The sequence below is a fragment of the Embiotoca jacksoni genome, unplaced genomic scaffold (genome assembly GCF_022577435.1).
Source record: "Embiotoca jacksoni isolate LCO1_2020_lvr unplaced genomic scaffold, fEmbJac1.0.p SCAF_43, whole genome shotgun sequence".
In the NCBI taxonomy this organism is placed as follows: domain Eukaryota; kingdom Metazoa; phylum Chordata; class Actinopteri; family Embiotocidae; genus Embiotoca; species Embiotoca jacksoni.
Window position 1 is genome coordinate 2,378,409 of NW_027185396.1, and position 144,179 is coordinate 2,522,587.

The window sequence follows — 144,179 nt, forward strand, 5'->3', positions numbered from 1 at the left end:
TGAGTGCATCATCCTTGTAGTGTACTACATGTTTCTGTACTGACAGTGTGAACACACTCAAAATAGCAATTTGAAACAACACTAATCTGTCAAAATTCCTGCACATTCCCAACATGGAAGAGCACCTTTTCTTCGTGTACTTAGAGATGTTTGTCATTTGGAACACAGCGCGGCGTTTTAGCCTTCTTTAGCCATTATTGGACGAAGTGAGGAGGACTGAGGGGCGGCCGAGAACCTGAGGACGCTATGCTACACCATTTATACTGGAAACCCCCCAGCATGTCAATCAAATCAAGGACACTTTCAAACACTTTCTTCGAAGCCTAATATCAAACTATTTCTAGCAGTATTTTCAGATGGAGCACCAGACCACTGCAGGAGTGAACTGGCCTTCAGAAGTATTGCACTTCAAGGCACTTCTGCAGTTTGCACTACGTCCATTTATACAGACAGTCCATGGTTTTAACCTTTTGATTTTTGCCCAGTGTTTTACGCCTCACCTGCTTCTTTTCTTTGGTCAGGGTGTTGACTTCCCAGAGTCAGCATGGTAAAGGTACAAAACCAAAATGTACACGGATCAAATCCAAATGCTTTCTGTTTCTTTTCTCTCTCTGGATGTTCGTCTGAAACAAAAGGTGCTATCCTGAATAAACTGACAGAGAAGAAGAGTGTGAGTTCAGAGCAGGAAGTTTCAGAGAACACCCATTACAGGTAACAGTAAAGTGACTCATAATCATACAAAAAAAATCACCATTGACTGCATGTCTTCGCAGAACAGAAAGCCAAACAACCCAAACTGGTTTGTCTTATTGGTGTAAGACGCAGTCTGCTGCACTGTTTTGACCTGTTTAATTTAAAAGTGAAATGCAGAAGTTGACATTTTCCTCTTTCATACAATAGACTAGCAGTATTTCTTATGTGAAGATGTCAGAAAAGTTTTTGTTATCAATGTGCAAAAAAGGGAACAAGGAAGTCGACTCTGACAATGTCAGTAAATGTGCTGTTAGTATTTATTTATGTTGGTGTCAGAGAACTGTGGTATAAAAGAATGAGGAAGTCGCTGAGCAGTCACAAAAAGAGAACACAGACTCATACAGTCAGACAGGTGCCGCCGACGGCAGACGCAGAAAGATTCAAAACTTTCTTTGTCATTTAAATTTGAGAATTCAGTTCAGTTTTAGGAAAACTTCATTTCTGTGCATGTTTTGCTCCCTTTAAACTATCAGTGGATACTACAGTGTTCCTAAATCAGTCCATCAGGGATGTCGACCCAGAGCTGCTCCGAGAACAACCTGAAGTTTATCTGTGAGTTTAAGCCTGAACCCCGGCAGACGTCTGCTGATGAGAACGCCGGTACAGATTGTGAGTCTGTCTCGGTCGTCCTCCCGGCGCAGTGCAGCGTCCACCAGCTGCGGCTACGTATCTCCATGCAGGTATACTCAAGGTCACTCGACCATCTACTCTTTATAAGTGGGTTTTACATCAGTTTCTGTGTTGTGAGAGTTTTGTTTGTGCAGTTTTGGTACATTTCTGAACAGGTTCTTTTAACTGAATACATTCTCAAACTCTTTATAGATAAATACAACCGTGTTTCCCCCCAAAAACGGGACTCTTTGTAAAATGTAAAAAAACAAAAAATTAAAAGCAGTGATTTGAAAATCACATAAACCCATATTTAATCAAAATTAGACCAAAGACAACATTTCAAATGTTAAAACAGAGAAATGAGTTTTGTTATGTGAAAAATATGAGAGTGCTGATAATAGCAACATGTTTTAAAAAAGTTGTGACAGGGTCAACAAAAGACTAGAAATGTTGTGTAATGCAAAAAAAAACCAAAAACACCTGGTGGAACATCTGACAACTGATGAGGTTACCGTGACAACAGATCAGTAACATGATTGGGTATAAAAGATGATTTCAGAGAGGCAGAGTCTCTCAGCAGTGAAGATGGGGAGAGGTTCACCACTCTGAAAGACTGTGGTGGAAAATAGTGCAACAATCTAAGAATAATGTTCCTCAACGTAAAACTACAAAGAATTAGTGGATTTCATCGTCTACGGTTCATAATATCATTAAAAGATTCAGAGAATCTGGAGAAATCTCTGAACACAAGGGACAAGGCTGGAAACCAATATTGGATGGTGGTGATCTTCGGGCCCTCAGGCAGCACTGCATTAAAAACACACTATTCTGGAGTGGAAATCACTGCATGGGCTCAGGAACACTTGTGAAAACCATTGTCTGCAGTTCATCGATGTGTCCACTAATGCAGTTTAAAACTCTACCATGTAAACCAGATAGAAACATGATCCTTGCATGCGCACGAACATTAATCTCGGCACTTATTGGTTTACCCTCGTACGCTAGCTGCTAGCCAGGCTGTAGCTTCTGGTTCAAACGTGTAACTAAGCATCAACATTTTCCAAATATTTGATTCTCTGCCTGCAGGCACAGGAACAAAACTGCCATCCAAACCCATTTGCAATCCCGGACCCAGAGAAATACACTCTGCTGTACGCCAGGGGGGATGAGTGGTACGAGGCCTACGACGACTGCCAGGTCATCAGGACTTTAGACGTTCCGTGGTCGCGCGATGACTCTCAGTGTCTGTTGGCGCACATCGTGGTAAAACCACTGGTGGCGGTTGATTCAGCGGAGAAGAAGAAACAGCGAGAGTGTCTGACTTACCTGATTGGACACGACCTGGAGAACGAAGCATCTGACAGACTCGGTGAACTCACCTTCACCCGCAGGAAGCTGGCATCTCCCAGAAGACAGGAGCTGAAGGATCGGGATGACGAGTCGTACGCCACGGAGCCTTGGATAACAAGCGCCCCCGTACCAAACGACCTGGAGGACTGGCTGAGCAGAACGTTTCCCGTCACAATGCATTACATGAGCAAGCTCAGCTTTAGCATCCAGGCGTCTTTCAGTATGACGCCGGAGGTTGTTCTTAATGTTTGTGGCAGAGTGATGGCAGATCAGGGGCTCGAACGGGACTCTTCTGATCGTCTGGTGTTGAAAGTCTCGGGGAGGGAGGAGTTTTTATCCGGAGACCACACCCTCAGCGACTTCCTCTGGGTCCGACAGTGCTTGAGAACCAACCACCAGCTCCACCTCTCCGTGGTCCCCGTGTCGCACCTCGCCGCAGAGACCGTCAACTTCGTGGACTGGCCGCTCGTCGACGGTTTCAGCGGCCAGTTCAGTTCCCACGATGACCTCAGCCTCGAGGGGAAGGACCTGGATGACATCTTCATGATATCTTTGTGGGACTGCAACAGAAAGCTCAGAGTCAAACTGCTCGGCTTTGATATCCCAGAACTTCCGAGCAAATACCCTCAGTTCATTTACGTCGAGGCGTCCATACTTTATGGCGGCAAGGTCCTCTCTTCAGTGTCCTCCCTCCCCAAGGCCTTCGCAGACGAGGTGCTCTTGAACGAGTGGCTGGACTTTGATGTTCTACTCAAGGATTTGCCACGTGGAGCCAAGCTGGGTCTCACGATTAACGCAAGTTCCAGTGAATTCTCACCACCAACGAAGGACCCAAAGCCATCAGTGACCAGAGACTCGAAATGTTCATTCATCAGAGACTCGAAGCCGCCGTCGTCTTCAGCCAATAAAACACCAGACCTTCAGAAAGGGAAAGTGCTCTATTTCATTAATCTGCTCCTCATAGATCACAGGTGAGTTTTTTTTAAATATCAACTGCAACTTTGTGGAGTATTCAGCAGTTTTCAAGATATCAGATAGTGCCGGATTTACAACTAGCCGATGCACATATAAGTCAATAGACAAGAGTCAGCTTGATTTTTTTTTTGAGTTTTAGACTCAAGGTTTTAAAAATGGTAGAAAAACATTCTGACAAAAATGAGTCCAGATGCCACTATACTGTGTGTATACATAGTTTCTGCATAATTTTCCCTCACAAATTTACAATTTAGGCAAACAGGAGAGTTGCTACTTAAGTAATTTCCTGAAATATTGTTACAATAACGAATTAATTACACACGGATTCAAATTGTGGATATCTGTCATAAAGGGTCCCTCGTTGGTCTCCTCAGGTCTGTCCTCAGCCAGGGCCCCTACACCCTGCACATGTGGTCCTACCCTGACCTGGAGGACGAGGCCGTCACCTACCAGGCAGACAAACTGTCCTCTGCTACCAACCCAGACATCGCCGACTCCATGGCTATCAGCATTCTTCTGGACCGCTACAGCTTCCCCGTGGTTCTTCCAAACACCCTCAGCCCCTCCGAATCTTCTGGCAGTCCCAGCTCGGACCTTTCTCCAACCAAATCTGCTGCCTCCTCTCATGCACCTTCCTTCTCCCCTCCGTCCACCAGCTCAGGTTCTTCCTCTCTGCTTCACATCCCGACGGGAGCGGATCCTGACGGAGTCAGTCGACGGGCTGTCAGATCTTCGTCTCCAGTCAGCAACACCAACAAGGCCTGCCTCAGAAGGTTCCGGGAGGAGAGCGTCCGCTACGCCTCCAACCTCCCTCACTACCTGCGCAACGTTGACTGGATGAACCGCAGAGTGGTGGAGGACGTCCACTGGTTACTGGGGAACTGGGATCCTGGGGAGCTGGATGTAACGGTGGCCCTGGAACTGTTAAGCATGGACTTTGCTGATGAGATAGGAAGAAGGCTGGCAGTCCAGAGACTGGAGAGCCTGTCCAACGACGATGTGCTGAAGTACCTGCTGCAGCTGGTTCAGGTAGGTGTCTGATGAGGTGTTTACACATTTAATAGAATATGAATACATTTAAGATTATTTGAGATATTTTTCCACTAAGTTTGGAGTTATCATTTTTTTTCAACCTGATAGTGTCTATAGTTCACCATTTACTGTCAGATGAAGGAAGATTTAACCTGAAAGATGAATTCAAATCAACAAAAACATAAAATAAGAAGGTTATATGAGAAGCATTAAAATATAAGTTATGTAGTTTGAGTAGATAAAACGGGAGTAAAGTACAGTTTTTACTTGACCTCGTCTTTTCTTACAGACTCTGAAAGTGGAGCCTTACCATGACAGTTTCCTCGCTCGGTACCTCATCCAAAGAGCTCTGCGGGTGGGTCATGCAGCAACTAATAAGAGCAGTATTCAAGAATACCACTGAGGGCCACTAGGAGCTGGTTCCAAACATTGACATCAACATCAAGTGTTCGTAGCTTCCGGGTCTGAAAAATGGTTCCGATCCAGAAGTGTCTTCAGCTGCAATACCAGCGAGTGCCACTAGAGGTCGGCTCCAAAAAACCTCCGGCTCCATAGACTCCCATTCAACTTCTCTCATCAAATCCAAAGTGAATAAAATGTGTCCATCAGTTATCTCGGTGTTGTTAGCTAAAGTCACTCCTTCTTATTAGTTTTCTGGAGGTCCATCTGAAAATAATCCCTCATTCATTAGAAAAAAGATTCAAGAAGACCTGTTTTTGGGGGCGTGTATTGTCAGGTTTCCAATCAGATCAGTCAGATCCACCGCTGGCTCCTCCCCCAGCTTGTCCAAATATGGTCACTTCCTGCTCCAAAAGCAGATTTTTTTTTTTTTTTGTTGCACTAATTCTTTGGAAAACATGTAAAATAGATCAACACTGCTTTTGTTTTAGCTTCATTCACAACACTCATGAAAGGTTTTGTGTCTTTTCTGAGTAACTTAATAGAAATATCAGCTGTTGGTTTAACAGTTTGTTTTTTTGTAGTGACATAAATAAAAAAACACTTTTTAGTTTTTCCTGTCAAACTTTCCATATCGGCCGCTCTGACACGTCCTCATCTGTCACTGCAGAGCAAGAGAATCGGCCACTTCTTCTTCTGGTACGTCCGCAGCGAGGTGGCAGGCTGTCCGTACTTCCGCCAGCGCATGGCTGTGATCCTGGAGGCCTACCTGCTGGGCTGCGGTCAGGCCATGATCGACAGCTTCACCCGGCAGGTCCAGGCTGTGGAGGCCCTGCAGGAGATCGCTGTCATCATCAAGACAATCTACCCCGACAAGACTGACCTCCCTTCTACAGGTGGGAAACTTCTGAGAAAGAGGGTTCAAGGGTTCATTTACGATATTTACATTTTCTCACAGTGATATCAAATCCAAATGAGTAATGTTTTTTATTTTTACTATTGTCAGATTTGTATTCTTTTTGCCATCTTGACTTTGCGACCTCAACGAGGTTGACCTCGAAATACCAAGTGACAACACATTTTAAAGACCAGCCCGGTGATTTCATATTAAAGTTTCAAGAGATCTGACATCATGTAAGGAGTGAAATACAAACATTAATGGTGAAAATCAACACATCGGGGACAGAGATATCCTCACTTTGAGTTTGTTTTATGACTCAAGCTTCAACAATCCTTCAATACAAACACAATGAGACACCTACAAATACAGTATATCTTAAAGTTTTAAGCCCATTGTGGAGGATTTAGTGGCATCTATTGGAGAGATTACAGATTACAACCACGTGAACACCCCTCCACTCACCCTCCCCAGTCAAAGAGAATCTATGGTGGTTGTGAAATTTGTGTTAAACATTAAGGTGCTCTCTGGAGCCAGTGTTTGGTTTGTCCCCTCTGGGCTACAGTAGAAAGAGGACCTGCTCCATATGTAGATATGAAGGGTTCATTCAAAGATAACAAAAACAAAATTCTTACTATCAGGTGATTATACACTGATGAAAACATAATTCTCAACATTATATTTTATTTCTTCCAATAGATCGCCCTAAACTCTTCACACACATACATACATACATACATACATACATACATACATACATACATACATACATACATACATACATACATATATATTTTTTTTTAATAAATGTCAGTATCTCTAATACATCTTGCTTGCTTTGCATCTTGTTTTTTGTAAATTGAAGGAAAACTGCACATATGTTGGGGAGCGTTATTGTGAACAACAATGAAGCTCTGTTGCACAAGAAATAAGATTCATCATGAAACTTGAATCTCTGTGGATTTTCGTGTTTTTATTTTATTTTTTTCTATTCAAACACTTGCTGTAAGTGTACATGTGAATGTTAACAAGCTTTAGGAAAGCAGCAACCCCCCCCCCCCCCCCCCCAAAAAAAAAGGTAAACTAGTGCTGCACTCCTGGTGCTCATCAGCCGGTGTGTAACAGAACGTGTCTCTACTCAAGGTTTAATGATGTTGAGCAGCATTTAGCTCTTTTGCAGTAATGGAGTACTTTTGCACACTCTGTGGATTTGTTTCTTTTTCATATTAACAGGGTTTTAGGTGCCAAGAAGTATCTGTTTAAACAAGTGTCTGAAGTGTGTCTGTGCCGCTCTTCTTTCAGCTCCACTCAGGCTTCAAGACCTTCTCAGAAACAGTAATTTGCCAGATGAATTCCTGCTGCCCTTTGACCCCCGCATCAAGGTTGGAAGGATCCTGGTAAGCCGAGCTAATGTTCTTTTTGTGTTAGTAAGTAGAGTATGTTGGCTGTGTGTCACACCACCCTCTGAACCCATGTATACAGACATAACAGGTGGACACTGGTCCAGATGTGGACTAAAAGATTTCACACGTTCTCATGTCACCTCACTCAATTCTTCAGCTCCTGGTCGGAGCAAGAGCTTTGAGTTAGAAAGCAAAAATATAAAGCAGTGAAAAGGTGAAAACCATTAGTGGACAGAGGAGAGGAAACACATTTTTATTTACGAGAGAGAAGTGTGAGAGCATTTTGGTTTGTTTGCAGATGGTAAAAGGCCTCACTAGTGTCGCACCAGCAGAATAACTGTAAAATTAGTGTAATCAGCAGATTCAGCTCTAAAAACAGAGACAAAGTGACACTGCAGCAAACTCATTAAGAAACAACCGGATCTTGACCAAAGTTTACAGGTTGGTCATCATAAAAACACTGAAACTGAGACTGTTTTAACTTGGACACATGGAGGACCCCATCACTATCAGAGGTGGATGACGAGATCCCAACAAACCCAAAGTAGGACAAAGAGTAGAGTTTGTGTTGGACACGATACTAATGCTGAGAGGTAGTCCAAGATCCTTCAGTGAATTCAACTTAAAATATCAAATAAACAAAGAGAATAGACTCTGCAGGTTACAGGTTCGGCCTTTAGCATCTGAAGGAGTAAATATGTGTTATATTTGAATGCAACTTTCTGAACTCCAACGTTACGTAAATATAAAGGAAGCTAAAGTTTCACAGTAAATGGTACGTGGTGCTATAGCTGACACACAGTCCGCACAGTGTGATAAACACGAGTTATTTCACCCACTGCACTGTCTGGCAGGCTCTTTTGAGACTCACGTTTCTTTTGAGACTCATAAACTGAGGTGCATCACAACATATTCTCATCGTGTGAATTTGAGACATAACTTGTCAAAAAAGCGACAAAAAAAAGCAACAACTTACCTGCTGGAAAAGGCAGTGTTATCAGTGGGAAAGGTTTTTTGGTTGTTCTTTTTTTGGTGTTACCACAGTGTTCTTAAAGTAGGATAACATTAACTTAAACCGTCCTAAAAACCTTTTATAAGTGTGACTGCAAAACATCTGTATGTTTTTACCCAACCCTGAAATAATGACATCAAACACAAGCTCATGATAACAGCCTCCTCTGCTTTCATAACAGTTTTTGGACAAAAGATAGATTTTTAGAAAAAGTGTCTGTTCGGCAGTGTTGACTTTTGAAAACTAGAGCCAATCAAAATGTGGCACAAGGAATAAAAATGGGACACCTGTTAACCTTAGGTTGATATCAGGGCTGTAGAAAAATATCGTCAAACTCTCTCCATGTCCCTCTGAGCCAGCTGGACAAATGCAAGGTGATGGCGTCCAAGAAGAAACCTCTGTGGCTGGAGTTCTCGCCCATGCCGTCGCCGACGCCCACCACACCTGTCGGGATCATCTTCAAACAGGGCGACGACCTCAGACAGGACATGCTGGTCATTCAGGTCCTCTGAAATACTTTAATTAATCTTCCTCACCCAATAAGGATGAATGTATTTTCCAGTTGGATAAAGTGACAGCTGAGTGTGTTTATCTTCCTGTTCAGACGCTGGTGGTGATGGACTCCATCTGGCAGGAGAAGTCTCTGGACCTCAACCTCATACCATATGGCTGCATCTCCACAGGACATAACATAGGTATCAGTATCAGCGGGATTCTGGGTTTTCCACATAATTAGTAAAGATGGCTGTTTGTCTTTCCAGTTTGGACACAACAATAAAGTATTACCATCATTTATCCATTATATTTGCCCAGAAGTACACATAATTATACATAATTAGCCTAACAATACTCCTGAGTTTGTGTGAAGGGGAAATTATCTTCACTCATTTATCATTGCTTCGTCACGTTTTGCACTTCTGCACTTCAGTCATGTTTCTAGTTGTTTGTTGATCTTAAAAAGCTTTTTCCTGATTGTTGCACCAGAGGCAGAGGAAGCCAAATGTTTTGTTAGTTGTACTAATCACTTCTCAAAAGATAGATAGATAGCTAGACAGACAGATAGATAGATAGATAGATAGATAGATAGATAGATAGATAGATAGATAGATAGATAGATAGATAGATAGATAGATAGATAGATAGATAGATAGATAGATAGATAGATAGCTAGACAGACAGACAGATAGATAGATAGATAGATAGATAGATAGATAGATAGATAGATAGATAGATAGATAGATAGATAGATAGATAGATAGATAGATAGATAGATAGATAGATAGATAGATAATAGATAGACAGATAGATAGATAGACAGACAGATAGATAGATAGATAGATAGATAGATAGATAGATAGATAGATAGATAGATAGATAGATAGATAGATAGATAGATAGATAGATAGATAGATAGATAGATAGATAGATAATAGATAGACAGATAGACAGACAGATAGACAGATAGATAGATAGATAGATAGATAGATAGATAGATAGATAGATAGATAGATAGATAGATAGATAGATAGATAGATAGATAGATAGATAGATAGATAGACAGATAGACAGATAGATAGATAGATAGATAGATAGACAGATAGATAGACAGATAGATAGACAGATAGACAGATAGATAGATAGATAGATAGATAGATAGATAGATAGATAGATAGATAGATAGATAGATAGATAGATAGATAGATAGATAGATAGATAGATAGATAGATAGATAGATAGAAATAACCAAATAAGAAATAGAGGTAATAAAAAACATTAAATATAAGAAATGTAAATATGCACATTATATAGAACTTATATACAAATAGAAATAGAATAATATTAAATTAAACTAAACTAAAAACCCAGCATCCTTAATCTTAAAGTAGACCCTATTCATGCCTGATCAAACGCATCACCTCCAGTTTGTAGCACAGGCTGAATATTACTTGACTATTAAGCTGAAATTAAGACCTTGGTAATATTTTGTTAGACTCAGAACTTCATGTCTGACATTGGTGAAATGTCCCTTTAATATGTTCACCTTTTGTCACATTGAAGGACAGCAAATTTCTCAAGAATGTGACAGAGATAAAGAAGAACTAAGCAGGCAGAAGCACTTTAAGACAGTGTGTGAAGCAGCTAGTGCTTCAAAATTATGCTCTCTTTTAACGAGGAGGATTTACAGTATCAGGGCCACAATGAGAAAAAAATATATGGAGGGGGTAGAATTTTAATTCTTTTTTATTTTACATTTCCACAATAAAGTTGAAATGGTCAAAAGTGAAAAAGCATTGGGACCTGTGTTGCGGTGATGCCTGCCCCTCCAATTGTGGCAAAACGTGAAATAGCCACGCTTTGGGCTGTCTAGGTGTGAAAGTTACACATTTTGTAAGTGTGAAACTTACACATAAATGTCATGTGACGCGGGATCACGTGACCAAGGTCCCAAAACAGAGGATTTGACACCGAATACAAGGGACATTTTCTTTGGTGTTATTAGCAGCGAGGAGGGAAGGTTTGGTCCGCCTGCCGTGCTCAACGTTGCGGTTCGAATCCAGGAGGTGACAACATTTTTCTTGAGTTGTTTTTTGTTTCCTAAACCCCAACCATGTGCTTATTTAGTAACCCCAACCACGTGTTCTTGCTAAAAAAAAAAAAAAAAAAAAAAAAAAAAAAATCCCCTTTCCTGTAAATCACGTGGCTCTAAGCATGCAGTAGGTTTCATTTCCATCCACGACAGGAAAACATGTAACTTTCATGCCTAGACAGCGCAAAGCGTGACTATCTCACGTTTTGTTATAGTGGACGGGCGTGTCTATTTCCCGCTTTTCCAAGATACTGTTGGCCCCTCAGACGCAGAGCTCGCCTGAGCTCCACCTTCAGGATCAAACAACTTGATCAGTTGTCTTATTGTGTTTTGCGCACCGGTGTAACCATGGATACCCTCACATCTGTCCATTTTCAGTACATGGCCACTTCCTCCAAGTTTGTTTGGTTTCTCCTTCTGAACAGACGACAGCACAATCTCTTTAAAGTCCAAACACTTATTACCAAACTGTTTATTTGCTAAAAGAGACAAAACTTGCACAAAGTAGTTTGATTCATTCTCAAAATTTCAACTGGAGTTCAAGTTTATTTTCCACATATCAACTGTTTTCTTTTTTAAAGAGCATCCTCCATAATGTTTTTACTTAATGGGCCTCATACTCTGTGAAAGAAAAACATCTTTTAATTGAGCTTTCCTCAACAGGTATGATTGAGATCGTGAGGAACGCGGCGACCATCGCTGCGGTTCAGCGCGGCCACGGAGGAACAAACGGAGCCTTCAGAAACGACGCTCTGTTCGAGTGGCTCAAGTCCAAATGTCCACTCCAGGAAATTGTGAGTAAAATGAAATGCAAAGAAATAATTCAAAACCAAATGGTTTGGAGATTGGATTGGAAAAGAAAAAGTGTGTACATTGTCTGTTCAGCTGTCTTCGGGTTATAGTTATGATTCAAATACACTCTGAACCTTTGTAAAATGATTGCATTTTATGAGATATTTTGCTTGGTCACACGACAGGGTCAACCCAGTATCACAGCAAAGCGTGAAATAGCCATCTCTAGACGTGAAAGTTACACATTTTCCTGTAGTGGACGAAAATGAAACAGACTGCATGCTTAGAGCCACGTGACTTACAGGAAAATATAACTTTTAGCAAAAAATAAAAAAAATGTGGTTGGGGTTTGGTAACAAAACACTACTCAAGAAAAATGTTGATACCTCCTGAATTTGAACATCTTCATCCTGCATGCAGTCTGTGACTAATGCCACCTGACCACATCTCCATCCTCCTACCTCCACCAAAAAATATCCTTTGTACTTAGTCTCCAAACCTCTGTTGCGGGACCTTGGTCACATGATCCAGCATCACATGACATTTACATGCGTGTTTTACACTTTCAAAGCGTGTAACTTTCACACCTAGACAGCCCAAACGTGGCTACATCTTGTTTTGCTGCAGTGGACCGGCATGTCTATTTCACGCTTTTGCCGTGATACTGGGTTACCGGTGTAGAAGAGGATCCAGTCATATACGCACTTATGCATCGAAAACTGCAATTAAGGATTATTTTCAGTAAGAAATTATCTGATTATTATCTCAGTTAATTTATTTGTCGATAAAATGTAAAAAAAACAATAGTGATATTATATTTAAAATGCTTTCTTTCCAAATCCTGAAATATGACAAAACAAAATGTCAAATTCAGATTTTCAGAAGAATCCGATTAAAAAAAAAAAAAAAAAAAAATTTGTTTATCTTTGCTGTGATTAATCACTTTTCATTGACCTATCTATAGGCTTATAATGAAAACTTTTACTTTCGGTTCTTTGATTATACTTTGAAACTAACACAGCATTAACATAAAATGTTTTAGTTAAGCTCAATTGAACTGCAGGGCTGTAACAGAGTATTTCTACACTGCTGCTTTTACTTTAATAAAATATCAGAGTGCTTCTTCCATCAGTGGTTATTATGCTGCTGTCGTTTCATTATGAACTGCAGCACTACAAGACTGTGGAGAGGTTCGTGAAGTCCTGCGCCGGTTACTGTGTGGCCACTTACGTTCTGGGTATCGGAGATCGACACAACGACAACATCATGATCACAGACCAAGGTGCACGGCACGAGTCCTCCTTCACACTGCACCGACTATCAACTGAACTTAGTAGCTGAGACAAACTCTCTCTGTGTTGTTATATATATGAATTATCTTTATCATATGACAGATGTTGTTTCTTCACCAAGAGAATGAATGAATGCTGAATTAATGACAGAAAACACTGAATCCTACCAGCTGACAAGCAGTTTCATTTTCTCGGCTCCGTAGGAAACTTGTTCCACATCGACTTCGGTCACATCCTGGGAAACAGGAAGCACTTTCTGGGCGTGAGCAGGGAGCGCGTGCCGTTCGTCCTCACACCCGACTTCCTGTATGTCATGGGCAGGGTCAAAGGTCGCAACAGCCTCTACTTTCAGCGGTTCACGGTAAGAAGGCGTCAGTATGTCAGCAGATGGGATTGTGTTCCTGGGTTGGGTGGAGCTGGTGGTGTTTTATTTGGAGGAATATCTTTAAAACACACGCAGCACTTGTTTACAGCATCAGTTTAATGAGGAACGTAGACAAATATCTCTAATCTTATCTTCAAGCTTGAAATGAAGGGAGAAAAAGAAGTGCAGTTGCTGTGTTCCAGATGTTCTACTTGTATTCCAGATGTTCTACTTGTGTTCCAGATGTTCTACTTGTATTCCAGATGTTCTACTTGTGTTCCAGATGTTGTACTTTGTGTTCCAGATGTTGTACTTGGTGTTCCAGATGTTCTACTTTGTGTTCCAGATGTTCTACTTGGTGTTCCAGATGTTGTACTAGTGTTCCAGATGTTCTACTTGTGTACTAACTCTCTACTCTGAGTACATCAGTGTGTTCTCTGTCAGTACAGAACCATCAGAACACTACAAGTTCCAGGATGAATCACTCAGAACGCTCCAAAACAAGAAGAAGTGAAACTCTGGACACTTTCCACCCTAAACGGTCGCCATCTTGGCTCCGTAGAGGAAGGGGGCGGGGCCACAGGCATAAAGGATTTTCAAATTAAAAGTATCTGAGGAAGCTGCAGCTGTTCCTGAACACAAAGTGTTTCTTTTCCACTGCTGGACAGAAGAATCAGTGTTTATTGAGTGTTAAACAGAGGACACAAAAACACACTGAATTCTGGGTAAAATAATTAAAGCTGCAGATATTTTGGAGGGTGATATGTTCACATGATGAGGTCATTTCCTGTCTGTGTGATTTGAAACAACACCACTCTGTCAAAGTTCCTGCACTGCACAGTAAGAGTCCTGACATGGATTATGTGTTAGTGTACTGAGGGAAGTCTGTTGTATGTGAATACATAACTAATGACGGCTATGTGTTTCTTGGAGATGAATGTTTTTTCTAGAACTCAAAGCCATTTTAATTAGGCTTTTATTTTGCAATTATTTTCAAAAATAGCACATTATTCCTTTGAAATGCTCATAACAGGATGATTTAGTCAGTGGAGTAAATTAATTTACGTAGAAAATAGACAAGTCAATCCACTCTGCATGTGTATGAATGTAGATATTTATCAAATGTGATTATTTCTTATGTTTTATGGTCTTGTTTGCCTCGTCTTTCCCGTATCAGGACACGTGCACCCAGGCCTACCTCTCCCTGCGCTCCCACTCTCGCCTGCTGGTCACTCTCTTCTCCCTCATGCTGCTCACGGGCATCCCTGAGCTGAGCGCTGCGGAGGACATGCGGTACCTGCGGGAGGCGCTGCAGGAGGACCAGGTGGAGGAGGAGGCCAGGCAGCATTTCCTGCAGCAGATCTGTGAGTGCGAGCAGCTGGGCTGGACGGTGCAGGCCAACTGGTGGATCCACATGGTGGTGGGCATCAAGTAGACTGGAGGCCTGAGCAGGATGGGAGGCCAAAAAAAACGAAAGAACTGGAGGACATGTGTCATGTTTACGTGATGAATGTGCCGTTTATTTTCCTGTACGAGTCTATCACTGTTCACAGAGGCAGGAGATGCGTCGGTGGATCCCGATCACATGTTTGTATCAATAATTGGCTCCTTTTCTGAGACTAGATGAGATCAGGTGGATGCAGCCGTTGTTAGTGACAGATAGCAGCAGACAGTTTTCAGCATTGACCAAATCCCTAAATAATATCTTATCAGTGGACAGAAGGAAATGTTGCTTTTTTTTTAATTATTTTTTTGTTATATACCTCTATTAATTTGGATGTTAGGTGCATGAATGGCAATCTGGATTATGTTTTTTTTTTTTTTTTTTTTTTTTATCATATTGGTCATTATCTATTTTGTAAAGTAACACAGCAGAGATTTGTTGGTATCCGTGCATGAGTGGGCTGGTTTTAATGCAGAAGGAGACCGTTTACTACCGTCTCTGACAACGCCAGACTTTTTCACATTTGCACTTATTCCGTCTTTGCGTTTGTCTGCTCTCTTTCTAGCTGCGTCGGTTTTTCACCACATCATTTCTCTTACAGGATCGTTTATCCTTCTTTTGTTCAAAACACGAGAATCATTTTCCTCATAGAAAGTCTCACTCTGGAAATGAAAGTTTATTTGGATCCCTACATCCTGCTGCTTGTGTCCACGCTGTCTGAAGCTCATTATCAGACCCGCCAGTGTGTTCTGATGACATGAAGCATCGATCTTAGCAACCTAACTGAAACAAGAACAATGCAATAAAACCCATGTTGCTTGGTGACAAATTCAAATTAATATTTTCTTTTAATATGAATTGAAGGTCAACAGACAAAATTAGATCTTTAAACTGAAAGATAACCAGAACAAAACAAAAAGTAATGAGAAAGATGTGAATGATCCATGCAAACCCACTCTTCATTGGAAGGGAGGGGAAACGTGGTAACGAACACGGCTGCACCTCCTGAACTTTAGGATTTCATTAAATTAATTGTCTCCATTTGCCCGCACTTCTAACGAACGTCTCTTAGACGTTACACCGCTCAGTGAAAGCAGCGTCTTAGTCCTTGAATTGTTCCTCCTGTCCTTATGCCCACAAAGAAATTCCATCCTAATGAGATTTCAGTGTAAGTGAGGAGAGACAATATAGGCTACCCGTCCACTGAGGACACCAACCTACAACTGGAGAGCATTCAACAGGACTGTAACACGGCCTGGAAGCTGATTCTCTCCAAGAGAGATGATGTGTGAACATAACATTGAGATATTTTCAGAGCTTGCTGTCTCTGAGATACATGTGCATACTTCAATGATGAAACAAAAATACCTGGATGAACCTGAGGCTGTCTGGATGTCCTCTCTGGTCTGGTGAGTCCAGAATTTGGACCCCATATCAAGCCAAGCCAAAACTTCTGCTGCTTTTCTTCCAGTAGAACCTGGACAACTCCACAAGTGTTCGTTTGGATCACACGGAGAAGGACCGGAAGAAATTACCAAATTAGATTTCATTCATCACACGCTGTCATGATTCTGCTTTTAAGTGTTGTTGTGTTTCCTGTTTTATTTTGAAATGACCCATCTCTTGTGCTTTACTTCCTGTGCCTTGTGTCTGGTCCCGCCACTTCTTGTGCTCACCTGTATCTTATTAGCGCATCAGCACTCTGAGTATTTGCGTCTTTGTTTTTTGTCACAAGTTCATGGTTTTTCAGGTAATTATTCTTTTCATGAATGACTTGCCAATTTATTGAGTTTTTTTTCCTTTTTGCAACCTATGGTTCTTTTTATTCTCTCTTTTTAGCCTGTAAACTCTGGATATACATCAGTAAAGCTAACAATTTGTTTCAAACCTGCCATCTTCTGGAGTTGTGTATTTGGCCCACCTACCAGTCTACCGTGATGTCACCTACTGAATGGTGAACTGCTGTTTTGAAACCTCCAGTCTTGTGTTTTTGCCGTTGCCATCTAATTTTTCGGAGCCTGATGTGACCACATTCGGACGAACTGGGGAGGAGCCAGTGGTGAATCTGAGCAGAAGACACTATGCCCACCAATATACAGGAAACCTGACTGCACATCAGGAATGTCAATCAAACCAGACACACCCACACACATACCTCTCTTACCTCTCCTGGTGGCCTAATATGTAATTAATGAGGGAATCTTTTTCAGAAGGACCACCAGAACACTGAACAGAAGTGGGAGTAGTCCAATAGTCTATTAGCCTAAACTTTTAAATGTTTCTATGCAGTCTGTGGTCTGGATCCTCTCTTCCTTTGAACATTTGTGAGGGATGCTCTGGAAATATACGTTTTTGCCGATCAAGATTTAAACACACCTCTGTGGCTCACGATAAGACTCAGTTAGCTCCTGTGACCTTTACATGATCACAACTTAAATCAAATTCAAATGGGGTTTTATATTATGGGCAGGGTTAATTATGCGCTTAAATCACTTTTAATTTTATGAATGTATGTGCCCTGATTTTAAAATGAGTACCAGACGTATTATAACATTTCCCAAGCTATGAAAATACCATTTTCGACACGTTTGGTATTTTTAATAACACGTTATTATATATTATGAAGCAATATAGTTAAAAAGCCACATTTGTTTTGGGATAATGTTTTTTTCCTTTAAATCTGATGCTAAATTTGATTGTATAAAAGCATTTCCAAACTTTGGAGCTCAGTTTGTAACTACCTCCGCTGGCCCAAAGTGAACAGGAACCACCACTAGAGGGGACTGTCATGTTAAATTTGGGCCCGCAAAGTGGAGGTGCAGATCTGGATTATGTGTCAACACAAAAAGGCCGTTTGTGGTGAGTGAAGTGTAACGCTGTTACACGTCACAGTGTATTGTCAGTGCTTCAGTCAGCATGCATCAGGAATCAAAGTCAAATGCTGGAGAAATACTGCTCAATGTGTTTTTCTATAATTCAATCTTGTCTGTTATAATGTGCACATTTGCATTGTACTGTAAACATCCCATGAACGGTCCGTTTTATTCATCTGTGACCTGATTTACCCGACTCAACCTGTTTATTACTATTGTGAGCTGTCTGCAGATTTAAAATACGCCAACTGGTGTTTTTGATTTATTAAAATTATGCATTGTTAAGATTTAAGAAAAAATTAAATGAATTGAAACAAACATTTTAAACCAAAATACAACACTCAAAGTTTGAACCTTCCACCACAAAATAAAAGTACATACGTATTTCTGACGCTTCCTTTTCGTCACGTGTTCAAAATCAATAATGTCCATTCAACCACTGATGCACACACACATAGCAAATCATCCCATGCACAATGAAACGAAGAAGATAATCCAGGTCTTCTTCTGTTCATTTTTGCTTTCTGAGCGTAGCAGTCATGTAAAACACTGCAGATGTTTCTTCATCCAAATCGTGCAGCTCTTAACAATTACAGCCTTCCCCTCTTACAGGATTCTCACCTCTCTTGTTTCTTTTAGTCTCATTTTTAAATTCCTTTTTAATGTCATGGTTTATTTCATTTGCTGAAGCAAAGCTTTGCATGTTTGTTGACGAGTGTCCTGCATTCTTGAGCGTACAGTGCTGTATAGGCTGGCACCTGATCCTATATTTCACGTACAACTCTTCAACCCGCTGTTTGCTTTCATGTTTGTATTACAGGAGAATCCTCCGACAGAGCTGCTGATAATTATGGATTCCAGCCATTCCTGCGCTTCATCTTGCACAATGTGTGTTAAATAGTGGCTTCCACAGGTCCTTCTCCTCTGTCCTGATGTTTTCTGTATGTCCATCTCACTCCATCTCAGTTCAGTTTAGTTCAACCCAGTATCAGTGTAAACACATCAACCCACACTTTTTCCATCGCATTTCAACTTCCTGGAAACATTTATTCTGTGACACATCAATTTCAATACTTACTAAAATGAGCAAATGCTCAGCGATCAACTGAGACTGCTTTTAAATCTCAAATAAAAATCAGCATTGCACATGATTTTTAGCTGCCGCTATGTCAGAACATTGTGGTCCGATATGTTTTTGTCAATATGTACTTTGTGTGAGTTTCCTAGTTTAGTATTAATTTGTCCAAATACATGGTTTTGTTTTTATCTGTTAACTCCACCAAACAGGTAACAGATGTCCTCAGGGAAGGTTTTTTCCTGTCATCAGACAACCCGGTATCACGGCAAAGCGTGAAATATACACGCCTGTCCACCACAGCTAAACGTGAGATAGCCACGCTTTGCACTGTCCAGGTGTGAAAGTTACATGTTTTCCTGTCGTGGACTAAAACTAAACGTACTGCATGCTTAGAGCCAAGTGATTTACAGGAAAATGAAAACGTTTAGCAAAAAAAACATGGTTGAGGTTACGAAATAAGCACATGGTTGGGGTTTGGAAACAAAAAACTACTCAAAGAAAATGTTGTCACCTCCTGGACTTCTTCTCCCTCCTAACACCAACCAAAATGTTGTTTGTACTTGATCTCTACACCTCTGTTGCAAGACCTTCGTCACATGATCCCACGTCAGATTACATTTACCTGCATGTAACGTTCACACCCACAAAACGTGTAACTTTCACGCCTAGACAGCCCAAGGTGTGATAATCTCATGTTCTGCTGTCGTAGACCAGCGTGTCTATTTCACGCTTTGTCCTGGATTGCCTCAGATGATTTAAAAGGCCTATTTTGCATCCTTTGGCTAAAACGTCAATTGAGGTATTTTCCATTTTGTTATCTATGTTGTTATAACTCCTCTGCTACTAATTGAACTAGAACAGACAGATGTGTAAAAATGTCTGTGAATCACTACTTTAGCTTTTATGTAAGGTTGTCAGGTTAAAACAAAGAACAAAAAAGCCATCAGACCGTCACACACAGAAACACGCACTGACCTCCTGCAGAGGAGACAGTCCCAGTGTGAGGTGGAGGATACGTGATCTGTATCCGTTAACTCGGCTGGCACCACATAATGAGCTCGCCGATGGACACTGTCATCATCTCGTGATCATTTTCGCGGTACTCATCCTGTCATTGATGAGCTGCGGCTACATCTTCCCCCTGTGAGGCAGGACACGCTGAGACTGAAATCATTTTCACCTTACATATTCTGTGCTATTTATTCAGCATTGTCACTTTCATATGGGAAGAAATCAGTACACAAACACATCTCCTTACGGACAGGAGAAAACCTCACCGGAGCACAGATCGTCCCAGGAACACTTGATAAAGGATGGAATTGAACTTAAATGTGCAACTTTCCATTTGCAGGTAAGACCTCATGCTTTTTAACGAATTGTAAGAAACGACAGACAACAGAAGTCAAATATTGCTCATGTATGGCACAAAAGCTTCAACTTCTGCAAACCAACTCACATCAGGTCTGTTGAAGTTTCAGGCCAATTTGAAACAGTAATAAAACATAAATTGGGTTGCTCTTTCACTGTAATAACAATGGGTAATTGAGAGAAAAGATAAATATGAACAGTGCACTGTGTATTATGCATCAAGGGCCATTATGGGCAAAAAAGCCCATAATGCACTGGGAAGAAAAAAAAACGGAAAAAAAGTTTAAAGGATTGTTGCACAAGAATAATAACAGGCCATTTCCACAGGAGATATTTTGTGATGTCACATTCAGAGAAGCCCAGGTGTCGATAATAAAATAAGTCACTCATTGGCTCAGAGTCACTCCTTCAAAGTAAAATCATCTTTTTAACTGTTATCTTGAAGCTTTTATTGGATAACTATCAGAATTAAGAATGTAAAATTCACAAGTGTGTGGCATTTTTCCCCTTTTCTGTCTAAATTGGACTGTAGACTATTTCCGTCTGCAAAAATGATTGCATGGTTTTATTCAAAAAGTTTGAAGAGAAAAACTGCTTCTGAGCATTGCTGAACGAGTGAGTGATGTCCGGCGGGCTCGGCCTCAGTGGGATGGGTCCAGCACCGACAACGGGTCCCACCTGCTCCCGTTTTCCTGCCGGCAGACACCTCCTCCCAGCGGGGGCCGAGCCCTCCGCGGGACCGCAGACCGAGCTCACGAGACGGTGCGTTGCGGTCGCTGCGGAACAGGGGAGTGTCGGTGTGAGTGTGTGTGTGTGTGTGTGTGTGTGTGTCGGTGTGTGTGTGTGTGTGTGTGTGTGTGTGTGGGAGAAAGAAAGCGAAAGAGAGAAAGTTGATGTGAGCGTGTGTCAGTGGGAGAGAAGAATTCGCAGAGGGAAGCAGCGAGCAGGTGAGCTCTGTCCGTGTCCCTCCCGGGTTTGCTGGTTCCCTCCAGACCACACCGGGGAAGTGATTGGAAAGTTTACTACTTTAATATTCCCACAGGGGCTCCGACGGGTATTGTGCTCTCCTAAGTGAATATTGAGTTGATATGAAAGTGCTGGCTGCTGTGATCTCCCTACCGGCACTGAAATGGGACTTTTAACGAACCTCACTGCACTTTGTGCAGCTTTTATGCTAGGCTAATTAATCTTTGTTTCGTTAGCTGTTAGCTTGTTGTCATGTTTAAGTAGTGGACCACTTTTTATTTGTTTTAGCTTAATTCAAAGAAAGCGTTGGTCAGGAAACAGGTGAGCCCCTTGGAAAAGAAATATAAACGATTAACTGCGACTCCCTGCTAGAGCACTAAAAACGGTGTTGCTCTTCTGAATATTTCCTGTTTTCCACTGGATGAATATTTGTGTTTATTGCTGGAAGTGAAGTGCTCATTATGTGGAGACACTCATCAGGTTTGTCTGAGCTCAACCTCAGGTCGAGCTGTGAAAGGTGTGCGAAGAAAGGAGAACAGGCTTTTGAAAGGAAACATGTTGGATACAACGTTTCCTCACACTGGTGATGTCTCCGTTACAAAGTAACGTTTGTTCTGTGTGACGTCAACACATCAAATCAGAGCCGAGGTGACGTCACAGCTCACACCAAGACAAGTGGCAACTTTTACACCTTAAATAATTGATGACCACAGTGTGTGTGTGTGTGTGTGTGTGTGTGTGTGTGTGTGTGTGTGTGTTTGTGTGTGTGTGTGTGTGTTTGTGTGTGTGTGTGTGTGTGTGTGTGTGTGTTTGTGTGTGTGTGTGTGTGTGTGTGTGTGTGTTTGTGTGTGTGTGTTTGTGTGTGTGTGTGTATGTGTGTGTGTGTGTATGTGTGTGTGTGTGTGTGTATGTGTGTGTGTGTGTGTGTGTGTTTGTGTGTGTGTGTGTGTTTGTGTGTGTGTGTTTGTGTGTGTGTTTGTGTGTGTGTGTTTGTGTGTGTGTGTTTGTGTGTGTGTTTGTGTGTTTGTGTGTGTGTGTGTGTGTTTGTGTGTGTGTGTGTGTGTTTGTGTGTGTGTTTGTGTGTTTGTGTTTGTGTGTGTGTGTGTGTGTTTGTGTGTGTGTGTGTGTGTTTGTGTGTTTGTGTGTGTGCCTGCCTTACTTATGTTGCAGAGATATAAACTCAAAATGTGGGGACTTGACTGCCTTTCGGGCCGTGTGAATCATTCAGTTTTTAGTCTAAGGTTCAATTAAGATACCGTTTAGGTAAGGCAAGTAAGGGTGTGTGTGTGTGTGGGTGTGGATGGGTGTGTGTTTGTGTGTGTGTGTGTGTGTGTGTATGTGTGTGTGTGTGTGCACTCCAGCAGGTCTCTCATGGCCGTGAGGCAGGTTTCTGACACTGTTGCACACATTCCTACCTGATTAAGCAGCCGTTCAGATTAAAGGACAGAAGAGTTCAGATTCTCCAAGTGTGTATTTTAACCGACTGAAGAGCGTGTTCTGTTAACGGGTGCTTTTTCAGTGACGAGGGAATCTAGAAAAGTGAATAACTTATTTTCTTATCGTTGTTATTCAGTGAGAAAAAAGTTGGAGAATTCTTGTCTTTTCCTTTCGAGATCACAAATGTCTCAAACATGTCACTGCCGTGTGTTCACCAGCCTGTCGGGGTGTTTGGACATGTGTGTTTGGAGGTCCAGGTTCCCATAGCCTCTGCAGGCTTAGTGTAGGTTTAATCAGCTCAAGGACCTGGCCTCTCACCCTACCGAGAATATCTACTAACCTGAAGGGTTAAGAGCATCCACGAGTCGCTGCGACCCCCAGAGGGAGACCTGCCTCTCATTTGTGCTTCTTGGTTTCTTGAATGTGAAGTGTGAGTGACAAATGTGTTGTGTGTAATTGTAGTTTTCAGATTCTCAGAAGTGTGTGTGTGTTTGATCCTCTGTGCCTGAATGAACAAGACATTTCTTGGTGCCATCGGCCGCCTCGTGCTGTCGCTACATCTTTGATATACGAGTCTGTGTTGAGGCTCCAGATTCTCATCGTCGTGCTCGATAGAAATTAGCCGTCTTTGCAGCGCGCTGACAGAAGTAGCTGATAATTGCTACGCCTCCTTTTCATGTCTGCATGTTTGTTCCTGTGTTGAAGTTAATGTCTCCAAGGAGTTGTCACGCCAATTTAACTCAGAGTAATAACAAGTGATTACTATAATAATGACACAGGTACAACGTAGATTGGATTTCGTTTTTTGTTTGTTTAATTTTTTCATTATTAATCGTGAACTCTGAACACAAACACAGGGTAGCCTACCATGTCATTACAGTTGTAAACTTGTTTTAAGTGTCACAAAATCAGAATTTGATCCATTCGGCCGACCTCTAGTGGCACTCGCTGGTATTGCAGCTGAAGACACTTCTGGATCAGAACCATTTTACAGACCTGAAGCTACGAACTCTTTTATATTCAGTCTGTGGGTAACGCTCCATAATGAATGAGTTCACAGTCGTTCCATCCTCCTGGGCGTAGACCTCGGGACACCCTGAGTGCAAATAGTTTTTAAAGGGAGAACCATGTTTGTTTCAAACTCCAGCAGGGGTACGAGGCGCTGAACGCCTTTTCTGTGTTTTTTTTTTTCATGTCATGGAGAGTTAAAAAAAAAAAGTCAGCTTTGAATGAAAACATGGGACCGTGCTAGTTAAGAACACAAAACTGATGCTCGGAAAAAAAATAAAATCTCTACGATATTGAAGACAGTTGGTTTTGCTCTTTAAAAATATGCCCATGGGAACTATCATCTTGTGGATGAGTAGAAAGCCCTTTTATCCCTTAAGGATGTTTCCTGAAGAGAAGATTTCACGAGCGGTAGAAAGAACCAAACTTCTGAACCCAGGCTACATCCACACTGACGTGTTTAGTTTACGCAGGAGTAAATCTCATCAGCGTTAATGGGCCGCCGTGTTTACCACACAAAGGCTTAGCTCAGTTAAATCTCACATTAAAACACCTTATTTCCTTCTTTTAAAACATGTTTTGTCCGCATGCCTGCCTGAGTTGTGTTCGCTGTTATAACTGCAGAGTACAGACCAGCAAGATATAGAATCTGCTGTTAGTTGGCATGTGAGGTGTTTATGGGACATCTGTAAATTGTAGAATTTCAGTGTCTCTTTACTGCCGACAACAACATTTGAAAGCTCTTATGTTTTGTGTTGATAATTGCCTGTAAACCCTCTAAACTCAAACGCTTCAGAGATGGAGCTGCTCCAGAGAAACGCATGCGGTGATATCTTGTTTGGTTTTATGTGTGACAGCCGGTCTGATGAGCAGCAATCACTGACAATTACCCGTCAGGATATGAAACGGATCCCAGCCTCCTTCATGTCTCCTTTTCCTCTCCTGCACACATGTACACACTGAAGGGAAATCACTAAGGGCATGAGCTGTATCACAGATTGTCTCATCAATAACAGGAAATGTAATTTCCTTACAAGCATTACTGAATTCTTGTGTCCTTTGTTCAAATTTTGGTGTCATTATCGAGCCTATTCAGCTCATTCATCAAGCGTTAGTCTTCATATTCTGTTCACTGAATTAAAACACTTAATAAAAAATAACTTTAGATCATGTTATTTATTGAATTTAGTGTCAGAAAACTTCCCTAAATCATCTCTTATTGGTCAGAAATATCCGTCTACCCTAATGTTCTTCAAGTGATTTAATGTACAGAGCAGAATAATAAGTATCATGATGTAAGTTAACGACAGAGTTAACAACCACACTGCTGAGATGTTTGTTATCTTTTTAAAATGGCCAGAAACTGATAAGCAGGAACCATATTTTGACTGCAGATCACACAATACTGTATGTTCAGGTCTGTTTAATGTGTAGAGCAAAGTTTTAGGCTTTGGTAAACAGATTGATTTAAAGTTTCAGTGTGCAACTTGGTGAAAGCTCATATCGGTGCACGTTGTCACACATTACAGAATGTGTTTAGCTTTTGAGTACTTAATTATTACGACAGACTGTTTATAAGTGTTCTTAGATTCCAGGTCTGTAAAATGGTTCCGATCCAGAAGTGTCTTCAGCTGCAATACCAGCGAGTGCCACTAGAGGTCGGCTCCAAAAAGCCTCCGGCTCCATAGACTCCCATTCAACTTCTCTCATCAAATCCAAAGTGAATAAAATGTGTCCATCAGTTATCTCGGTGTTGTTAGCTAAAGTCACTCCTTCTTATTAGTTTTCTGGAGGTCCATCTGAAAATAATCCCTCATTCATTAGAAAAGAAGATTCAAGAAGACCTGTTTTTGGGGGCGTGTCTGTTTGATTGACAGGTCTGTGGTGCAGTCAGGTTACAGCTATCGGTGGGCGGGACGTAGTATCCTCAGGTTTCCGATCAGATCGGTCAGATCCACCGCTGGCTCCTCCCCCAGCTCGTCCAAATATGGTCACTTCCTGCTCCAAACCGCTCCGAACTAGCAAAGATGGTGATGGACAGAATCTGAACTGGAGGATTCATAACGTTCACAAACCAACGATGACATCACTGATGGATGATGACATCACTGATGGATGCTGCTTGATTATTACCTTACATTTGCATAATTGCCTGGTATCAGGTATATTTAAATCTAAACAGCAGACGTTTCATACAACATATAACTTTACTTCCATCTAGAATGAGGGTACTTCTTCACTCTTATTTTTTGTCTTGTCTTGGTTCACATTATTACTGCTAGCAGCTCCCACTTCCCACCATTCACGTGTTGCGTAAGCTCGCCAAAGCGGAGAGATGTGTACGAAGTAAGAAGTCTTCAGATTTAGCTCTAATCAGTAACTGTGCTGGTTTCCCACAAGCTCTTCCTTTAGTAATTACGAATACTGGCGTTGCTCCACTTTCCTTTCCTGCAGTGGTTTCCCTGGACGGCGGCCTCAGCTGCAGCCCTGCTGCTAATCTGTACTTCACTGGCCTACTACTCAGGATCTAATGCTGAGTCACGACCTCGGAGTCGGCCGTTCACCCTCTGATTCTCTGCCTTTCCAGTCCAAACACGTACGTGCTGTTTGGTGTTGGTTGGTGTGCGTCTGCTCTGAACTGAATCACCTCGCTGGCTGCAGTTCGGTCGTGCCCTCGCCTGAGCTTTTGTCAGCCTTGTGGGGCGTGTCCTGAGAGGTGCAGCTAACATCAGGCTCCATCTGATAACTACTGGTGGTGCGAACAGGAATGCACATGTGTGTTTGCATCCAGTATGTTCTGCATTATTTGACTTCTGAGTCCAAAGCTGTGGAAACCTGCCGTGGATCTCCCACTCAGAGATCTGACTCTCTCTCTGGAGTCCCGAGGTGGAAAACTACCTTTGATGTTAATCTTTCTTTTCATTGTGCAAAAGCAGCAGAAGTGAAGTCACCATCCAGGCAGTATTATGAGATTTCCTTTCGGCTCCACAGGCGAAGACCTGCTGATGTATGTAGTGGATTAAGAAGTAATTTGAAGGGAAATCATTTCCTCGCTGGCTAAACTGAATATTTAAAGATGTTGTGTTTGGTTGCTTCTTTTTCAAATCAAGCAGGTGTTTGATTTTCATTTGAAACATCAAGGCTTTGATTAAGTCAGGAAACATCAGAGGTTTGAGAGAAACCTCATTTCACCTGGTATTTACTTCCTGTAAAGATGTGACCCTCATATTCCTCTGAACACCGTCTGTGATGTCAGAAGCGTTTTGTCTGCCGGTTTTATCTTCCCTCCTCATTTGATCATGTTTCCTTCATGTCTGCTCTTTTTTCAGCCAAACGTTGTTAAACGGTTTCTTTTTTGTCCGTTTTGAAATGAAGCATCGACTCTAATGACGCATAGAGTTGACGCATCTTCTCCATGAAGTGAAGACAGTTGACAGCATCTGTAATGAGATTAATGGTGGTGGTGGTGGGTTGGTAACGAAAACTAGAATTGGTAATGTTCATGTCTCATTAGTTCAAGATCACAGATATGATTCCACAGAGGACAGTAATAAGTTGGGTCCACCATGATATCTGTGTTTGTACCAGAGAGGATCATAAATTGCCCGACTCGGTACTTTCAGCTCTCAACGCAGCTGAAATTGTTCAATCATCTCGAATCACACTTTGACAGAAAAATGCAGTGAGTTTAATTTGATGGCAGCTCTGAGTGCTTCTCCTCATTTCCTCAGGCTTGCTTACATACACAGTAATCAATAAGTTGTACGTGTTGTTTTCATGCTGCTTCTGTGTGTTCATGCTGAGAACTATTTGCTCAGATGTTTACTCCAAACCATTTCATTACAGCTGTGTAATTTTCACGTAATTTAATCTGGGGAGACACAATCGTTGCGGCTTTAAGGTGCGTTACGATGATTTATGACGGCTCCCGAGGATTTTTTTCCATTGCAGTGCAAAATTGCATTCATGCATCAGAAGAATTGAATCAGTGTGAACACACATGATCCCTTTGGATTTACTAAATATTCATGTTTTATAAAATGCACAGAGAATAAAAGAGAAGCATATTTGTAAGTTTGCAAGAAAGACATTTCACTGTTGTCTGTTCAACAGCAGCTGAAATGAGAGAAGCTGCTCCACCTTAAAGGTCCTCCCTCCTGAACTGGGAGTGCTCAGGTTAGGCTCACGAATTGTCGCTAACTTCATGGCTAACCAAGCGACAGCCAACAGCAACGAAAGGAACCAGTTTTCTACAACGTGTTGATCAGTGCAGTGAAGGCTGAATTTCTCTGATATCCCTTCGAGGTCCCGCATGCGCCTGATTGCTCAGCGGTCGTTATGACTACCGAGTGCTGTGTTGCTGCTGTTGGTCGTTCTGTGTCAGCCTGACCGCTTTACTCAGGTCTCAGTGTGCTACCTGCTGGCTCATGCACACTCAAGGCGATACTGTGGCTAGAAGATATCTTGTATTGTGAGACTTGTGCATGTGCTGCACGGAGTTTCTTCTTCCTGTTTGTTTATTCCTCTTTTTCTCAGCATTCTCTGTCCTGATCAGCGGTACTTAAACCCCTGGAGGTGCCTGACCCGGAGGTTGGTAGAACGTTTTAGAAAGGCTTGACTCATTTTTGTTTTACGATTCATATTTTATTGAACAATAAGATCAAACATCCAACATGGAGCAGAAAGAAAAGCGATATATTTCTATATATGAACGAGCAGCTGTGTAAACCGCAGAGAGACTCTGAATGCAGGAACATGTTATTGCACAAACACACTAAATACAACAAATTAACCAGAAATAAACCGCAAATAAAACTCAATACAAAAAATAAATTTAGAAGCAAGAACCAAACTAAAAACAACAACAGCAATAACAAACAACAAACAAGCAAACAACAAGAAAAAACAAACCCCAAAAAAGCAGCAACAAAATAGAGAAAGGTTCATAAAGGTTTCCGATGCGCTAAGAACAAACACGTATTCAGTTTCCTTCGTTGTATTTGAGTCAAAACATGTGAAGATGATCTGAGTGGGCCTCAACGATCAATAATAATAAAAACACTGAACGCTTGTAAGTTTCATCGTTGGACGCAGCAGTGCTTATCGGGAAACTGGGAGTTAACCACATTATGCAAAAGTTAGTGTTCCACAATGTCACTTCTATTCATTTGTATTAGAACTATGATGATTCGTACCTATAAATGCTGCTGCAGCGAAAAAATTTCCCCTTGTGGGATTAATAAAGTAACTATCTATGTATCTATCTATCTATTCTGCCTGATCAACCGCCTCTCCATATCATATATCATATACATCATATACCTGAAAAACCCGAACGCATCATGCTGGGATGAGTGTGTGCAATAACTAGTGAAGTGACCAAATCTAAAGAGTATTGGATGAATGGAAAAGCTCAAATTAGTTGGCAAATGGTTCAAATAATATCGTTAAATGTTCACAATTTATAGCTGAAAGTATTTTATTTAAAAGAATGTAAATGAAAATGTACATTGAGCTGATGTGGCTGTAAACAGCACAAACAAGCTGCCTGCAGCCGGAAAGCAGATATCCTCCGTGACCTCCCGGAGAGACGGGATCCTCCTCCCGGCCTGCTTCTACACACCTCAATGTGTCTCGGGCTGCAGCGTGTTGGCAGGATGTTCACTAGTTCAGTCTGATGTGTACACACACACACACACACACACACACACACACACACACAGAGAGAGAGAGCCAGGCTTATCGTGTCGTGGTGTTCAAGGACATGGGAACCCGGGTTTGTTTGGACTCTGGTGTCTTGAGATGGGTTGGCGTTGCCTGACCGCCATGCAGGAGATATAACGGTGGCACCGAGCGTTCTGCTGGTTGCTTCTTATCTTGTTGTTGTGATGTCTGTGGGGATTTGGGCCAAAGCCTTTTTGCTCAAGGTCTGTGTTTGGTTATCATCTCACTTAAATACATACGCAGACACAAAAATCCAAAAACATGCAGGATACTTGTAGTTTGATATTTCAAAAATGTGCAAAAAGTCAGATTTGCACCTTTACTAACAATCAAACACTGTATTAAAAGTCTAAAAATGTTTATACATATGCATGTGCTGCCAAAATAGACTTTTTCTCTTCAGGTTTGTGAGACATTTCCCTTTTGAATAATGTGTGACATTTATTCTCCAGACAGATCGTTTCTTCAGAAGTAAAGTATAAAGTACAAAAGTTCATGAATTAACTTCTAAATTCTCAAATCAGATGAAGAAACCTACTGAAGTCGTCTCACCTCCAACTTCACGTGCCTCGTCCGTGCTTATCTGTGACATGCATCCTTCTGCCTCTGTAGCAGAGGTCAAAGGTCACATCAGCAGAGAGCTGTGAATGTGAATGTGAATGCTGCTTTGTTCTCGCCTGCAGTTTTTTAGCTATTTGGCCCAAATCACACACATGCATGCACATGACCCCCACATGCAGATATGTGACGTGCACCCCCCGCTCCTTCTCCTCTCATTCCCTCTGTCCGACCTCGTCTCAGCACCAGAGCAGCTTCAGGGTTTTAAATGGTATTAACCTCTGTGGCCTTGGCTCGATGTCTCAGCTCAGTTTATTTGTCAAAACCTTGAAGATAAAAATAAATAATTAAACATCAAATCTGCATAATTTTAATCAATCTGTTCATGTAACTTTTACATCACATCATGAGCTGCTCCCGAACACGAGACTGAGTTTTCATTAGTCGTTTGGTTGCAAGATGGAAAAAAAAAACTTCAAAATACATCAGACTGGAGATAACAGACTGGATATAAAAGAGTTCGTAGCTTCAGGTCTGTAAAATGGTTCTGATCCAGAAGTGTCTTCAGCTGCAATACCAGCGAGTGCCACTAGAGGTCGGCTCCAAAAAGCCTCCGGCTCCATAGACTCCCATTCAACTTCTCTCATCAAATCCAAAGTGAATAAAATGTGTCCATCAGTTATCTCGGTGTTGTTAGCTAAAGTCACTCCTTCTTATTAGTTTTCTGGAGGTCCATCTGAAAATAATCCCTCATTCATTAGAAAAGAAGATTCAAGAAGACCTGTTTTTGGGGGCGTGTCTGTTTGATTGACAGGCCTGTGGTGCAGTCAGGTTACAGCTATCGGTGGGCGGGACGTAGTATCGTCAGGTTTCCCATCAAGCTGGGGAGAAGTGTTTGTCAGCCTTGGGACTTAAACAATTATTTAATTCTCCAAAAATATCCATTTGGATATTTAAATTAACATTTTTAACGTGTGATGACGAGCCGACTGTTTGCTTGAACTAACGACTGTTAGTCGACCGGAAGAATCTTTTGTCAAAAGCAGCTCTTATTTTTGGGACAACAGACAGTCTACATTTACATCCAAAGATTAATATCACTATTTTATGTGTCTCCTGATGAAACCTGGATAATCAGCAACCAGTCTCAAACTAACAGACTGTGTTGAGTTGTTTGTGATGGAAACAATAGTAGAGAATAGTGATTTATGCTGCTTTGGATTTCTTCAACAGTCAGTGGGACCGTGCAGCTTTATGGTTTAGTGCAGACAGGAAGTTGAGGTTGTTCAAGGACGTTCAGGGTTGTTCTACCTCACTCCACTCTCCCTCCCTCCACCCTCCACTCTCCCTCCCTTCACCCTTCACTCTCCCTCCCTTCACCCTTCACTCTCCCTCCCTTCACCCTTCACTCTCCCTCCCTTCACCCTTCACTCTCCCTCCCTTCACCCTTCACTCTCCCTTCACTCCACTCTCCCTTCACTCTCCCTCCACTCTCCCTCCCTCCACCCTCCCTTCACTCACCCTTCGCTCTCCCTCCCTTCACCCTTCACTCTCCCTTCACTCCACTCTCCCTTCACTCTCCCTCCACTCTCCCTCCCTCCACCCTCCCTTCACTCACCCTCCACTCACCCTCCACTCACCCTTCACTCCACTCTCCCTCCACTCTCCCTCCACCCTCCCTCCACTCTCCCTCCGCTCTCCCTCCACTCTCCCTTCACTCACCCTTCACTCTCCCTCCCTTCACCCTTCACCCTTCACCCTCCACCCTCCCTCCACTCACCCTTCACTCTCCCTCCGCCCTCCCTCCACCCTCCCTTCACTCACCCTTCACTCTCCCTCCCTTCACCCTTCACCCTCCACTCACCCTCCACTCACCCTTCACTCCACTCTCCCTCCACTCTCCCTCCGCTCTCCCTCCACTCTCCCTCCACTCTCCCTTCACTCTCCCTCCCTTCACCCTTCACCCTCCACCCTCCCTCCACTCACCCTTCACTCCACTCTCCCTCCACTCTCCCTCCGCCCTCCCTCCACCCTCCCTTCACTCTCCCTCCACCCTCCCTCCACTCTCCCTTCACTCACCCTTCACTCTCCCTCCCTTCACCCTTCACCCTCCACCCTCCCTCCACTCACCCTTCACTCTCCCTCCGCCCTCCCTCCACTCTCCCTTCACTCACCCTTCACTCTCCCTCCCTTCACCCTTCACCCTCCACTCACCCTCCACTCACCCTTCACTCCACTCTCCCTCCACTCTCCCTCCACCCTCCCTCCACTCTCCCTCCACCCTCCCTCCACTCTCCCTCCGCTCTCCCTCCGCTCTCCCTCCACTCTCCCTTTGCCCTCCCTCCACCCTCCCTTCACTCTCCCTCCACTCTCCCTCCACTCTCCCTCCACTCTCCCTCCCTTCACCCTTCACCCTCCACTCACCCTCCACTCACCCTTCACTCCACTCTCCCTCCACTCTCCCTCCACCCTCCCTCCACTCTCCCTCCACCCTCCCTCCACTCTCCCTCCGCTCTCCCTCCACTCTCCCTCCACCCTCCCTCCACTCTCCCTCCGCTCTCCCTCCGCTCTCCCTTCACTCACCCTTCACTCTCCCTCCCTTCACCCTTCACCCTCCACCCTCCCTCCACTTTCCCTCCACTCTCCCTTCACTCACCCTTCACTCTCCCTCCCTTCACCCTTCACCCTCCACCCTCCCTCCACTCACCCTCCACTCTCCCTCCGCCCTCCCTCCACTCTCCCTTCGCTCTCCCTCCGCTTTCCCTCCACCCTCCCTTCACCCTCCCTCCACCCTCCCTCCACTCTCCCTCCACTCTCCCTTCACCCTCCACTCTCCCTTCACTCTCCCTCCGCTCTCCCTCCGCTCTCCCTCCACCCTCCCTTCACTCTCCCTCCACCCTCCCTTCACTCTCCCTCCACTCTCCCTCCGCTCTCCCTCCACCCTCCCTCCAGCCTCCCTCCACCCTCCCTCCGCTCTCCCTCCACCCTCCCTTCACTCTCCCTCCACCCTCCCTCCACTCTCCCTTCACTCTCCCTCCACTCTCCCTTCACCCTCCACTCTCCCTTCACTCTCCCTCCACCCTCCCTCCACTCTCCCTCCACTCTCCCTTCACCCTCCACTCTCCCTTCACTCTCCCTCCACCCTCCCTTCACTCTCCCTCCACCCTCCCTCCACTCTCCCTCCACCCTCCCTCCACTCTCCCTCAGTGTCCAGAAGAAAGCGGCTGTGCATTCCAGCAGCCTGGAGACCGTTCCCCTCTTTCAGCCAGTGGCCCGCAGAGTGACAGAGGAATTAGAATAAGAATAGCTGCCCATTCACCCCAGTGCCCCAGTGCCGAGCCGAGGGAGAAAAAGAGGGGAGTGCGGAGGGAAGAGGGGGGGTCCCCGCACGCACTCTGCGCTCTCATTGGTGGACCTGCGTTCCCTCTGTTTTTACATCGCTGGTGCTTTCAAGTTTGTTTTACGCATTCTGGTGCATATACACGGCACACATGTGCATGCACGCGTAAATGTACACACTCACTGGGGTGTGGGACTAACACACACACACACACACACACACACACACACACACACACACACACACACACACACACACACACACACACACACACACACACACACACACACACACACACACACACACACACGTGCACCGCAGTACGGTAGTCTGCACGCTGTCAGGAGGAACCGGCCTGCGGAGAGCCAGAGAGATCAGGTCTGACCACGCAGTCCGGAGGAGGAGATTCACAGGAGAGGTGGAGTGAGTACAACGCTGCTCTAAGGTCTTCATTATTACTCCACTGCTGCACTGTTTTCTCAGCAACTTCCACTTCCCAGTGACTTTTTCTTCTACATTCCTGTGAAGGTTTTGGATTAACATGTGACCTTGTGCTGTCACCACCTCTGCAGGTCACTTGTGGCTAAACTGTGAACTCTGTTAACAATGTCGCTGTTAAAATTTAACAGTAGCTCGGTGGTTCAGCGGTGCAACATGTGGTTTTCCAGCTCCTTATGGCTCGTTTGCTTCTCACACAGTTCATTGAGACGTGTTCGTGATCATCTCGGTGGCTGCGAGCAGCCAGTGTAACATAGGAAGGTGGTTTTATTGTGATGTTCTTGTTGAAATCGTGAGCCAGTCGCCTCTTGAGCTCTTTAGCTCTCCGCGATTGTCTGCAGATCTCTAACTCTCTGCACCACAGCTACGGTGGTAAAACAAAAAAGAGTTTGTAAACCCCCCTAACTTATGTCAACCGCTCTGTGGTGAGCCCACGAGGGCCATGATGGATGGACAGATGACCCTCCACGTCGATCCAGATGGTCTTTGTTTCAGTTTCAGTTTGGGGTTTTTCAGCAGATCTCAACTGAAACGTGACTGAAAAGCTTCTGAATTTCTTTCACTGTTTTCCTTTATTTATCTTTTCTTTAAATCTTTTATCTCTGTATCTCTTTAAATCAGCTGCACCTTCGTTTCTGTCTCCACATTTTGGCATTCTGCCTTTTTTTCTTCACTTGTGTGTCCTCTCTGTACTTCACTCTCTAGAAAATATAGATCTTAAAAAAAAAATCTGACAGCAGTTACAGATGAACATAATGAGTTGGAAATATAAAAGCAAATTTACCTTCAGGTTAACTTGATTTATCAGTCTGTGTTTGAATAGCAACAAGCAAACTAAACAACACAAACATAAAAAGACAGTCAGCCTATTTATGTCTCACTTTGATCGCACAATAGTCTAATAACAATAATATAAAACAAATTGCGCAGCTATAATATTCTCCTTAACATCTGTTTAATTGTAACCCCTCCACTTGCTTTAAACTAAAAAATGTTTAAATGATTTGTTTGTAGCATAAAAGCAGGAGAAATAAACACATTCATATACTTGTGATGCACTATCAAACAGGTAATATTACATCTGCAGTTTATTAGGACACGAGTTGACTTGAAGCTGCTGTGTTGTATTTGCATGCGAATATAATAAAAGCTAACCTGTCATTGTTGCGGCTACAGCGAGCGACCTCATACATGTGTAAATCCAGTGAGGTGAGTGGGTCGGTGCTGTGTGGTCGCCCCCTCGGTGGTCGTGCGTTTGACAGCGAGAGTGTGTGTCCTCTTTATCGCCACGCTGAGTGTGAAAACGCCTCCCAGCAGAGACCTGCTTTAAGATGCAGACCTGGATTAGAGAGGAAGGTTAAGCTATTTAAGAAATTCTTTAAAATCGAAGACCTTTAAATTTGTCATTTGTACGGCGACAAAGCCGTCGTCCCTCCAACTCAAAGAGGTTTATTTAGGCTTTAAAAGAAGTCCCGACTCTGACACACTTCCTGAGGGAGAGTCGGTCTGTTCAGTTCCTCTGCTTCTCCTGGAACCACCTTTTTATTTCAGCTCATATTTGGTCAGTGTGTGTGTTCTTACACACACACACACACACACACACACACACACACACACACACACACACACTGTGGCCTGTCCTATTCAGTAAGCAGATCTCTGTTTGTGGAACCAGAAAAGATGTTTTCTCAACACAATAAGAAAACTTTTCTTTTTGCTAGACAGAAGCAACATTTTGCAGTTTTTGTAATTTTTTTAAAGCTACTTTGTGTGAAGTTGTAACATTTCTACAGCTCTTCAAATAATTTGACTGCAGCCAAACCAGACCGTCTTTCAGACCTTTACCATCTAAAGTTCACTGGTTAATGGACAGAATCACTTCAAGGTTTGTGGGACATTTTCTGTGTCCTGAGAAGCAGTAAAACAAACAATACCTGTGGTGTGACATAAACTCCGCCTCTTTTCTTCTTCTGGCGGTTATATAGGGGTATTTCACTCGACGAGGCCTCTTGAGATGTTTTATGGATTTCTTTGTCGCACTCTGAGATTATTTGTGTGTGTTACAGACACCCAGGCAGCCTGATGTCGGTGCGTCCGGGCGTCTTGATGCCCATCATGACTACACATCTGAGCCTCCTCATGCTGGGTGAGTAGAAATCATTGATCTCTATAAGCTGTGTCTGTTCTTGGGTTCAGTCGTAATGGAACAAAATCAGTGCACCTTGATTTGTGGTGGAAAAGCAAAGCAGACCGAGCACAACATCTCATGATAACAAATGTGCAGTTTTAGCAGAAATTTTAAATCAGGGGTATTAAAACTAATCTGCTAAATAATTGAACTTTCAAGAAATCCATCGTTTTAAATAACGAATTTAATTTATATTTACTTCAGTTTTGTTTTATTAAAGTCAAAGTAAAGTCCCCTCAAGCAGTTAAACACAGACTGTTTATAAAAGCGTTCGTAGTTTCCGGTTCTGAAAAATGAGGCTGATCCAGAAGTGCCTTAAGCTGCAATACCAGCGAGTGCCACTAGAGGTCGGCTCCAAAAAGCCTCCGGCTCCATAGACTCCCATTCAACTTCTCTCATCAAATCCAAAGTGAATAAAATGTGTCCATCAGTTATCTCGGTGTTGTTAGCTAAAGTCACTCCTTCTTATTAGTTTTCTGGAGGTCCATCTGAAAATAATCCCTCATTCATTAGAAAAGAAGATTCAAGAAGACCTGTTTTTGGGGGCGTGTCTGTTTGATTGACAGGCCTGTGGTGCAGTCAAGTTACAGCTATTGGTGGGCGGGACGTAGTATCGTCAGGTTTCCAATCAGATCGGTCAGATCCACCGCTGGCTCCTCCCCCAGCTCGTCCAAATATGGTCACTTCCTGCTCCAAACCATTCCGAACTAACAAGATGGTGACGGACAGAATCTGAACTGGAGGATTCATAACGTTCACAAACCAACGATGACATCACAAGTTACATTTTCTCCCTTTCATATTCATCATCATGTGACATCCTTCTGATCTCAGCAGCTCCAGCTAGCAACAGGACAGATTCTTTTGTGATCATGTGACCTCCTCAATGAGCAGCAGCAGGTCAGCATGTGAAACCTGTTCATTAACACTGAGGTTTTCTCATCCTTCAGTGTGTCGTCCTTTTTTTTGCGTTTCCCAGATTCATATTCTGCATCTACATAGACATTAGACTTTTAATGCAGACTGATCTCAGGGTTGAGCTGCAGGTGTTTGTCGTGACTGTGAGGAACAGGAACTGAATGTTTCTTCAAGTTCATTTTTAGTCCACTTTAAATGAGGCGGTGGCTCATAACAACTCTTATTGTATACTTATAACAGCGCCACAATTTAGCATCACTCGTTGGGCGACATTGCAGCAGTGTGCATGTTTTAATGAATATAAAATATTGACTGGCTGTCAGACTCCGTGTGAACGGAGCAGGCTTTGAGTGAAACACCATGAAGAGCATTTGTGCCTTTAAGCATGAAGTAAAGACAAGAGGGTTTTTTAGCATCTGTTTCCATTTCACAGAATCCACTTCTATTTGTTATGAGGTGGAGTATAACAGGACCCGAATGCAGACTCACAGACTCGGGTATCAGTTCAAAATACAGTCTTTATTCCAACAAACAAACAAACAAACAAACAAACGGTGGCACCTACAGTGTCTATTTCCTTCCAAGTCGGGAGGGCAACTCAACCGACTGATCCGGGGAGACGCAGCCAGCAGAACAGCGGACAGGACCGCTGGAAAAACAGTCTCTATTCTCCGAGTCGGGAGGGCAACTCAACCGACTGATCACTCCGATAGGGAGCTCTGCAGCTGGAACAGGAACAGGAGGAACGAGAACGAGACGGACGGGGGACTGGCGGTCCTTGCGGTGATCACCAGGCACTCGCAGTGTCTAGCTGTTGCTAGTAGTAGTAATGCACCGACAACCAGAAGAGTGCCGGGGCAGGGTACATACACACACACACACACACACACACACACACACACACACACACACACACACACACACACACACACACACACTCAGAGCGAACAGCGGAGGATTATGTCACTCAGGTTGAGGTTCGGGATTTTATCAAAGTTAAAAAGAAAATGTCGTTTTTATTTCAGCCACTCCACCTCGTCACGACTCAGAGGGATTACATGCGTTACAGCGGTGGTTAAAAGTTAAGAATTTTCTACATTTCTGCATAAATATGACTTAAAACATCATCAGATTTTCATACATGTCCTAAAAGTCGATAAAGAGAACCCAATTAAACAAATACTTTATGGAGGAAAATGATCCAATCTTATCTGTGATTATGTGAAGCTCCATGATGAGCAGCTGATTAGACCTTTTAAGCACCACTGTATACGTTCCCTTCCTAACTCACCTGCTCACAGGTATGTAGGTCAGGTCCTGTGTTGATCATTAACTGCATTTATATGTGTATGTTGGACGCTGTCAGTTTCAATAATAGTGAGCTTGAGTTGGCTTTAGTTCTGCAGTACATGTTGGTGAATGAATGAATGAATGGATCAATTGAAGAATCAATAAATCAAAGTTATCTCGACCGGTTGAGGATTTCCTTAAAGATCTTTTAGTGTGACGTAATCTGACTTCTGCACAAATTACCATATAACACGTCACAGTCTTTTTCCTATGAAGTTAGTTTTGTGTCTTTTTCATGCAAACAAAAGACAGTTTTGAGATCAAAAATTATATTTGTGGGTAAAAACATATAAACTGAGAATTCCCAGGAGAGGACTGCGTGTTGAGCTACATGGAGTTCAGATGACATTATACTTCTCTTTTCTATTGAACTGCTTTGAATGTGGCAGAGCGAGAATTTTTCTTTCTAATAGTTTTTATTATTTATATTTCATGTTGTCAGCGGTAGATAGAGAAGTTGTTATTAATGTGTGCTTATTATTTCCAAACCCCGACGCCCCGACGTATGGTCATATCTCTATTCAGCTACAAGTCAATCGGAACAATGGCAGAAGGTCAATAGTGTATATTTGTACAGCAAATCCAAAAACACCTGGGCCTGTTTCTTCCAAAGATTTTATGCCATCATGAATAAACCTCAAAATTTCCTCTGGAAGGTCTCACAACCAAAAACCATCAGGAAGTGTTTGTTGATGGTAGTTTAACATGACTACGACATGACTTTATCACTGGTGATGTGGAAATTATACATAACACTAAATTTTAAACTTTAGCTTTAATCAGTCCTGTTTCTGCAGTTTGGTCAGTTGAAGGTGAGTTAAACTGTATTTATTACATTTAAAAAAAGACTGTCAACGCTCTCCAACCTGTTCACTGTGCTGCTTCTCACGTTTCACGTTTCAACATGCAACATAAACTTTACAACAGATGGACAATGATGAGCTTTTTTTGGACATTTACTCCAATTTAAACCAACAAGTGAGAGTTGTAGTGTAAAGAAATGTCGTTGAAATGAATTACTTCAGTTGAAAGTATCCTAAAAAAAAAAGTGTCCAAGAGCTGCTCACGTTTAGTAACATTTATTCACACAGCTGAGCTCCACCCAAACCAGCTGGATAATCTTCTTTCATTTGAAGGATAACAAATTGATAGTCAGCACACATTTTGTATCACGACAGCTTAAATTCAACAGCACGTGCTGATTTTTTTCTGTATCCATTTCTTCATGTTTTTTGCGTTCTACAAAATTCCTAGATTTGTAGTAGGAAGTAGTAATGCCAATCTGGTTTGAAAAGTGTCACATAAAGTGTTTTAATTTAAGATTTAACGAATAAAATCCAGTGTTTCCCTTCGATTGAGGTCCTTCTGTCCTCCTGAAAGAAACTCAGCGGAAGAATTAGTATGTGAAAACACCTTCCAGTGGACTGCTGCTACTCTTCCAACAGAAATGTTGTTTCTCATTCAGCATCGGTAGCCTGTGTGTGTGTGTGTGTGTGTGTGTGAGTGTGTGTGTGTGTGTGTGTGTGTGTGTGTGTGTGTGTGTGTGTGTGTGTGTGTGTGTGTGTTGTTGAACCACACAGCTGCCTTCACAGAGGAAGTGTGTGCTGACATCATTTTGGTCCACTCTCCTCACACCTGGAGGTTTTTCTTAATGAATATCATTTTCCTTTCTGTCCTTGCATTCCTGCCATAACAGTGTATAAAGAGGGAGATGCCTCAGGCTGTGTTTACCTGCGGCTCTTCCTGTGTGTGTGTGTGTGTGTGTGTGTGTGTGTGTGTGTGTGTGTGTGCGTGTGCGTGTGTGTGCGTGTGTGTTTGCGTGTGTGTGTGTGTGTGTGTGTGTGTGTGTGTGTTTCATTGCCACGTGCTACACTGTAATCACTCCCTAACAAAACCAGCTGGTGTCAGACAACATCTGTGCAAATGGTTCCACAGCCTGGCTTTGTTTTGGACATTCACTGAAGCTCTTTTTGAGTTGGTTTTTTTTATCAAAGATTCCCACCAGGTTCACCATTTTACCAGATATTGACCTGACGATACTACGTCCCGCCCACCGATAGCTGTAACCTGACTGCACCACAGGCCTGTCAATCAAACAGACACGCCCCCAAAAACAGGTCTTCTTGAATCTTCTTTTCTAATGAATGAGGGATTATTTTCAGATGGACCTCCAGAAAACTAAGAAGAAGGAGTGACTTTAGCTAACAACACCGAGATAACTGATGGACACATTTTATTCACTTTGGATTTGATGAGAGAAGTTGAATGGGAGTCTATGGAGCCGGAGGCTTTTTGGAGCCGACCTCTAGTGGCACTCGCTGGTATTGCAGCTTCAGGCACTTCTTAATCGGCCTCATTGTTCAGACCTGGAAGCTACGAACACTTTTATTTACAGTCTTTGTGTTGTGTCTTGTCATTTTTGCAATAAAATGAACTAGCCCACTCTAATTGCTCTGTACTGTAGGTACAGATGCATTTACAAATCCAGTAAGAAACAAACTCCTGAAAGTGTTCCTGTCCGTGTAGTTTGGCCAACAGAAGAAACACGATGCACGCTCGCGTTCTCCATGCGCGTCAGGACAGGTGAAAACCAAGTAAAAGATCTGTTCCCTGCAGCCCACACAGAGAGGAGAACGAACACAGCCGTCACATCTCACATGTCAGGAGCATCTTCAGAAAAAATGAGGCCGTTTTCCATGTGAGTGTGAGCGTGGATGACGGCTTCACCCTGTAATTACCAGCACAAACACTGTTCTTCTGTGTCTGAACGCGGTCTGACAGAAAGCCATTAGATCGAGCAGCCTGCGTTCAGCAGCATTCCTCGCATGTGTGGTCGATTTCAAAACTCAAACTCGGTCATCAATTGAAGCTGAGGCTTAATTATGAGTGCTGAGGGTTACGTGCCGAGACAGCGTGGCGGGAGACGGTGTCACAACACACCTGAACGTTACCTCAGTCTGTCCGCGCTGAACCACATAAACAGTGCGATGATACAAAACCTTGTGCAATATAATAAGAGCAGAAATGAAATATTGTCTGAGAACAGTCAACAAGGAAATGAATAAAAAAAACAGCGAATTCAAATCAGATCATTAACAGTCGCTTTCTGCTTCTTTTATTTTGGTGAATTGTCATAAAGATTTAGAATGCAAAATGTTCTCCTTAAAATTGGCATATTTTAGAAACAAAAATTGCTTCGACACATTATTACTGTCTATTTATTATTATTATTGTTATTATTATTATTAATAATAATAATAACAATAAGCTTTATTTGTGTAGCACGTTTCTAAACTTGAGATATAAAGTGCTTCACATAAAATAAACAATTAAAACCAAATAAAACAACCTGTGAATTCAAACAAGTCTTCAAATCTAAAACAATGAACGTATAAAACAACCATAAAACAAATAAAAACAGTTATCGTATAAAAGAAATAAAATGGATCGATAAAATCAGCAAAGGCTCTATAATATTACTAATATTATTCTTACACATCAGGGACACTGTTGAATCAAAGCTGCTGTCTTTGAGCTGCATCTTCAGAAGAACTTGTCTTGAATTAGTTCCTCGTTTCATGTTACACTGCAGATAAAGTACAAACACGGTAGTTTCCATGTCCGGTGTTTGATGGAGCCTCACCTGGGGCAGGTTATTTGACCAGTGAATGAACCTGTTGTGTAAAGTCATACCTGTGCAGTGAGGTCACGTCCAACCCAGTTACAGTTTCTGTGTTTCCGTATTGTTTGAACAGGAGGGGCTGCTCGGTATCATTTTCAGCTTCAACATATCCAACATGTATAGGGGTGTTAAAATGTGCTCACGAAGGAACTTCAGTCTCACTTCAGTTTCATGGTTGCTCAGCATTGTGTTTGATGTTTGTTCAGGGTGTGTTGGATCTTCATCTACAGTCCATAGGTTCACCTGCACATGCACACTATGCACGTCTCCTTTGACCGCCGGCCCGCTTTACATTTGTAGTTCATTAGCCTACAGTGGATAACGTTACAGGCGGACGGTGGTTTATGTGCTGTCACTCCCTGACAGGTATATCTGAGCTGTGAGCAGCGATAACGTTTCACAGGAATTCAGAAAATCTTCTGGTAAATATTTTAGTTGAACTGGTGCCAAGACAGGTGTGTGTGTGTGTGTGTGTGTGTGTGTGTGTGGTGCGTGCGTGCGCGTGCGTGCGTGCGTGCGTGCGTGCGTGCGTGTGTGTGTGTGTGCGTGCGTGTGTGTGTGTGTGAGTGTGTCTGCGTGTGTGTGCGTGCGTGTGTGCGTGCGTGTGTGTGTGTGTGTGTGGAGAATGAAGCTGCAGTCATTTCTAAACTAAAAAAGATCTTTTGTCCTTTTTTACAACTACTTTACATCTAATTCTTTGCAGTTTTACATCCTGGTGTCAGTGGTCAGGTCATGCGACTGTGGACAGTTTGTGGAAGTTGTAGATCTTCTAGTAGTTCTTTAACTCTCTTTGGTGTGTGTTTATGCTTATCGTCCGGCTGCAGTATGAATCCTTCTCCACAAGGATGCAAACAAAAAGGGTGGAGCATGTCTCTGAAGGATGGAGGTCTACTTCTCCAAGTGTACCTGCACATTTGAATATTCCCACCAGCATGTTTGATACAAGCAGCATCCATCAGTGATGTCATCAACCATCAGTGATGTCATCGTCCATCAGTGATGTCATTGTTGGTTTGTGAACGTTATGAATCCTCCAGTTCAGATTCTGTCCGTCACCATCTTGCCAGTTCGGAGCGGTTTGGAGCAGGAAGTGACCATATTTGGACGAGCTGGGGGAGGAGCCAGAGGTGGATCTGACCGATCTGATCGGAAACCTGACGATACTACGTCCCGCCCACCGATAGCTGTAACCTGACTGCACCACAGACCTGTCAATCAAACAGACACGCCCCCAAAAACAGGTCTTCTTGAATCTTCTTTTCTAATGAATGAGGGATTATTTTCAGATGGACCTCCAGAAAACTAATAAGAAGGAGTGACTTTAGCTAACAACACCGAGATAACTGATGGACACATTTTATTCACTTTGGATTTGATGAGAGAAGTTGAATGGGAGTCTATGGAGCCAGAGGCTTTTTGGAGCCGACCTCTAGTGGCACTCGCTGGTATTGCAGCTGAAGACACTTCTGGATCAGAACCATTTTACAGACCTGAAGCTACGAACACTTTTATATCCAATCTATGATTGGATAACTATGGTCTGATTCTCCTTCCTGTTCCATCATCTTACATCCACCCTTCTGTCCTGACACAAATCTCTAAAAGATTCATAAGTAAAAAGCTCTTTTTTAATCATTCACTGTGTTTCTTAGCCCTCTCCAAGTGTTTTTCCGTGTTTCCCCTCCTGAGAAGATATTTAGAGACACCACTCATCCTCTGGCAGGACTTTTCATTCCTGAAATTTTGTGTTCTTTATTTACATATTCTGTATCTGTGACACAGCTCTCCGATGTGAACAAAGTTGGGTTTATCGATCTTCTTCCTGATCATGCTTTGGACCAACCGATCGATCTTCCACAGACCCCTTTAAAACCTCCAGTCTCGCCATGATTGGACACTGAGTCACTTTGGCATTTATTCAGAATAACACTTTTTGACCTCCAACACTTTCTTTTAGCTCTGATTCCACGTCTCCCACCAACATAACGCTATTCACGTTTCATGCAAAAACTCCTGACCGGCATGGCTTCCTTCACCACACCGCTGCTGCGTGATTTGCTGATTGGATAATTGCATGAATAAGCAGGTGGACACAGGTTAGCGCTCTGTGAATGCTCAGCAGCAATTATATCTTCCTAAAACACAGCAGAGGATGTTTCTGATTCCATCTCCAGCCGTCCACATCGTTGCCATCGTGCCTCGACACGTTGCTGCTCTGTTGTTCTCTGCAGATCAACAGGATGTACGGCCTTCAGAAATCTCTCTCTACATCTCTCATCCCCCGACCTCTCTGTGTACTCAGGATTATGAAGTCTTACATTTTTCTGGCAGGCACGGAAGTCGTGATTTGTGATAAAAGACTAGGACACGAGTGATTTATAAAAATAAAAAAAAAACACACACTAGGTGGTTTTGTGTAACGGCCCTTCACACTGGAACCAGCTTTCTCAAATCAAAGGCTGCAGATTTACTAACATATTTGACCCACTGTTTTATGATGGGTGCAGCCACTTATTGAAGTGAAGGAAAAACTCTTCATGCAGTCGGCAAGGATCACTTCTACTCACTTATAGGTCAAGCATCCATCAGCTGCTGACTTAGACAGAGCTACTCCTTGAGATGTAAACCAGGGGGCGTCAATCTCTCACATTAAATATAAAAGGCTCTCAGGTTAGCTGCAACTTAAGTGCAACTAAATTACACATAAAGACTTCTCTGGTTTAATAATGGAGCAGCATTGTGAGATCACATAGTGTGACACTGTGTCATTTATACACTAAAGGTTAAAGCAGTTTTACGCAGAGCAGATTTGCTCATTTAATTAAAATTTAATTAATTAAATAAAAAAAATGTAGTGAGGGTTTTTTAATTTAACTTTCCTCTCAACCAACTAATGCACACACTAATGAAATGCTCCTCAGCCTCAAGGGTGACATTTGGTTTCGACTTCTACAAGCTAACAATTCCAGTTTATATTAAAACACACTGTTTCATTTGTTTCAGTTTTGCTCGTGTTGCAATGATTTGCAAATCACATTAACCCATATTTAATTGAAAATAGATCAAATACATCATATCAGATGTTGAAACAGAGACATTTTATTGTTTTATAAAAAAATATATGCTTATTTTGAATTTAATGCAGCACACGTCTGAGAAAAGTTTTGGGAAACAGTGTTTTCTGATTGGACGGCTGCAGTAACTCCGATATGACGTGGAACACGGGATGAGTAGCATGTGTCATATGTGTGATGAACTGAAATGGAATCGACCACATACAGCCGGTACAGTGCCAGACGGAGTTTATATCATTCGTATATCAATCATTATTATTACATCATGTAATTCCCAGCAAAGACTTTGTACTGCTCGTAATGTCAAGAGTACATCTGATGTTTATGAAATTTTAGTTTTAAACAAGTAACACATTTCTAAATTCAACAGCTCCTTCAGATCAGAGACTTCTACGTTATTAATGAGGTCACCCGTACAGTTGACAATATGAAGATTAGATGAATTATCCTCTCGTCCACTTCCAGCTCTCGCCGTGTTCGGACAGGAGCTCCCGTCGAGCCCTCACGGCTGCACCGAGGGAAGCTGTTACCCGGCGACAGGAAACCTTCTGATTGGACGAGCCGTGAACCTGACCGCCACCTCCACCTGCGGCCTGGACGGACCGGAGCAGTACTGTATCGTCAGCCATCTGCAGGTCGGGACGCACACATCAACACAACACCAACACTCAGAGCTAAATACTCACTTAAGGAAGCATCAAAGTTCATGTTCGGAGCATAAAAACAGAGCAACGGTGGCTGATAATGATTTCTTACTGTCATCACATCCTGCAGCACATTCTGCTCAGTGTTAGTGGAAAACTCTCCCCTCATCTCTCCCCTCATCTCTCCCCTCATCTCTCCCCTCATCTCTCCCCTCATCTCTCCTCACATCTCTCCCCTCATCTCTCCCCTCATTTCTCCCCTCATCTCCCCTCACATCTCTCCCCTCATCTCTCCCCTCATCTCTCCCCTCATCTCTCCTCACATCTCTCCCCTCATCTCTCCTCACATCTCTCCCCTCATTTCTCCCCTCATCTCTCCCCTCATCTCTCCCCTCATCTCTCCACTCATCTCTCCCCTCATCTCTCCCCTCATCTCTCCCCTCATCTCTCCCCTCATCTCCCCTCACATCTCTCCCCTCATCTCTCCCCTCATCTCTCCCCTCATCTCTCCTCACATCTCTCCCCTCATCTCTCCTCACATCTCTCCCCTCATTTCTCCCCTCATCTCTCCCCTCAACTCTCCCCTCATCTCCCCTCATCTCTCCTCACATCTCTCCCCTCATCTCTCCACTCATCTCTCCACTCATTTCTCCCCTCATCTCTCCTCACATCTCTCCCCTCATTTCTCCCCTCATCTCTCCCCTCAACTCTCCCCTCATCTCCCCTCATCTCTCCTCACATCTCTCCCCTCATCTCTCCCCTCATTTCTCCCCTCATCTCCCCTCATCTCTCCCCTCAACTCTCCCCTCATTTCTCCCCTCATCTCCCCTCACATCTCTCCCCTCATCTCTCCCCTCATCTCTCCCCTCATCTCTCCCCTCATCTCCCCTCATCTCTCCCCTCATCTCTCCCCTCATTTCTCCCCTCATCTCCCCTCATCTCTCCCCTCAACTCTCCCCTCATTTCTCCCCTCATCTCCCCTCACATCTCTCCCCTCATCTCTCCCCTCATCTCTCCCCTCATCTCTCCCCTCATCTCCCCTCATCTCTCCCCTCAACTCTCCCCTCATTTCTCCCCTCATCTCCCCTCACATCTCTCCCCTCATCTCCCCTCACATCTCTCCCCTCATCTCTCCCCTCATTTCTCCCCTCATCTCTCCCCTCAACTCTCCCCTCATCTCCCCTCATCTCTCCTCACATCTCTCCCCTCATCTCTCCCCTCATTTCTCCCCTCATCTCCCCTCATCTCTCCCCTCAACTCTCCCCTCATTTCTCCCCTCATCTCCCCTCACATCTCTCCCCTCATCTCTCCCCTCATCTCTCCCCTCATCTCTCCCCTCATCTCCCCTCATCTCTCCCCTCATCTCTCCCCTCATTTCTCCCCTCATCTCCCCTCATCTCTCCCCTCAACTCTCCCCTCATTTCTCCCCTCATCTCCCCTCACATCTCTCCCCTCATCTCTCCCCTCATCTCTCCCCTCATCTCTCCCCTCATCTCCCCTCATCTCTCCCCTCAACTCTCCCCTCATCTCTCCCCTCATCTCTCCCCTCAACTCTCCCCTCATCTCTCCTCACATCTCTCCCCTCATCTCCCCTCACATCTCTCCCCTCATCTCTCCCCTCATCTCTCCCCTCATCTCCCCTCATCTCTCCCCTCAACTCTCCCCTCATCTCTCCCCTCATCTCTCCCCTCAACTCTCCCCTCATCTCTCCTCACATCTCTCCCCTCATCTCCCCTCACATCTCTCCCCTCAACTCTCCCCTCATCTCCCCTCATCTCTCCTCACATCTCTCCCCTCATCTCTCCCCTCATTTCTCCCCTCATCTCCCCTCATCTCTCCCCTCAACTCTCCCCTCATTTCTCCCCTCATCTCCCCTCACATCTCTCCCCTCATCTCTCCCCTCATCTCTCCCCTCATCTCTCCCCTCATCTCCCCTCATCTCTCCCCTCATCTCTCCCCTCATTTCTCCCCTCATCTCCCCTCATCTCTCCCCTCAACTCTCCCCTCATTTCTCCCCTCATCTCCCCTCACATCTCTCCCCTCATCTCTCCCCTCATCTCTCCCCTCATCTCTCCCCTCAACTCTCCCCTCATCTCTCCCCTCATCTCTCCCCACATCTCTCATCACAACAACCAGCAGCATGTCGTCGGGGTAACGGGACGGTTTGCTCTCATCCCTCTTCATCCTTCACTCCTTCCACCGCTCCGTCTTCACTTGTTCATCTGTCTGTTTGTTTGCAGTCTGGTTTCCATGGCCAACCCTCTCCCCCCTTCCTACCCCCCCCCCCTCCACCATTCATACGTGTAGGTGTAGGTACACAAGTCAGCCACACCTTCATCACACCTTCTCTCCGTCTGCATGTCTGTCATCGTCTCCCAGCGCTCTCTGTGTGACAAACATCTTTCTGTTGTTTCCATTATTTATTATTATAGACGGCCAATGAACGCTGGCCAATAACGAAAGGGCAGCCTGAAGTTCTCCCCATGAGAGCTGTACTTTTAAAAACTTGGCTGATGTGGTTTCCATTTTTTGGCTGGTGTTTGAATCCAGTCTTCATTTGATCTAATCCAGCTCACATGGGATGTAAATAAGTTGAATTGTTCTGAGAGTGCTGCTTGTGCACGGAGGAAGATAAAACCCTGATGAGTAACGGGTAAAGACTTTGTCCCTTGATCATCATCACCTCCTGAGTGCAGTGTTCTGGTACGTCTGTGATCGTGACCAGGGGACGCACGTCAGATTTAGTGTCAAACTCTGGAAATCATCAACAGAGACCTTTGAAAGGCTTCACAAGATGGGTGCAGATTCACTGTCTGAGACCGAAGAAGGCGTCATGTCAGGAGTGTGAATTCGTCCCCCAGAGTCAGACTGTCAACACTGAGTTGTCCTGGGACCTTCTGAGGCGTCGGAGGGGAAAACGTTCACTGTGAACCACCTGAACTGTGGTGCCATGGCAACAGGCTTCTCCAATATGAAAATACACGCCGCTCACAGCGCGTTGAAAACACACGTTTCTCTCCCACAACACCATCGTAGCTCCTCCCGCTCCTCCTCACCGGATCGGCTCCCTGAGACTTCTCTCTGTTCCCTAGACATTTATCACAAACTTTCATGTTGGCTCTCTGATAAAGTTTCAGGTGTGTAAAACATCGCTGACGCACCAGAACACGGCTCATGTAACGGGGTCTCAGTTGAGGCTTAATCCAAGATGGTACACAGGAATGCTTTTCCAACTTCATAATAACCTTCCCCCAGGAAACAGGAAGTAAAAGCATAAGAAAATAAAAGCATTAAGAGTTATGAGCAGCTCAAATAAAAAAAATAAAAAAATACAAATTAATCTTGGATGACAAATTAAACTTACAAATACAAACTGAAAATATAAATTAAAGTGCATGTTTAACTTTGTTACACTCAGAAAAACGTGTGTAACTCAGGAAGTGATGATGATCGAGTGATGAAAGTTGTACCTGTTCTTCATCAGGGTCATCAATCTCTGCTGACGTACACGAGCTGCAGTCTCTGAACGTACTGATCCACCCTCGTATATCAATCGGCTCCTTTTCAGATGTTTCCTGTGGTATCGGTGTAACTCTTGTCCGTACAGTGAAACCAGTGCTGCCCTCTCAAACAGACAGCAGGAACTGGTCTTAAACGTACACCTCAAGGTTTCTCACTCTTGTCTGTCTGTCACAGTTTACATTCATCTGAGCTGCTTCCTAATAAACACACAGCCTTCAGTTTCTGTCTAAAATTCCTGTAAAATGTCCCTGAGGTTTTTTACAAGTCTCTTAAAATTAAAGAGCTCTTGTTGTATTTCCACTCTTCATCTCCACCTCGTCCTGAAGTCAGGTTGAATTCCTCTGTGATGCCATCACGACTTTACTGTGTTACATTTAATGAGATGATTAGTGCTGTTAGTTGGCAAATTAAATTGAAATAAAATGTTGTTTTGTACGTTTTACGAGCAGATAAACTAAAACATAGATGAATGCTGAGTTTAAAGATGTTTTTGTGACAGATCCAGCTCTACACACAGGTAGCAGCTTTATGCTCCGCCCCCTTTGTCCACATCTGTGTTGGACCTGATAAAATGCCGTTACAGTATGCAGCTCTTGTTTTCCCGTCTACCCCTACACGACTCGTCTCTCATGTTGACATTCACCTCCTGCATCCGTGCATTTCCGTGCGTCTGCATGTTCGTACCTGCGCTTCCATCGCCTCGGGGCGGGAAAATTCACCGCTGTCGACTTCCGTGATTGACACGCTCTGATTGGTGGGAGGCCCTCTGCGACAGTAAAGCACAGGATATGGTGACGAGCTGTCGAACCTTATCGGTCTGTCAGAAGCTGCTTTAGAGGCCCTGAACGTTTGTCTGTCAGCTCTTTAAAAGTCTGCAGACGTCTATCGATCATGTGTTTGACGGCTGTGCTGCTGTTTTTGTTCTCGTGAGATCGGGTTTCGTGGCTTTCGTGCCACCGAACCAGAGCGGAGCTGCACTCAGGCTGCTCGTATTGAAGAGCTTTTACTGGTTTGGCCTTTAGACTCCAGACAATGTTATAGTATTTAGTTTTTTTTAGATTGTTGCGATAAAAAGTATTTGAATTTCCGGGGGATTTTCTCAAAAATGTCGATGTATTTTGTGGAATTTTAAGTGAGTTTTTTTCAGTAAAATTGCAAGAATTAAAAAAATTGCAAGTTGAGAAAAGACCATTTTTATTTCTTTTAAGCACTACCTGAAGGAATAAATATGTAATCACTTCCTGTGATAATAATAATCTTTTTTTTTTAATTTATTTATTAAACTTAGAGAACCGTGGAGATAAAAGCTCCTAAAAGTTCCTAAAAGGTCCTAAAAGGTCCTAAAAGCTGCGTATGTTTCCAGAACAGACCGTCTGTGACTAGAATACAGAAACAAGGACGACATCAGCTGTCAAAATAAGAGCTTTAGATGCTGTTTAATTCATGTTCATTCAACACATAGACCTGCTGGATGAAACCAACAAAGAGACGTCTCTGACAACTGGACGTGTGGAGAAAACTCATTTAACATCCAGTAATATGGAATCACTTCCTTTGATCACAAACATTTAATCACATCATTTTAATGTGAAGAACACATTTCCCACAAACCCTGTCACTTCCTATTTTTCTGCTCGTTTTACTAGGTTTTATTTGGTGATGAAAACAGGAGCAGAACCTTTCTGATTGAGTTATTTGTGTTAATAAAGACAGTTTTGTTTGAAAAGTTTACTTTATGCCGTTAATACTTTCATCACAGCTTCTGCTGATGTGGGAATTCAAAAAAATTGCAAGCTCCCGCATATGCTTGAATTTGATTCATCACTGTGATTGCAAGAGTGAAATATTAACATCAGTTTTAGTTGAAGCTGAGTTATAAAGGAAACTGAGGGAGGCGGGCTGTGCATTTGTTTTTCTTCTTTTTTCTGTAAAGCCACCGTCGTAGTGTGACAAAGAAGCGTTTTCAAATCAGCATCAGACTTACATGGGTGTATTGTTGGAGGAGAAAGCCGTGTAGCTGAGCGCAGCAGGCCTGACTAATGGGAGATAATTACCAGCTCAGAGGAGCGAGGAGGCTCTCAAAGCAGCACGAGTTACCATCGAGCACCAGCCGAAGCTTTACAGGCTTCTCCAAGGAGACGACAAATCAGGCTGACTTTCTCATGTGGACACAGAAACTATGAAGTTTCTGAACAAAAGTTACATGTTTTTTTTACAACCACTCTTTCAGAAGTACCTGAAAACTTGATTTGACTTCTTTTAAACAGTATAAATGTGCAGAGAATAATGAGATTCACGGGGCATCAGGATGGATGAGATCAGATTTATGCTGGGATTAGTGAGGGGCGGTGAACAGGACAAGCGTGCATGTAAGAAACACGCACACGCGTGCACCGGCTCCGGCACGCCGAGTCTCTCCAACCGCCATGTTGTTGTGAGCAGCTTAATCACCCTTGACAACAACCTAATTAAGAAACTCTGCCCTGGAATCCAGCGTGTCTCCGTGCCAACATCTCTCTCCCTTTCACGGCCTCCTCTCCAACGCACCATCAGCCTCTCCCACCCTCTCTTTGTCCTCCGTCCCCCTCCTCTCCGCTCTCACCTGCGCCTTTCCTTTCTCTCAATTCACCCTCGCTCATTTTTTATAATAAATTTATTCGAGCTCAGGCTCTCGACCTTTGACCCCACATTCTTCTATGCTTGCTCATGTAGGAGTCGTTAAACTGTTGGGCGTCTCTCTCCAATTTGTAACGTCTCAATCTCACCACGTGACGCATCCGGAGACGACGATATAAATCTAAATTGAACTCTCGTGCTTTCCTCTTCAAAGTTCTTCCACCATCGATGTTCACCGGCTAGTTGCATTTTTTTTCTTCACCTTCCACTTCATCCCTTCATCCATCCGTCCGTCCTCCTCTGCATGTGGCAGTATACTGCAGCGGTGTGTATTCATGTTTGAAACTGTGCTCAGGACATCCTGACTTGCTCTCGGCTGCGATCGTCACCACCACAACACAATAGATCGGTTAGAAGTGCACTTGGCTCGACTCCCCGCTGCACCGAGAACCGCTCAGCTGACTGCTGTCTGTGCTCTCCAAAATAAAGCTGTTACTCCCGTCCTCATCATGCCCGCCTCTCTCAGTCGGTCTTCCTCTCATTCACTTCTCTTTGCTCTCTCTCCCTTTTCTAGCTTTTGCAACCGTGGAGACACAAACGTCCCCTCTGGTTTGTCCTGTCCTCAACCATCGGTGCCCCACATGGTGTCGGCACACAGGGACACAAAACACACAATAATTCAGAATAAAACCCAGATGTGAGGAAACCCAGAGGTGGACAAACTCTGAACAATCTGGACCAGACTCCACCTGTGTAATCACAGATTTAATGGCTTCTCATGCAGCGCAGCATCGAAATCGTTTTCCTGTTATTTTTCTGCCTCTTCAGGAGTCCGACAAGTGTTTCGAGTGTAACTCGCGGCATCGCTACGACCGCCACAGGAACAGCCACCGCATCGAGAACGTCATCTACCTCATGGACCGCAGCGGAGAACACACCTGGTGGCAGTCTGTCAACGGTAGGAGCAGGACGAGTGTTCGTGGAGCGGATCGCTGAGTGTGTGTGAGGAACATGTTTCTTCCTCTTGTTGTCACATCCTGATGGAAAAAAACCAAAACATTTTAGAGGAATTTTAATGAGCAGTCAGTCTAGTGGTCATAATAAGTAACATAAATTCAAGTAAATGCCACAATATTTGCAGGAGCTTGCAATTTTGTAAAATTCCCAAAATTTTTCTGCAAAAAACTGAATCTGTGATTAAAGTATTAACAACATAAAAAAAAAAATATTTTCAAACAAAACTCACTTTATTAACAAAAATAAGTCCTCATTTAAAATCAGAAAGGTTCTGCTCCTGTTTTCATCACCAAATAAAACCTAGTAAAAATTAGCAGAAAAACAGGAAGTGACGGGGTTTGTGGGAAATGTGTTCTTCACATTAAAATGATGTGATTAAATGTTTGTGATCAGAGGAAGTGATTCCATATTACTGGATGTTAAATGAGTTTTCTCCACACGTCCAGTTGTCAGAGACGTCTCTTTGTTGGTTTCATCCAGCAGGTCTATGTGTTGAATGAACATGAATTAAACAGCATCTAAAGCTCTTATTTTGACAGCTGATGTAGTCCTTGTTTCTATATTCCAGTCACAGACGGTCTGTTCTGGAAACATACGCAGCTTTTAGGACCTTTTAGGACCTTTTAGGACCTTTTAGGACCTTTTATCTCCACAGTCCTCTAAGTTTAATAAATACATAAATAAAAGATCAGAACTGAAATATTTCTGTGATGTGCAGCAGGATTATTATCACAGGAAGAGACTATATATTTATTCCTTTATCAGGTAGTGCTTTAAAAAAATGAAATTTTTCTTTCGAGCCTCACTTAAAACTCAACAAATTACATTAACATTTTTTGAGAAAATCGGCCGCAAAATCAAACATCTTTGATCTCAACAATCCCAGAAAAACTCCTGTAGTCCTGGAGGGACGGATTTGTTTTGTATCTAAATGTGTGTCGTCAGAGGAGTAAAAGGGACATTTGATATCAGATATCCGTGACCCTGTCGGTGTTTCCCTCCACAGGGCAGGAGAACGTCAGCATCCGACTGAACCTGGAGGCCGAATTCCACTTCACACATCTCATCATGAAGTTCAAGGTGCACACACAGTTTTTTGTATGTGGAGCCTTTATGTAACTTGTGTTGGAGACACAGAGCTGAATGTACTGGAGCACGTCACGGTTCATCCTTCAGCAGGGGTGTGTTTGTTATGTACACTCCAGCAGCTGCATTCCTTCCAGCTTGACTCCGTTATCTGTTAGTGAAGCAAACATGAAACAAAAGCTTGAGATAAATCAGCCTGACGAGGAGATGTTATCTCCACGGCGACGTGGCTCTATATCTTCCTGTGGAACATGCTGATAGATGTGACCTTTATTGTTATGAATTCCTGCTCCAGACTTTCCGACCTGCAGCTATGATCATCGAGCGTTCGGCTGATTTTGGACGCACGTGGCGCCCGTACCGTTACTTCGCCTCCAACTGTACCCGAACCTTCCCCGGCGTCGCTGCCAGCGGGCTGCACCACATCAACGACGTCATCTGCGAGGAGCGCTACTCCGACATCGAACCTTCCACTAACGGAGAGGTGAGATGTTGACAAGTCACCAAGCCGCTGATAAAAGAGCGCTTTCATTTCCTCACCTGTTCTGTGACTCCGAGTCCCAACTGATACCTTGAGTTTTATAAAAACAGGAAGTTTCACTTTTATTAAAAGTTACGTCCTTTCTTAGAAAGGACGCAACAAAGACACAAAAATACCTTCATAGCTTCCAGGATGACATTTGCAGGGACTAAAGTTCACGTGTTCACTGGCGTGTTTCTGGAGGACCGATGGAGTTCTGTGGCTCAGAGGCCACGACGTGTTCGTGGGAAACATGAATTGCTGAATTTGGTCTTTTAATGGGATTTTTTTGGCTTGAAATAAAATGCAGAAAATCACCAGAGGTTTCCTTCTGATTTCCTTATTCCTTTTTTATGATCCTAAAAAATGTCAGTCCTGGTTGCTTTATGGTAGCAGTCGTGGCTACTGGTGCTAACAGACTACAGTGACACTGAATACTACATGTCCCAGAATTCCTGGGACAGCGAACGCACCTCGACCAGACACACAGTCAGACTAGTTTACGGTGCAGCTCAACAAAATCATACTGTTTGAGTGAAGAAGTCAGTTATGAATTCCTTGTATTCCTTCCACGACACCAGCGTGTGATAAAGATGGCGTGCAGGTTGTTTCCACCACATCTTCATCTAACAGATGGTTTTTCTTCCCCCAATAATCAAAACTTTAAAATCAGCATTTTTCATGCGGTGTTGGACTGACCTCACTTCCTGTGAATGCTTCACAATAAAAGTCCCCTTGTGTTTTGTCAGCTGACAGATTTTAATGTGCATTATATGTTGCACTATTTTCAAATACAGGAAAACAATGCTGAACTTAAAATACTTCAACCTATTTTTTGGAAATATTTACGAGGAAGGAAATACAAGTAAAGCTGTTGTTTGCTTGTAAGAAAACTCCACAGGGGAGATTTAAGAAAGTTAAAACATCGAGTGGCTATTGCTGTAAAATGTTTATCATAACTCATATCAAAAATCTGTTTAATTAAATACATATTAAGTGTTATACATTTTTTTAAATGATGTATATGAAGATGATCGGTGTGTAATACTTTGTCAAACAAATACCAGTGTAAATATGTATCTAAATAGTTTTTAAAATACTAACTTCTTGAAAGCAAAGAACACTTTGAAGATAGTAAGAGAAATGTGACTTTGATTAATTTACATATCAACCGAAGCATAAATAATGTATTTCTGATTTATTTTTTTTATCCGTCTTTTGACCTGCAGACTTCTCCTTTCACACGTTTTCCTGTTTTTGTTCAACATCTGTTCAAATTAATCTCCTTCAATCTGTCTGGGTTTCTCTGAAACGTTCTGCTCTGTTTTCAAGGTCATTTATAAAGTTTTGGATCCCGCCATTCATGTGGAAGACCCGTACAGCCTCGATATCCAAGGTCAGTGAGGACTTCAAACAGCACATGAACCACTAAGCATTAGTAGAGACTAGAAATCCTCTGTTGCTGGGTGGTTGCTAAGGGTCGGACTACTTCCTGGAGTGGTAAACACTGCATACGTTACATAAGAGTCTACTGGTTGTTTTCCAGTTGTTAGTAATACCCTGTGTGTTTTGAGAGTGAATTGCTCCACAATATGAACACACTTAGATGACATGTTTTATTTAGTTGGTAACTTGTTGTATAATCATAATATTACACCGGAGGGTGAGGCATCACTGTCGTGCCAATAATCACGTTAAAAACATCCCCTCTCGTGTAATATTGCTAAAGTAAATGCAATCCATACAGCATCAACTTATTGTCCAAACTCCGTGTCTTCCTGCTTAACTCGGCCAACAGAAAGCTGCGAGTAGCTGCAGGTGTTTGGGATGCATCGTGTTTGTCGTCCCTAATTTACATATAAATTAGCAGGACGTCACGTTCAGACTAAACGACTGACGTAATTTATAAATTCATAAACTTCAGCTCTTTTATATTTCTGTCCTTTGGGAGGCTGTGAGGTGATCATTTATCTTCAGTACATCCAACGACGGAGCAGCGTTTCCTCCACAGTTTGCTGGTTCTTGTAGCTGGCCAGGTCCTGTTGCTAGGGGCGACGTGAGGACTCTGAGGTTTCCTCTGCAGCAGTCTGTAGGTTGGAGAGGGGGCGGGGCGGGGCAGGGCGGGGCGGGCGGGACAGGGCGGAGTCATACAGCCTCAGTTTTGGACTTCCGTGACGACATGATGTCATAAAGTTACGGGCAGCGATGCTGGAATAGGGCTGAGTGTTATTCATGAGTTGACTGATCGTTTGGACACTTATCTTATCTTGCTGCCACACCCCCGTTACTATGGGAACAGCAGAGGAAAGTTTAATTCACACAATATGGGGCCTTTAAGATTTGTCGGACAAGATAAAAACAGATGCTTGCATAGTGATGAGCTGTTACCTTCTTTTTTCCTCCTTTGCAGAACTCTTGCGCATCACCAACCTGCGGATCAACTTGACCAAGCTGAACACTCTGGGAGACGACCTGCTGGACCGCCGCTCCGACGTCCTGCAGAAGTATTACTACGCCATCTACGAGCTGGTGGTCCGAGGCAGCTGCTTCTGCTACGGACACGCCTCCGAGTGCGCCCCGGTGCCGGGCGTGGACGCACGGGACAACGGCATGGTGAGTTCAAGGACTGTAACTCCAGAACGTTATTTATACACTCTAGTTATCAACACACGTTCTGTGGGACTAAAGACTTTTGAGAGTATTTTTGGATCTTTGTTATGCAGCAAAAAAAAAACCTGCTTTGAGATTAAATTTCATGAAGTAATAATATAAGAACTGAGAATAAAATGACAGTTTTCCAGGTTCAGAGAGAGTATGTGTCGTTTATCACATTTGTTTATTAGAATTTTTCTTATGAAACTAGAATTTTTGGTTATGAAGCAACAACTTTTGTTTGTGAATCAAAAACTTTTCAACAAAGGTTTTTGCTCAGCAACCAAAAAGCCTAGTTTCATAATTAAGTTCTGAATTCTGTGACCAAAACTAACAAAACGGTAAAAGCAAATTTATTTGAAATGCAAATAATTTTATTCTCAATTCTTATATTTTTACTGACAAACTTGATTTGTAAGTGTGAGAAAATTGATCATCTTTGCTTGCATAATAAAGACGCTAAAATACCTTCTTAGAAGACAAACTGATTTTACTCCATTAAAGACCAAAAGAGTAAAAGGACATAATTTAATATTCAGTAGACATTATTGTTCCATTCTTGTTGACAACGCCTGTATTTTTATTTTGCTGCATTCTGATTGGTCAGATCCACGGTCGCTGTGTGTGCAAACACAACACGGAGGGTCTGAACTGTGAGCGCTGCAGAGACTTCCACAACGACCTGCCGTGGAGACCCGCCGAGGCCGAGAACCCTCACACCTGCAGAGGTACACACACACACACACACACACACACACACACACACACACACACACACACTGTCCCTCAGAGTTTATTACATGAGCAGGGACTCAGACATACTCACGAATATTGATGAGTATTGTTTTTTAACTTTCTGCCTGTTTCGAGTTGAAAGGTTTTCTTTATGTCTTGAAAATTTGATTCTTCACTCTGATTTTTTCATTTAAATAATGTCGTCATCAGCAGCAGGGATGTGTATCTGCAGTAGTTTGATGCATCCTGCTCTTGTACTGTTCATTTATCCATGTAACTAAATGAAAAACAACTTTTCTTTTTTGTATTATTTTGTTTTTGTCCAACAAGTGTCTGGTACACAAGTTGCATATGTTTTAAAGCAGAAAATACATTTTGGTTAATCACAGTTCGGCATATTGCAGTTTTTTTCTCCATGGCACTCACATCAGTTTCAGAGGGCACATAAAGAAAAAACATAAATAAATAGGTAATGGAAAAGATCAAATCTATGACATTTTTATTTTGGTAAAAACAACTTGATTAAGACACATTTTTTGACTCGTTTCTCAGATAACTGAAACACTGACAGGAGTTTCAGTCTCTTCTGAAGTGTGAATTTAACACCATCATGAAAAGTCATGTTAAAATACCATAAAACAAATACAGAGGATGTGATGCTAATCTGAGGAGTCGTTTTGTCCTCCTGTAAAAAGAAATACTTCCTGTGAAGTGTCTCCTCGGCTGATTGAACTGTCTGCAGCTGATTGGATGTGATTGGTTATTGGGCTGTAATCGGAGGTCGCTTCAGTTCTCCAACTCCGAGAAAATACCTGTCGATGACCTCCTTCAGTGAAGATAACAAAGTCGTCCCTTTAATCAGTCTCTTTGTTTCTTTTGTGCCTTTCGTCTCCAGAGTGCAGCTGTAACGGCCACTCCATCCAGTGCCACTTCGACATGGCCGTGTACCTGGCCACGGGCAACGTGAGCGGAGGAGTGTGTGACGACTGTCTGCACAACACCATGGGACGCAACTGTGAGATGTGCAAACCGTTCTACTACCAGGACCCCAACAGGGACGTCAGGGACCCCCGAGTGTGTGTCGGTGAGTCGTTGGTTCCTCTGGTGCTGCGGTCCTTCGGTACTGACTCGTATCCATCGATGTTACCCAACACAACAACGAGCTTCTCTGCTACCAAACATTTATTCTGCGACTGCCCCTAAGCGTTATATCTTGGAGGGAGTTCATATTCATTGTAACATTTCTGCTGTTTTTTTTTTACTGTGCAAAGATGGTTTTTTTTTTTTTTTTTTTTTTATGATGTCAGCCAGAAAAAAAGCAATACAACATCAAATCTTTTGATAATAATGGGAAAATTACATGTTCACCAAAGTAAAAACCCTATTTACAATTTCTATAAAAGAAAGGTCACAATATATACAAACCATCCACCACTCTACTGACCCAAAAGCCTGAAATACTCCTAATATATGTGAACTTTTTGAATTGCCTTGTTTATCTTATATTTTTTTTTTTATCTATTTACTTTTTTATTTTGTCATTTATTTATCTTATTTACCCTCAGCAGATATTATCATTAATGAATTTATATAATGTGTGTATATTTCCATAACTATTGTTCTATTTGCACTGAGACATGCAATAAAGTTAGTTTGAAAATAAATAAAATATTTAAAAAAAGTTGTGTACTGACGATAAGTTTCTTATTTTTTCCTGAAACGTTTGACTTTCTTTCCGTCCAGCGTGCGACTGCGACCCGGTGGGATCTCTGGAGGGAGGCGTGTGCGACAGCCACACGGACGTGGACATGGGGATGATCGCCGGTCAGTGTCGCTGCAAAGCCAACGTGAAGGGCACGCGCTGCGACGACTGCAAGGAGGGATACTACGGGCTGAGTCAGAACGACCCGCTGGGCTGCCAACGTACAAAACACTTCCAAAATAAAACCATCTCTTCTTCATTTAAGATCTCAGACATCATCACCTTCTACACGTGTGTGTTTCTCCATCAGCGTGTAACTGTGACCCTCGAGGCATCATCATGATGGGAGCTCCATGTGATCAGATCAGTGGCGACTGCTCCTGCAAGCGATATGTGACCGGCCGCTACTGTAACCAGTGTCTGGTTAGTAAAACTCTTCTCCTTCTAAAATTGGCTTCAAAACCAACCATCAACCATCAGTGATGTCACCAACCATCAGTGATGTCATCGTTGGTTTGTGAACGTTATGAATCCTCCAGTTCAGATTCTGTCCGTCACCATCTTTGCTAGTTCGGAGCGGTTTGGAGCAGGAAGTGACCATATTTGGACGAGCTAGGGGAGGAGCCAGAGGTGGATCTGACTGATCTGATTGGAAACCTGACGATACTACGTCCTGCCCACCGATAGCTGTAACCTGACTGCACCGCAGGCCTGTCAATCAAACAGACACGCCCCCAAAAACACTGTTTTTTAAGCCTATTTTCTAATGAATGAGGGATTATTTTCAGATGGACCTCCAGAAAACTAATAAGAAGGAGTGACTTTAGCTAACAACACCAACACTAATTGTATTGATTTAGAATTTAGTCAATACATTTCTCTGTAGTTTTTTTTTTTTTCAACCTCTAGTGGCACTCGGTGGTATTGCAGCTTAAGACACTTCTGCATCAGCCTCATTTTTCAGACCTGAAGCTACAAAGACTTTTATATACAGTCCAACGTTCGAAACAAGTTTTTTATATTCAAATTTATATTTATATTATACCCAAGGCTTTTTATTATCATAGTAGAAAACTCATGCCAACGTGTTTAAGCCTCTAAGGCCTCCATCAGGACAAATACAAATAGCAATGACTGATTAAAGGCTTTTTAATTAATCACTCTCTTGAGTGCCTCAGATTTTTTCAACTCAAACAGTTTGATCCCCAAACTGAAGAGCACCAGAGGGACAACGATTCACTCACCGGAGCAGCACGCCACGCTGACAGTTTCTGACTGTTCATTATCATTCGTAATCGGCTTTGTCAGGCTGTTTGGTTGTTAAATGTTGCAGGTGAATTTTAAAGAGACTGTAATTCTTCATCATTTTATTACAGCTGTAACACCAGGCACATGACCTGAACTGTGCCAGATTGAAGTGGTGTGTTTCCTTTCAGCTGCCAAGGCTAAATATCTCGGTGATAAAGGAACTCCACCAGTTGTAAAACATCATCAGATCTCTGCACGCAGTGTTAAATATAAAAACTGCAGTATACATGCTGGTTTAAACGCTGACTCATGTTCCTGCAGCCTGAATACTGGGGGCTCAGCAACGACCTGGCCGGCTGTAGACCCTGTGACTGTGACTTCGGTGGCGCCTTCAACAACAGGTAAACACCTGCACCAGGTGTTTCATTCACACACAGACAGGAAGAGCTTCAGTGAGACGGTGAGTGAGACATTTTAACACCGTCTGTTACTTCAGGTGCATGATGGAGAACGGACAGTGTGACTGCAGGAGGCAGCTGATTGGTCGACAGTGTTCGGACGTGCAGCCGGGGTATTTCTGCGCCCCGCTGGACTTCTACAAGTACGAGGCTGAGGACGCCAGCGGACACTCTCCCGGAGACCCTGCTCTGCCGGTGAGTTATCGCTAAAGACGTCAGGAGTTGCACTCTCATGTCTGACGGTTTTGGTTTTAACGGGTTTAAGTGCTCTGACAAGGGAGGTCCTGATTATTTATTTTTGGCCCACATCCCAGAACTTTAATATTCAGTATGTCTGAGAAGGTGAACGTGGTTTGTTTAATGCAGAGTTCAGACTTCACAGCTGAAGTGAGCCATGAAATGAACAGACAGAAGTACAGATACCGACCTGTCACAACTCATTATCACACACACACACACACACACACACACACACACGCACACACGCACACACACACACACACACACACACACACACACACACAGACACATTGTCATCCTCACACTCTGTTTCTCTCTGTCACACTCTGGCAGTTTCAGCACAGCATGAATCCTTCTGTTGTTGTTTCACTTAAAGAAGGAGAAAGATGAGAAACATGAACCACGAGGAGTTTAATGGATGATTTCTCCTCTCCTCTCCTCTCCTCTCCTCTCCTCTCCTCTCCTCTCCTCTCCTCTCCTCTCCTCTCCTCTCCTCTCCTCTTCTCCTCCTCAGGGTAAAGTTCGTCCTCAGGCGACTAACGACTGTGTCCAGCACCTCAGTAACCAGCTGAGGAGACACCGGCGTCACCGTCGCATCACCAACTCTCAGCAGCATCAGGCGGCTCTGAGACGGATCCGCCAGCTTCAACAAACAGTAAGAGGTTTTTTTTTTTATTGTGTCTGATTTTTTTGTTAAATTGAGAAAAGCTGTTTCCAAAAACAAAGGTTTACAATAAAGGACATTAAACGTATCCACGATGTCATTTAATGGTAGTAATTAAAGTGAAATCTGTTGCAGTAGTTTCGAGTTTAAAATCTGCATGAAGATCATTTGAGTGATCCGATGACATCTAACCGTTATAATGGCTGACTCGTTCACTGCAGAGGTTTGTGGTCATGTGATCACCGCTCGGCAAATGGACGCGACTCTGACTCATTAAAACTTTACTGTCAAGTTAATAACGTCAACCTGAACTCGTCGAGCTGAAATAGAGAGCTTAAAGTTTGAACTCCAAAGCTGGAATCCAGATCACAGGAACAGACTGAAGCTGTGCTGCTGTGACGTCATGACGAGGATCAAATCCGAACAGTGAAAGAGCACTAAATGCATTGTGGAGCGTCACGGTTACATATCAGTAATTACTCACTGTTTGTTCGCACCGTAATTACAGTTTTTATGAATTTCAAAACGCTCCTTTGGCAAAACCATAAATAATTTTCACCGAGTTAGATCTCAGAACTCAAAACACATTTTTCACTGTGATGCGGTTGTCATGAATAATAGTGACCACAAGCAGTAAAAGTTCAACACAGTTTTTGAAGAAAGCACAGCAACGTTCTCTAACCAGCAGGAGGTCCTCATAGTGGACATTTAGAGGAAATCATCAGTCAGCTTTTCCCTTATCAACACTATGTTTTTACTGTATTACAAGTTATGAAATGTGTTGTTTTTAAATTCAAAATGCATTTACTCTTAAACCTACATTGTTTTCTGGAGCCACCTGCCCTGAACGTTGTATTTGTACTATTTTACTATCTTACTATTCTTACAATGTAATAAGGTTAAATATCTCAGTCATTTTATTACAGCAGCTTGACTCTTTCTGAACGCTTTCCTTCCCTCTGATCTATGAACCCAGAGCAGCAGTGAACCTGCAGCGAGCATGAAGTCAGAACCACAGACAGTAGAAGAGTAGTGTGAAGTTTAAAGTTCTTGTGTTGTCATGTGTGTCTCAGCCGGACGTGAGGACGGTTCACAGGGAGCGGACACCGAGCCACATGGTGACCTGGACCGGACCGGGCTTCTCCCGCGTCAAAGACGGCGCTGGCCTGGTGTTCACCATCGACAACATCCCCTATGCCATGGAGTATGACATCATGATCCGCTACGAGCCCGAGGTGTGTGTGAGTGAGTGTTTGTTTGTGTGTGTGTGTGTGTGTGTGTGTGTGTGTGTGTGTGTGTGTGTGTGTTTGTGTGTGTGTGTGTGTGTGTGGGTGTGGGTGGGTGTGTGTGTGTGTGTGTGTGTGTGGGTGTGTGTGTGTGGGGGGGGTGGGGGGGGTGGGGGGGGGGTGGGTGTGAACCACGACCAACAAGACAGATAGAAAACTCAAAATCCTCATTAAACAGATGTCTTTATTCTGTGCGTGTGTGCCTGCGTGCGTGCGTGCGTGTGTGCGTGCGTGCGTGTGTGCGTGCGTGCGTGCGTGCGTGTGTGTGTGTGTGTGTGTGTGTGTGTGTGTGTGTGTGTGTGTGTGTGTGTGTGTGTGTGTGTGTAGTCCACGGAGGACTGGGAGGCTGTCGTCAGCATCTCGTCCGTCCTGCTGCCCTCCAGTCTGCGCTGTGGAAACCTGCTGCCGACCGAGCAGCTCTACACCGTGACGCTGCCGCACCGCAACAGGTAACAACTGTGTGTGTGTGTGTGTGTGTGTGTGTGTGTGTGTGTGTGTGTGTGTGTGTGTGTGTGTGTGTGTGTGTGTGTGTGTGTGTGTGTGTGTGTGTTTGTTCAAGTTGCTGCAGGATTTGTTCAGGCGTCCCGACCAGCTCAGGAAACATTACATCACCACATCACCACATTGTTGTGACTTGAACGTGTCCCGGCTCGTATTCCTCTCCCTCTTTGCCCTGCAGCGCTTTTCACTATTGATTTATTGATAACAAAGCAAACACACACTAAAAAAGAATGAGTGTAAGAAGGAGACGCAGGGAGGAACAGTGCTGGAGACGAGCAGAGAGAGGTACGGCCTGGCAGAGAGGCTCCACTGTATATATATGTGTATATATATATATATATATATATATACATATATATATACATATATGTATACATCTGCTCTGGATTTTTTCAAAACAGCTTTAAAACATCTTCCAAACAGCCTACGTACAGTATGTACTAATACGTATTATTTTCTATGGCTGCCCTGATCAGGATTTTTTTCCACCAATAACAGAGGTCGATTTGAAACCTTTTATTCATCGTGTAGTCTTCCTCTTTGGGACGCCTTTTAAATCAGATTAAGAAGAGAGACATCAACCACGTCACATGATCTAATGTTGCTGCAATTAAAACCTTTACAAGAAAGAGGAAGCTGGTAAAATGTGAAATCCGTCAGCTTGGCATCTCAGCGTAAATACACATACTTCCTCTTCCCGTTAATCAACTTCCTGTTACCCAAAACCTGAATACCAGAATGCACCACTAGGTGGCAAAAACGCTAAACATTTCACCTGTAACAGAACACACCCCCTCTGTTTATATTTCTTTATCTGCGTCTGCTTCATAGAAAAATAGCAAAAAATAAATAAATTCTTGGCCGAGATACGTGCGACAGAAGAACCGTTGATGGCGCTGTTTGTTGTGTTCAGGTCCGGTTGTGACAGACAAACAACACGTCACTCAGTTCAGCTTCTTGCTGTCCGTGATTCTAAACACGACTTTCAGCCCTAACTCCACTTCCTTTCATTGTAAAATCCTCAGATGAAAGGAAGACAACAGGGAAGTGAGAGAGAGCTGGAAACCGCAAACAATAAATAATACTTTGTGATGACAGTTTTGATTAGTTCTGTTGAGTTTGTGACTTTTTCTCTCCCCACCACGTTGTGTTCAGGGACCTCCTGATTTACAACCTAAGCACCTACAAAAGCCTCATGAAATAATTACAGTGTGATATTTAGCTCTTCTTGATCTTTGTGTATGAAAAGCGTATTAGACTGTTCCAGCACATTAGAGCGATTACTGCAGATCAGACTAGATTAGGTGTTAATGGTCTCTTTATCGTCAGGGAAACAAAAATACAGGATATAAGATAAAAAAACAAGGAAAGCCCGACTATTTGGTTTCAACCTGCCGAGAAGCCTTTCAGAGTCTGAGCTCATCTGGAACTAAGAGGGCCGACCCGGCTCGGATCCGGCTCTTCCAACAGACCGTAGCACGGCTTCCGCTCTCTCCGTGGTCGGCCCATCAACCAAAACCAATTAGCAAAGAGAGACCAACACACACACACACACACACACACACACACACACACACACACACACACACACACACACACACACACACACACACACACACACACACACACACACACACACACACACACAGGTCTGGAGATGGAGTTTAGATCAAACTGCCTTTTTTGGGCTTTTTGTAGACTTTCAACTTATTTTAGATAATTCCCCAAAATACATAAAAAATTAAAAAAAAGAAAGAAAATGTACAAAAGTAAAACATGGATCGTATTTAACTAAAAAGATAAAAAGTAAATAACCCCATTTTATAAGAAGTAAAAAGTAAATCATGTAAATCCATATTTAATTGCAAATAGACTAAAGTTGGGACGGGGGCATGTTTATCACTGTGTTGCATCTCCTTCTTTTTACTACACTGTAAACTTTTGGGAACTGTGGAGATCAGTTGCTGGAGTTTTGAAAGGAAAATGTGGTCCCATGTTTTGGTAGGATTTCAGCTGCTCAACAGTTCGGGGTCTGTTCTGTCATATTTTTAATTTCATGATGCACCAAACTCTTTACAACCCCGTTTCCAAAAACGTTGGGACGCTGTGTAAAATGTAAATAAAAACAGAATGCAATGATTTGCAAATCATGTAAACCCAAATTTAATTGCAAATAGACCAAAGACAACATATCAAATGTTAAAACTGAGGAATTTTATTGTTTTATGAAAAATATGTGCTTATTTTGACGTCTCAAAAACGTTGGGATATGGTCATGTTTAACACTGTTTTGCATCACCTCTTCTTTTTGTAACACTCTGTAAATAGCTGGGAACTGAGAAGACCAGTTTCTGGAGTTTTGAAAGTGAAATGTTGTCCCATTCTTGCCTGATGGAGGATTTCAGAAGCTCAACAGTTCAGGGTCTCCTTTTTAACTGTGCACTGATAACAAGCTGGGTAGTCCCTCTTCTTTTGTACTTTATCATAGATTTAAATGACTTAGTTGTACTGAAACTTAACATCCTCTCAGTAACAAGTTACACCTCAAATTCTTTTATTTCTTCTTCTGTCTCTAAACCTTTTTCCATTTCTTTTTAAATGTGTCCATCAAAGTGTAACAAGTAGAGAGAAGTTTATACCTAAAGGCTTAATTTGTTTTTTATTCTATGAGAAGTTTAACATTAATATTTCAGATTAATGTTGGAAAATGGAACAAAGATTAAATGACACGTTCTAACACAGTTATTAAGTTGTTAATTAAAGGCGACTCAGCAATTGGCAGTTATAACATTGCTTCATAAATACATACCACGGCTGATTGGTTAACATGACACACACACACACACACACACACACACACACACACACACACACACACACACACACACATTCACATTTGTGTGTCTATCTTTGTGGGGACATTCATTGACATGCATTCCCTCGCCCCTTAAACTCAACCATCACAAACAGGCTGTGAAAACTCAAACCGGTCCTCACAATGATAGTTAAACCAGTACACACATTTTTAATCTTGCTGCACCTCATTAAATCCATGCAAGTGCACACGAGTGTGAGACCTGCTGTAGTACAGTTAATGAATGTTACCCCAGAATAATGAAGGTGAGGTGACATCATGTTTTCAGTGTTAGGACCTTTAATCAAAGGAAAAGAAGAGACGAGTGGAGTCAGACAAACTCCTGCATGTATGTAATATGAAATACGTATGTGTGCTGTTATCTACTTCAGTGTTTTTGTTGGTTTTTCAGGTACATCCAGATGCCCAGGCCGTTCTGTTTCGAGCCCAGCAATCGTTATGTGGTCGCGATCCGGTTCCAGCGCCACGGGGTCACCCACCGACACCTGACCGCCTTCATTCTGATCGACTCGGTGAGAACGATGACGCCTCGTCATTTACCTCTCAGGATGTTTGAATCGACAGCAACTTAACTACGGCTCCATCAGTGCAGCTGTCAGGATGTAATGTGGTTCAAAGGGGTCAAATGTTCAGTACAGACAGAACAACTGAACTCAGGAGCTGTTTCCACATACAACATGTATGATGATTCACACCGTGAGGCTGCCCCCTAGTGGCAGGAAAGTGCAAATGCTGAAGTTGAGTTAATTGTACCTTGTTGGGATTAAATGGTGAATCTGAGGCTGAAAGAGGACCACGGCCTGGTAGAATACATTAGTTTTAGCCAGCAATAATGCTACTTAACAACAGGTCATGTAGGTTAAATGTACCTTAACTTTAAAGATATCATTTTATGTTTAAAAGAACTAGTGGCTTAAACGAACAGATTCTGACAATATATGATTTTATGTAGTGTTGCTGTAGATTAAACTACCCAAACGTACAGCTATTAAAATGAGCACAACCTTAAACATCTACAGCAGTAAAATGCAACATACACACTGATGCTGCAGTAATATTAACCTGAATACATCATATGTCCTGATAGTGAACACTGACGGGCAGCATTTTACTGCACGGTGTACTTTTACACTTTTACACGTTTAGTACATTTGGCTGATGATATTCATGATTTTACTTCAGTAAGGTTTTTAAATGCAGGACTTTTGTTTGTAGTGAAATATTTTCAATAGAATCCAGTTTATTGAGAAGAGGTCGCCGTGGAAACCCTCGACTTTGTCTGCCTCGATGCTCTGTGGTCCCGGCAGTATATCGGAGTCTCCATCTAATGGGTTGCCAGTTCTGCAGTCGCCTGAATGAAAATGGATTAACATCAAAAAGTGTTGCGTATCCAAATCGCACAAAAGGCACAACCCCGTTTCCCCGGCAACACACCTACCGAGTTACAAGCAGGTGGGACGAACGGTTGTGGAGATACCAAACAGACAGACACTTCTGAAATTATGTAGAGAGTGCTCGCCTGTCTTGCTCAAGGACACTTCAGCATGTGGACGGGAGGAGCCGGGTATCGAACCGCACAGTTTTTAAAGCACTTTTAGAGCCATTAAAGTAATTTCTTTAAGCTTGAAACAGATTTTAGCAGAATAAACTTCAACAAATATCTAATTCTAAGTGTTGATTTCTTTCCATGAGCTCTGTTACAGTTATTAATATATGAATATGACTCACATCCCTGTCTATTTACATTCATTGCTGCATCCTGTTTATTTATTTGTGTCCTTAGCTGGTACTGATCCCCAGATACACTGAGCTTCCCGGTTTCCAAGGTAACGAGCCGGAGGCCGAGCAGCGGCGGGATGAGATGATCCGCTACATGTGTCTGGACTCCTTCATGATCACTCCGACGCCGGCGCTGGCCGAGATGTGCTCCAAACTCATCTGCAGTATTTCCTCTATTATTCACAACGGCGCTTTGCGTGAGTAGAAAACACACAAAACAAACACATTCACAGGTTGTGGGTTCGAATCCTCAGTGTCCTCTGAGATAATGATGTTGATCTTCCCCGTCGTGTGCAGCCTGCCAGTGCGACCCTCAGGGCTCCCTCAGCGGGGCGTGCGGGAAGGTCGGAGGTCAGTGCCGCTGTAAACCCAACGTGATGGGTCGGCGCTGCGACCAGTGCACTCCAGGAAGCTACGGCTTCGGAGTGAGCGGCTGCACCGGTGAGTCTGTTTCTACACTTCACTGCATTGGGGAATTCATTTTAAATGAATAAAAAAACATCATAACCCAAGACGACAAAGTGGAAATGTGATCTTAGAAACTGTTGCCAATTTATACAAAATCTAAAACTTAAATCTCTCGTTACAAAAATATGACTATTTATTGATTTCTTTGGAGAAGCCTGTCTCTAGAAAAAGACGTATTCGCCAACTTCCTCACAAAGAGCTCCTCACTTACCCGAAAAGTTTTTACCAAGGAGTCTCAGAAAACCTGATCTTAGTGAGGAGATGTGGTCGACTCCGTTGCTAGGCGACACATCCTTTTAAAAGATGTGATTGGTCATCCCAAAAATGAGCTCCGTGATAACAGCGCAGAATAGACATTGACCTCCAGTGGAGATAAAATGAACTGCGTGTCAACACGAGGCTGTGAAAGTGTTTGTGTTTGAGTGATCGCTGCGGATGAAGGTCGGAACAGACTCCAGTCTTTTTAAAGTCACCAGATATCTGGGAGAAGTGAGCGTCTCTAATGAGATCGACAGATATATTTACTGGAATACTCCTAACTTTACGGGAAATTCTTAGAAAACCTCTCAGACTTTTCTTCGAATTTTGTGACCAAAAGGAACTTTTAGTCCGAAGAATCTTTGTGAATATCTAAATCACATGTGTATCCATATCCAAAATAGCTGATTAATTGTAAAAAACATATACCATCTGTTCTCCATTAAACAGGCCAATTTCTCTCTGTGTTTTGTTGTTTTTTCAGAGGATTTATTTCTGTGAATAGAAGAATACAAAACAACAAGTTTATTTAACCTCTCGTGTGGTCTTATGTTCCTGTATACTGACCACATCCTGTTTAATGCAACTTTAAGTTTTTAGGAGCAAAAATAAATGTTATTTGTGAAGCTTAATATTCTGTCCCGCAGAGCATCAAAAATCATGATCTGAATCAGATTTCTAATGGAAAACTGAACGTCCACTTTAATGAAAATAACAACATCATTTTACGGTGCATAAGAAGAAGTAATTATCTGTAGGTCATCTGATTACATTTACTTTATAATCCACTGAGATGTACTTCCTTTACATTCTATTAAATGCTAGAGATCCTGCTGTGTTTCTAAAAGGAAAAACTCTCCTCTTTATATTGTAAATATACAATAGTTTATTGTTACTGCTATTTTACTGCTATTTTATTGCTTTCTATTATTCTATTATTATCTATTGCTTCCTGTATGCTGCTGAAGCGAAAGAATTTCCCCTCAGGGATTAATAAAGTAACTACCTAACCTAACCTAACCTAAATGTAAATATGTGTGTTAATGTATTCATTACTATAATTGTTAATTCAACACAATCCCTCTCCGAGGAGAAAAGGACCACTTGAATAATTAGGTGCTGGTTCCTCACATCGTTAAATCACAACAGAGTCATAGAACGGATCTGACAACGGATCTTCACAACGTCACAGAGAGAAACCAACAATTCACCAAGTCTCACATGAGCAACAGCTGGGAGGAAAAACTCCCTTTTAACAGGATAGAAAACATCCAACAGAAGCAGAACCAGGCTCTGTTAATAAACCCTGAGTCCTCCTGTCCTCTGTCCTCCAGCCTGCGACTGCCACTCCGAGGGCTCGGCGAGCCACCAGTGTGACCCGGTCACCGGCCAGTGCCAGTGCCAGCCCGGAGCCAGCGGGCGTCAGTGCTCGGACTGCCAGCCGGGCCAGTGGGGCTTCCCCAGCTGCAGCCCCTGTCAGTGCAACGGCCACGCCGACCTCTGTGACCCCCACACGGGGGAGTGTCGGGACTGCAGGGACTATACGGCGGGACACCTGTGTGAACGGTAAAGAACAATTCACCTTATTTAAAGACCTCACAATCATTTTCTAAAATAAATAAACGAAACGACTGCCCATTTACTTCACCGTGATATCAACATAAACGAAAGTCACTTAAATACGCTATATATTTAAGAAAAATCGAATTAGGTCGCCCCCAAACTGGATGGCAATTAAAAAAAGCAAAGACCGGGAGGGTGACACTCACACACACACACACACACACACACACACACACACACACACACACACACACACACACGCACACACACACACACACACACTCCAACCCGATTTTCCCAACACCCTAAAAGTCTTAGTCTATATTCCTAAAGTGCGTGAACTTAAATGGATCCAGACTGACCTGATAAGAAGTTCCCAAAACAAAGTTAAAGGCTGGTGAAGCTCAGAAAGTATTCCAATTCCCTGAAACTTCCCTGGACACGTGACCAGATCATGATAACATGATATATATGTACTTCTAGAGGAAGAAGAACAAACAAATCACATCGCAATACAAAACTGTGAACTAATATCAGACTGATTGTAAAAACCTCCCTTGTTTGTTGCAGCTGTGTGGACGGGTTCTTCGGAAACCCGGTGCTGGGCTCGGGGGAGCACTGCCGGCCCTGCCCCTGCCCCGGGAACCCGGGCTCAGGCCACTTTAACGGGCTGTCCTGTCAGGCCGACCACACCTCCAATCAGATCATCTGTAGCTGCAGACCGGGCTTCACCGGTGAGCCTCCATCACTTCTCACTGCTCTTCATGTCAGCTGACCTCCTCTGATTCATGTATTCACTTCATAACGTACAAACTTACAACAACTGCCTGATTCAACACTTCTAAAGCACCACGTTCCCCCCGTTTCCCTCCTTTAGGTCCCCGCTGTGATAAGTGTGCCCCCGGTTACTACGGCAACCCGGAGCAGCCCGGCGGCCAGTGCCTCCCGTGCGAGTGCAACGGCAACATCGACACGCAGGATCCGGAGTCGTGTGACCCGCGGACCGGCCGCTGCGTCCGGTGCCTGTACTACACCGACGGGCCGACCTGCGCCCACTGCCAACACGGTTACTACGGCAACGCTTTGGCCCAGGACTGCAGGCGTGAGTGACGATTTCCAGATATTTAATAACCTCTAAAATAATTTCCAATATCTTGTTCCAGTTCATTTTCAGTGATGTTGGAGGTGAAGATGCTTCTGTTGCTACATTTCTCGATATGAACTGTGACGTGACACCAACTTTAAGTTTAAGGAGAAAAATAAGAAAGAAAAATACTGTTGCGTGTACAAACTTAATAAAAAAAACCCAGCCCAGCTCAGGTTTTACTGTGGCACCAGTAGTTTGTAATGTAAAGTAATAAATTCAGAGATGATCCTCCAGCAAAAAGCAGCTTATTACCACAGTTTTAAAGTTCAGAGACCTCTAGTGGTGGTTTAAATCAGGACGATCTGGTGCCTCGTCATCCTTCGTCGTGTTAGCCACATGTTGGAGAAGTGACGTAGTTTAGAGGACCGTATTATGAGTGTTTCTTCGTTGGGTGGGTCGTTCGATACGACCGCTGTTTACTTCCTGTTTTAAACCACAAGATGAGACAGTTTGTCAAATGATCATTTTGACCTGAACTGTTATCTTTCCCGAACTGTCACCCTAAAGATAAGCAGGGGTGTTCATTCAGGACAAAAAACAACAGCCTGCACGTACTCCACAGAGTTTTCAGCGTAATATTTGTATTTGGTACGATTCTTCTAATGCAGTAAATTTGAATAAAATTATCTCAAAATTAGATGAAATTTGGCTCGATTGAATTGAGGAAAGTATGAGCTGTTAATAACTGTTGACTGATATCATACAACAGTCATATTCACTGAGGAGAGCAGGTGATGATAACCTGTGTTTGTTCTGCACGGACGCTGTCGAACATACAGACAGTTGGTTGAACCTCTCTGTCTCTGCTCCTCAGGCTGCACCTGTGTGACGGCTGGCTCCGCCCCCTCCGCCTGCAGCGACGGACAGTGTCACTGTGACCGGCAGACGGGCGCCTGTCTCTGCAAGGAGAACGTGACCGGACACAACTGTGACCAGTGTGCCGCCAACCACTGGAACTACGGCCGGGAGGAGGGCTGCGAGCCGTGTGGCTGCGACCCGCAGCACGCCCTGGGAACCCACTGCAACATGGTGAGGAAGAGGAGGAGGAGGAGGAGGAGGAGGAGGAGGAGGTCTCTGAAGATCCTCATCCGTCTGCTGCTGCTGCAGCTTCTTTACTCTGCGTTGTCCTCTGCAGTTCACAGGCCAGTGCCACTGCCATCCCGGGTTCGGAGGGAAGCAGTGCAGCGAGTGTGAGCAGTTCCACTGGGGAGACCCGCGGCTGCAGTGTGAAGGTAACTCAGCACAACACAGGACAGGAAGCGGATCTGTTCAAATCGTTTCTATACACACGTGTGCTTCGACTCCGTCCAGGTAGAAAAACACTGCAGTCATCACGGTTTAATAAGACAGATCTGTTCCCTGCTGTGAGCCGATTGTGTCTCAGTTCTGTCCTCACATGTAATAAAGCAGATTTAATGCTTTCAGCCACAGACTGTGGATCCATTAAGAAGGCTGGACTTGTTGTTTGCGTGTTATTTAAGTGTTTGCAAGGTGCACGTTTGTCCTCTTTATGAAAATATAAAAAGGAGACATAAAAACAAAGGTTGTTTGTGTATTTGACTGGATCTACTGTGGTCACGGAGTTTTACCAGGAAAACCATCCGCCTCCAGTTTTAAGAAGGCTTTTGTGTTTGACTCATGAATTTAGCCTTAAGATTAGTTTCAAATTTGTATTACAGTTTACAGAAGGCACTTCCAGGGACATTAGATAATAACATCCTTTTATAAATATCAGTGAAGCACTTCAAAAGGTAGAAAATAAACTGAAGGCTGAAAGTCTGAAGACTGATGCTCCTCTTACTGAGACTCTGAGAAAGTTGTACGTTTCCTTCCACTTCCACAGAAAACACTTTGTGTTGCAGTGAGCAGCTGATTGGCCCTCCGTGTATTTACTTAGAAAGGTTAAATTAACCCAGAATTAATGACAAGCTAGTCCTACTCCAGATGGTCAACATCTAAACAATCAGCAGCCAGCAGTGATGTCATCAACCAGTAGTGATGTCGTCATCCATCAGTGATGTCATCGTTGGTTTGTGAACGTTATGAATCCTCCAGTTCAGATTCTGTCCGTCACCATCTTTGCTAGTTCGGAGTGGTTTGGAGCAGGAAGTGACCATATTTGGACGAGCTGGGGGAGGAGCCAGCGGTGGATCTAACCGATCTGATTGGAAACCTGACGATACTACGTCCCGCCCACCGATAGCTGTAACCTGACTGCACTGCAGGCCTGTCAATCAAACAGACACGCCCCCAAAACCATATTTTTGAAGCTTATATATCTCTGCTGCTCCTCCTTCTCTCCATAACATTATTTTGTTTAATTTCTGTCTTATTGCATCTCTAATATTTCCAATTTTGCTTCAATAATGTAATAAAACTGTATCATATTATGATGCACTATTTGTTAGCAAACCTTTCTCAAAGTGTTTTGTGAGGCAGTAAAACCTTTTTCTAACTGCTTCTGTCAGACGTGACTGAAGTCTTTAAACATGTTTTACCTGCAGACCGTTATCATCATGAATTCATTTCTCTCCGTCTGCCTCCTCCTTCCTCTCAGAGTGTAGCTGCCACCCTCTGGGCTCGGAGATGGCCCAGTGCGACCGGCTGACGGGGGCCTGCGAGTGCCGCGAGGGAGCGGCGGGGACGCGCTGCGACGAATGCGCTCGCGGCTTCACCGGCGTCTTCCCCACATGCGTCCGCTGTCACCCGTGCTTCCAGCGGTGGGACGACACCGTGTGCCAGATCAAAAGGGACCTGGAGTACATCCAGTACACCCTGCAGAAGATCCTGGAGGGCGGAGTCACACCGGGAGTTGAGGACAAACGCATCAAGGAGCTGGAGAGAAAGCTGAAGCGGGTGCAGGACCTGATCGGCACGCAGGACAGCGAGCGCATCCACCAGCTGATCGGACAGAGCGTCGATGACCTCAGGTGAGGACGTCTCGCTGCGTTTACGTGTTTGCTTCCTGCCGTCTCAGCTGTAAACAACCCCGCATGTGTTTCAGGGCCGAGATCGCTCTCACCGACGGGCGTCTGATGGGCATCGGCCGAGAGCTGAACACGACGGCGGCAGAAGAAGAGGCGCTGAAACGCACGCTGAGTGACTTGGAGAAGGAGCTGAGGGACGTCAACAACACCGTGGCTCTCAAGCAGCAGCTGCTGGACGACTACCTCACCTCAGGGTTCGCAGGTAGAAAACCTCCAAACGTCTCATCTCACCGTCAGTGTTTCTAGACGTTCAAACCCTCCCTGCTCTTCTTCCTCACAGATCAGTTTGAGAAGGTGAAGAAGTTCTACCAGGAGTCGGTGCAGGCGGAGGAGAGGTGCAACGCCTCGGTGTCCGGTGCTCTCAGCCCGGTGGAGCAGTCCAAAGAAACCCGAGCGCTCACGGAGAACCTGCTGGACGCCAGTAAAGACAAGTTCCTCCGCGCTCTGGCCGCTCAGAACAAATCACTGAGCGAGCTGCAGCAGAAGGCCCACGACCTCGATAAGAAGGTGCACCACCTCAGCCACAAGGTGAGCAGGCTTTTATCCACCTCGTTACACAACAAAGAATCCAAGAGTCCCAGAAATAGAATTAAAAAAGTGGAAATAAAGTTAAATTTGAAGGCAACAAACATGTTTTGTTTGGAAAATATACTTCATGACAGATATTCACCTGTCAGCTTCCTCAAGAATGATTGTAGTGAAAGTTCTGACCAAAAATGACGTGATTTCCTCGAAAACTAAGTAAAAGCTACGGTGGCCCGGAGGGTCAAACACCAGAACAAGTCACAGAACACAATAACAATTAAAAAAAAAAACAACATTTTTATAAAACACGAAAACTTTTCTCAAAACGCAAAAATGTTTTACTAAACGCAAAAACGACAATGTGAAATGTCTTTGGGTTTGACCCTCAGGGCCACCGTAGTACATCTCTTGTTGGCAGTACATCCTGTAAAACACTACAATACACACTTGTCCGGTTTTACTTTATGAACACCTTGAAAATAGTTTTTGACAAAACAACAATCTTATTTCTCTGATTAATGTATTTTGACATGTTTGAGTTGTGCAGTGACATCTAGTGGCAGAACAACGCAGTTCATCATTAATGCAGACGGTCATTCCAAAACGTAGCTCATCGCTGTTTGGTGTGAAATGTCACTTTTAGACTTAATGTTTGATATTTTCTAGCTTTATAAAGTGTTTTTCAGTAGTTGAGTCAGAATCTTATTTTTGGAAGCTTGAATCCAAAAATCGGTTAAAAAAAAAAAAAAAGTTGTTTATACTTTTAGATCTCATTCCTGTGAATGTTAATGTAATGTCGCCCGCTTCAGGTATGCAGTGGTCATAGCAACGCCAGCGTCAACAGCAGCTGCTCGGACAGCCGATGCGGCGGCGCAGGTTGCCGTGACGATCAGGGCAACCATGTGTGTGGAGGAGAGGGATGCAACGGGACGGTGAGCGCGTCTGTAGCAGCTCTGAACGACGCCAGGAACGTCACGGAGAGTCTGAAGGCCGCCAAAGAGGAGCTGCAGGGCGTCTCCACCAAGGTCATCAACGTTTTCACATCACTTATTATCTGCACTGAGAAGCTTCTCTACTGACTCCACTGTTGATTCCTCCTGCAGCTGCAGGACATAGCCTCTCTGACGCAGGATGTGAGGAACCAGGCCATGAATGCGCTGGAGAAAGCCAAGAAGAAGAAGGAGCACTTTGAAAACAACAACAAGAAGCTCAAAGACCTCATCAAGAATATCAAAGACTTCCTCACTGGTACGAGGGTGGCGATGTTTCAGATTTGAATCTGAATAAAGTGAAGTTTATCAGCTGGTGTTTAATTGTCCCCGTATGTCCCGTCCGTGTCCTCCTGCTCTGCCCAGAGGAGGGAGCCGATCCAGAGAGCATAGAGAAGGTGGCGCTGCAGGTCCTGTCCATCACGCTGCCTTTCAACAGGACCACTATGGACAAAATGGTCATGCAGATAAAGGACAGCCTGTCCAACCTCACCAACGTCGAGGGGATCGTCAATCAGACCTCGCAGCACATCAGCACAGCCAAGGAGCTGCTGGACAAAGCTAAAGACGCCAAGTAAGGAGCTGCTGACTCTATGAAAGGAAGACCATGTTTCTCATAAATCATCTTGCATGCTGGCAGAATGATGTGAGACTTCCTCACAACCTTTAAAATACAACTGTGGAGGTTGTAAAGACCTCCAACACACACAGAACAACGTCTGAGCATCACAGAGCGGCTGTGTGCAGCTGTAAAATAACAGAATACCTTTTTTTCTGTGGTTTTACACTTTTGTCTGTGTGAAACTGCTCTGGTACCCCTCTGTAAACAGTTCAGTGATCCAGCCAGTCCTGATACTTGATAGTATACTTGATAGTATCAGGACTGGTTCAGCTTCCGTGAATCAGGGTTGAATAATGAGTGAATCCATGTTGGCATCGGGCCGATAAACTTCCAGACAAACTCTCCGCTCTCTGGTAAAACACACGAGCACAAGCTGAATACTGAAACACCTGCTGCTGCTGAAGTGATCCCAATCCTCCCCAAAGTATTTCAATTCAAACTCTGCTGCCCCCTGCTGGCCAAATGTTTCTGCTAATACAACACGGCTGAAGTGCAACTCTGGTTGGTACCAAAGTCGTGTCTTTGTGTTGGTGTTAAATATGTTACGACACACCTTCATCATCACGCAGGACCACAGCTTGTTCTTTCTGTCTGATTGCTCTCGTCACCGTGCAGGAGCCGAGCAGAGGGAGTGAAAGATATCGCCAATAACACCAAGCAGGCGCTGGATGTGTCTGAGAAGGCCATAGAGAAGGCGAGGACGACGCTGAAGGAGGCGCACAGCAACCTGAACAACACCAGGAACGCCACGGCTGAGGTGCAGCACGCACAACAAGCTGCAGGCTTCACCTCCTCATCTCCTCCTCTTCCCCCTGATTCATGTCTCCTTGTCGTCCAGGTGGAGGAGAAGCTGGTGCAGCTGGAGGACAAGCAGATGAACGTCATGATGCGTCTCACCAACCTGTCCAAGGGGGTGGAAGCTCTGAGGAACAAGACGGAGCAGAACAGACAGATGGCGAAGGACGCCACGGCGCTGGCTAACAACGCCACGGCGCTGGCGTCCTCCCTGGAGCGGGTGAGCACGCACACACACACCAAGTACTTCAGAAATATATACAGGAAATCTGAACCGACGATACTGTGTCTCCCAGAGCCTCAACGACACCGAGGAACGCTACCGTGAGCTGCAGATGAAGGTGGAGTCGCTCGGTGGGGAGTCCGATCTGGACAGCATCAACCAGAAGGCCAAAGAAATCAAGAAGGATGCAGAGGACCTCTTCAGCAAGGCCAAGACCGGCATCAAACAGCTGGACAGTGAGTTCATGTTTCAGATCAAACAGCTGGGCAGTGAGTTCATGTTTCAGATCAAACATCTGGGCAGTGAGTTCATGTTTCAGATCAAACATCTGGGCAGTGAGTTCATGTTTCAGATCAAACATCTGGACAGTGAGTTCATGTTTCAGATCAAACATCTGGACAGTGAGTTCATGTTTCAGATCAAACATCTGGACAGTGTTGGACATGTTGTGACAGTAATAAGTGAGGAAGCCTCAGCCAGACTTTCAGCAGGTTAAAAACCTTTATAGGACACTGAAGCTGGCCGTGTGTGCAGAGTCCTTGAAACATATTCAGAGTGACACTCACGAACTAAATAAACAAACTGGACACTGACGGTACTTGTTCATACTTGGCTTTGGACTTACAAAAAAAAAAAAAGTGTCAAGCTCTGGACACGGACACCAAGGCATTGATTTAGCAAAAAGCCTAACAAAGGAGACACCGTGGTGAAGTCACAAGACAAAGAAAATAAAGCAAAGCAGAAAAGGACAAAAATCAAAGACTTAGAAAAAGTGAAAAACTAAAAAGAAAGAAATAAAAGAGTTTTCCTGCAGGTTTTACCTACATGCGCCGGGTATATGGATGCTTTTAAAATATTTATTTGACATTGTTTAATCAGAATAAAAATGCTGTTGCAGCTGTAAAACACGTCAGACATGAACCTCACCGGCTTCAGCTGTGGACTCTGCTGCTGATCTGACTCTCTGTCTCTCTGTGTGTTCACAGAACTGGAGAAAAAGTTCAAGAACAACGAGCAGCGCATGCAGAAACAGCGCATGGAGCTGGACGAGCTGAAGGAGAACGCCACGGTGGTGCGGGACAAGATCCGGGAACAGGTGCAGAAGTACAGTAGCTGTGAGTGATGATGTCTCACCTCTCTGGACGCAGTTCGATGCTGCAGTAGAGTTACGACTGATGCTGCGACTGAAAAACTACATGAAAATAAAACGCTGCTGTGGAGGTTCCTCCCTTCTTTCACTGGTATTTTAATTTTACACAATACCTGTCCGTGGGCTGTACCACTCCCAGACATCAACACTGAGAGGTGCTCATGTCTGTAAGCTATTACAACAGGTGGTTAACCTGTGGAGAGTATTTGTTTCATTGTAAAGGCCATGCTAATTGATTTATTTCATTACATAAATAATAACCTGAAGAAATTGATCAGAGTATGTTATCAGAAAGTTACCAAAAGATGTTGTGTGTTTCTGCTGACCACATTGTAAACAACATGACATTCCTATTAAGAAAAATGCGGAAATGTTTAGATTATTTTTTTCTATTATTACAATAGAAAATAAATAAACACATATTCTAATAAGTCATTCTAAGGTGTGAAAATGGAGACAAATTAATTTGATACAGTTTATGTAAATTAATTGCGTCATATCTGTTATATGGGTATATGTGTGTGCCATATTTACATTGCTGGGATGGAGACTGTTGTTTCAGATCATTGCCACAAGGGGGCGCCTTAAGCACACTAAGACAGTTCTATCAGCTCTGTCGGCCTCGGTCTCTGCTCCCTTTACCTCTGCCTCACCTTTCAGCTTCTCACTGCAGAAAATCAGTTAGAATTCATAACCATCATAATAACTTTATCAGAAGAGACATCACATCGACTGAGCCGCTGAGAGAGTTGGTGGCGCTGATGCTCCGCCCACAAAAGGAAGAAGAAGAAGAAGAAGAGTCATTAAAAGGAAGCGTACTCGTTCCAAATGTCATCCTTTTTCTTTTTGCTTCAAAAGTCACTCTATGGATCATAATGGATATGACCTAAAGGGTCAAAGTTCAAGATGTGTTTTTATGATGTATTTCCACAACTGTACACACACTACATGCATACTTTTAAAAAGGTATCTGCAGTACGTAGTAAAAGAAAAAAGAAATAGGATGCAATGAGCAACGCAGGACATATGAGGGGAGCGAGGGGTGGATCAGACCAAGAACCTGAGGATGCTATGACCCGCCCACTTATACTAGAAACCTTACTACACCCCAGGCCTGTCAATCAAACCAGGCACGCCTCAAAACATGTCGCTCTTTTAGGCCTAATATCTCATTAATTATGGAGTTATTTTGAGGAGGACCACCAGAACACTGATCAGAAGAAGCGAATGACATCATAACTTTATATTTCATGAGAGCTCAGAAGCCAATGGTTTTTTGGAGCCAGCCCCTAGTGGCTATCAGTGGAATTGCATGTTTAAGGCCCTACCACTTAGGCTGGTCTTTTTGGACCCACAGACTAAATCCGTTTTTATACACAGTATATACAATTCCCAGCTTCTGTTGGACTTTTGTTGCATTTAACGCAAAACGGTGGTGAAATATTTTACTGTTGTACTAATATTTCAACGTAAACCAAGTAACTCCTACATTGAAAATCGTGATTAACTAAAAGGAAATACATAAAAAGCTAAATTGATTTGGAGCAGCTCCAATAAATAGAATTTGAATTGATACTGGATTAAATGGAGATGAAAGGGGTTGCTATGGTGATGGATATACTCTGTGAAATTGTCAACCAACTCCACAGCTCTCCTCAGCTCCACGGAGCGTTTTAGCATCTTTCAGCTCATTGTTTTGGTTTTCGGCAACTTTACTGTTTTTGTTCTCGGTTGCAGCAGGCTGCTGTTTTCCATTAAAATAGCTGTAGTACACCACCTGCTCTGCACCACACAACAGGCTGACATCCTCCACTGGCTGGTGAACATACTGTAGTGGAGCATTTAGCAAGTGAAGAGACACGTTTCCCTCCCAACCATAAACATGTTCAAAACTCAGTGGTCAAAATGTCCAGAGCTCCAAATGAATTTTAATGCTGTTCTGTATCTGATGGATGTGCAACTTCACCGTATATCATCTGGTGTATCAATAACAGATGAAGGATTTTACTGTTGTAGCTCAATAAAACTCATTTTAACTTGTCCGTAAGGAGGAAAACCAAAACAGGCACAAATGTGTTTTAGTTTAGGAGGATAATCAGTCTTTAGGAGACCCCAGTAAACTGTGTGTTTTGAGAAAGGGTCACAAGCCAGAAAGTTTTGAAACCACTTGTTTTAAATTAATTCAATTCAGGTTTTTTTATTGTGTAAAATTACCTTGGAACATGATCCCGATACTCTTTACATACAAATATTCAAAGAAAAAGTGCAAAACAACCACCTTGGATGATATTTTATGAGCACACTGAATGTGTTTTGGTGTAAAATGTTAATCAGGTGATGATTCCCAGCAGCTGACACGTCAACCTGAGCAGAGATCTCATCCAGCCAACTGAAAACAGCTGTGCAGCAGAGAAGAAATCCTTTCTAACATGTTGACACCGTTCAATCACAGCTTCCTTTACCATTTACTGAGGTTGTAGCAGGTATTGTTCCCCCTTCGCTCCACTCTCTCCCTGTCTGTTGGTATGAAGCAGCTCTTATGGTGCTGGATCCCGGACTCTAACAAAGACTGGCTGTCCTCCAGCAGCTCAGGGAATGTGTAATATGACAGAGTTACAGTCTGCCAGCAGTGAGGCTCAGACACCTGCAGCCATCAGACCCAGCGAGGACGGACAGGATCACATCCACAAAGGTGAGTCGTTTTTCATATGTTCAGTCAATAATTCTATTTGATTAATTCATTGGATCAATTACACGTCTTTGTTTCCCCGCTGCACGACTGCGGGTGTGAGCGTGGCGACCACCTGTAGGACGACGCTGCTGTGGTCTGTGCGCGCTCACGGCTCGTTCACTGGACGCTATCAAAGGGAATTTAATCCGTCCAGCCGGGAACGCGCATTCCTGCCCCCAAACACAGACAGCGGCCGGCCGGCTGGAAAACACGCGCCGGCTTTCTGAACTCGTTTTAGGAATTAATTTAATTTAAAACTTTTGATTAACAAACTGATTACAAACAGTTGTTGTTGTTATTGTAGAGTAAATCTGTTGATGTTTTAATGACAGTAAAGTGACTGGCTGGTAAAAGAATCCATCACCCCAAAGGACATTTGAGACACAGATAAACCAAGTCTGATGAAATTTTGGCTGTGGCATTTTATTTTAATTTATTGATCTCTTTTGTGTCCAAAAGATGTCACCTTTCTGGGAAACCACGTGCTGTTTAAACATTTTATTATAAAGGATTAGGAGTTTTACCTGTGCTCACATATCCCATAAACCCCTGCTTGTGAATAAAACACCTGTTTTGCATATGTACCTTATATGTGATATGTTTCACATCAGCTTCTTAAAAAATTCATATATGTATAATGTTTAATTTATTTAGGTTTTCTAATCACTGAAGCACATAAACAGGCATGCTTTAATTAAAACATTGTTTATCGCAGTTTAATGGAGACAATTCACGGTAGATCAATTTAAGTTCACTTTTTCTATTAATGAACATCTCCCATTTGGCTTAGTCGGGCACATAATTGTAATAATAATAACAATAATAATGTGTTTTGGTGTGCCCCCTTGAAACTGAGAAAAGCTACAAATACAATAAAAAATAATTAAACTTTGTGTGAGCATTAAGGAGATTATATTTTTTGCCCTTTCTTCTGTGGACCTCATCTGCCTACACGGGGAATCGAACCTGCGACCATCCTGTCAGCGGGACCGCCTCTGCGTCGCTCCGTTGGCTCTCGCCCACGCGCCACTTCTCCCGTCCGCTCCGCGGCTCCAGCCCGGGGTTTCTACAGAGAGCCGCGGGAGCTGAGCGAGGACTGCTCCTCGGAGTTCGCCGCTGAGCTTCGCTTCTGTCCGGGAACTCCGCAACAAGTGGACGGAGAGGAACTCGGTCTGATACTCGGAGACGAACTTTGAAACAGGAGCGAGAAACGGTGAGTAGAGTCTCACTCTGCTAACAATGGAAGCAAACTACACCCGGAGAGGTTTGGACGTTAGAAAACCGTTTGTGTGCTCCGTCTCAGAGTCCTGGGGATTTTTAATTTACCGCTTTAAACAGCAGAGATACATGGCACGAACTCATAGTGGAAAAAAGACGTAAAATGTTCTCAATGTTGACCTCCAGTGGGAAAAAAAACAACATCTTTTGAATGAACTACATTTCTTTTTCTTTTTTTTTTCTTTTATCAGATAAAACAAATATAACATCTATTCATGTCTGTTCAGGCTAATTCCTCCGTGCTCCGTTCGCCCGGTGCCCTGAACCCGAGCTGCTGGCCGTGACAGGTCGCCTGCGGAGATGCCGGCCCCGCTGCTGACGCTCCTCTGCGGTAAGTCGCTGGTGCGCCGAGCGCCTTTGAAGTCAGTCCGTGTTTGCTGCTTTAGAACGAATCCTCAGAAGTGCTTCAATGAGCGGGGGATGACTGCTCTAACAAGTGTCTCCAGGTCACGGGGCTTTCTTTGATTAGTGTCTGGAAAATGTGCAGCCTCGCGTTTATTCATGTTAAGCCTGAACACGGAGAGTTCAAGGCTCATTTTGCGTGAAAAACAAGCCAAAAAGAGATGAGCTGATTTTTATGTGGATCCACTGCAGACATGGTTTCAAGATCCCGACAGAGTTCAGAAGACCCCTGAGTGATGAGAGGCTTCTCTGCAGTGTAATTAGCAGTGACATGAAAAGTTAAATGACATTTCTTTTAAATTTATTTTCTTCTTTCTCACAGAAGAAAAAAGGCCAATTTGAGCTCATTATATCAGTAAAATCCTGCAGAACATTTGTCTTTGTTGGTCTCATTCACTCCCACAACAGCTTGTCAGCTCTGTCAGAAACAGTAGCCTGAACAACATCTCCCTGCTTGGAGATAAGAAGGCTGCTGGTTCTTTTTTCGGTGAGACCCCCGGTGCCCTGCGGGTCTCCGGGGGTCGTCCCCCTGTCTGTCCCTCTCTCTGTGGGTGGTGTCGCTCTGTTTATGGTCCTCCTAAAACAGCCCAGCTGAATCTACAAATAGAGACACCCACTCCACACCTACCTGCAGCGCTAACCGGGACCTCTCTGGATGTGTGTGTGTGTGTGTGTGTGTGTGTGTGTGTGTGTGTGAGAAGAAGTAAAGAATAGAAACAAACTTTACACATCTCCCTCGGTATCTAATGAGGGCGCTGCAGGCAGAGAGGATGTGTACTCAGTGAGTTAGAGATTTATCTGAGTAATGAGCCTCAATAAAATGCATCCTAATGCATTGTTCCCTGCAGCTCCAGGACAATGAGCTCCAGTTAAAGTCTATTAGTGCCTGCTGTCAGGACCTGCGGTGTCGCCTCACTCATCTTTATAATGGATAACAAAGCTCAGCGGCAGCTTTCAGGACACTTTAACTTCTTCTGGCACTTTGCTGTTCTCGTTGGCTCCAGGTAACATTAGAATGATCGTTAAAGGACAGTTTGTTTGTCATTTGTTTTACATATTTTAGTACACCAAACACAGACTGGATATGAAAGTGTTCGTAGCTTCAGGTCTGTAAAATGGTTCTGATCCAGAAGTGTCTTCCGCTGCAATACCAGCGAGTGCCACTAGAGGTCGGCTCCAAAAAGCCTCCGGCTCCATAGACTCCCATTCAACTTCTGTCATCAAATCCAAAGTGAATAAAATGTGTCCATCAGTTATCTCGGTGTTGTTAGCTAAAGTCACTCCTTCTTATTAGTTTTCTGGAGGTCCATCTGAAAATAATCCCTCATTCATTAGAAAAGAAGATTCAAGAAGACCTGTTTTTGGGGGCGTGTCTGTTTGATTGACAGGTCTGTGGTGCAGTCAGGTTACAGCTATCGGTGGGCGGGACGTAGTATCGTCAGGTTTCCAATCAGATCGGTCAGATCCACCTCTGGTTCCTCCCCCAGCTCGTCCAAATATGGTCACTTCCTGCTCCAAACCGCTCCGAACTAGCAAAGATGGTGACGGACAGAATCTGAACTGGAGGATTCATAACGTTCACAAACCAACGATGACATCACTGCTGCTGTTACTACTCTATATATACATTAAACATATCACGGGTTGCTATCAGGGTTCCTCCTGTCCATAGTGGCTACAGAGAAATCCTGTTTTTACTTTGATTCCAGTGGAAGTTCAGCTGAAGCTCAATATGACCGAAGTCCGAGCTCATGTCGCTCATATTAAATTCAGATCCACATTTCTGTCTTGTTTAGTGTTTAGAGGATCTTTAGGGGAAGGTAGCCGGTCAGCAGCACATGCTACACAGAAGTGGTCTACAGCATCTGAAGCTGGGAGATACAGCTCAGTTTATTTATCCCCTCTTTTAGTTTCAGGTGATCTCAGCATCTTCACTCCGGATTTAAAACTGAGAGACAGAAATGTGGGCCGAGGGCAAAGACGCCAGCGCAGGTTTCTGAGAAATAAGAATTGTGTGGACAGGCGGGACAATAATCCTTTTAGTTTACTGTTTGTGGACATGTGATCTAATCTAAACTTCTCCTTCGATGGAGAACATCAAACTCAGGCAGGACAGAGATTCATCGTTAGAGACTATTTTCAGTTTTCCTATTTCATAAACGTGAGAGACACGATAAACAGTTTTCAGGCTCCTCTCCATTTAAAGGCTCCACAGAGCAGCTGGAAGTGTCATATTTAACACATAATAGTTTTTTTTTTCTATTTTTGGCCACTTTGCAGCAGCCGGACCAAAACAGGCATCACAGACTGAACCGTCGGGCCTCCGGGAGCCGCGTAGTTTTATTCAACAGTAAGAATCCAGCTGAACCGTTTGTTTGGTTCCTGTCGGTTCAGTCTGATCCGATCAGAGCTTCACGGGCCGGATGGAGCAGATGAAGTTTGACTGGTAAAGATAGAAATCAGAGATGTTAAAATACGAGAGGGTGTCCGTTAGTAATGACGTTAAAACACCCTCCAGTGTAAAACTGTGATTATAACAAGTTTCCAACTAAATGAAACATGTAATCTAAATGTTTTCATATTGTGGAACAATTCACTCTCAAAATGTAAAACTTTTTGTTAGTGTGATCTCCGTTTCCATGGCAACACATAAGGTATGACTAACAACCGGAAAACAATCAGACGCCTCTTATGTAACGTATCTAATGTTTACTACTCCAGGAAGTAGTCTGACCCTTAGCAACCACCTAGCAACAGAGAGGATTTCTAGTCTCCAACTGAATAAATACAGAACATAGAAACACTAAACTGATCAGCTAGTTCAGTCTGGTTGGAACAAAGATGTCTGATGAACAAAGATATCTGATGGACAAAGATATCTGGTGAACAAAGATATCTGATGAACAAAGATATCTGGTGAACAAAGATATCCATGTTCTCATGTGTTTTTAACATTTTAGCTCCGTGTCATGTGTTCAAACCAAACCGGTCCAGCTAGCCTCCTCTAGGATTGTAAGTGCGTGACTATCCGTGGTGTTACGGTACGGGTGCTCGGAGCGACCAAAAAGGACCAAAAGAGACCCGACTTCACCAAATGGGTCATTTAATAGAACTATAACAAGTAGAAACTACATTATATTACATATTATATGAAACTATTCTAATTCTATATTCCCATTGAGGAGGTGGAGGGATATTTCTGGTGATGAGCAGGATGTGATGTCATGATGATTTGTTAAAAATGTTCAGTTGACCAATCAGATCTCTGGGGGCGGAGCTACTTGTTGTATGATTAAGTTTTTGAAAGAAGTGAAATGAGTTTTTAAGAAAGATCCCCAGAGAGCGATGGGATGTGTGCCGGAGCGTAACGGTGACCCGGTGAAGTCACTACACAGATAGAAGGACTGACGACGCCTCCGAGGACGAGCTGCGAGGTCCAGGGTTGTTTCCAAACCCCCAGGTCAGAGACGGGGTTAATTGGCGTGTGTGCAGATGTATGTCGAGAGATTGAAAGGACTCACCGGGACAAAAGAGTCAGCAGTCCCTCCACTCTTTTCTTTTTACTCTGCACTCTGATTCTCCCTTTGTGGGAGTCGGGGGGGAGAAGTCGAGCTGCAGAGAGCTGGACCTCTTCAGATGTCCTCACAAACAAGCAAACAGGAATTTAACCAGCTGATAATCTAACGTTGATACAACTGTGTTTTTTCAGGACGTGCAGCACGTTATTTTTCATGAACTGATGTGATTAAGTGCAATTAAAGGAGGCGCCAACTCATAATTATTCTATATAAGAAGGAAGGAAGGAAAACTTTACATGAAAGACGTCCAGGGTTTACCTCATGAACCTCAGTAAATCCTCTATAATTCACCTTTCTTGCAGGTTTATGTGTGTGTGAGGCTTTGTTAAACTCCTCTGTGTGTGTGTGTGTGTGTGTGTGTGTGTGGGCAGGTGAGAGCTGGTTCGGCAGTGAGAGGGAGAGTGTGTGTCCCGAAGCCTTTTGTAAGCGACAGCCTCCGGAAATGTGCGGATACCAGAACAATGGTGCGGTAAAGCCTGCGAACCAGCAGAGCTGGAAGCAGAGAGCCAGAGAGAGGCTGTAAAAAAGTAAAAGAGGGGGGTGACAGAGGGGCGAGAGGGGGAGGAGGGGGGCGGGGGTATAATCAGGACAAAGAGAAAGACTTTAGGCACAGAGGGGGAGGGAGGAGGGAGGAGACAGGGAACAGGTCTGTTGATATGAAAGGACGGTGAGTTAGGTTTCCACTGTCCTGTTGGCAGGGGCTCTTCTGGATGAAAAGAGGAGGAGGAGATAAAAGAGGAGGAGGAGGAGGATGGGGGAGGGGGGCATGGAGGAGGAGGAGGAGGAAGAAATAGAGCTGGTCTCATTAAAAACAATGGAGAAGGCTGGTACAGTGGAGAAGCTGAGTGGAGGTGAACAGGTGGACCTGCATGAGATGAGTGTGTGTGTGTGACGTCAGCGTGTTCTCAGATCAGCTGGATGAAGTTTAAGTTCATCAAATTCAAGTTCATCATTTTTAGGCGTTTTGATTTAATTGTTGGACTAAATTACAGTTGAATACTCTCAAGTTTTACTTCTCCTTCTTCTTCTTTATTTTAATGAGCGATGACACGCTGGCTGGCTGAATTTCCATGTAACTGTTGAAACCATCCTGAAAGTGTTTGCACCCTGCAAAGCGGACCGAGTGATGGTTCGGTCCGATCCGGACTGAGACCCCTCCCCCTCTGTTGTTGTGGTCCCAGGCTCCTTTCACACCTGCTGCTTTGGTTCGGACCGAACGGAAAAGTCTGAAGGTCCGGAGCAAACGAGGAAGGTGTGAAATGACCCACACCATCTTCAAAGCCGCTGTTGAAACACACTGAAACTGCAGCTTTAAGGGCCTTGAAAGTGTTTTTTACCATAAAACCATCTTTTTTTGTGCATCTGTGATGTTTTTACGCACCTGAAACTGGAGCAGAGAGCAGCAGCAGAGTTAGTGATGAATTACTGGGGAGCAGAGAGCAGCAGCAGTGAGTCGGGTGGTGGGGAGCGACGCTTGTGTTGTCGTGGGTGAGAAACTTGTGTGTTTTCAATGTGTTGTCATGTTGGAGGACCCTGTTGCCATGGCGCCACAGCTCAGGTGGTTTGCAGCGACTGTTTCCCCCCCCGGACGCCTCAGTAGTTCCCTTTGTCATTTGACATTTGTTCAGATTTATTTTCTGAAAAAGTAGCAGCCCCTGTAGCCTCCGTTAGAAGGTGATGTTTTTAGCTCCGGAGGGACATTTAAACAAATCCATCAAAGAACTTTTTATCTCGAAGGTACATGATTTTTTTTTGTGCCTCCAGACTTTGTGTTTGTTACATTATCGACAGAAGTTCAGTCACCTTGTCACCCGGACACTGGGCTCTTTATTTGTCTTTATTGCCTGCAGTGAATTTTGACGTAAATATATTGTGCTAAATATGGTTGAATGACTTTATATCAGCATGTGTGCATATTTACAGGAGGGTTATTTATTTATAGAATCAGTGCGTCTGTTTAGTCGGTAGTGTGACTCTGTAAACCAACATTGAGTGAACAGAGATGAGAGGAGAACACAGTGGGTTATTATTACTGAATCAAATGTGGTGATTATCTGACTCATAAACATGAAGTATGAAACCTCCGTATGCACCGCTTCACTTCTCATGTCTCCCCGTCGTGTACATCCTTGTCTTGACATTTCATTCTTTTGATCCTTTTACTGATACAACCCACAGGCCTGTAATCTAACAACAGGATCATGAGAGTGTGTGTAGTGCAGCTTGTTAAAAACACTCTGAAACAGCTGTAATTATCCAACAGCAGACAGGCAGCAGGTAGTCTGATACTGAAGAGGAGGAAACCAGGATGAAGTCAAAGAGACAAAGAAAGTCGTAAAGATGAGTTTAATGTGATGCTTATTTTTATGAGATTTTTCAGATTAAACTTGTGTTGTTATTGAAGACAGGATGATCTGTAGTCACAGTGTGTAGTGGTTTATTCTTGTAGTCCTCTTGGCTTGTAAACTCAGATGTCAGATCTGTGTTCAGTGTATTTAGTTGATGTTGACGTGAGATATCAGTATGACGACACTACAGCTGCTGATTTTATTATGTTATGATCATTGACTGTATAAAAGTGTTCGTAGCTTCTGGGTCTGAAAAATGAGGCCTTAAACTGCAATACCAGCGAGTGCCACTAGAGGTCGGCTCCAAAAAGCCTCCGGCTCCATAGACTCCCATTCAACTTCTCTCATCAAATCCAAAGTGAATAAAATGTGTCCATCAGTTATCTCGGTGTTGTTAGCTAAAGTCACTCCTTCTTATTAGTTTTCTGGAGGTCCATCTGAAAATAATCCCTCATTCATTAGAAAAGAAGATTCAAGAAGACCTGGTTTTGGGGGCGTGTCTGTTTGATTGACAGGCCTGTGGTACAGTCAGGTTACGACTTGTTAACCGAGTTAATTCATATCTCAGGCGGGAAATAATGGTGTTACTTTGTGCAGCTGTTGAGCAGAAATCTGCGAGATTAATAGACAGTTGACTAAATAACAACAAGTTGAGTTCAAGACACACGAGTGAGTTTCAAGCATTGTTTAAGCAGCTTTTCTTCATCATCAGTTCAACCCTCATCTTCACACACACTTCTCCCGTGTCTTATACATTATTACTGGACACATACAGGTTGACCCTCCTTCAACACATGTGGCAACTCCAACATTAAACAGTCAGACACAACACAAACATTAAAAATGTAATTAAACTCACTCAAAGTTGTAGAAATACACAAAAAAACACAAATTCACTGTAACACACAAACTGCTGGAGAAAACACAGGCACAAGTGTTTGTAGTAATGGACACACAATAATTACACAGATTATGATAAGGCTCAAAAATGGCAGGAAACACACACACACACACACACACACACACACACACACACACACACTCTCACTCTCAGGTCTCATGTGCTGTAGTTTTCTCTCTTAAGTGGAGCCAGATTTTCCTCCATCAGATGCTCCGATCAGCACCAACAGCAAACAGAGCTGCACTCATGTCTCCCCGAGCAGCGCCACGGCAACCACACGCCACGGCAAACACAAGCCACGGCGAACGCCACAGCAAACAAACGCCGTCACCACGAACCTGACCTGCCGCCACTCACGCTCCCTCCGGCCGGGTAACCGATGGACGAGCTGCTGGACCGACATGCTGCTCCCAACATCTGCCGGCCATGTGGGCCTCTGGTCTGCTGGATTTATGGCGCTGCAGGGAGTTTGTGGTCGGTAGCTGGATTTAGATATCATCTTCATCTTCATCATGAAGATTTTTTTATCTGAGGATATAAAATCTCTGTTTGAATTTAAATCCGGAGTAGCTGCAGATGTGTGAGACTGAAGTCTTGCAGGACGATCACTTCACTTGTCTCCCAGACGATGAAGATGAGAGCAAACATGGTTGTATTGTAGCTTCACTGTCCCACCTGTCCCTCCATGTGTCCTCCCTATTGGGGGGTGATTCAGACGTCCAGAGGACGGATCAGGAACGTGAATGTGTCCTCCGGTGGGACCAGCTGCTTCCCATCAACACGTCCTGTTAATATAACCGTCTGTGTGATTGGAAGAGTCCGACCTCACTGAAACCGTCTGGTGGACAGCAGGAGGCGGTCAGTAACGAGTCAGAGACCAGAGACCAGAGTCAGGGACCAGAGTCAGGGACCAGAGTCAGGGACCAGAGACCAGAGTCAGGGACCAGAGTCAGGGACCAGACACCAGAGTCAGGGACCAGAGACCAGAGTCAGGGACCAGAGTCAGGGACCAGAGACCAGAGTCAGGGACCAGAGACCACAGACCAGCGAACAGAGTCAGAGACCAGAGTCAGGGACCAGAGACCAGAGTCCTGAGAGTAATGAGGGATTATTTTCAGATGGACCTCCAGAAAACTAATAAGAAGGAGTGACTTTAGCTAACAACACCGAGATAACTGATGGACACATTTTATTCACTTTGGATTTGATGAGAGAAGTTGAATGGGAGTCTATGGAGCCGGAGGCTTTTTGGAGCCGACCTCTAGTGGCACTCGCTGGTATTGCAGCTCCACTCTCCCACCTGTCGCTCCATATCTCCTCCCCATCGTGGGGTGATTCAGACATCCAGTCAGAGGCACTTCTGCATCGGCCTCATTTTTCAGACCTGGAAGCTACGAACACTTTTATGTACAGAAACATTCGGGGCAATTTTTATTCCATCTTTTTTTTTCAAAATGAAATTATATTAATGCTATTAACTGGAGTTTTTTATAAGCCCTCTCCAGCTGTGGACCTCTTGCAATGTCAGCACCTTTCACAGACATGACGGCGCTGCATTGGACATCCTCCTCACTCTCTAAAATGATACATGACACTGAGATCAGCGTCCATTTTTATAAGGTCGTGTTGTGATTGAAGGAGGGTGGAGGCAGTTTGGGAGGTGAACAGCAGGGCAGAGAGGGAGGTGCAGCAGTCATCAGAAGACAAGACAGACGGGAGGAAAAGAGCTGAGAATAATAAAGAGGCGAGGAGGGAGGAGAACAGCTGGATGTTTGGCTGTGGGAGTCGACCATCCGTCAGCTGAGTGCAGCGAGGACGGAGAGGGAGAATGTAAACTAATTAGCTGAGAGGAGTTAAAAATAAAAAGGCTGTTGACTTTTCTTGGCCTGTGTCTTTAAAGCAGCTCAACATATCCGTGCCGGCACCCAAGAGGCATGCAGCTCGTTGCCTGTTTTAAAATCGTGCTAATCTTGTCTGTTCACCGCCAGCTGACATCGGATCTGTCAGTTTAATATTCCCGGCAATGTGTTTTGTCCTCACCCTCTTCCTGTCTGAGGGGATGTGCAGTGTTTCCCCCGAAAGAATCGACAAAATATGAACGTACTCGTAGAACTGCAGTTACGTCCAGAAACGACTATTTATTTACTTATTTCCTGCACATCCGCATCATTTCAACTCAGCAGGAGAGTTGTGCATGCATTGCTGTGACTCGACAGACACGCTAATGAACTACATTCGTTACGTGACTAAAGAAACTTGCATTATCCAACCAGTAGCTCCGCCCCAGAGATCTGATTGGTTAACTGAACATTTTTAACAAATCATCATGACATCACATCCTGTTCATCACCAGAAATATCACTCCGCCTCCTCATGGGAATATAGAATGAGAATAGAGTTTCATATAATATGTAATATAATGTTGTTTCTACTTGTTATATTTCTATTAAATGACCCATTTGGTGAAGTCGGGTCTCTTTTGGTCCTTTTTGGTCGCTCTGAGCACCCGTACCGTAACACCACGGATAGTCACGCACTTACAATCCTAGAGGAGGCTAGCTGGACCGGTTTGGTTTGAACACATGACACGGAGCTAAAATGTTAAAAACACATGAGAACATGGATATCTTTGTTCATCAGATATCTTTGTTCACCAGATATCTTTATTCATCAGATATCTTTGTTCATCAGATATCTATGTCCATCAGATATCTTTGTTCTTCAGATATCTCTGTTCATCAGATATCTTTGTTCTTCAGATATCTTTGTTCATCCGATATCTTTGTTCATCAGGTGTCTTTGTCCATCAGGTGTCTTTGTCCATCACATATCTTTGTCCATCACATATCTTTGTCCATCAGATATCTTTGTCCATCAGATATCTTTGTCCATCACATATCTTTGTCCATCAGATATCTTTGTCCTTCAGATATCTTTGTCCATCAGATATCTTTGTCCATCAGATATCTTTGTCCATCAGATATCTTTGTTCATCAGATATCTTTGTTCATCAGATATCTTTGTCCATCAGATATCTTTGTCCTTCAGATATCTTTGTCCTTCAGATATCTTTGTCCTTCAGATATCTTTGTAGATATCTTTGTTCATCAGATATCTTTGTTCCAACCAGACTGAACTAGCTGATCAGTTTAGTGTTTCTATGTTCTGTATTTATTCAGTTGGAGACTAGAAATCCTCTCTGTTGCTAGGTGGTTGCTAAGGGTCGGACTACTTCCTGGAGTAATAAACATTACATACGTTACGATAAGAGTCGACTAATTATTTTCCAGTTCATAGTCATACCCCGTGTGTTGCCATGGAAACGGAGATCGCACTAACAAAAAGTTTTATATTTTGAGAGTGAATTGTCAGAGTTTTACACTGGTGGCTGTTTTAACGTCATCAGTGATGCATCGCTGTGTGTTTGTTGGTGGCGTCCATGTGTACTGTCTCGTCTGTCCGTTTGTTTGTTTGTTTGTTTGTTTGTTTGTTTGTCTTTAGTTTCCTGGGATGTTTACACTGGTAGATATGACAGCAAACTGTCTCGCCGGCCACTACCGTAGGAATGTGCCACGCCAATGTCACTTCCCGCCTTCATACACACACACACACCTACACACACACACACCTACACCTACACACACACACCTACACCTACACACACACACACACACACAGCTGGTGTTTGTTGTCGTGTGTGGTATCATCAGTTCGATCGAGTTGTAATTTAGAGGATGGCTGTGAACATATTTTCCCACTTGGCTGCTTGTGATTCATGTTGATGTGATTTAACACAAACCTTGTTGAGCCGTTATTCCAGCGGTGGAAATCTCTCCCTGTATTACACACTATTTATTTTAACTTTTAGTACGTGGATGTGATGCTTTAATCTCCTGGTTGAGGAGTTAGCAGGTCAGTCCTCAGTGAACAAAAGATAAACAAGTAAACTGTTTTTATTTTCTCAGTTTGACTTTGCTTTGTGTTGGTACATAGTTAATAACTCAGGATTGTATAATGGAAATGATACCGAGGAAAACGTTGGCGGTGAAAAGTGGATCAGTTTTCCTTGACTTTTGTTCTCGTCTTTCAATGTTTGGAAAGACGACAACAACTCTTCAAACTCCTCTGACTCAGAGCACAGTTTCAAAACATGGAGAAATGCTGAGGTTGATTCACCTGCTGTGCTCAGTTCGTAACCAAAATATATGATTAATGGATTTACACTGTCATTTTCATATTAATTACACATTTTAGGTCTCCTCTGGATCTGAATGTCAGCAGTTACATTCATTATTTCATTGATTGGAAATATTTCTGTAATTTATCACCATCTGTAGATAATAAAAACACACATTCAAGTAAAAATCACACTTAGATACACAAAGATAATTCCATCTACACTTTTTGCTGTGTTAAACAGAAAACTAGTCGCTGCCTCACATGTTGTCGGCTTCTTTTTGAAGGAGGTGAAAGACAAGAGCACATTTTTTCAACTGAGGGACTTTTTAAAAAGTTGAGTGCGGGTCGCCTCGAGTGCTGTTCTTTCTGTTTACTGGCTTAAAAGCAGAGTGGGAATCAAAGACAAGGATGAAAGTGAGGAGTAAAAGCAGAGCTCACCTGGGGGGGAGGAAGGGGCGGGGGGGGGGGGGGTTGTTGAAAGGAAACTTGCACACCATCCTGTGTACTGAGTCACGGCCTCTGACAGGTACAACACGGCCTCATCTGTCTCAGAGTCCCATTTCACCGTCCTTCAGTGTGAATATGATGACATCACATCCTACAGCAGCCTGGTTGCTGCTTCGCTGATGTGCAAGATGTCATATGAACATCGTTGCATGATATTAAACATGATACAATTTAAAAAAAAAAAAAAAACGTGTGTGTGCAGCAGGCTGTAGAAGCTGCAGAGCATGATGGGCTAATGGCTGGTCGAACAGCACTGCTTTGTAAGCTTTGTGAGCTGAAACCCCCTCACACACACACACACACACACACACACACACACACACACAGCACCACAGCCTCCCTCTCCTCTCTCAGCTGTCAGCCTGCATTCCTTCTTGTCTCTCCATTAATGGCTACAGAGGGAGAGAGGAAAGAAGAAGGAAAGAAACTTTTCTAAAAACGAAACAGTAACAGATTACTGTTTAATCTGTCCAGTGTTTCCTTAAAGATGTTCAAAACTATAGTTTGCCTGAGTCCAGTGTGAGTCTTCATGTTTTAACTACAGTCCAAAAACAAACATATTCAAGTACAAGAAAACAACAACTCCAACCAGCGAACTGGTATTTCTGCTGGATAAGTACTTTAAACAGTTCAATGAATTATTAAAGAAGATGTGCACCTGTGAGGTTCCCTGGAAAAGAGCTGGTCAGGCTTCTTCTTCTTCCTGTTTCTTGGAGTCTCGGCTGTCCAGGTTGAATTCTTGTCAGTCAACTAGTTGCCAAATCACAATCACCTAATTGTTTTAGCACCTCTTTTAAACTGGTCTGAAAAGCCTCAGTACCGGTAATAAGAGTCCCACTGATACCGGCTGTCGATATTAGGGACCAAAGAAATTCTGATACCGACGTATCAGCCGATATTCTTTTTGTATATAATGTCTATAGAATGTATATCAAACCTTATTTTTTGCAGTTATCACTAAAACGTGGTTATAAAACACTTTTGACAGAATGTTTTACAGTTCATCGTCCACGCTGACATCAGAGAGACATGATTGTGAATAGATATGAAAAACACACAAATAGAACCGTTTCTAGTTTAACCGCAGCATCTTTTGTTTTTTACAGTTCTGTAAAAGTAGTTTTCACATTTGAAATTATTGGCAAACAAATATACCGATAAATCAGAGATAGGCCGTTATCGGCAGATAAAATCAGTCGCAATATCTGTTCTCTCTAAACATATCATGACAACTGCAATCAAGTTTGATTTATAGAAATAAATCAAGAAACTCTGAATGTGAATTGATTTGAACTGTTGTGTGTTGTTTGTTTGATCTGAAGATGACAAACTGTTTCCTGCCTTCAGACTGTCTAACATTTATTGAGTCTTCTGTTTTCATTATTATCTCTTCTCTCAGCTGTTATACTCAGACCTGTCACAATTATTATATAATCCACAAGACCTAAACTGGCCGCAAACATTTTGAATAATCATTAGAATCGTTTCCAAATCCTCTGCAGAAAAACATCTTAATGAAACTAACAGGAACACGTCGTAGTTCATCCCTGTTCCCTCCTCGTTCATCTCCCTGCTCCCTCTTCTTCTTGGTGGTTTCCTGGTCTCAGTGGAGAAACAGCGCCACCAACTGTTTATCTGGAGGCGCTCAACTTATGTTATTTGAGCGATGAACATCTGTCGACATTAACTTCAATGACTTCGTTGTAAAGTGAAACACTAAAGCTCTGCTGTGGGAACATTTTGGTTTTAAGCCGAATGAAAAAGGAGAACAGAAAAAACCCAAACTGGTAGTTTTAATCATCATCTCAGATTTCATAACCGGCCTCGCTCACACTTTCTGTTCACGTCCTGCACCTGCAGCGTCTGCAGTTCTTCATGCAGCTGAAGCCTCTTCACTAAATACATTACGATGGATATCACCTACTGATCTCTCCTTCAGCCCTCCCTCCCCCCTTCTCTCTGTTTAACTGCTTTACATCCAGAGGGGGTCTGACAGTCAGCTGGGTGACCCCGAAATACTCTGAACACTTTGTTCAACCTGATAATAACAAGAGCTGCAGGTCCTGCACACAAGGAACGAAATGCACCAACTCGTGCGTTATAAATGTGTAAACTTATGTAAAGTGTCTTAAAATGTCCTGAAGTGTTCAGCTTGTCAGTTCATGTAATGTAGTTTAGTAATACAGAAATAGAAGTTCAATATTCTGCATGTGTTGTTGTCACGAGGCTGTGGTGATGTCAGCGCAGCCGAGATGTGAAGCTGGCGTTGTTTCACACACACACACACACACACACACACACACACACACACACACACACACGTGTTTGTGTTGTTTCCCTGCCTCCTAAAGTCAGAAGGTTCTTCCCTCCTTCTGGATCTGGACCGGTTGTGTCTCAGGTCCTCATGTCAGCTGTTATCTGTTCTGAACGAGCACCTGATACCTCCACGCTTTAGACACCAAGTGTGTGTCGGTGAAGCGCCTGTCACTATGAATGAGTGCAGCTTCATGCAGAACAGGGCATGTGTGTTTGTAGAGGTGCACAGGTGTGAGTGTGTGTGTGTGTGTGTGTGTGTGTGTGTGAGTGTGACCTGCAGTGTGTCAGGAACATCTGCTTGTTGCTCTCTTGGCTGGCACCAAACTGAGACTTGTCCCAATGCCACGCAAACACAGGTTTCCTCCAGAGCGTGTGTGTGTGTGTGTGTGTGTGTGTGTGTGTGTGTGTGTGTGTGTGTGTGTGTGAGAGAGAGAAATGCTGCCCCGTTCTGTTCCCAGCAGGCTCCGTATCTTCAGCTGGCCTCACAGCAGTGTCAGACTGAGATAGTGGGCCGTCTGTGTGGACGTTAACCAGTGAGAGTCGACCTGTAGAGAGCATCCAGGCACCGACAGGTACGGGAGGCAGCCCCCCACCCCCTCAGCATTAAAACTATCACTAGTCAGCAGAGACACCTGATTATGGAGAAGGATGACATCATGGCCAGCTCACAAGGTTATAATGCTCCCCAGGGAAGTTTTTAGGATTACTTAAAAAACTCCTTGAAGTTTGAAAAACATTATAAATATACTTTCTTCTTCATAAAACACGCAGCAAAGTTGATTTTTCTTTGAAGTCCGACTCCTGCCTTGTTTCCGTCCACGTGAGCAGCGTTCCTCCGTCCTGCCTTTGCTGGCACATCGCTGTGTTTGTAGACACGCCTGTTGATCAGTGGAATCGTGGGACGCCATTGGTCGGACTGTGTGTCGTCTCATCCGTGCACAAGATGAACAAAACCTCGAACCTGTCATAGAAAAAGTCCTCATAACTCCACAGGGTGCCTTTAAGATTTGCTCAGTAACGATCTGTGAAGTGAAGGACGAGAACGACTATTTGAAATTACTACACAGAAAATGTGCTGTACAATGTATTTAAATAATAAATGCTTTTCTTTTATTAAAAGGTAACTTTCCTTATGACCCTAATTTTTTTTTATCTAGTTAATGAACAACTGAACTGAACTGAACTTGATTTGACTAAATTTAATTAAATTTTATTCAATTTTATTTTATTTATTTAGTGCCAAATAACAACAAGTTATCTCAAGGGACAAAACGTAGTCTAGTTGGAACAAAATATCAACACAACATTATAGAGACTTGACTTGACTTAACTTTTTGTTTGCTCAAGTTAAATTCTTCTTTTTGTGATTAATGTTTCTGCTCTGTGTTGAAATAAAGCAGACTGGTGCAAAAAAAAAGAACAACAACCTGGTGTTGATGTTTTTATCTTTCCAGGAATGTGAACCGTGTTTTCAGAGCTCGTTGGATGTGATCCGGTGTTTCAGAGCTGTAACTTACATTTTCACCACGTAGAGAGTGAATGTAGAGCGAGGATTAGAAACACCTGTTGTGGACAGGCCGTAGATTGACAGCCCGACCCCTGGGCCTCCCCTCACACCAATTTCCTCATAGTAACACACACACACACACACACACACACACACACACACACACACACAGAGGCACGTAGGAGGAGAAATTCTCATCGAGATGTCCGGAGGAATGTGTGACGGCTGCTGCTGGTTGTCATGAATGTTTATAAGGTTTATTTTAACTCCCACACAGCGCAGCTCCTCGGTCACACCGAGGCTCCGGAGCTGTAACACAGACACACAATCTCTTCACTTCCAGGTTCAACATTTGTACCAAGCATGGAAAAAATTAAAACCTGTTGTACTATGTCGTGTCTCCATTTGACTGATTCAGCTCCAAGTAAATAACTTTTCATTTTCAGCGGGCTGCGTTGACCTCTCTGTGACCTCTGCTGCTTGGTTTCTAGATTCAGGCTGCAGCCGGGGCCTCTCGTCAGGTCTCCTCTTTGGGGTCCTGCAGACAGCAGAGCCTCTAACCTGCAGCGCTGCTCGGAGATAATCCTCCTCCTCCCGCTGGATGTTGTCTCAACACTGGATCGGCTCTTGATCAAGTAGTGGCAGTCGAGGTCGCGGCGGGGTGGGGGGGTAATGAGACCCTCCTTCCCTTCGGTCGCTAACCTCTACGAGGCTCCCAGGAAGCTTGGGGATCTGTTTTTTTCTTGGAGCTGTAAACCATGACAAGAGAAACGGGAAAAATGACCAAAGTTCACCTCATTACCACAGAGATGACAACAAAAAGGGCTTTTTTTTTTTTAAAAGTGACCCACATCAACACAATTAGTTCTTGTTTTAATTCCCATTTTGAGTCTTTTCATGTCAGGAAGTGATAAGAGCTTTTTTTGCAGTCACATTATTCAGGACAGACAGAAGCCAACTGATTAACTTGCCTTTATTTTCCAGCTCCAGTTTATGAATTGCTGCTCTGTTGTGGAGCGACGCTGCTGCTTCCTGCTCGCTGTTACTCATTTCCTGTTTCTCCTCCCTGCAGTCCTGGCCACCACCGCCGTTGGCCAGGAGCCCAACCACAGCCACGGCTGCGCCCACGGCAGCTGTTACCCGGCAACCGGGGACCTGCTGGTCGGAAGAGAGAAGAACCTGAAGGCCTCGTCCACGTGCGGGATGAGACGGAAAGAGCCATACTGCATCGTCAGTCACCTGCAGGTGAGTGTGTGCGTTGAGCACGTCGGCGGCTCTCGATGACCTTTGACCTTGTTGCGCTGACCTTTTCCCTGTCCGGCTGAAGGATGAGAAGAAGTGTTTCGACTGTGACTCCCGGCGGCCGTACGATCCGGTCTACAACACCATCAACCACCGGGTAGAGAACGTCATCACCACCTTCAAACCTCACCGCAAGAAGTCCTGGTGGCAGTCGGAGAACGGTGAGGAGACTCCGTCACTTAGAAGTTATAACTTTAACAGAGAGCATCTCATTAACTTACATGGTTCACAGGCAACTCTGCAAGAAAAACACACCAATTTTTCATTCTGAATTGGCTTTAAGCAGGAAGTATGCAGACAACTTTGCTGTCCAGTTGAAGTTGGGTGGTTTTATCAGTCAGTATCTGCTCACAGGCAGATGGAGTGTGTACAGGATGTTTTTTAATTTATAAATTCACTGGTGTTTTTTAGAATAAATAAAAAGGTTTTTAGATTTTGCTGGCAGCATGAGTCCAGGAATGGAAACGTTGTTCTGTTGGTCAGTCGGTCCACTTCTGATCCAGACTTAAATATCTATAGACGTTTAATGGTGTTTTTTTTATATTCTTCATTTTTCCTGTAATGTCACCAGCAGCTTAATATTTTTGATTGTAGTGAAATCTTGACACAATTTGTAAAGTGTCATGACGCCTCCTTCTCACCACATTAATATTGTTTTGTGTAAACAAAGCATTCGTGTTTCCCTCATCACACATTGTAACTTTGAATCTTTTATGATCTCTCATCTAAATCAGTTTTCAATCTGTACTTTGGTAATAACCTGATGTTAGAGTGGATGCAGAGTCATATAGTTTAATTCCAGTATTCTTTATTAGACACAGTAGATATTATTCTAAGAGTTGATTTCACAACTAAATTAAAATATTTAAAAACAGATTTTTAAGGCTACAGATTTACACTAAACTTGAACCTATTTGAGTATTTGCTTTAAGATGTTTGAGGTTTTGATTCGGAGTTGATTTTCTGACAACATTACTGTGGTCTCTACTTAAATTTATTGCAGCGTGATCGAGGGTAGAAAATAAAAAGAAGAAAAAGATGAGGTCGTGGATCTCCTAATGCAGAAATGGTTCAATTTGCAGCAGTTAAAATCATGGAAAAATAAAAATCCTGAAAGGTTTTTATAACCACAAAAAGTCAGAAGCTGGGAGCTGCAGAGAAGTTTAAAAGATCCTCTGACCAGCACCAGATGGGCTTAATAACAGAGTCGGGCCTGCTGAGGCATCGACAGAGAGGGAACGAGGGAGAAGAAAGTCCTGATGGAACGATAACAGTGAGGAGATGGAGTCATGCACAGTAATGACACGCATTTAAACTGATGTGTTTCCAGGTGCACGTGAATCAGTGCAGTAAGTAACAGTGAAGAAACGCTGCTTGTAACAGAGCGATGTTGATGTGCAGCATCGACCCAGAATAGAGCAGAGAAACAGAAGAAGAAGAAGAAGAAGGGGGCAGGATGTCGAGGGTCTATTTTTACCCTCCTGGGCATCTGTGTGGCATTTATGTGGTGAGAGTGGCAGCGGGCACAGTGGGTCTGTTTCATACCCGTCACAGTGGTCTGATTGTGGTCACTTATTAATTCGTTAGGGGGGTCAGCCAATCAGGAGTGTGCTGCGGACACGTTCTAGCTGGCTCTCAGCCTTCCTCCTCTTTCTTTTACATCCTCTTCCTTCCTCTTCCTCGTCTGCTGCTGATTTGTGATTTATTAGTCAAGTGTTTTTACGCATGTCCAGTTGTTGATCTTCTTCTAGGAGAGATTATCCAGATGAATAACTGAACTTTTACTAAACCTTTAGCACTTTCTTAACTTTACCTGCTGTAAATCTCTGGCTACTAAAATCACATAGAGACTTTTTACTATGTTTCAAAACCCTTAAAAATACCTGAGATGAATTATTATCAACATTCACTTTACTTTGGGTTAACACATTGAATATAAAAGTTCAGGAAACCCCACAGACTGGATATAAAAGAGTTCGTAGCTTCAGGTCTGTAAAATGGTTCTGATCCAGAAGTGTCTTCAGCTGCAATACCAGCGAGTGCCACTAGAGGTCGGCTCCAAAAAGCCTCCGGCTCCATAGACTCCCATTCAACTTCTCTCATCAAATCCAAAGTGAATAAAATGTGTCCATCAGTTATCTCGGTGTTGTTAGCTAAAGTCACTCCTTCTTCTTAGTTTTCTGGAGGTCCATCTGAAAATAATCCCTCATTCATTAGAAAAGAAGATTCAAGAAGACCTGTTTTTGGGGGCGTGTCTGTTTGATTGACAGGCCTGTGGTGCAGTCAGGTTACAGCTATCGGTGGGCGGGACGTAGTATCGTCAGGTTTCCGATCAGATAGGTCAGATCCACCGCTGGCTCCTCCCCCAGCTCGTCCAAATATGGTCACTTCCTGCTCCAAACCGCTCCGAACTAACAAGATGGTGACGGACAGAATCTGAACTGGAGGATTCATAACGGATGTTCTTTTGTTTGTTTGTTTTTATTTTTTGGCTCCCAAAAAGTTTTTCTTAAAGGTTCGATAACGTTCTCTAAACATTCTAAAAATAGTTTATTAATATTGTTAAAATATTTTTCAGAACATTGTCAGAACATAATTCACAAAATGTTGTCAGAAGCAAGTTTTTCATGTTCACAGAATGTTTTAATTTCAGAGGAGGATTACGTGCTTTAAAAACATCTTGCAAATGTTTTTTTAATAAAATCCATCAAATTAATATTCTAGAAAATGTTATCCGACCCACAAAACAACGTTCCTAAAACTCTGCATCATTTCGAGCTGGACAATATGACTGTCTGTCACAAGTTGTAGCCTACAAAATGTAAAAGGGTCTTTTTGCTCTGGGGTAGTAAAATGGTCTTATTTAGACAGTAGTAAGCTCTGAGCTAACACCAAAGTGAAATAAGCAGCTAGTTTTAAGCAGATCTTATAGACCAGTTTTTCATTACTTCAGTAGCTGAGGGCGATGTATGTGTAGCAGGTTTATTTTAGGAACAAATTCATCTTCAGTCCTTCACACAAGAGTAAGAGTAAACAACTACAAAGCCACTAAAGGTGCTGGAGAGAGTGTGGCTGGTTAGACGTAGATCACTCACATGCGTTTTGGTAATGTCATAAAAAAATGGTGTTTTGGGACAAATATTATAATATAAAATCCCATTGAGCTGTAAAACACTTCATCTCTGTAATTTCACTGAAGAAAACATCACTGGAAACGACAGATATTTGATGAAAACACTCTTAGTAGCTTGCAAAATATCAATAGATCACAATTGTACACAGCAAATTTCTGGAGTGAAATATCCTGGAGTTCAACAAAGTTTGATTTTGGGAGTTTATTTCCTAAGTTAGACTCCAGCTTGTGTTCAGTGTTCCTCTTTGCTGGGTAATATTCTGGTGTTCATTCAAAACCAGAAGTGTACAAGGGAGGAACGTAACATATAAACCGATCACAGCGGCACTAAAACATCGCTTAGTTTCCAACTTGTTCCACAAAGATTTCATGCAGCATTAATTGTTGCTCACTGAATCTAATCACACTGCATACAATTATTAAATATAAGTTTGTGATGAATATGATGTTATGTTGTTGTCGTCAGTCTTACATAAAACATTTATAGTGTGATGACATTTTAACTCCATGAATGTCAAACAATAAACACTTTTAAGTGTTGACTGTTAACATTGTGAGATTTTCACATTCAAACAACTGAAGGTTAAAGTAAATTTATTCTTCATGGGAGTCGAGTTTTAACTCCCAAAGAGTTCAAGTTCAACTCCTGAAAAGTGTTAAAAACCAACTCCAAGAAAAGAGTTTCTTTCACTCTGCTGAGAGTGAATTGGATGGTGTCATGTAACAAAGCAGAAAGAGTTGATTTGAACTCAGAGAGTTTATTCCAAAGATGTAAATTTGCTGTGTGGAAGAAATCTACACAACGGAAAAACTGACTGGTATGATGAGATTACAAAAAACACAACTGGACGAGAAGTGAAGAAAACGGACAGAATTCAACGTTTGAATGGAATTGTAGAAAATATGCAGAGCTGCTGTTCGACAGAAGAGAGGACACATATTTCTCAGGTTGTTTAAGAGTTATGTGCTAAGTTTGTGGAAAAGTTATTGTTGTGTTGTTTTGAAAGAAAGAAAACCGCAGAATAATCAGAACACCACACATGTTTGACGTATACGACCAAATCTTAACGATTAACGTGTTAGAAAACAGTTAAATAGCTGCATTGAACAACAACTGCAGTTGGATTTGAAGTCGTGTCTCCAGTTAACTGACCAACATTTAGTAATCCTGAAACACAATGCTCCACTGAGTTCACCAGTCAGTGGACGTGTGTCACTTTGGTGCTGGGAATGTAGAATATGTGGAGTTTTTGGATTTCTCCCTCCTGCTTCCTGAAACAGTGAAGTAGGAGGGACGTGAAACTACAATGAGCTGAGAACGCTGAAAGGGGACCAGCAAAGTCAGCTGTTCATCTGTGGGCTCTTTACCTGCAGCAACATAATTCATATTCCACATCGTGAATTTGAGCCATCGTTAATATAGGATTATTGATTAGTGCAGCTTTAATACCGTAAACTATATAAGTTACACTGCTTTCTCATTTGCTTTTTAATGCTCTCCGAGCTGGCTCTGGTCTTCTGCTACACACCTCAGTAACGACGTGACATCAAACACTCGCTGTCATTATCTGTGAAATATGGACGTGTGCTGATACATGGTTTTGTATAATAGATATGTATATATAGAGATATATATATATCTATATATATATATAGATATATATATCTATATATATATATATAATATAGTTGTTTCTTTTTCTTTCTGGTGTGTGTGTATGAGGGAGCTGCTCTGTGGTTCGTCTTCAAATCATCACTTGTATGGAGCAGTCTGAGTCTGCAGGAATCCTCTTGGCTTTGTGCTGCACATGTAACACGAGCCTCGGAGAACAGGAGTCGTCAGAGCAGCGAGCTCTTCAGCGTGTTCGCTGCTCTGCAGCTCAGGAAGTGTGTGGGCTCTCCTCACACGCTCTCCACATCATCCTGCCAAGACTCAGTGGGTTTTCCTGTCAAGAGGCCTTTACTACTTCACTCTGCCCCCGGTCTTTACTCTGAGCCATCCATCTGTCAGAAAGGGATGATATAGACGGAAAAGAGAGCCGGCGGCTCATGAATCAGCAGCACTAAACTCGCTGACAGGGATCGGTTGGAAAGGAAAATTATTGGCTTTGGGTAAACTCAACACGTCTCTCCATCGTTCTCTCTCCTCCAGGAAAGTCGGATGTCTTCGTCCATCTGGATCTGGAGGCCGAGTTTCATTTCACTCACCTGATAATGACGTTCAAGGTCAGATGAAAGCACTCGACCTTCATCCACTTGCAGCTCAACACCGTAAACTTTTCAACAAAATGTGGACGTGTTTTTTCTCTGGCAGACGTTCCGCCCGGCGGCCATGCTGATCGAACGCTCGGCAGATTTCGGTCGTACCTGGCAGGTTTATCGCTACTTCTCCCACGACTGTGCTGTTGCCTTCCCCGGCGTCTCCCAGGGTCCTCTGAGAAACATTAATGATGTCATCTGCGAGTCGCGCTATTCGGACATCGAGCCGTCGACGGAGGGAGAGGTGAGTCGCACGAGATGAACAACTTCTGTTTTAATAATTACAAATCTGACACCAATTGTTGATTTAATGGTTTTTGATGGGGACGTAAGTTGTTTGCTTTCTTTGTGACCACATTTTTACATACGGAGGTTGTTCTAGTCACAAATACTGCACGCTTACAGCCTAAATTCAAGGTACAGTTTTAGGAGATGTGTTACCTGCTTTCTTGCCGAGAGTTTGACTCGAAGATGGACACAACTCCCGGCTGTCAGTTTGTTGCTTTTCTTCATCAATAAGTCAAATTGAGGCACAAGGTGGGAAGATTTACATTTTCTTTGGACAAAACATGTATTGAGTGTTTTATCAATACTCTGTTGGGATATTTTTTTAAACAGTCTCTCCAGGAAATTAACAACAATAACTCCTCATTTACAATCAGAAAGACTCCTGTTTTCATCACCAAATAAAACTCTGGAGGAAACTGGAACAAGAGGAGAAACAGGAAGTGACGGGGTTTGTGGGAAATGTGTTCTTCACATTAAAATGATGATTAAATGTTTGTGATCAGAGGAAGTGATTCCATATTACTGGATGTTAAATGAGTTTTCTCCACACGTCCAGTTGTCAGAGACGTCTCTTTGTTTGTTTCATCCAGCAGGTCTATGTGTTGAATGAACATGAATTAAACAGCATCTAAAGCTCTTATTTTGACAGCTGATGTCGTCCTTGTTTCTATATTCCAGTCACAGACGCTCTGTTCTGGAAACATACGCAGCTTCTAGGACCTTTTAGGAGCCTTTAGGAGCCTTTAGGAGCTTTGATCTCCATGGTCCTCTAAGTTTAATAAATACATAAATAAAAGGTTAAAACTAAAATATTTCTGTGATGTGCAGAAGGATTATTATCACAGGAACTGATTACATATTTATTCTTATTATCACAGGAACTGATTAAATATTTATTCTTTTGAGGTAATTCTTTTGAAAAGAAATCAATTTTCTTTTTCTCAAATTGCAATTTTTTTGTAATTCCTGCAATTTTATGTAAAAAAAATTAATACTTTACAAATTACTTTGCAATTTTTTGAGGAAATCCACAGTGAAATCAAACATTTTTTTTTTATCACAACAATCACAAAAATTGATTAAAGCCTTGAATGAAGTAGCATGTTACAAGTCCTTTAACCTAACAACACTACAGATCTTTTAATACAACTTGCATTTGAAAGCAACTTTAAGTACCAACAGAAAAGACAGAGCCTGAAGAACAAACAAACAAAAAACATTTTCTGTCTGCATATCACAACATGTGTCTCCTGCTGCATAAATTGTTACTTTTATTTGTTAACATTTCAAGTCAAATATGTAATGTGTCTCTCTAATATGTGTTTCCTGGTCTAGGTCATCTACAGAGTGTTGGATCCCGCCATCAGGATCGAGGATCCGTACAGCCCCAACATCCAGAGTAGGTCACGCTCACATTATTAACAGCAGGCTGCTGAAAGTCCTGTTGCACTAACACAACAATGTAGGATGGGTGTTTTTTCATTGTTATGAAATACCAAAACACATCAACTCATTGAGAACTTTACAAGTGCTGTGTGAGAGTTTTACCGTGCAGCTGATTTCAGGGGTTAGAAAAGATTTAAAGCTCTTAAGTATGTTGACGACCGGTTACAAAAATATGATTTTATTGCAATCATATCCTGAAACACATGATACTTAAATGCAATAAACAGAAGAATAAAATAGGAAATCCACCACAAACATCACAGGGATAAAAGGAGAGAAATTCTTTTCTTTTTCTTTTCGAGTTTATTCCCATTTGTCGCAATAAATCAAACTCCAGCAGACATAATTGCTGCTGATGTGGATCTGTGACACATTGCAGCCGGTAAAAGCCAGTCTCTCTGTCTCTGTCTCTGTCTCTGGGGTGTGAAACGCAGCCCTCCTGTGTGGAGGACATGGTGAGATGTGGAAAGCAGCTGTTTCTCTCCCACACAGCCTTCGCTGTCCTGTTCCTTAGTGTTTGGACTGGCAGGACATGAGAGCTTTTCCCAGAAACACTCAGTCAGTTTTCCAGCGCAGCACAGAGGGTTTCTTCTTCTGTTGTTGAATATCTAAATGGAACTGGTTCACATAATGACTTCTGACCTCCTCACAGCTGACAAATTCACATTTACTGTCTGCTGTTGTTAAGAAAGTTGATTAACATACAGCTCAGTTCTTCTCGGGTAGCTTTTCTCTCTCTCTATATCACTTAGGTGATAACTTTGCCCTGAGGTTAGCCTGCCAGGCAAACTTCCTCTCAGTGCATATTCTACCATCTTGATTGGTAGACCTTAACTCCAATAACAGATGAAGACCACCCTGATGACCTTTTATCAGAAGTTTTGTACTGGTTTAAATACTGATGAACTGTTGGAATAATGCGCTTTATTATGAAAGAATGAAACTCCCCAAATCTAAATCTCTGATAAAGTTAATAAGTTGATCTTTGTCTTTGTGGAATTTATTTTTTAAAGAAGAAAAAGCTTTAATTTCCCCTCTTAGAGAAACTTTAAAAGTCTCCCGAAGAAGAGGTGGCGATTAAATGACTTTTTGGTAAGTTATGACTCATCAATAATTGTTTATCAAGACACAAAAGCATTGATCGTGTGTCCTGCAAAGGTGGAAATGAATCAGCCTGTACACCTGGGAATGAGCAGAGCAAACAGTGGAGATTCCCCTCTGAAATCTGGATGATTACATGTGTATTTTCATGTGAAACTCATTGTGTTATATGTGAAACTCATTGTGTTATATTTGAAACCCACGAGATTACATTTGAGAAACCGCCAAACCATGACAGAACAAGTTAAAACAAACATGTGATGCAAATCAATATTGAAAAAAAACCCCCAACATTTAATGCAAATTTATTTACAAAACTGTCTTAAAATCGGATGCCCCAAAAATCTAATTGATTGGGTAGAAGATGTCCTCTGGGAGAAAAATTCTTTGAGAATGTGTGTGTGTGTGTGGGGGGGGGGGGGTGTGTGCATTTTATATAAACACACTGACTTCAGTGCACCGAAACAATAAACTTCATTGCTAATGTAATCATTATAAATATCTTCTAAAAAAACAGCGTCGGTGTGGTGGAGCTGACGGGATCAGACACAGCTTCTGTTACTGCAGCCGAGTGGAGGAAAGTAAATCCATCTTATTGGAACAAACTGCAGCAGCTTTTAAAATCACAGGGACGTTTTTACAGGCCGGTTACGACTGAGGGACTCTCTTCTTTTTTTTTTTATGAAGGTTACTTTGTAAAAAGGATTTGGTGCAATCTGCAGCTGTTCTGGTACTAAATTATAAATGTTCATCATCATTATAATTATAATCTTGATGTGGATGTTCCTGGTTTTAATACTGTATCATTTCCTGCCTGATTTACTAATGCAAAGAGTAGACTTGCTTTATAATAAAGTGTATTTAAAGTTGAGAAGGTCCGTGGCCTCGTCAAGTGTGTTGCTATAAACTGTCGTACGTGCTCTTTAGTGTGTGTGTGTGTGTATTTGTGTGTCGAGTGCTGCCGTAAAACAGCTGGACTGTAGCAGTTTGAGAAGATAAAGAGGCAGGATGAGGGAGGAACCGTGTCCACTCCACGCTCCGTTAACGTCCATCACTTCTGGAGTTTTAATGAGTCACCTTGTAAAGTTGTTTCAGTGGGAAAGTCCCACAAAGAAGGAGCTTGGTACTAAAACCTACTCTGACTCTGGAAGTTGAAATGAAAATGTTTCATATCTGAATGTATGAATGAGACATTTGAACGTGTCACAATCGCTACAACACGTTTCTTGGAGCCTTTCATCCTTTTCTCAAAATAAGTACAAAAAACTATTTTTAAACTACATTCACAAAACATCCGACTCATCCTGAAAAATCAAAACGGTTTCATCTGTTCTCAAAACCAAACTATGATGTGTGATTATTCTCCAAAAACACCGCTGAGCCGTCATCACACAACGTTCAGAGCAGGTAGCTGCAGAACAGATGTTGGTTTACAACACAGTGAACGCGTTTTGAATTTCAAAACAAAACATTTCATAAGTGGATGGATGCTGGATTCAGCATTTACATACAGTAAAAGTAAAGTTTTGGAAAAGGACAGAGGAAGGCTAACTGTTGATTCCCTCTAAACGTTCAACGACTCCGCTGTATTTCAGGCCGTCTGATGGTGTTGTTTTAAAGGAACATGTCCACTATGAGGACCTCCTGCTGTTTGTTCCTCCACCCTCACATGGAAGTCTATCATTTCTACAAAAATCTACGTGCAGTACCGTACAAACAAAATGTCCAAAAAAATAGTCAATAAGATCTGCAAATTGTGTCTAACTCGGTGGAAATTGTTTATGTTTTTGCCAAAAGAGTTTGTGATTCAATAAATGGGTTCATGTCACTGAGCTTTTTGGTTCAGAGAATAAAGTTTAGTGTTTTAGCGATTCAGATAAAACTGATATTCTCCTTTGTCGCTGTGATGCTCCGCCGGCCGACTTCAGACAACTTCACAATTTCCCAACTGCTGTCATTCATCCACCAAACGAGCACCAGCGTATCTCAAACGTGAAGTTTGTTCCGAGTACCTTCATCCGTCTCATCCCTACTGACTCTCTTCGTGTCTTCTTCCCATCAGACCAGCTGAAGATCACCAACCTGCGGGTGAACTTCACCAAACTTCATACGCTGGGTGACAACCTGCTGGACCCCAGAGCTGAAATCAAAGAGAAGTACTACTACGCCATATATGAGCTGGTGGTGCGAGGGAACTGCTTCTGCTACGGCCACGCCTCCGAGTGCGCCCCCATCGACGGCATCAGGGACGATATCGAAGGAATGGCGAGTGACGAGGAGACAGAACATCATTTTCCTCACTGATTATATCTCTAACTTTGTACCATGCAGATTCCTCTAACCTCTCCTCCCTCTCTTCTGTCTTTCAGGTTCATGGCAGGTGTGTGTGCAACCACAACACCAAAGGATTGAACTGCGAGCAATGTGACGACTTCCACAACGACCTGCCGTGGAGGCCCGCCGAGGGACGCAACACCAACGCCTGCAAGAGTGAGGACCCCAAAACAGTGCAACTTTTATCCAAAGATATTATAGTTATCCAAAAAGTATAAATGTATGCGGACACTTTTAAATTCATTAATTGTCAGGAGATTAATGGAGCAATCAATCAGCATCCCTCAGTGATGTCATCAACTATCAGTGATGTCGTTATGAATCCTCCAGTTCAGATTCTGTCCGTCACCATCTTTGCTAGTTCGGAGCGGTTTGGAGCAGGAAGTGACCATATTTGGACGAGCTGGGGGAGGAGCCAGCGGTGGATCTGACTGATCTGATGGACCTCCAGAAAACTAATAAGAAGGAGTGACTTTAGCTAACAACACCGAGATAACTGATGGACACATTTTATTGACCGAGAATTTAGTCAACAAATCTTTCTCTAGTTTTTTCTCAACCTCTAGTGGCACTCGGTGGAATTGCAGCTGAAGACACTTCTGCATCGGCCTCAATTTTCAGACCTGGAAGCTACGAACACTTTTATATCCAGTCTGTGGTATCGACAGAGCACAGTTAATGACTCATCATCTTAAAGTACACGTGTGTTTGTTTTTTCCTCCCAGAGTGTAACTGTAACAGCCACTCCGCCGCGTGCCATTTCGACATGGCCGTGCATCTGGCCACGGGGAACATCAGCGGAGGAGTGTGTGACGACTGTCTGCACAACACCATGGGACGCAACTGTGAGATGTGCAAACCGTTCTACTACAAAGACCCCAACAGGGACATCAGGGACCCCCGAGTGTGCGTCGGTGAGTGTATCTGTAATAACTTTAGCAGCCATGTTACTGAAGAAGCTGCTTAAAGGAATAGTTTGAAATATTAATATCTACTGTGTCACCTGTTAGATTATTTCAGCACAAAGACAGGAACACTGTGAACATGATAAGTTACCAGAACTCAAAAAGTTTAAGTTGATGAACTTTAAAGTTCAGAACTTAAACATATTGATTTCATCCTCCATGAACGCTCTGATTACAGTTTCATTAAAGTTTTTATTAAGGGAACTTAAATATTTTCAGTTACCAGGATTTCAAGTTTTCCGAACTTAAAAAAAAAACAAGTACACACGCACTTTCTTTTCTGTTAACTCAAGTCAACATTTCTTAGATAAGATAAGACTTTAATAGTTAAACAGCTTAAGAATACAGGTAGGAAAGATAAATACACAGAAAGAAAAAATACAAATACGCATCCAAACAAAATAAAATAGAATAGAATACAAATATTTTTTTTCAAATAATTTAAAAATAAATAAAAAACAATGTATAAATACACACAGAAACAAGCTGTATACACAACATAAATAAATACACCAAATGTAAAGAAAACAGATAATTATTGCACATAGATGTTAAAAAATATATTATTAACTGTAAATTTCTTATGATATATTGATTGTTATTTATTAGTCTTTGCAGTCATTTTTTAATTACACATAAGTCAAACACTTTCACTTATTACTGCTCAAAACCATGTGAGTCGAAACTTAAAATCTTTGCAGCAACTCATTGCTTCAATTAACTGAAGACATTAAGGTTTGCCGACCAGTCAGTGAAGTCAAGGGTTAATTTCTCGATGTGATCACAACAATAACAAACTACGTAATGAGGGCAACTATGAAGGAACTGAAGCCGAAGTCTGCAACGTCTGCTGTGCTCATGTAGCGACGTGGCGTTGCATTCAGGGTCTCTGTTGTTTACCGCTTCGGGAGTTTCGGTGCACAGCACGCAGTACATAGTGGTCAATGCTGATTGGTTTAAAGACCGCTCCAGTAGTTTCAAGAGCAGCTCAGGTACCTCCAATTAGGATGCAACGACTGCAAACAATCCACAAACACATCTTACTTGTGTAAATTACACTGATTTATGATAAAGTTACAAATCGGTTCATTAATTTAATTATACGTGAAAAAGAGGCTCATTTATTTGTTGCTCAGTGTTTTTGAAACGTGTGACTGAATCTCAGTAGTTCAATTATTGTCAGATGTTTGTTGGCTTGTAACCAACTCTGTGTGGACCTCTGTCATGGTACGGATGTTAAGAATCACAGGACCCTATAACGTTCACAAAAAAATACATCCAGTACAAAACCATACAAACTGGAGTAAGTGGAGATATTTATAACCGTCTGATGCATTGAAACCCGCCTCCTGCCTGTCTGTCCTCCTCCAGCTTGTGACTGCGACCCGGACGGTTCTCAGAACGGAGGGATGTGCGACAGCCACACCGACCCGTCCCTCGGCATGATGGGAGGTCAGTGCCGCTGCAAGGCTAACGTGGAGGGGCCGCGCTGCGACAAGTGTAAGATGGGCTTCTTCGGGCTGAGTGCAGACAACCATCAGGGCTGCCAGCGTGAGTACCAACTGTGTCTCCGCCAAGCTGATCAGCTCTCCTCCTCCTCAGAGAGGCTGTCACTAATTATTTATCTTTAACCCCCCCCCTTCAGCTTGCCGGTGCGACCACAGAGGCACAGTTTCAGGTAACTCCCAGTGTGACCCAGTCAGCGGAGACTGCTTCTGCAAGCGTCTGGTCACCGGACGCAGCTGCGACCAGTGTCTGGTAAGACGCCACATATCTCCATCTTTCATCCTTACACACTTTCTGCTCCTGGAAATCAGCCCGAGTGATGCTAATATGATAGTGAGCAGAATATCTTCACGTATACGTTCTGATTCTTCTTGGGTGACACAGATGGGACTGGAACCACTGACTTGGTTGCTATGGGCAACCTGTCCACCCTTAGTCCACAGTTAATCTCTTTCTTTATAACCACCTCTGCCAGAATACCATCTTATATTTAAGCAATATTACACAAGAGGCTGTGCTTTAACGTCATTATTGGCACGACAGAGATGCCTCACCCTCTAGTGTAATATTGTGATTATACACAATATATTATTAGTTATTAGTTACCAACTAAATAAAACATGTAATCTAAATGTTTTCATATTTTGGAGCAATTCACTCTCAAAATATAAAACTTGGCAACACATGGGGTATGACTAACAACTGGAAAGCAATCAGTCCCCTCAGTAGACCCTTATGTATGCAATGTTTACTACTCCAGGAAGTAGTCCGACCCTTAGCAACCACCTAGCAACAGAGAGGATTTCTAGTCTCCAACTGAATAAATACAGAACATAGAAACATTAAACTGATCAGCTAGCTCAGTCTGGTTGGAACAAAGATATCTGATGGACAAAGATATCTGATGAACAAAGATATCTGATGAACAAAGATAATGAACAAAGATATCTGATGGACAAAGATATCTGATGAACAAAGATAATGAACAAAGATATCTGATGAACAAAGATATCCATGGACTCATGTGTTTTTAACATTTTACCACTGTGTCATGTGTTCAAACCAAACCAGGATTGTCAGTGCGTGACTATCCGTGGTGTTACCGTACGGGTGCTCGGAGCGGGGTGTAATGTCATGATGACTTGTTCCAAATGTACAGTTGACCAATCAGATCTCTGGGGGCGGAGCTACTCCTCCTCTCTGTCCTCCTCTCTGCCCTCCTCTCTGTCCTCCTCTCTGCCCTTCCTCACTGTCCTCCTCTCTGTCCTCCTCTCTGCCCTCCTCTCTGTCCTCCTCTCTGTCCTCCTCTCTGTCCTCCTCTCTGTCCAGCAGCCTGGTGATCAGCTTCCTGTTATAATTCCACCTCTTGTCTCAAACCTTCTCTGCCAGGAATAGTCTGTGCAGGAATGTGAGCTCCTGCCTGGGTCGGAGGACTAAATTTAGCCCGGAGGTTTGAGGCTCGTCCGGTCGGTGTGGCTTACAGCAGGCCTAAAATGGTCAGGCCTGGACCTGGTCCGAAAGGGGATCCTGTTGTCTGATAAACCCTGTGGAGCCTCGTTTTAGAAACAATGACGTTGACTGGAAAAAATACATATTTTTAAACCATCTTACCGAAGAGAAAAAACACCTCACTGTCACCCTGGTGAAACTGTATTTAAATAAAAGGACAATTACCGTTAACTAGAACTATTAAGTTGTAGTTTACGTGTGTATATCTGTCCAAATTCATAAAGTTATGGAACTCAGAGTTACCTTGACCTTTGACCTCCAAAATCAAATCAGTTCATTGCTGATCCAAAGTGAACATTTGTGACAAATTTGAAAGGTAGGAATCTTCCTCAAAGCCTTCCTGAAAATTTTGCTTTCACAGGCATGGGTTAATGTGAGGTGGCAGTGACTTTGACCTTTGACCTCTAAACACCAACATTTGTATCAGGTCCTTGTTGGTACTAAGGGAAAGTTTTTGCCAAATCTGACCAATTTTCCTCAAGACATTCTCGATATATTAAATTCAAACAAACGGGAGATGAGGGGAACGCGAGGTCACAGCGACTTTGAACTTTGACCGTTGACCACCAAACTCGAATCAGTTCATCTTTGAACGATTGTGCAACATTTGAAGAAATTCAATCCAGGCGTGAGATATCAGGTTCATGTGAATGAGTTGAATTGGGGTCAGAGTGATCTTGACCTTTGACCTTCAAACACCAAATCCCAATCAGTTCATCCTTGGTATCAAGTGTTTGTTTTTTTGCTAAGTGTGATCAAATTCCTTCGAAGCGTTTCAGAGATGTCACGACATCACAAGCTTGATCTGGATTAATACAAATACAGAAGAAAAGCAAACCGATTCTCGGAGAGCAGAGAGAGATAAAAGCAGCATAGAGATATAGAGACCATAAACTCTGGGTGGAGCCAGTAAACGCAGAGCAGAAACTGAGATACAGTAGGAAACTACCGGAGTCAAGGAAACTGCAAAAATGATGAGACATAAAGTTAGTGAGATGCAGTGATGGCTTATAGATGCATGGAGAGTGAAAGAGAGAGGAGGAGATCAGTGCATCGTCGATGGTCCCTGATAATCATAATAATAACAACAATAATAATAATAATAATAAACTTTATTTGTATAGAACCTACAGCAGGAAAACTACATGCAGTGTTTTACGTATAAAGGAACATTTAAAAATATCAAAAATAAATCAAATTCACAAGAACAGATAAAATGCATAAAATTAAACACAATTAAAAGTATTAACTATAAACTTAATTAAATAGAAAAGTAAGAAAAACACTGAAAACTGAGTAAAGTGCAAAACATGAGACAAAACATAAAGATAAAAAAATCAAAGTCCTGTTTTCACTTTGTGGATTCAGCTTCTTTTTTTTTAAAGAGTGAATTTAAAGGGCCGACGACGACCCGAAGCTGTGAATGTTGTTTTCTTAGATCAGAGATGTGCATGCAATCTGTCTGACTCACACATCCACTGTCTCGCCCGTCTGTCAATCACCCCGTCCTCCGCCTGCAGCCCGAACACTGGGCGCTGAGCCACGACCTGAACGGCTGCCGAGGCTGCGAGTGCGACATCGGAGGAGCGCAGGACAACCAGTGAGTGGCGCTTTGATTATGTTTTCATCTTCAACACACATCATTTCAAATAGGGATTCCCATCCACAAAATAGAAGTGCACTCAGATTTATTGGCCTCTGTCAGAAGGAAATCATATGAATTCATCTTTGCCACATTTTACATCCACGCTGTAATTCAATTATGTAATTATTAGAGAAACGTAATGTCTATTTTTTGATGTGCTTTGCTTTTTAGCCACATTATGGTGATGCAAACGATGTAGATCTGTAGGTCTCCCATTTCAATTCAGACTGAAATATATCGAATCAATCCACATGTAGCTGCAAACATTCGTGTTCCCCAGAGGATGAAAAAGTCAAGCTGTTTATTCTGCATTTTGTATTTCTATAATAAAATGTTCTGTGAACAGAGTTACCTAACAGGGAAACATGGGACACTTGTCCTTTTCTAGGAAAGTATCATCGAACTGCATCATCAGGTCAAAAATAAAAAAATCATTTTCCCCAACTTAAGAATTTGTAATCAAAAACCTGCAAAACCAACATCATTCCCATCAGCTGTGGCTTTACTCAATAAACCATAATAATAATAATAATAATAATAACCATAATGTATGAACTGTGTCAGCGAAGTAACAACGTGTGTGTTGTTCGTAGCTGCTCCGTGGACAGCGGTCAGTGCCGCTGCCGCAGTCACATGACCGGACGGCAGTGCACGCAGGTGGAGTCGGGATATTTCTTCACGGCTCTGGATCACCTGCTCTACGAGGCCGAGTCGGCCGCGATGGGACAGGTGAGGCTGCGTGAGTTCTCACAGCACCTTTTAATGAAGTGTGTCTGAGCGTGTCTGTGTTTCTCCTCAGGGCTGCACGGTGGAGACCCGGGAGCACCAGCCCGGCCGCCCCGCCTCCTGGACCGGCGTCGGGTTCGCCCGGGTGCCTGAGGGAGGAACCCTGGAGTTCCTCATCAGTGACGTACCCTACTCCATGGAGTACGACCTGCTGGTTCGCTACGAGTCTCAGGTCCGTGGGTTCGTTTATCGTGTTTACTGGACCTGAAGCCCTTAAATGAATCGGTGTGTTTCACCTTCGTACACTCTGGTTCCCTCCAGATGCCCCGGGACTGGGAGGAGGTCCGGATAACGGTGGTCCGGCCCGGTCTGATCCCGACCAGCAGCCCCTGTGGGAACACCATCCCGGACGATGACAGACTCATCATCTCCCTGGCAGCTGGAGCCAGGTGTGTGTCTCACACACACACACACACACACACACACACACACACACACACACACTCTTGCAGGTACACGTCGGTGCTGATGTGACTGTGTGCTGGCTGTGTTCGGTCCAGGTTCGTGGTTCCTCCTCAGCCTGTGTGTCTGGAGAGAGGCGTCACCTACACCCTGCGCTTCGACTTCAGGCGCTACCAGGACGCCAACAGCATCCTGAACGGAGCGGCCAACGCTCTCCTCCTCGTCGACTCTGTGAGACGGGTTTTTTCTTCGGGTCCTCTGAAACACGAGTCGGACTCACGAACAGTTTTTACTCCAACGATCTCCTTCTTCCTCTGCAGGTCGCTCTGATGCCGCGTCACTCCTCCTTGGAGATGTTCAGCGCCGGGGACCCGGCCTCCAACAACAGGAAGCAGACCTACGAGCGGTACCGCTGCCACGAGGGCGCCAAGAGCGTGACCCGCCCCCTGATGAGTGACACCTGCGCCAAGCTCATCACCAGCATGTCGGCCATCATAAACGACGGAGCGCTACGTGAGTGAAAAACACTTTCACCTCCGATCATGTTATTATTACATCTCACTTTTTACTTTGTTGATGTTTTTCTCCTCTGCATGAGCGTAAACTTGATATTGAAAGATAGTTATGTCTTATATTATTATCATGTCTTATATATATATTGGTGCCCAAAGACGTATTCAAAGAAGTGATTCATGTGGAAGCTACAATGTAAACTAGAAACCCCCTTTCACACACACACACACACACACACACACACACACACACACACACACACACACACACACACACACACACACACACACAGAGAGCCTCACACTCGGAGAGCAGCGAACGCTCAGGTGAACAACTCGACTCGTCACAAAACAGAACGGCAACAAAAGAACAAACCTACATTATTATTGGACAAACGTCGATCATAAACTTCAGAAAATCAGTTGTACACATCGTTGAATCTGCCGACAGGTGTGAGGAAGTAGTTATAAACTCTACAGCTGATGGTGGTCCTCGTCCTGACGGAGCAGCAGCTCTCCTCCACCGCTGCACCTCCACATCCTCCCTCAGCCCTGCATACAGGGTCTGAATCTCACTTTGAGATACTGTTGTGTTGCAACTAAAGAACGTTTCTGATGAACATTTGAAGGCATAATGTTACGTTAATGCTGACAAACCTTTTAGATTTTTTTAATAATCAAATATTTTTCGTGATATTATTTTAGGGCCACATCTCCACCCCATCTCCATATCAATAGTGCAAATAAAACACAAGTAAAGTGTAAAATATGGGACCTTTAAATATAAAATCTACACTTAAAACAAACACATGAAGAAGAACACCAAGTTGAACTAATGAAGACAGGAAGAGACACAAAGACAAACGGGACTAAAAGACACTGACAGTTTAGTGTTATTGTCATTGGCAAATTACATTTTGATAAAACATGATACAATTAAATTCCCACAGAGGAACAGTCAGTCTGGTTCAGAGGAATGTGTGATGTCATCAATAAACAGCGGCCATATTTTGTGAAAGGTTTTACGTGTTTCTAAAGCAGTATGTTATTTACAGTTGTTACAACTGGCACCTGGTCGTCTCATTAACATTTTTATATCATTTTTATGGTAATAAGAAGCAGTGGTTGCAGCTGGTGCAGCTTGCTGCAGTCAGATTTCAGGATCTACTGGAAAGAAAACTTATGATGGAACATTTCATACTTTCTGCCAAAAACAATCAATACTCAGACAAAAACCAGGTGGAGTAAAAGAATGAGCCTTCAACTTCTGTGGCTCCACGAAACACAGGTTAAATCACAACCGGTGGGTATCTGACATGTTTACGATGAGTCATCAATAGTCATGTAGCTCATATACGTGCTGGCTGCTCTTCTCCGTCCTCCAGCCTGCAGCTGCGACCCTCAGGGCTCCGTCAGCTCCATGTGTGACGTCCGCGGGGGTCAGTGCCGCTGCCGGCCCAACGTGATCGGCCGGCGCTGCCACCTGTGCGCTCCGGGGACGTACGGCTTCGGACCGTCGGGCTGCGTCGGTGAGAAACTCAAACACACCTGCTCATTCTCCATTTAACATCCACCTCAGAGTTTTCATGCTTCACTTGTTTTTGATCTAAATTTGCATTTGGAACAGAACTGAAACATTATCTTTACATGATGTTCCCATTTTAACAAGGGTGAAAAAGGAATAGAATAAATAACTTAAGAGTATACACTGGGTAAATAATACATGTAAAAAACATTTTTGATGAAAAAATAAATGCTAAAATATTGAATAGAGGAGAAGCTAAAAGAACCAGTTTGGATTGAATCTGTTCTGAATGAGGAGGCAGAATCAGTCCAAGTTTACAACAGCTTTCAAACTTTTCTTCTTCAAGTCTTTCCGTCACAGAAATATCACATGAACCCAGTCCTCAAGTCTCATGAGAGCTTTCTTATCTGCTATCATCTAGATATTAAACATATATTTATTTTCAGGACCCTGGACAGCGTCTGGCCTCTTACCGAGATTTAATGTCTCAAAACCGAAAGGAGTTGTTGCTTTTAATACCTTTCCCATCGTAGCTTTATTGTTTTCCTCGGTACTAAAGGAGTAATGTGCGGCTCCAGAACACGAGACAGTGATTTGACTTTTCTTCTCCAACATGAAATGTTTTTATTTAAGAAACTCTTCTGTGCTGCTATATTATAAAACCCAAACTCTCTCCTGGAAAGAGCAGATGAACTTTTCCTTTGTTGTTTGCTCAATTTTTTTCCCATATTTCCAATTGTAGCGTTAACTTTCCTTCCTTTTCCCATTTTTCCTTTATGTAGGTTACTTCCTCTTCACGTAGCTCATTTAGTCTGTTCTATAACTTGGAAATATTTCTCGCTGACCCTGTTTGGCTGGATTTTCGACTCATGTTTAAACTTTCCGTTAACTGGTCGACAGATGAAGCCATTTACTCTGAAATTTAAATAAAATATATTTTATCTTACACATCACTGAGAATGTTAGCACTGATTTTATTCTGGCTTTATACAGTGTACATTTGAAGTCCTTGTAATGAGTAATATGTCACTCTGCTAGCGCCCTCTACTGTCTGTCAGCGCACATTATTAAAACCAAATTAAATGTGTTGTTCACCGTCCCTCTTTTTTTCTTTATACCTTTGATTCCTCCTCCTCCTGCTCCTCCTCCTCCTCCTCCTCGTTCTCCTCCTCCTCCTCCTCTCTCAGCCTGCGGTTGCAGCCTGGAGGGCTCGGTGACCCGACTGTGTGATAAGTTCAGCGGTCAGTGCCAGTGCCGGCCGGGAGCGTTCGGTCAGCGCTGCGACGGCTGCCAGGCGGGTCACTGGGGTTTCCCCAGCTGCCGAGCCTGCCAGTGTAACGGACACGCCGAGGAGTGCGACCAGAGGACGGGAGCCTGCGTCAGCTGCCGGGACAACACCGGAGGAGACAAGTGTGACAGGTGACGTCTCAGTGACGGACTGTTCGGGGTCAGGTTCAGTTTAAATATGAAGTATTGATCTGAATTTCCTTTTTTCTGTCATAAATAAATACAAGAAAGACATAAAGATAGGATGTAACAGGACCTGGACATGCAAAGGCAAAAAATATCAAATGAAATCAAATTAAATAGTAGAAAGATTATCCAGCAGATGCAGGTTGTTATCAATCAATAAATCAATCAAACTTTATTTATATAGCACTTTTCATACATTATGGTGCAGTTTAAAGTGCTTCACAAATGATTGACAGGCCAATGATAAGACAGACAGTTGTATAACAGAAATATAAAATAAATTTGAGATCAAATTAAAAGGAAAATAACACAATTTAAAAAACACTTTGAGACCAACCCATGCAAGAAGATAGAGATAAAAGAAATGTAGAAGATAGATTGAAAGCTAAAATGACAATAAGAGTGGTGAAATAGAGTGGGATAAGAACTGGAAACTAAAAACAAGTCTAATTAGTGGGACAGTACATTAAAAAGATTAAGAGTTAATCAGACGGTAGGATAAGAGAAGCGATATGAGAGGGAAGAGGAATTATGTAAAAGTAAACACGATAAAAGGTATAAAAGTGTGACAGAAATGAATGAAGAAACGCAAAAATAAATTTTTAAAAGTAAGATAATAAAATCAAGATACGTTTAAAAGCATAAGTTGGTGCAATAGTAGCAATAAACAGCATCAAAATTACACAACAGACACGTCCACTCTAATAATATCATATCAGAGACTGCTGATCTACATTATTTCTTCCTAATTACTGTAAACCAATAGTACATTCACCCACTGATTCTCTCTCCAGTTCCTTCATAGGACACTTAACAGCTTTTTAAAAACAGTAACTGATGTAAAGTCCTCTCATATTTTCTGGTAAGCTGTTCTAAATTGAATGAGTAGATTTCTGTCTTCAATCACAGATTTTTCATGGTGTAATACTGACCATCTCGACTGCTCTCAGAAACCTCCAGATGAAAGGTTTCTGGTTATTTCAACATTTATACACGTGGCCAGGTGCTAAAAGCAGTTTGTGTTGTTCAGCAATGATTTAAAAGGTTCTTTTTTATCTACAACCACGTTCTTGAAAAAGTTGAGACGTTGTGTTTTTTGTAGCTTTATACAACTTTTCCAGTCTTTGGTTCTCAACTTTTTTGAGACGTGATGCTGCTATCAAATTTCAAAAAGAGCATATATTTGACATAAGACAATAAAATGTCTCCGTTTCAACACTCGATATGTTGTCTTTGGTCTATTTTCAATTAAAAATGTGTTTATGTGATTTGCAAATCATTGCATTTTGTTTTTATTTACATTTTACACAGCGTCCATCTTTTTCAGAAGGTTTTTCCTGCAATTATTTAAGATATTTTATTAATGTTGGTTACAATCTGCAGGATTTGAAGATGAAGACAGGAAGTTCATGTGATTAGAAGTTGGTTGTGTTCTCGGTTCTTATTGGTTGCTGTAAAAGTTGTAACACCTGAAAACACCTCTGATCACATGACAGTCAATTTGACCTCCGTCTTCATTCATCTGCAGGTGTGCCAACGGTTACTATGGTAACCCGGTGTTGGGCATCGCGTCCGGTGGTCAGTGTCGTCCGTGCCCCTGCCCAGACGGACCCAACAGTGGACGCCACTTTGCTGCGTCTTGTTACCAGGACAACCGTAACAGACAAATCATCTGCAACTGTAACCAGGGTTACACAGGTAAACCCGTCTCACCTTTCTCTGTCTGTCTGCTCCGTTTGTCCTTCTCATCCTCAGGAGGAGCGTGTGTGTGTGTGTGTGTGTGTGTGTGTGTGTGTGTGTGTGCGCGTGTGTGCGTGTGTGTGTGTGTGTGTGTGCGTTTCTTTAGTGACAGACGTTACGGTGCTCGTGATGCTGCAGCTTCTTCTGCTCTTTGAATTTTAAATGTGACCAGAAAACCTCATCTGAGTCAAATACGCTCACGATGATGTTTGTTCTGAAACCTCTGGACCAGTCAGCTCACAGATACCTTTTATATTAGAGGAGAAAAACTAGATATTGGAATTAGACGTCACCAACTTTCAGTGAATCAGTCTTGTTTGCAGCTTATAAATAGCTGATCTTCCATTTTAAATAAGTTCAGTGATTGAGATGAACCTCAAAACAAGACTTGCAGTCTATAAGCAGAGGTGTACCGCTGCTGGAAATAAACCGTCCCCAGTTTTCTTCACCTGTTTTGAGTGTTTGAAGATCCAAATGCGTGTTTCATTCAAGAGAGCCAATAAAAACCATAACTACATTTAAGATGTGTTCACTGAATCAACTTGAATCCTTGTTATGATCCGCTATCATCTGCGCTGTCGAGGCTACGGCACTATCCAGTAATACAAAGTCAACACTTCCTGGATTATTTCAAAATAAAAGCCAGACAGAAACCCCTCAATTCTTAAAAAGGCTTTTATTGTGAAACACTTTAGATGAATAATCCAAAACAACTGTTGAAAATAGCTTAACTTCTTGCAATTAAAGCAACAGAAATATACATCATTGACTAAATGCTGACATCAGCAAACGAGCTCAGTGATGTTTTGACCTGCTGAGTCAGCACTGAGGGGATTTCCTCCTTCAAGCAGTTCAGACATGATTTAAAAAATATAAAACTCCCGTCTTCTTCCCTCCATGAGAGATGAGAGATAAGTGAGGTGAGATGATGTGAGTCAGCGGCTCTGGTGGTGGTAACCTGTCCCCCCCCTCCCTCCCCCTCTTATCACTGGCAGGGGTTGTTAAACGCTCCGGTACGACCATTTTCCAGCGTGAGTAGCTACGGTGGTCGACTCCTTTCCCCTCCTCCCTCCTCCCCCCCTCCCTCTCCACCCTCCACTCCAGACATCCTACCCACGCATGGCTTCAGCACCCCCCACCCCCCACACATCAGCAGTGCTGTGCCACAGTGCACTCCTGTATCAGACGTGGATCAAATGCTTCTCCTCGACTGTCTCTGGTTTAATAACAAAGAAAAGTGTTCCTGAAATCACAACATTAAACGAGGTTAAATTATTTAGAAACACGATTTGAACCAGGTCTGTAAATGTTCCCAAAACAAGGACCTGACCCAGAGTCATCGTTATTTAGAAAGCTTTCACACGCTTTTTAAAGTACAAATGAAGAGTGATACGAGACTGTTCCTGAGCGCAGCACCGTGATGAGCAGGTGGAGGCTGTGACCTTTGACCTTTGTGAGTATCCTGGATCAGCCTCATCACTTGTGTCCTCCGTTGGTGACCAACAGGAAGTGTTTCCCATTGGTTGACAATTTACTTGTGATGGTGGCTAGATACCGCTTATCGATACAGATACTTAATAAAACTGTTATTAATACTGCTAAAGATACAGTGAAGAAGTTGAATGACACTTCTTATTGGTTCTTTTTGAAAAAAAAAAAAATGTCATGGACCACATCATGGATGTAAATCATCATTATTTTTAACAGGACTTTTTCTTTGACCGTATTTTTACTGTGCAGCAGTTTACCTGCAGCCCCCCCATGGCTAAGCTCCGCCCCTCCTCTGAGTGATATGAAACTGAAACTGTGAGTTTCTGACTGACAGCTCTGACAGTTTAAGATGAATTAAATTAATTACCACACCCATAACTATCAGCTGGTTGATGGTTACTTTAATTATTAATCCGTGTTCGTATAATTTAGTTGACCCCGTGTGGCTGCAGGCTCCTTTTATACTTGACATATGAACTTTGACCTTGTCGGAAACTTTGCATCTCTCTGCCTGAATGTGACGGATTTGGGTCGGTAAATGTTTGGGAACCACTGCAGCAGGAACAGTGTCGTACAGAAGGTTAAAACATTTAGAAACTAAAGTTGAACCAGGTCTGTGTAAATGTTCCCAAAACAAGGACCTGAATCATCATTTTTCAGAAGCTCTGGGTCGGTTTCTGTCCGGTGTTTTGCAGCTGGTTTCAGTGTGCAGCTTCATGTGGGAGCGAGTGATGCTGAAGGCCGCAGAGCCTCACATGTCCACACAGAGACGTGGCTGGACCAGAAAAACCACAGAAACCCAAGCAGATGATGTTTCCACCTTCTCTTCCTCCTTTTGTTCCTGTCCTCCATCCAACTTCTCATTCTCTCTTTCTTTAATTTCCTCATCCTGCGCTCCACTTCCTGTTCTACTCAGATAAATACTTCTTTGTCTCAGACCAGCTTTAGGAGGACAGTGGGTTGCCGTGGTTACACTGGTCTCTGTGGAGGTTTTATTTATTTTTTTAAGCAGAGTGAGACATCCTGCAAAAAAAAAAAATCACTGAATGTAAATTACTGCTGAATTAAATGTCACAAACTACTGAAGAGTGTGTTGATAAAAACACTTAACGAACCCCACCGAGTGATGATGAGTAACAAACTGACAGACTTTATTCATCTAATAATGTCCTGCTTTGTGGTTTAAATCAAGTGTTAGACTAACATTTAGTTCATGATGTCCTCTGAAAACCTTTCACACTGATTCTTCAGATTGTGAAAAGAAAACATGTCCCACGAAGAAAAAGTGAAAATTCCAGTGAAAATAAAAAATTCTCTCGTATAAAATATTTATATTTGATTATTGAAAGAGGCTTTTACACAAATATAACACTTTTTAATTTAATAAATTATATGATTACATGATAGACACAAAATCAGTTGTCCTCAGGAAACAGATTATCATTTAATTTGGATTAAAAAAAAAGTGTTAAAAGCTATTTTAATGTATAATTTACATGCCAGTTGAAAAAGTAGAGTAAAAAAACCTCTCGAGATTTAAAAACAGTACATTTTTTACAATATTTGTTCTTATTTTGTGGTCTGAAGTTTTTGTCAACACGTAAAAAAAGGTATAAAATCAGGCAACCAACGTTGCTAAGGACCCTTTAGCTGCTAAATGCTACCAAGTCAAACAAGCTCCTGCTAATTTTTCAATAATCTTTGCATATTTGTTTTTATGTCGCTTTTGTCACAACCATGATGTGTCAACGCCGTCAATTTAGTTCCACCATTTCCCGATCATTTCATAAAATTTGAGCATATTAAATACGATTAAAATCATCAAAGTATCGCCGTAGTACAGATTGATTGTTGGGACCTTGTTCAATAAGCATGCTAGTTTATATTTCTTAAAATTAAAGTATTTGTATTTTCAAAATGATAACCTGTTTTATCCAAACTCTGGAGAATCCGTGTTCAGTCTTGGATTTGGAGAAATCCTCATCGCTGTGTGAAACCAGAATTCGTGTTGAGTTCACCTGCTTCCTGCTTCCTGCTGTTTCATCCACCCTGAAAACATCTGGGGGAAACCCCGTTGAGTCGCACTGCACACATATTCAAATGCAAATCAAAGTATTTATCTGTCTGACTTGAACTTTTTCTGTTTTTTGCTGTTGTTTTTTGTTCCATCGTCCAGGAGCCCGGTGTGAGGAGTGCGCCCCGGGTTACTACGGCAACCCCTCTCGGCCCGGAGGCCGCTGCCAGCCGTGCCAGTGCAACAACAACATCGACATGTCCGACGTGGACGCCTGCGACCGGCGGACCGGGCGGTGCAGCCGCTGCCTCTACAACACGGAGGGGCCCGACTGCGGCGTCTGCAGGAGCGGATACTTCGGGGACGCTTCGCGCCGCAACTGCAGGAGTGAGGAACACGTTCTCAGAAGACGTCCCATGAAGAGAAAACACACCGACTTACATGTGAAGGACGATGTTTCCTGTTCCTTCAGAGTGCACCTGTAACTTCCTGGGAACGGAGCGCAGCCAGTGCATGGAGCGGGAGGACTGTGTGTGTCAGCGGGCCGGCGGTCAGTGCCAGTGTCTGCCCAACGTCATCGGCCTGACCTGCGACCACTGCGCCCCCAACCACTGGAACCTGGCCGGGGGGGGAGGCTGCGAGCGCTGCGGCTGTGACCCCAACAACTCCGTCACGTCCTCGTGTAACGAGGTGGGGAACTCACGACCCTGAACGCATCGTTTTTATTCTTGTTTCAGCAACTTAAACAGTCAAATTCACATTTTTACAACTGTTTTTCATTTTTTTAAATTTTTTGTTTACAGCTTTTTAGAGTTAAGCCCCAAATTATTCATAACCATGTCACATTTGAATGTTTAGCGAATTTTTATTTGACCAGCAGCTTTCATCATCTGTAAATAACTTAATGATATAACACTGGAAGACATTTTGCAGAGATGTTGATAATAATAATAATAATAAATAAATAAATAACTATTTCCATGTTCTTTTGACACATTTCACTAAAATGTCCAAAGTTCTCAGTGTTGTCATCAACTACAAGCTGAGAACAGCTCATGCAGTAGTTTTCTAGTCCATTGCAAGTCATAGACATGATGTTTTTCATAGAAATGTAAAAAAAACCACACAAAAAACCCGTGAAAAGTATTTAATGTTTTCATTTCTATCTCCAGCACGATGTCTTTACATCCTGTTTCACTTGGTTTTTCCATTTCCAGCCACAAGAAAAGTATCAGTCAATTCACTGGACATGAACATTTGACATGTATGTGAATGTTTTTGGGCTGAACTGTATATTAAAATAGTTTATAGACAATTCAACAAAATACAATTAAAACACTGTTGTATTTAAAATGTATGTATGTATTTAAAACACTGTTTGTGTCTGTGCAGTTCACAGGTCAGTGTCAGTGTCGGGACGGCTTCGGAGGGAAGACCTGCACCGACTGTCAGGAGAACTACTGGGGAGACCCAAAGACACAGTGCAGAGGTCAGAGCTCGCTCGCTCGCTCTCTCTCTCTTTATCGCCCTCTCTTTTTCTTTCTCTCTCTCTCTTTCTCTCTTTTTTGTTTTTTGTTTGTTTGTTTGTTTCTCTTTTTTTGTTTTTTTGTTTCTCTCTTTGTTTCTCTCTTTCTTTCTTTGTTTTTTGTTTGTTTCTCTCTTTCTTTCTTTGTATTGTGTTAGTTTGTTTGTTTGTTTGTTTGTTTCTTACTTTCTTCACTACAGCAGCATAGGTTCAAAACATGGAGTGTAAAAGCAATAAAATTTACAGAATAAAAATACAGGTAGTAAAATATAAAAATGTAAAAATTTACATTATATACAAATTAAATTGAAATTAAACAAGTGCTAATAAGGTGGTTGAACATGGTGATGTTCTGAAAAACATGGTGATGTTCAAGAATAAATGAAATGATTAAAAATAAGTATTTAAAAAATTCAAACAGCTTTTATTCTGGCTGCCACTTATAAACTTGCATGTCTTTTCACTCTTTTCAAAAACGGACTATTTGAACTGTTAATTCTTCTAATGTCAAACTAAACTAACGTTAGTTGACTTTGTTCAGGAGTTTCTACTCAGACAGACCTGCAGCTCATTTGGATGAACACTGAAACTCAGAGAGCTGCTGTAGTAATGAATGCAGAGCTCCTTGTATGATGTTAATCCAACATCAGGTGGAGACCAACAAATTACAAGTGAAAGCCGAGCTGTGATTATAAACGAGGCTCCTTGTTCCTCCCGTCTGTCCTCCAGCGTGTGACTGCGACTGGCGCGGCATCGAGACGTCTCAGTGTAACCGGCTGACGGGTCACTGTGTCTGCCAGCAGGGGGTGTCGGGCGTCCGCTGCGACCAGTGTGCTCGAGGCTTCTCGGGTCAGTTCCCCAACTGCCAGCCCTGTCACCAGTGCTTCGGGGACTGGGATCGCATCGTGCAGGTGCAGCTTGAATACCAAAACAAACTGAATAAATTGTGAATGTACTGCTGGACGGAGGAGTCAGAGAGAGTCCTTCCCTTCACCGTGTCGTCTCGTCTCCAGGACCTGGCCGTGCGTACGAAGGCGCTGGCGGAGCGGGCCCATGAGATCCAGACCACCGGGCTCACCGGACCCTACGAGAAGGCCTTCAGGGACCTGGAGGAGAAACTGGCTCAAGCTCAGGGCATCGTTAACGCTCGCAACGCCACGGCTGCAGCCGTCGCTACGCTGATGGAGCTGATTGAAGATCTGAGGTGCAGCTGGCGGATTACACTGCATCTTACACATGGAAATATACAACCACCAAAACGTTGGGACGCTTTTAAATGTATGTAAAAACAAAAGGCAATAATTTGCGAATCACATAAACACATATTTAATTGCAAATAGACCAAAGACAACATATCAAATGTTGAAACAGAGAAATGAGTTTTGTTTTTCAAAAGAAATATTCTTATTTTGAATTTGATGGCAGCAACACGTCTCAAACAAGTAATGACAGAATCAACAAAAGACTAGAAAAGTATAGTTTACACAACGTCCCAACCTTTTCGGAAACAGGGTTGTCCATCTATATTTACTTTGTCTCTCACTTCGGCTGGCAGCATTGAGATCATTTGAAAAAATTCCAGTTTTTCTGCATCTTGTCCACAGAGCTCAGATCGGTGAGACCACGGACACGCTGAACCGTCTGGAAGGAGACCTGACCGTCGTCCAGGACAGCAACTCTGAGGCCAGCAAGGAGCTGAGTGCTCTGGAGAGAGAAGCTAAAGAGCTGAACCTGACGTCCGAGCAGCTCCACCGGCAGCTGAACATCCTCAAAAACTCCAACTTCCTCGGTGAGAAAAAAGGGGAATCAGGAATCTGAAGTCCACAACGATCTTGATCTCAACGCAGCATCACTTTAATTCCCCTGAAATGAGATGAAAGTCCTCTCCTCTTTCCTCCAGGGGCGTACGACAGCATCCGCAGCTCCTACAACAGGTCTCGTGACGCCGAGCGACGCGCCAACGAATCGACGAGCACCCGGCCGAGCACCGTCAGCCGGTCGGCGGAAACCCGGCGCCGCGCCGAGCGCCTCATCGCTGCGAAGAAGGACGACTTCAACCGGAAAAATGCTGCAAACAAGCGTGCGCTGGGAGACCTGAACACCCGAGCACAGGGCCTGGACATGAAGAAGATCAACGAGAAGGTCAGACAGAAGTCACTGCTAAGTCTTGTTGTGCCTTTTGTTTTGGCCAAATAATACAAAAATAAAATTGCAAAAAAATGTAAATAAAAATGAAAATGTCAAAAATCTACAAACTAAACGTCCTTTCTGGTTTCCACTAGTCCTACATATACACCTCTTAACACCTGTACCAACAGGTGTGCGGCGCCCCCGGTGATGCTCCCTGTGGAGAGAGCCCCTGTGGGGGTGCAGGTTGCCGTGACGACGAGGGCAACCGTCACTGCGGAGGCCTGAACTGTAACGGCGCCGTGGCCGAGGCCGACAACGCTCTGGAGAGATCCAAGCACGCGGAGAAGGAGCTGAACAAAGCGATCGGGGAGGTGGAGGGACTCTTCACCAAGGTCTGTTTCACCGACACAAACACACCATCTGGGTTACTATGGGATACGTTTGGTTTTATTAAGGACGCAGAAAAACGTATTCACACCCAGTGATATGAACTTCTTCCTCTTCTTTGATGCATTTACGCCAGATTATGAAACGTGTTTGAATTTAATTAAAGGTGGAGTTTTTAGAGACCTTTGTGTACAAAAACAGGCCTATAATCTGGATTTTATATTATTTTTGGTTATCAAACTGTATGATATGGTTTTATCAACCTAATACTTTAAGCAAATTGATGATGTACGTCACACAAGTCATGATTTGAATGGATGAATTACAGTGGAAGTCGTTCCCTCCAGGATGTCGACATCTTGCAATTTTTTAGAATAAACTTTTCAGACAAAACGGACTTTATTACCAAAAATAACTTCTCATCTACAATCAGAAAGGCTCTGCTCCCTATAATCACCAAATAAAACTAAAACCGGAATAAGAGGAGAAACAGGAAGTGACGGGGTTTGTGGGAAATGTGTTCTTCACATTAAAATGATGATTAAATGTTTGTGATCAGAGGAAGTGATTCCATATTACTGGATGTTAAATGAGTTTTCTCCACACGTCCAGTTGTCAGAGACGTCTCTTTGTTGGTTTCATCCAGCAGGTCTATGTGTTGAATGAACATGAATTAAACAGCATCTAAAGCTCTTATTTTGACAGCTGATGTAGTCCTTGTTTCTATATTCCAGTCACAGACGGTCTGTTCTGGAAACATACGCAGCTTTTAGGACCTTTTAGGAGCTTTTAGGAACTGTTAGGAACTTTTAGGAACTTTGATCTGCACAGTTCTCTAAGTTCAATAAAAGATTAAGATTAAAATATTTCTGTGATGTGCAGCACGATTATTATCACAGGAAGTGATTACATATCATTGCTTATCACAAAGTGCTTAAGAAACAATAATAATAAAAAAAATTATTGCAGCAATTTTACTGCAAAAAAACTCATTTAAAACTGAAAATAACATCACAGTTTTTGAAGAAAGAAAAATCGCCACAAAATCAAAAAATTTTTTATCACAACAATCCAAAAAAAAACTGGAGGGACTGATTACTGTGAACAGATTCAAGGCCTCAAGGAAATAAATCAATCAAATCAGAATAAACAATAGATAAATTAAAGGAACAATAAAAATCAATACAAACAATAAATCGATTAGTGGCTGGTTAGAGAAGGAGTGACAGTAAGTCTGGGTTCTTTAACTTGTGACCTTCAACAGGGTTTCAGGTCCCGCTGGCAGCGTGTTCTCCAAAACCTGGAAAACTGATCACATTAACAAGTCTTGGAAAACGTTGTTAAAGTAACCGGAGAAGAAGATTTCCTCTGAGAATCTCAACGCTGCCTTCAGGGAGAGTTTCAGCCTCCAAACGGAGACACAAGTCTTCTGTTAGCGTTAACTTGTGTTTCCTGCAGGTGGCCGAGGCGAAGTCCGAAGCAGAGGAGGCGAAGAGTAAAGCTCAGGCAGCGCTGGAGAAAGCTGCAGCCACCAAGACCACCGTGGAGCGATCCAACAACCAGCTCAGAGACCTCATCAAGCAGATCAGAGACTTCCTCACTCGTAGGTCGCTCTGCACCAACAGCAGCTCACCTCTCTGTCTCACCTGTCTGTCTCACCGGTCTGTCTCTCCTGTCTGTCTCTCCTGTCTGTCTTTCCTGTCTGTCTCTCAGAGGAGGGGGCGGACCCCGACAGCATCGAGGCGGTGGCCAACCACGTGCTGCAGCTCTCCATCCCGGCCTCGCCGCTGCAGATCCGACATCTCGCCGATGAAATCAAGGAGCGAGTCCGCAGCCTGTCCAACGTGGACGCCATCCTGCAGCAGACGCAGGACGACGTCCGCCGAGCCGAGCGGCTGCTGCTGGACGCCAAGAGGGCCAGGTAGTCCCGTCCGTCCCGTCCACACGCCCGTCTGTCGGCAGCGCCGGCCGCCAGTGACTCTCTGTTGGTGTTCAGGCATCGGGCGGAGGGGGTGAAGACCACGGTGGAGACGGTGAAGGAGGCGCTGGCCGGCGCTCAGACCGCCCAGACGGCAGCAGAGAAAGCCATCGCAGGAGCCAAAGCCAACATCGGGGAGACGGAGAACCGGCTGGCGGAGGTCAGCAGGAATCATTAGAATAAGAACACTTGATGTGTCGTGAGCGGCGGAGGAGGCGAACTCAGCAGGGAGTCGGAGACCGAGGAGAAGAAGAGAATAACGGTGCTCAGATTCAGATTTGGATCGTTGCTGACAGACACTTTATTCTCGAAATGAAAAAAAGAATCAAGTTCGATGCGGTTTTAAACACTAATGTAAAAGATGATGTCAACGCTGCACAGCAGGGGGGCCACACTTTACTGGCTTGTGGCTTTTTTTTTTATAAAGCATGATCTACCAGCCCCGACTAAATACGATGGAGGTCGAATCTGCTAAAATGAGTCAATGCAGATTTAAAGGTTGCTCATACAATTATGATACATCCTAACAAGAATATCCACATGAAGACAAACAAATATGCAAATCCTCTTTTTTGGCTTAAACCTTTCTGGTAAGAAAAATCAAGTGTAAATAAAAACCGAAGCGATGTTTTGATGGGCTTCACTCCAACATTTTTTAATCAGCCAGAGAAAACAAACAGAAAAACACATTCTCACCTCGGCTGCTCGATCCAGCTGCTGCAGCGTTGCTGTGCAACTTGTGAAAAGTTACTCCGTGCTACACAGGATCAAAACCAGCACAAACACACTCTGTGAGGACATCGTGTCAGAAAGATTATATTTCATCGTGCTGACTGATGTCCCCAGATCGAGTCGGAGACGTCCACCAGTGAGAAGGACCTGAGTGAAGCGGTGGACCGGCTCGGCACGCTGGGACGGGAGATCACCGCCCTGAAGACCAAACGGGCCAACAACAGCATGGCGGCGGCACGAGCCGAGGAGACGGCCACCATGGCACGAGACAAGGCCAACGAAGCCAAGCAGGTGTGTGCGTGTGTGTAGGTGTGTGTGTAGGTGCGTGTGTAGGTGTGTTGGGGGCAGCACGGTGGTGCAGTGGTTAGCACTGTCGCCTCACAGCAAAAAGGTTCTGGGTTCGAATCCGGTCCTGGGCCTTTCTGTGAGGAGTTTGCATGTTCTCCCTGTGCTTGCGTGGGTTCTCTCCGGGTTCTCCGGCTTCCTCCCATCATCCAAAAACATGCACCTCAGGACTGTGCTGACAGGTCATCATTGTAAATGAGAATTGGTTCTCAATTGATATTACCTGGTTAAATAAAGGTCAAATAAAAGGTGCGTGTGTAGGTGCGTGTGTAGGTGTGTGTGTGTGTGTGTAGGTGTGTGTGTAGGTGCGTGCGTGCGACACAGCTCCCATATAAAAACCTCTCTCCCGTCTGGACGCTCAGATTCTGGACGGCCAGCTGACGGATAAATACCACGAGGTGCAGCAGCGGGTCGACACCAAGGCCAAGGCAGTGCAGGATGCCAAGAAAAAGGCGGAGAGTCTCCGAGACCAAGCGAAGGAGCTGCTGAAAGACGCCCAAGACAAGCTGCAGAGACTAGCAGGTACTTCAGATACAGGGTGTGTGTGTGTGTGTGTGTGTGTGTGTGTGTGTGGAACAGGTGGATAGTGTTTGTGTTTGTGAAGAAGGAAACTGATGAATTCAGTCTGGTAACTCTGAGCGTGTGCAGCCAGTCTGAAGCGCGGAGCAATCAGAGACCAATAAGCTGGTTAACCGTGTTTGTCCCGCCCCTCCTTCACTGATTGGACGGCTGGTGACGGTGACAAGCACAATGTTAATATTTTATTAACTCTCCAGATTATTCTGTCCTAAAAAAACCCAGTTTGGTGGACACGGTAGATCACTGCAGCGGTGGCGGAGTGTCAGACGGATTTGGCGCGAGCTGATTGGTTGAAATGAACCTGAAGCAGGATGAAAGGATTGCAAACAATTCTCTATGGAGGGTGGACAGACCAGTTAAATTGGGTCTGGGTCGTAAATCCTACACAATTCAAGTTTGTACTAGTTTCTGTCTCACCGCCAAAGAACCTGTTGCACCAATTTCAGTCGTATCCTTGTTTATTTATAAAACTCTTGTGTGATCAAAGGGCCGTCTGACATCAGGAGGTACGGCCACATAAAGTTGTGTTTCATCAGCATGTGGAATAAGATGCGGTGCACTCTCACCAAAGAGCAACACACACACGACTTAAAAAAACAAGTGAGCCCAAAACGGATCCTTGAGGAACACCACAAGTTTTTTTTACAGTGTTTTAGAAATAGTTCTGGTCCACGTGTTCACTCGGTCCAGTTCAGAGGATACTAACCTCCAGCTGTGTGACCATTCCTGAACTTCCTGGTTCCCACAGAGCTGGAGAAGAACTACGAGGAGAACCAGAGGAGGCTGGAGGGGAAAGCTCGCCAGCTGGACGGCCTGGAGGACAAGATGAGAGGAATCCTCAACGACATCAACAAACAGATCCAGATCTACAACACGTGCCAGTAACCGAGCCGGTCCGTGCATCGCCGTGTTCACACGCAGCGCCATGGCAACAGACCGCGGAGGAAAACAGGAAACACTCCGCTAGTGAATGTGTGGATTTGTTTGTTATCATATTGAGATATAAAAACATAACCAGGACTGAATATGTAAAAGTTAGTCTCATATCACACATTTTATGTTATGTCTAATTTGTGCACATTATTTTGCTTTTATTTTGAAAAGAATCTTGAATGTATGCATTTAAATTAGTGTTTTAAATATAAAAATGAAAATCATATTTCAAAAAAAGTCCATCTTGCACAGATTTGGGAGAAAATAATGCTTTTGAAAATAATCTGCAGGTTAATTTTCTTTAGGTTATTCTTAATTTGAATTTTGCCTTTATTGGACAGTTGCTTTAAAACCATGTTGTTGTTTTTTTTATGGAGATGGAACTGTGTTGCATCTAAATTTCTTCCCATTTTTTCCACATTTGTCTTTAGAGCTGTGCTCATCAGACTTCAGTCAGCCTGCAGTGGAGCGTTTCTGCTGCAGGAAACACAACAGCTGTTTTTTATGGGGGTTAATGGGTGCAATTATGTTCTTTTATTGTCATTTATTTATGACATATATTTGTCAGGCTTTTTCAGTAAGAATTATTTCATTCGTATGGATTTAAAAATTTGGGGCTCTCAGATAAAAGTCCCATGAAGTGGTTTAGGAATCCAGTTATCATCATGTTCGTCTTTAATCAAATGACGAGGGAGGTTGTCATGGCTGCAGTGGGAGGATGGCTGAACACGAAACGTGGAGAGAACTGTATGAAACAGTTTAATGTGACTGTGCGGCTCCGAGGTCGTTAGCATCATTACGTATGTGGGTGAAACATCTCAGACTGTCAGATGGAGCCGATGAAAAGACGTTATGGTCTGAATGAGGAAGGCTGACATGTTCTAACGTGGTCTGTGAACAGTAGGAACACTTTTCATTTAGGGAATGAAACGGCACAAATCTAAAACATTTGGGAAACAAGTTTATTCCCTTTTCCCCTGAGTGCTATGAAGAGATAGATACCGCTTTTGTTTTTCCATTTAATATGAATTTGGAGGCAGGAGGCAGCTCAGTGACTCATGCGAGCCACCGCTCTCAGTCCAGAGATCGATTAACAATGAAGTCATCACCAAAATCATTTTTTATGAATGCCAAACCTGTGCTGCACAGATTGTAAATGTTTAAGACCGCAGTAATTGTTGAAGAGACAATCGTGCCTTGAACTGCCAATATTCTCGACACACATTCACTGTTTGCGTGACAATTTGTCTTTTAAGAATCACAATAAACCAAAAAAAAACAAAAAACTTTTTTTTAACCAATCAGCAACAGCCACATGACTGATGACTAATTACCAAAGCAAACATACCAAGACAAACGTGTGTGAAGTTTTATAGTGTGCAGTTTTGGGAATAAAGCTTAAATAACTTAACAATTCTTTATGTTTAAGTACCTTCTTTTATCACGAGTGAGTCAGAATTAATTATTACACACTGTGATGATTTAAAAAGCCTCCATGTTTGACACTGGTCCACTTTCTAAGCATGCTGTGTGGTTCAGCTCCGGGTCTGCCACGGTGTAAGATGTCCCACTTCTATTTTTGTGCTATTGAGCGCCATCATGAGTCCTTCATCTGCCCTCTGACAGAGTCGTGTCTTTGTCAGGTTTTATAGCTGTCTGCTAGCCAAACCGCAGAGAGGAAAAGCCCATTTAAAGAGCAGCGATGAAGCGGCATTAGAATAAAGGCGGATCAAAAGGGCACTTTATTTATAATTTGTGTAGTTCTTTGCTTGTCAATATTCTTATTTTTAAATTAGCAAATGTTTTGATGACTTTTGGGAGTGCTATAGTCTTTATGTGTAATTTAGTTTTAACACAGTTGTTACATTATCAGATGAAAAACAATAGGTCTTCATCATCACCAGCATCACCTGTGGTGACATTTGGGACAAGGCCCTTGTCTAAAAATAGTGTGTCCCGGTGCATTAGGTCCGTGACTCTGCCGGCCCCCTTCGGTCCATGTAAAGAGATGACATACGAGCAGCGTTCAGTGTCGACTGTGGGGGATCTGCGATGCTTCACTACTGATGCAGAAGTTCTCCCAGTCCGGTCCAACCAAAAGTCCACCTCAAAACCTTCCTGCTCCACGTTTACTGTGTCTGATAGTTTGTAATAACTTGTATGTTATATTATATCCCTGTTTCCTAAACAGTTGGTACGCTGCGTAAAATGTAAATTAATACAGAATGCGATGATTTGCAAATCATATGAACCCATATTCAACTGAAAAAAACCAAAGACAACATATCAAATGTTGAAACTGAGAAACTGTATTTTTGAACATATATTGTTATTGTTGAATATTATATAGTGAAAAATAAATGCTCCTTCTGAATTTTCTGCAATGTTCTTGAGCCCATGCAGTGATTTCCACTCCAGAATAGTGTGTTTTTAATGCAGTGCTGCCTGAGGGCCCGAAGATCACCACCATCCAATATTGGTTTCCAGCCTTGTCCCTTGTGTTCAGAGATTTCTCCAGATTCTCTGAATCTTTTAATGATATTATGAACCGTAGACGATGAAATCCACTAATTCTTTGTAGTTTTACGTTGAGGAACATTATTCTTAGATTGTTGAACTATTTTCCACCACAGTCTTTCAGAGTGGTGAACCTCTCTCCATCTTCACTGCTGAGAGACTCTGCCTCTCTGAAATCATCTTTTATACCCAATCATGTTACTGATCTGTTGTCATGGTAACCTCACTAGTTGTGAGATGCTCCACCAGGTGTTTTTTTTTTTTTAAATCTTTACAACTTTTCCAATCGTTTGTTGAACCTGTCTCAACTTTTTTGAGACATGTTGCTGCCTTCAAATTCATAATGAGCAGATATTTTTCATAAAACAATACAATTTCTCAGCTTGAACATTTGATACGTGGTCTTTTTTTTATTGTCAATTCAAAATGGGTTTAACATGATTTGCGAAACTTCACATTCTGTGTTTTATTTACATTTTACACAGCGTCCCAACTTTTTGGGAAAAGAGGTTATGAACACCTGTTTTTAACTATTTAAACCTACAATGAGCTAGAATTTTAAAAGTATTAAAATTTGTATGTTGTGAGTTGTGAAATGTAAAAGTGTTATGATGAAAAGCACGATTGAATTGCTTCAACATTATCTCTGAATAAGTCTGTTGTAAAGTGTCCCGGAGCGGTCGGGATGGATTGTCCTCGATGGAGAGCAGTTTGTTCAGCGACCTCCTGCTACTCACTCACTCAGATGTGTGCAGGTTTTTACTAATATCTCCAGCCTTGTGAGGAACTTTATTGATCTTCTCCGACTCGGATGCTGCTCCCCCAGCAGACCACAGATCAACAGATGACATTCGTGACCACAGACAAGTGGAGGATCTCTTAATATCTTGTTACATGCATTGTAAGGTAGTCTGCTCATCCCCTTCTTGTACAAACAATCTGTATTGGCCTCTCGGTCCAGTCTGTTTACAATCAGGAGCAGCTGATTCCTGCTGCACCAATTCACAGTTTTCCAGCGGTCCCGTGAGCGCTGACTCCTTTCCAAACACCAAACCACCGGAGAGTCATCTGAGAAAGCTGAGGTGTACAAAGTGAACAGAAATGGAGACAAGTGGTGCACCTACAGTATGTTACTAACCTTTATATCCAACAGAGTGCTGCCCAGACACACAAACTGGGACCATCTTCCCTGCCTGGATAACCTTTCCTTGAGATGAGCAGAAACAAGGTGAGATACTGGAGTGTACTGAACCATGTCAGCAAAATTATTTATCTTAGCCTGAACAACGTGCCACATGACGTGTGTGTGTTAGAGAGAGAGAGAGAGCTTTTGGTATCTGAAGCCAGGAAAAAATATCTGGATTGCAGCAAATGAGTAAATCATATGTCAAAGTAAAACTATGAAAAAAATCCCCCAACTCACAAATAATCCAAATAGGTAAAGAAAATAAACTAAGATATTAAGAATAAACACCGGAAAACAGAAATCCAATCCAAACATAAACTACAATGGTACAATTTACTCGACAGAGAATTTAAATTAGGAAAATATCTGACCCAAATAAAACATCCTGTAAAAAGACAAACCCAGACTAAACATAGAGTCAGTGATCACACACCTGCCATTGAAACTGGTCACCATAGAAGACAGAAGAAACTGAATTTGTGTTAATTGTGAAACAGATGTTGAAACAGAAATTAATTTACTGACAAGCTGCTCAACATATAAACAATTTAAAGAAGACTTCTTCATAAAATTCACCCAGATAATCCCAGACTTCGCTGCCCGCCCAGAAAACATTGAAATGTTGTAATATTTCATGTATCTCTTTTCTTTTTTCCCTTCTTTTTTAAATTACTTTATCATTTATATTCTACAATTTATGTAATAATAATAATAATTATAATAATAAACTTTAATTGTATAGCACCTTTCAAACAAAAAATGCAGCTCAAAGTGCTTCACAGCAAGAAAAGTACATGCAGTGTTTCACATAAAAACATATATAAATGAACTTGAAGAAATCTGAGGCACTCAATAGGGTGATTAATTAAAAAGCCTTAAATCGGCCATGGCTGTTCAATCATAGTAAAAACTCCTGCCAACGTGTTTCAGCCTCTCAGGGCTTCATCAGGTACAAATAAACTGCCTTTGGGCTGTTCTTATGTGGTCAGTGGTCACAATGACCGGTATAGACCAATGAACTGTCAACATGGGTACCTGGGCGCAGGTAAAGACACATGAAAGGACTGGAAACCAAATGCAGATGTTAATACAAAATCTTAAAATATTCATAGTTTAACATACATTTAAACATTAAGTGGCAAGTAACATTTAAACTGACTCAGATATAAAGGAACATTTAAAAATGTAGAAAACAAGAACAGATAACATGTCATAAAATTAAACACAAATAGAGTTAAAATATAAAATAAGCAATATCCATTTTACAGGCGCGGTAGTTCAATACATTTAAGACTGTATTGCTTTGGCAACATGTTTAATCCAAACGTCATGCCAATAATAATTAATATATAAATAATAATAATAAATAAATATTGAATGAAAATTGAATTGAGAGAGAGAGAGAGAGAGAGAAGGGGTGGAGCTACGAGTCACGTGAGCGCTTCAGCCAGGAAGTGGTTTGTGCGCACTCATTTCAGGTTCGTCCGGGCGGCGGTGGATGTTGTTCCAAACAAAGTAGGACTCGACCCGCAGAGGCCGGACGACACCGACGGGCTGAGCGGGATCCAGCCGGGCTTTTAGGGGGTTGGTATTACTGATACATGTAGTTTAACGTTTTCAGAAATGGGTCCCGGATAAAGGGAAGGATATTCCCGAGAAACACCGAGGACGGGCGGCGGAGTGCGGCGGCCCGCGGAGGAGCTCAGCGAGCCGGGCGGAGCAGAGAGGAGGCGCCGCTATTGTGTTGAAGACGGAGTTGTTGCCATTTTAAAGACCCGTAAGTCTCCTGTTTTAATGTCGATGTGAATGTGTGGTTTTGCCCGCCGCCGGGCGGCAGCTGTCCCCCGGTGTCCCCCGGTGTCCCCCGCTGTCAGGTGTGTTTCACTTCATGTCAACCCGCTTCGACTCGGCTAGCGTTAGCATGTGGCTAACGTGTTTAGCTGCTAGGAGACGGAGGAGCGTTTGATTTGATGACCGGTCCCGCGCTCTGCTGGGACACCAAGCAGGTTATCACGTCTTCTACAATCTGGAGGTCCTACTGAATGTCCTCTGGCGTTATTCAGGACAAATATGACGAGTGTCATTCGGTCAGTAAAAAGCTGAGACCGCTAACGTCCGTTTTAAATCCCTTCGTCCTGTCCGAGATCTCCCGAGCGGCTCCGACATGTTACCGGGGCATGGTGAACAGGATTGGATGGATCGTATCAGCTGGTTCTGGTAAATGGAGTTGACAAGTCCCGGTTCAGAGAATATAAGGAGAGTTTTACCTCAACATCTGTGTGCCGCGTCTCAGCCACGTGACGTCCGCGAACACGTGCGTCTTTAAATAAACGAACATCTGCAGTCGGCTCGCTAACTCTAACCCTAACCCTAACTCTAACCCTAACTCTAACTCTAACCCTAACTCTAACCCTAACTCTAACCCTAACTCTAACCCTAACTCTAACCCTAACCCTAACTCTAACCCTAACTCTAACCCTAACTCTAACTCTAACTCTAACCCTAACTCTAACCCTAACTCTAACCCTAACTCTAACTCTAACCCTAACTCTAACCCTAACCCTAACTCTAACCCTAACTCTAACCCTAACTCTAACCCTAACTCTAACTCTAACCCTAACCCTAACTCTAACCCTAACCCTAACTCTAACCCTAACCCTAACTCTAACCCTAACTCTAACCCTAACCCTAACTCTAACCCTAACTCTAACTCTAACTCTAACCCTAACCCTAACTCTAACCCTAACTCTAACTCTAACCCTAACCCTAACTCTAACTCTAACCCTAACCCTAACTCTAACCCTAACTCTAACCCTAACTCTAACCCTAACCCGACGGGGAGCTAACACGGTGTGAAGCTGGCTGGTAGGTGGTGGTGGTGAAGGTTTAGGTCTGAATATAACAGGTGGTGGTGGTGAAGGTTTAGGTCTGAATATAACAGGTGGTGGTGGTGAAGGTTTAGGTCTGAATATAACAGGTGGTGGTGGTGGTGAATGTTTAGGTCTGAATATAACAGGTGGTGGTAGTGAAGGTTTAGGTCTGAATATAACAGGTGGTGGTAGTGAAGGTTTAGGTCTGAATATAACAGGTGGTGGTGGTGAAGGTTTAGGTCTGAATATAACAGGTGGTGGTGGTGAAGGTTTAGGTCTGAATATAACAGGTGGTGGTGGTGAAGGTTTAGGTCTGAATATAACAGGTGGTGGTAGTGAAGGTTTAGGTCTGAATATAACAGGTGGTGGTGGTAGTGAAGGTTTAGGTCTGAATATAACAGGTGGTGGTGGTAGTGAAGGTTTAGGTCTGAATATAACAGGTGGTGGTAGTGAAGGTTTAGGTCTGAATATAACAGGTGGTGGTGGTGAAGGTTTAGGTCTGAATATAACAGGTGGTGGTAGTGAAGGTTTAGGTCTGAATATAACAGGTGGTGGTAGTGAAGGTTTAGGTCTGAATATAACAGGTGGTGGTAGTGAAGGTTTAGGTCTGAATATAACAGGTGGTGGTGGTAGTGAAGGTTATAATATAACAGCTGTTTGTTAGTTGACGGCACGAGCTAGCAGCTTGTTGTTGCTATGCTACGGAAACACAGCGAATCTCAATGTCCGTCCAGTCACCTGAATGTGCAGCCTGAACGGCCATATTCCCCCCGTGTTGTTGTTGTTGTTGTTGTTGTTAGGGACCTGATCCTAATTGGTTTTAAATACTGACCATTTTGTGTGTGTGTGTGTGTGTGTGTAGTGTGTAGTGCGAGTGTGTGTGGGTGTGTGTGTGTGTAGTGTGTGTGTGTAGTGTGTAGTGAGTGTGTGTGGGTGTAGTGTGAGTGTGTGTGTGTGTCTAGTGTGTGTAGTATGTGTGTGTGTAGTGTGTGTGTGTGTAGTGTAGTGTGTAGTGTGTGTGTGTGTGGTGTAGTGTGTGTAGTGTAGTGTGTGAGTGTGTGTGTGTGTGTGTGTAGTGAGTGTGTGTGTGTAGTGTGTGTGTGTAGTGTAGTGTGTAGTGTGGTGTAGTGTGTGTGTGTGTAGTGTAGTGTGTAGTGTGTGTGTGTGTGGTGTAGTGTGTGTAGTGTAGTGTGTGAGTGTGTGTGTGTGTAGTGTAGTGTGTAGTGTGTGTAGTGTAGTGTGTGTGGTGTAGTGTGGTGTTGTGTGTGTGTGTGTGTGTGTGTAGTGTAGTGTGTGTGTGTATGTGGTGTAGTGTGTGTGTGTGTGTGTGTAGTGAGTGTGTAGTGTGGTGTGTGTGTGTGTGTGTGAGTGGGTGTGGGTGTGTGTAGTGTGTGTAGTGAGTGTGTGTGTGTAGTGAGTGTGAGTGTGTGTGTAGTGTAGTGTCTGTGTGTGTAGTGAGTGTCTGTGTGTGTAGTGAGTGTGTGTGTGTGTGTGTAGTGTGTGTGTGTGAGTGGGTGTGTGTAGTGTGTGTGTGTGTGTAGTGAGTGTGAGCAGGCGGGCCCTCACCTGTCATGATTACCTGAGTTGTTTACAGTCTGTTTGATCTTGCAGATCACTAAAACTAAAGACAAATGAGTTTTTATTAAATATCTGTTTCCTCTCTGCCTGCAGGTCCCGTCCTCTTACTCGCCTTCCTGATTCTGTTCTGGGAGAGTTCAGACCAGTATCATCGCCAAGATAGCCGGGCCAGGCAGGAAGAGGCACACCTCAGATCCAGACCCAAGCAGCGGTAGTGACTCCGGCGACGGGCGGCCCGTCAGTGCCAAGTGCCTGAAGATGGCCAGCGGCGGTGAGACGGTGGGCCGTCGCGGCGGGACTCAGCAGAGAGCCGGCGGCGGCGGGGAGAACAGCTCCGAGCTGACCTCCAGCACCAGTAAGAAGAAGCAGAAGGACCGGGCCAACCAGGAGAGCAAAGAGGCCAAGAGGGTGGCGGCAGCAGCCGCTGCAGTTGTGGACGGGGTTATTGCAGAGGTCAAGAAAGGTAAGCCACTTAAAGGTGCAATTTAAACAAAGGAAATCCCATTTTACTACACCAATTGTGAGATTATTGGGTGGACAGTAAGTCACGGTAACATTCAGACGGTCTGTCTTCAGGTTGGTGTTTCACTGAAATCTGTCACCCGTCAGATTCTCCTTCAGTGTTGGTTCGGTCAGGCAGGTTTAGGTATGAAGAGTGAGGGTAAGAACATCAGGGCAAGTCACCCTCTCTGTCAGTCCCTCCAGGAAGTCGTGCTCTTGCAATTGTAGTAATTTACGCAAATTCCAAGAAAGCTTGCAATTCTTAAAAACATTCCTGATATTTTTCTGCAAAAAATGTCGTCAACAGAAATCTTAAACAGTAAATCTTTTCAAACAAAACTCACTCTATCAAGTTTTCAGAAAGACTCTGCTCCTATTTTGTCATCATAAAATAAAACTCTGGAGGAAACCGGAACAAGAGGAGAAACAGGAAGTGGTGAGGTGAGGTGAGGTGAGGTGAGGTGAGGTGAGGTGAGGTGAGGTGAGGTGAGGT

The 144,179-nt window shown here is 43.1% G+C and overlaps 4 protein-coding genes across 9 annotated transcripts in view; all 4 read left to right on the plus strand.

The window, feature by feature from the left end:
* Nucleotides 1-1,262: 1,262 nt before the first annotated feature.
* LOC138210158 (phosphatidylinositol 4,5-bisphosphate 3-kinase catalytic subunit gamma isoform) lies at nt 1,263-16,800 on the plus strand. Its single transcript, XM_069169123.1, has 12 exons — nt 1,263-1,433; nt 2,452-3,686; nt 4,065-4,719; nt 5,012-5,077; nt 5,792-6,017; nt 7,322-7,416; nt 8,794-8,937; nt 9,039-9,129; nt 11,685-11,815; nt 12,984-13,095; nt 13,309-13,466; nt 14,647-16,800. Exons 1-12 carry the CDS (start codon nt 1,263-1,265, stop codon nt 14,902-14,904), a joined length of 3,342 nt encoding a protein of 1,113 aa, XP_069025224.1. The 3' UTR covers nt 14,905-16,800.
* Nucleotides 16,801-20,969: 4,169 nt separating this feature from the next.
* Nucleotides 20,970-81,233, plus strand: lamb2l (laminin, beta 2-like). 3 transcript variants are annotated; one of them, XM_069169132.1, is made up of 35 exons: nt 20,970-21,179; nt 35,830-35,909; nt 45,441-45,610; nt 52,586-52,715; nt 53,781-53,854; nt 54,156-54,344; nt 55,713-55,776; nt 56,791-56,993; nt 57,640-57,760; nt 58,663-58,851; nt 59,511-59,690; nt 59,780-59,892; nt 61,039-61,118; nt 61,214-61,370; nt 61,930-62,070; nt 63,153-63,314; nt 63,693-63,814; nt 67,133-67,253; nt 68,525-68,717; nt 68,818-68,961; nt 70,581-70,812; nt 71,380-71,543; nt 71,687-71,911; nt 72,771-72,985; nt 73,092-73,188; nt 74,514-74,886; nt 74,961-75,145; nt 75,224-75,471; nt 76,278-76,493; nt 76,572-76,716; nt 76,824-77,031; nt 77,695-77,836; nt 77,918-78,094; nt 78,171-78,333; nt 79,084-81,233. In XM_069169132.1, the coding sequence occupies exons 2-35, from the start codon at nt 35,846-35,848 to the stop codon at nt 79,218-79,220; spliced, it is 5,544 nt and encodes a 1,847-aa protein (XP_069025233.1). In that variant the 5' UTR covers nt 20,970-21,179; nt 35,830-35,845; the 3' UTR covers nt 79,221-81,233. The 3 variants fall into 3 exon arrangements, with proteins under 3 accessions (XP_069025233.1, XP_069025235.1, XP_069025236.1); XM_069169134.1 differs by lacking the exon at nt 20,970-21,179 and adding an exon at nt 33,440-33,688; XM_069169135.1 differs by lacking the exon at nt 20,970-21,179 and adding an exon at nt 33,816-33,837.
* Nucleotides 81,234-83,061: 1,828 nt separating this feature from the next.
* Nucleotides 83,062-137,408, plus strand: lamb2 (laminin, beta 2 (laminin S)). The gene is made up of 35 exons (XM_069169136.1): nt 83,062-83,191; nt 83,484-83,587; nt 100,067-100,239; nt 100,322-100,457; nt 105,582-105,655; nt 105,744-105,932; nt 107,312-107,375; nt 110,586-110,788; nt 110,893-111,013; nt 111,583-111,771; nt 113,194-113,373; nt 113,468-113,580; nt 116,358-116,437; nt 117,076-117,211; nt 117,282-117,440; nt 117,530-117,657; nt 117,769-117,901; nt 117,991-118,183; nt 119,568-119,711; nt 120,895-121,126; nt 122,709-122,878; nt 126,588-126,812; nt 126,898-127,115; nt 127,818-127,914; nt 128,680-128,861; nt 128,964-129,154; nt 129,555-129,739; nt 129,851-130,092; nt 130,269-130,472; nt 131,926-132,070; nt 132,181-132,388; nt 132,464-132,605; nt 133,292-133,468; nt 133,885-134,044; nt 134,850-137,408. The coding sequence occupies exons 2-35, from the start codon at nt 83,557-83,559 to the stop codon at nt 134,984-134,986; spliced, it is 5,361 nt and encodes a 1,786-aa protein (XP_069025237.1). The 5' UTR covers nt 83,062-83,191; nt 83,484-83,556; the 3' UTR covers nt 134,987-137,408.
* A 2,803-nt stretch (nt 137,409-140,211) lies between these two features.
* Nucleotides 140,212-144,179, plus strand: part of usp19 (ubiquitin specific peptidase 19) — a 34,631-nt gene continuing 30,663 nt past the window's right edge. For all 4 annotated transcript variants that reach the window (XM_069169100.1, XM_069169101.1, XM_069169098.1 and 1 more), the window contains exons 1-2: nt 140,212-140,514; nt 143,279-143,648. In XM_069169100.1, the coding sequence (XP_069025201.1) occupies nt 143,444-143,648 (205 nt within the window). In that variant the 5' untranslated portion in view covers nt 140,212-140,514; nt 143,279-143,443. The remainder of the gene's footprint in view (nt 140,515-143,278; nt 143,649-144,179) is intronic.

Coding starts and splice junctions, on each gene's coding strand:
- LOC138210158 (XM_069169123.1), top strand. CDS start 1,263: ATGTCGACCCAGAGCTGCTCCGAGAACAACCTGAAGTTTATCTGTGAG. Junction 5,078..5,791: donor TCATCCAAAGAGCTCTGCGG/GTGGGTCATGCA, acceptor CTGTCACTGCAG/AGCAAGAGAATCGGCCACTT. Junction 13,096..13,308: donor CATCATGATCACAGACCAAG/GTGCACGGCACG, acceptor TCGGCTCCGTAG/GAAACTTGTTCCACATCGAC.
- lamb2l (XM_069169132.1), top strand. CDS start 35,846: ATGTCGGTGCGTCCGGGCGTCTTGATGCCCATCATGACTACACATCTG. Junction 75,472..76,277: donor TGCACCACCTCAGCCACAAG/GTGAGCAGGCTT, acceptor CGCCCGCTTCAG/GTATGCAGTGGTCATAGCAA. Junction 77,837..77,917: donor CCAGGAACGCCACGGCTGAG/GTGCAGCACGCA, acceptor CTTGTCGTCCAG/GTGGAGGAGAAGCTGGTGCA.
- lamb2 (XM_069169136.1), top strand. CDS start 83,557: ATGCCGGCCCCGCTGCTGACGCTCCTCTGCG. Junction 113,374..113,467: donor CAACCATCAGGGCTGCCAGC/GTGAGTACCAAC, acceptor CCCCCCCTTCAG/CTTGCCGGTGCGACCACAGA. Junction 132,606..133,291: donor CGGAGAACCGGCTGGCGGAG/GTCAGCAGGAAT, acceptor TGATGTCCCCAG/ATCGAGTCGGAGACGTCCAC.